Below are 115,637 nucleotides of genomic sequence, written 5' to 3'. Positions count from 1 at the left end.
TATAGCAGAAAATACAATATCTGCCTCTGTGTTATAGTGGAAGCATGAACTTGCAGAAAATTGAAATACAAAGTAAGAGTACCTCCCTCTTTGTCAAGTCCTTGTTTTATTTTAATCAAATGTTTCTATGTTCATATTATTATCAATCGGTCTGATGTATCTGTAACTTCTTCATGAAATTTCTCCCAGATAGCATGCAACGCCCATTTCTCACCCCTGTCTTCTGTGGTCAGTGGTGTGAAAATATTCACTTTGTAGAACATGGGATGATGGCTTCATGATTCCTTATTGTAACTCCTTCCAAACACATACTGGTGCAATATTATTGAAAAACACCATAAGATTGAGCAAAGATTCCCCTCCGGTACAAATGTATATCCTTGTTTTATTTCCAGTGTAAAAGCATACTTATTTTTTTTCACTGAACAAATCTTATAATACCAGACCATTTATACTATATCGGAGTCCATCCTTTACATATTTCCATTTCAAATGTATTATCCCCACGTGGCACACTGTCGCTTTAACAATTATCTGGATCCTGTCAGTATAAGATTTAATCTCAAATTTTGCTTTCATCAATATATTAGGTCCAACAGGAAGAATATACTGTTTGGTGCTTAAATCCACTGGAGTGGAGACAGGAAAATTATGGATGAAATCTGTTATAACAAAACATTTCTTCTTATTTAGTTGAAAAACTTCATTTTACATGTCTCCTTTTCTGAGAAAAGGAATTAAAGAAACACTTTACATACTGTTGTCACAGTACATTTATGTAACACCTTTCCTAAATATATATCAAAGAAAAAAGTTATTGGACTTTTTTTTAAATTTGTTTAAGAATAAAAACAAATACAAAAAGAGATCATTTTGTGATTTTTATATTTAATGCATGAATGAATTTACTAAAACATAAAATGCTTCTTACACAGAAATGCTATTATTTTTGCTATTTAAAGAAATAAATATTTAAAGTCAGATTCTGAAATCAGGGCTTTCAATTGCAATTTTTCAGGAGAGGTATTGCAATTTTTCTTCACGTTAAGGTAAATAAAAAAGCTAAAACTAACACTAAATACTCCTCCACTGGAATGAACGTTCCACTCACAGTGTCCTCGGGGACCCATTTAACGGACGTACAAAAATACGTAGCTTCCGTAAACAGGAATCCGTTACGGAGTAAAATGTTCTAAAATCTAGCCAGTCAGCCGGCGAGTTCTTTAGCTATTTGAATTACAGTTTCTATTAAATTAAACGTATTAAATACTTGATAGAGCGCATAATCAAAACGCTAAAATTAATTAGAATATCCGAAAACAACGGTCTGTCAGGTTGACGTCTCCGTGTTGTCTCCTCCTCCCCGGCCCTGCGTCGTCGTGCTGTGTAGCGGACGGGAGGGGGGATGTTTGGGGATGGTGGGCCGGGGTATCGCGTCTCTTTCCTCGGCTCCTCGAAATCCCGCTAGCCTACAGTCGCCTGCCCGCATCCAGTATGGACTGTATACGAGGAGAATGAAAAATAGCGATTGTCACCGTGGCAGCTGCTTCTGTTGGTAAATACGATTCATTCATAAATGCTGTTATCGAGATGATGTCTGAGCTTTCGTTGGTAAACATAAGGCCTCTCACTTTGCAGGTCTGTTCAGTTTCTGTGGGTTAATTGTGAGAAAATGGCCTTACTATACTGTGAATGTTTCCGTTATAAGTCATAGACGAGGCGTGGGGAATTTCTGTGGGAACAGATCGCGTTGTTGTGTTGAGCTGATCAAGCTAGCTTTAGCTACAACATCTGAATCACCACAGTTTTGTTGTTACTGCCCTGTCAAATTAGCAGACGTCCTCTTGAAGAGAGTGAGTAGCTATGGCCGAACAAGACATTTGTCCTCACCTGGACTCCATAGGAGAGGTCACCAAGGAGGACCTCCTCCAGAAATCCAAGGTGGGTTTTCACTCATTCACTGTAGATGTTCTGCACAATGTCAAAGATGCCCAGTCCTGGTCATTGTGTCTGTGTGTGCCTTGTCTGCACATTGTCTGATTTGTTCACTATGTAATAATAACAACATGAGCTGGAATACTTTCTTGAAGCTCTGCCATGATGTCTAAATATTTATTGTGCATAATATTTGATCTTTTCTCTCTCTATTTCACACTGTTGATGTTCTCGTCTTTCTGGCGTAGGGAACTTGCCAGTCTTGTGGCGCAGGGGGCCCAAACCTGTGGGCCTGTCTGCAGGTAAGTTCGGGACTCGAATGCTATTTTAAGATGTTTTAAGTATTTGCCTTCATTTCTGGTTTAACTTGAGCACTTTGTCATGTTAATTATGAACACTGCAAGTGCAACTACCCCTGCACTAATCGTACACCATTTCAGATAAGAAGGCCAGGTGAATGCTTAATAATTAATGATGATGTAGGGCATAAATGTGATTATAAATGCAGAAGCTCTCAAGCGCACACAGGCGAGCAAATACACAATATCCGCACTTTCAGCTACTCATTTTTTGACACTCATTCCAGTATGAATTTATAGATTAACCCTCAAAGAACTTGAGGATATCTTTGGGTGCCTGACTCCTGAATTAATTTTGTTTTTCCTATCCTGTCGTAGCAATCAGCATCAAGTGCCGTATATCATTTAATACAGAGGAACTTTAGGTTTCACTCTGGCTTAATTAAAGTACCGATTTTACATTTGCTTTATCTGAGAATGGATGAATTTACCAGACTTTAAGAAATGCCGGTCAAAATGTTGTGCTTTTTTTTTCTTGACTGTGAACTCAGACGTTCCGTCAGGAAGTGGTTGGTTGTTTTAGACTTTTTTGTCTATATCTGATTTTACTTCAACAAGATACAACTGTTCATTACAATATTGACCTCAGTGTTTTTCAGTGTAAAACAGGTTCAGTGAGTAGTTAGAAAGCTTGTTAAATCATAAGCCATTGCTGGTCCAGAGGAGGAAACTATGTGAGTGAATCCCATTCACTACAGAGCCCCTGAATGTATAAACAGTACACGTATGAGACCTGAAAACCTCTTATGCCGAGAAACTCCACTTTACATGAGATTTCAAAAGCATGTGGAAAGGATTAGCGGTTCAAAAGTAATTAAAAAATGTAAAACAATAGCTAATTTTAGCTGCTGGCGGCTCTCTAGGCTCTCTGAGGGTTAATTCAGTTCTCACAGATAGACAGGTATATATTGTGACTTAATGCCTTTCAAGATAAAGAGGATGCTTTCGCTGCTTATACAGTGTTTCTGCTCTGTAGAATGACTGCCCATATGTTGGCTGTGGAGAGTCCTACTCTGATCACAGCACCCTGCACGCACAGGTAAAAACCCTCTCACACGAAATCTAACAATTTTTGTTTACCTGTTCAATGGATGGTTATGAGGAGGAAAGTGTTGAATTAAATTAAAACACAGTCCCTTAAATGATTGTCTCCTTAAGGCCAAGAAGCACAACCTGACTGTGAACCTGACGACGTTCAGGATCTGGTGCTATGTGTGTGAGCGGGAGGTGTTTTTGGAGCACAGGCCTTCACTGGTCCCTTTGCCCGCTGCTCCCCACCACTGTAAAGCCACGGAGCAGGTGCGACTTCATCTGCTTGATGGATTTAAATGCGATGCTATTACATATTGCCGCACAACCTGTTTGTTACCCATCTTCATATTTTTTTTAGTATCTGTTGATCATTTTCACAGGAAGCAGTTCCTCAGCCAGTGGGTCACCCACTGAAAGCCGTACCAATTGCTGTAGCAGAAGAAGACGGCTCAGAGTCCGAGGAGGATGAGCTTAAACCCAGAGGTACACCATGTCTTCATTTCTCCCTGTTAGCAGCAGAAGAGTTGAATCAGCCTCGTTAATGGTGGTTAAGATATTAATAGGGCAAAAATGTCAATGAAAAAGCAAAAAAAAAATGTTTTTCTCTGATTAAGCATGAAGTGCTCATGGTATTTGCACATATCTGCCTTTTTTGATAGATATAATTGCTTTGAAGCCTATAAATAGTTACCGGGCCTGTGTCTTTAAATCCAGACTAGCACTGACAGTTAACCCTTGGTGGTGTCGTCTGCATTCGACTTGATCTAAAAATATGAGTTCATGTCTAAATTGCTTATTTTGGAACCCCCTGGGAATACAACAAAAAACGGTACGGCTCATGTTTCTCCTGTCATTTTTAGGCTTGACTGGAATGAAAAATATCGGAAACTCCTGCTACATGAATGCAGCTCTTCAAGCCCTGTCCAACTGGTGAGGTCACTTTCTCTCATTACATTTGGTCCAATACCGGGGAGGAGTCTTTCCTTGATAAGTATATGAGCTCGTTTTCCATCCAACAGTTGTGTTTCCCCCTCTCTTTCCTCACCAGCCCTCCTCTCACTCAGTTCTTCCTTGACTGCAGTGGATTGGTCCGGACTGATAAGAAGCCTGCTCTCTGTAAGAGTTACCAGAAACTCATCTCAGAGCTCTGGCATAAAAAACGGTAATAAACACACAAAGCAGCCATGCATTTTCTATGAAAAAATAGACTGATTTATACTATAAATAATTAAACTAATTGTCATGCCTGCCCCTCTCCAGGCCCAGCTATGTCGTACCTACTAGTCTGTCTCATGGCATCAAACTAGTCAACCCCATGTTTCGTGGTTACGCTCAGCAGGTAGGGGCAAGCACCCAGCAGGTAACTACAGTACACCCGGCATCACTCAACAGCCTGACACTGTCTTGTGAACTGCTGTGTATATTTTTTCTCACACATTCCCTAAAAATTACGTTTACCGTTGCTAATGACTGCTGCATTTGTTGAAAATAACTGGAAGGTTTGACTTGAGTTGTTTACTTTGTTTTAGGGGATATTTCAGTTAGGACACCAGGGGAATTAGGACACCACATGGAGGTGGCTGCTTAATACAACACAGATCTTCTGAGTTTGACCTATATCCATCTCTCTGTGACAGCGATCAATTTTTGAAACTCGGTACCAAGTTATATAAGAGAACACGGATTTTAAATTTAGGATCAAATCATGTCAAAATCACCCCTGTCATGTACCCATCACGCTTAATCGCAAACACTTAATCTCATGAAATCTGGCTGTTATTGCCGTAGTGTTTTAATGTTTTGTCTCATTGTTGTTATAGTGTATAGTTCGAACTACATTGTTAGTTTTCTAAACAGAGATGATTGCTCTGTCTCCTGCCCAAGGAGCGGTGCACTGTCCCTGTCAAATTAACAAGCAAAAATAATAATACTTGTGCCAATAGACATCCAGTGCTCAGAATTAAAATGCAAAGAGGCTAGATTCATGTCTCCACCAACCATCAATCCATCTCCTCCAACTGTACTCAGAAACATTAAAAGCTCATCTTTATGTGACTCAGTGGGGAAGCAAGAAACACTGAATTATCCCTTTTAAAATACACAGACAAATAAACAACTTAAATCAAACCATTGAGGTAAATTTGAATTGAGTTTATCTGATTGTGACTCTTTGTAAAAAAAAAAAAAAATTAGTCCATGAAATCCAGTTTAAAAATGTTTACATGTTTGATTCAGGCTCAGTGCATGTTTGAGTGGCAGTGTCTGGTTTATTCTGATTGTGATTGTCAAAGAAAGATCTGAAGCCTTTTTAAATGAGAATGAGTTTTGCCTGAAGCCCACTGAGTGTAGTTTGGATGACTAGTGCAGAGGTTCTACTTGTGCCATATTTTTGCTGCTGTACAAAATGCTTTTGTTGCATCACACACACATTTCTGTTCTTTAACAGACATTTATCTGTTGCCCCCTTCTGCAAAACTCTGTGTTTGAAACTGCACTCTTGCATCTTCCTCCTGACTGAATGCAATGTACTTTTCTGAAGGACACTCAGGAGTTCCTGCGCTGTCTGATGGACCAGCTACACGAAGAGCTGAAGGAGCCTCTGACAGAGTGCAACATGAGTGGAGAGGGAAGTGACGGGGAGGAGATAAGAGACGGTGACCGCTCCCCGTCCGAGGACGAATTCCTATCATGCGACTCCGGCTCCAGCAGTGACAGGGGTGAGGGTGGAGGAGCATGTGATGGCGAGCTGCTCCTACAGGATGAGTGTGACGGGGTCAGATCACCGGCGGGAGGGGTGGTGGGGGTCAGCACCGGTGGGCCGATCTCGGAGAAGGAGAGGTTGAAGGAAAGGAGGGTGTCTGGCTCACCTCTACGTGGAGGCTCCCAAGAGATGGATGAAGATGCTGATGTGGATACAGCTGCTGAGGAGGGGGCTCCTGAGAGGCCAGAGGAAGAAGAGGTACCACCAACCACAACCACTGAGGTCCAAAGCCAAGAAGACAACCAGTTATCTGATACTGGGCAAGGTCAAACTCAGAGCAGCAACACCTCAGGTATAAGGCCAGCAGGAGTGTCAAAGTGGATCTTTCTCAGTGAATGGATCATTTGTCTCCTGACTGTTTATTTCCGTGCATCCAACATTGTGTTTTCTAGAGCCAGACAATGAAGCGTCAATGACCCAGTCCCAGTCCACTCCCTGCAGTCCTGTGCGAACCCTTCAGGAGCTTCATCCCAAACTGTCCTCCAGTCCTCCTCGCTCCAGCCCCCTCCGCTCTGCAGGACCTGCATACTCTTTCAAAAAAGGTAAAGAAAAAGTCTGTGGTTCAATAAATGAGATGTTTCGCTGCTCATTCAAAACCATTTATTATTTCTACTAACTCCAGAGGAGTTGTAATAATTTAACCCTCAGCCTTGGATATGTAAACCAGAATGTCAAGTGAGAGTTGTTACAGCTGCCATGAGAGTCTTGTTAGAGTGACGGCGCCTTCTGAATTTCATGTGAATTTGATGAATTCATTGAGGGTTTCTCGGCTTTTACACACACAGCTGACCTCTTTTTTCGACTTTTCACAGGTTTATATTACTCCAGATTAACATGGTAACATGCATTGCTGCATTAAGTTGCCACGTTTGAAAAATACCTAATTCTTTATTTGTTTTTTTGTTAATCATATGCCTTTCAGAATCACCAGCACCGTATGAAGGAATTTTCTTTTTTTCCTTCTTTGTTTAAAAAATATTTTTTGGGGGGATTTATTAGATTAGACTAGGTTAGATTAGATTCAACTCAACTTTATTGTCATTGTGCACAGTACAAGTACAGAGACAACAAAATGCAGTTGTCTCTGTACTTGTTATGGTTCCAGTGACGCCTAACTTGTGCTGATGTAGATGGGGGAGTCAAACAGGGGATGCAAATCTGTGTGGGTGGGTTATTAGTGCATCTCCATTTCAAAGGGGTATCCTCCGGGCTGATACTGTGTCATCTGCTCCGTGTGTTTTTCTGGGGAGCAGTGCTGCCAGCTAAAGGTTTTAAGATCATTTGGAATGTTCTCAGGATGTTGTTGGTCTACGTCAAACAACATGATAAATATTAAGTTTTACGATACATTACGATATACTTTATTGTCCCGTTCAGGGAAATTTGTCTTGGACTCAACAGCTGCGCCATGAATGCCTTGACAGCCAAAATGACAAAAAAACAATACATCATCAGCCATACCATCACTGACAAACACCTAACAGTATTGCACATATCCCATAACACAACACATACATACACTATACATAAATAATACATGCTAAAAGATCACCATAATAAAGTCACAAGTTTTTCCTCACATACCCTCCATGCTGTCATGAATCTTGCAGCTCAGCTGCTGCTCAGCACCAGGAAGAAGAAGCAGTCTCACTATCGCAGTGTGATCTCTGACATCTTCGATGGCTCCATCCTCAGCCTGGTCCAGTGTTTAACCTGTGACAGGGTAAGATGTGCTTCAAGTGTTTAAACACCAGAGGGAGCTACATATTTAGAAAACCACAGCAACCACAGTACATTTACTAAATAATATTGTATTTTTTGTTTTAGGTCAAATTTAGATTCAAGTATGTAATGTCTGCCATATCTTTCAGACTAGAATGAATGAGGGCTATATCGTAGGCAACTGGACATGTTTCAGTTTCTTGAAGTCTTCAAGAAACTAAGTTCAGGCCAGTCCAGTTGCCTAGGATACAGCAATTAGAATTAACATGACCTGGATGACTGAGAACATTCATCAACATAATACATAAATAATAATTTGCACAAACATTTATTAGTTGGTTTGTATTTAAATTGTGTTTTTCTTTGGATGTGAAATCATTTAGTCTAATCCAAAATTAAACATCCACCAAACATTGTTTTTTCAGTCAAGCATTTATTTCTTGGAGAAGAATTATTGTTAAAAGCTCTTCTCTTACTGACAGAGTTGTTCTGTTCTCATCAATTCTGTGTGACAGGTCTCTACCACAGTGGAAACCTTCCAAGACTTGTCCCTACCTATTCCGGGTAAAGAGGACTTGGCAAAGCTCCACTCTTCCATACACCAGAACCTTCCAGTTAAGACGGGCGTTTGTCCCGACACGTACAACTCGCAGGGTTGGATTTCCTTCATCATGGACTCCATTCGCCGGTGAGTGGACCGCGTTTCCTGGTCAGAGGGGAGGAAGAACATGAATTCAGTAGAAAATTAAAATTGCACACTATCATACTGACGTCATTGATAGGATAAGTTGAGAGATGTGTTTTCATGCAAGTCGAGGTTAGTCACAGCGGGACTTCCCAGAAAAGCATTGGGGATACACTGGAATGATTTACAGTAGATGACAATGTCCATGACCGTGGAGGCCTCGGGAGATGCAGGTGGTGGCACGTAGGAAGAGAGGGCTTCACCAGATCTGTCAGGGCACTTTCTCGTGGAGTTGAAAAAAATGAAAACCATCATGTAAGATGACCTTGTGTGCAGTCAACCTGATGTGGAAGTATATTCTTCTTGACTTAGGTTGCAGGGTTGATGCATACCAGCACATTGCCAGTCACAGGATACCACAGCTGATTCTCTTTCAAAATGAATCACCTTAATTTAATACAGCTACTAAATCTGCACCATGTAATGAGGAAGGCTCCCGCTTGCACTTTTGCCCTCACAGAAAATCCAGGCTTTCAAAAGCAAAACAAACATTTTATTTTGTTTTTTGATGCCTCTAAGCTGATAAAAAAAACGTTGTGTGGTTAAGACTACTGAGACGAGCCAAGGGAATCAGTCCAGACTGATAGGTTGGAGAGATTATGTAGACTGGCGAGGGTTCTGAAGTGCTCGATCCAGAGCTCTGAGGTCAGGATTTGAGTGCTGAGCCACCAAATCACCAAACAGCAGTGATGTTGCATTTTTAAGGACTATAGAGACATTTAAATAGTCAGATAGGGAGAGTGATATCGCTGTCAGCAAACATTTCTTGAGATATTGTCTGTTCGACATAAATGTAGAATCACTGCCTTAGCCGAGTGCATTTGCATCGCCTGGATTTAAGGACAGAGATGCAGAGATAGGACTTGGCATGCTTGGAATGATTTGCCTTCCAGCTGTTTCAAAACATTTGTAAGGCCCGTCATAATAACAGTGCCAGTGCCTTTGTTTGGTGATTCTTGTGGGTTTTTAGTAGTCAAGGGCAGGTTAATATATCCTAATAATCCCGTGCAACACCTCCGTGCAGAAGCATAGTTTAGCCCTTATTCTCAAAGCATATGTGTATAAGCACCTTCTTGCTAAGAAGTTTGCCCCATCAAAATTAGAAAAGGATGATATGTAAGCGTTGTTCGCAGAGCTTGTTTCTGCTGCCCCACGAGTGGCAAAAAGTTGTCAGTGCAAGTTAAGTCGATTCACAGAAGACTGGAAACCCTCTCGGTAGCCAGAAAAGACCCCCTGCGTTGTAAGACAACAACACACACCTTCTCCATGAGCCTTGAAGAAAGTGGTTCACAATTCCTGCTTTGTCCGAGTGTCAAGAGAGCTCAAGATGACCATCTCGGAAAGTCAAGAGACTATTAAATCAGGTGTATTTAGTTTGAAAGCTGCCCTTCCAACATACTTCCATCAAAGACCCTGTAAGGAGCTAATATAACTCCAGGCAAGAGATGTTACGATAACATTAGTTCCTTCCTGATACTGATCCGATACCTGGGCTTTGGGTATCAGCCTGTGTTAGCTTTTAGAGCAGCGAAGAAGAATTGATTTCTGGTGTGTAACATTACGCAGAGCTAATCAGGAAGGAGCAGTGTACCGCTTATAATTTATGTTGTATGGGATTGGTGCATAGACTTGAGTACATTTTGATACCTTTACCTGCATTTTCAGAATTTCCGATAACGGTATTGGAATCGGAAGAACTCTACTACAGGCAGCGTTGCTTTTGGTGCTGCGTCATTTAATCATAAAAGTTGCTGACCCTCTGACCTGTTGCCCCGTTGCTGCATGTGGTTGAAATGGTTGTGTCTCCTTGTGTTATGCCTCTGAACAGATTTGTGGTCTCGTGTATCCCCACTTGGTTTTGGGGGCCCATGGTAACCTTAGAGGACTGCCTCGCTGCCTTCTTTGCCGCGGATGAACTCAAAGGTAAACATTTTGACACTGTGGTATTCTATCAAACAGTCAATCAGACGTTATTTATAGAGCACTTTTCATACATCGTAATGTAGCACAAAGTGCTTTACAGAATTAAAACAGTAACAATTTCAATACCCCCCCTCACAAACATACGCAAACACATACTCCCACCTACACACACACACGTATCCAGCTACTTAAACACAGTAAGTGAAGTAAAAGAGTGAGTAATAATAAATGAATAAAGGGTAATAAATAAAACAAGGCATTAACAACAGGTATTGCGGAACTGAGGAAACGCTATCATTGATGTATTTTACTGAGGAGACACTAGAGGCAGTAAAATAAGATGAAATAATAAAATAATAAAACACTAAAACTAAGACTGATAAAATACTAAAGGAGGTTAAAAGTCTAAAACTGCTGTAAAATCAATAATATAAATAAGTAAATCGTGAATACAGTAAAACAAGATAAAACACAATAATTAAGGTAAATAGATAAGTGGTTAGTGAATAGATAAATAGAATAAAACCAGGTTTAAGCAGAATAAGACTCAATAATTAAATCAATTTCAGCTAAAAGCCAGCCTAAAAAGGAAGGTCTTAAGGTTGCTTCTACTGTAAGTCTGGTGTAGATGAGAATATTTCTGTTAGAATTTGTATTTATTTTCATTGTTTTCTTTTTCCCCAGGGGACAACATGTACAGCTGTGAGAGATGTAAAAAGTGAGTATGTGTAGTAAATCCATGCGGAGACAAAGGGATATTTTTCCATACAGATCTATTCACACAGTGTTTTGTTGCCTACAGGTTGAGAAATGGTGTCAAATACTGCAAAGTCCTTAGACTTCCAGAGGTAAACATTTTTCTTATCTGATCTCCGTCTTGCTTCAGATAACAATGTTTGCTTATGCTTTGTGCATCATGAAGTGTTTTGTCGTGCAGATTCTGTGCATTCACCTGAAACGCTTCCGGCACGAAGTCATGTATTCGTTCAAGATCAGCAGCCACGTATCCTTCCCATTGGAGGGCCTGGACATGCGACCTTTCCTGGCTAAAGAGAGTCCATCCCAAGTCACCACCTATGATCTGCTGTCAGTCATTTGTCATCACGGCACGGCAGGAAGTATGAGATCACTTAATTTCCATTAGATAAGAGCATTTCTGATGTTTCCTTGCGGTTAACCTATTTCAGAAAACAAGAAAACGTAATCGTGTTTTCATCTTTACTGGTCTCCTTTCTTTCTCAACACTAACCTCTTCTCTTCCACTGTCTATGATGCTGCAGGTGGACACTACATAGCTTACTGTCAGAATGTGATCAATGGCCAGTGGTATGAGTTTGACGACCAGTATGTCACAGAGGTCCACGAGACGGTCGTGCAGAATGCAGAGGCTTATGTGTTGTTCTATAGGTAAGCATTTGAAGTCCGAGTAACATCGAATCTGTGCTGGTTTAATCAAAGTGTTTTTACTGACTGTGCTTTTCTTGGGGCCATGCAGGAAAAGTAGTGAGGAGTCGGTGAGAGAGAGGCAGAAGGTTGTGGCTCTGGCCAACATGAAGGAGCCCAGCCTGCTGCAGTTTTACATCTCCAGAGAATGGCTGAACAAGTTCAACACCTTCGCAGAACCGGGCCCCATCAGCAACCACACGTTTCTGTGTCAGCACGGAGGTGTGTGTCTGAAAAGACTGGATCACACTGAGAAAACATAAACAGTATATCAGGTCTATGAAGCTACTTTTTAAAAGGGCCAGATTTAAATGAAAACAAATGCTTTGGCTCCATTGAAGTTTGAAAAAACCTTTTTAAAAAACACTTTTGATTTATTTTCTCAGTAAAATGATCAAAGGGGCAGAATGAGGTTGTTAGCAGGCCACTTTAAGCTTCCTTAAAGGGAATTTTTGACAAATAAGTTACTAGTCAAGAGGATGACTAATCAGCCTGTCAAATTTTACATTTGTGGCTTTAGAGGAGCTTTGTCAAGTCTGAGGAACTGAGATGATGTCATCTGGTTTACAAATCTCTAACAGAAGGCATGTGGAACTAAAAAGCAGGTTTCAGCAAGTTATTTGAAAATCATCACATATCACTAATTGAAAGAGTTATTACATTTCCTGACGTGACATTACCTTCTTTGCTCAAAGCTCCTTGAAAAGGAGCCTTTTAACAACTCTAAAGCCTCCTCGCCTACACATGACATATTCACGACAGATTAGGCGGTATTTACCGAAGATCAATTGCTGACTCACTGTTACTTAGTACCAGTAAATATTTTTAATTTTGATGTTTTTAAACAGAGCTATGAATCACATTGGGATTGTTTGGGACTGGTTTGCTAGCTATTTCTCAGTAGCAGTCAATGATAACTAGAAATAAATGGGGTTCCTCAAGGATTGATTTTAGGCCCACTAGTTTTTAGATATCATGCCACATGCTACCTCTTATTGGTCTCATCAAGAGAAATTACATCTCTTTCCATTAATGTGCTGATGACACAGCTTTTTGTGGCCATGTCTCCGGATGACATTGGATTAGTGCTCTATTTTAATGCATTTTAGATATACTAAGTGTTTGGTTTGTTTATTTTGAGTCCTCGTCACGTTATTGAAGTGAAATATACTCTCTAGTTCCTTTTGTGAAATGGCTACACCCTAAGAAACGACCCCACAGATAAAGTTGAATTTTATTTGTGGGAAGTTGATGATGCTGTCGATCAGTATCAATCATGCTTTCCGTTTGAGGGTTTCAAAGCTGTGTAAGAACAAAACAATAGATATTACTCACTCGTCTAAAACACGTTGCAACCATCTCTACACAGATTACTTTTGCCACATTATTCAGCAGAGTTACATCTGTTGGGTGATGGAGGACAGTGCTGTGAGGAGATTAATGGCATCTCCAGATGTTTCAGCTCTTAAACTTAATAATACTTTCTCCCGAGCCAAAGAACAAAGCTGTATCATTACCACAGGGTTTTCACACGATGATCTGTTTCTCTTTGTCCGGATGTGTCTTTTGGATTTGTGTGATAGTTGGCTGATTTACATGACTGAATGGGAAAAACATGTTTAAGAGGACAGCAGGGATTGGGGCTGGGGTTGGGGTTTTGTGTAGGTGGAGAAAAAAAATGAAAAATAAATCTTCTGTAGTTCTTGGAATTGTTACTGGTCTTCAGTTCAGGCAGGAGAAGGCTGTGTATTTCTAATGTAACTAAAACATATTTTATCTCTGTACAGGTATCCCTCCTAATAAATACCACTACATTGATGACCTGGTGGTGATTGTTCCCCAAAATGTGTGGGAGTACCTTTACAACAGGTAAATATGCGTCATGAATGAAAATGTTCAACGTAAGAGGAAAGTCAAAACCAGAAGTTCAGCACATCCTTATCTGGACAGTGCCGTTATTGCCCCCCATCTTGCACTACATTCCATTATTTTATGTTTTCCGAAATTGGCATTATAGTTTTAATTGATCATTTAAGACTTTACTTTCGGTTTTATTGCCTTATATCATGGATTTAAATAGAGAGATATGTAAGATAGAAAGATTTACAATATGAGTGCTGGGAACCAAAAATAAAAAAATGAAACAAAAAAACCAACCTTTGAGTTGCAGGTTGGCTAATGCTGGGATTTTTTGTTGGCTTTGATACAGTGGAGTATTTAACAGCTAACGACCCAGATAGCTCCGTCAGGAGTTGGGGTAGACAAAAATAGATCTAAAAGAGGGAATATTGGACTTTCATTCACCAGGTGAAGAATGACCAAACTCGTTTTCTTAAACTAGGGTAGAAAAACAAGTTATATTAAGAGGTGCAAGACTTCAATTCAAATGTCCCTATAATGTCGGTACAAAATTTCCATCACAAAAACTATAAATTGATAATTTCATTTATGTGAAAATGGTTACAAAACAATTGATTACATTTTGATTCTGACTTTCTTCCTCTGATAGTCAGATTATTTTGAAAAGCAGCATTCTCTGCACACTGAACATATGCAGCTCTATGATAATGTTATAAAAGAAGAATGCATTGGAATTTATCCGATAGCCGAACCTGTTAAGCCCTCAGTTGACTGAAGGATTTACATCACATTTTGTTCACATTTGTTTGTGTCTGTCTGCCTTTGTATCTTTTATGTGCCTTTATGTTATATGTTGGTGTTTTTTTTCCTCAGCTTTGGAGGCGGCCCAGCAGTGAACCACCTGTATATGTGCGCCATCTGCCAGGTGGAGATTGAAGCTCTGGCCAAACGCAGAAAAATGGAAATAGACACTTTCATCAAGGTACCAGCCTTTAATCTGGAAGAATCTTACATCTTCATGCTTTGTGTTGGATGTTGGATGAGCATCTGTCTCTTGTCTGCAGCTGAACAAAGAGTTTCAGGCGGAGGAGGCTCCGACTGTGATCCTGTGCATCAGCATGCAGTGGTTCAGAGAGTGGGAGAGCTTTGTGAAGGGCAAAGACAATGGTATGGCCCTTGCAGTTAGACAAATACAGAAATGCATTGAAGTTGCATCGTAACATATTTTTGATCATTTGTTTTCTCAGAGCCTCCTGGCCCCATCGACAACAGCAAAATAGGTGTCATGAAAGGAGGACACATACAGCTCAAGCAAGGTAAACCGCAGCCCTGGTTGAAATGGGTGTAAAGTGGAATTCAGATGGTCAATAAATGTTGTTGTTTTTTTTTTCTCCCCTCAAGGTGCAGACTATGGTCAGATCTCAGAGGAGACATGGCAGTACTTGCTGGGTATTTATGGTGGAGGCCCTGAAATCGCAGTGAGACAGACGGTGGCCCCGGCTGACCCGGACAGCCTTCACGGAGAAAGGAAGATTGAGGCAGAAACCAGAGCACTTTGAGATAAAGAGAGGTTGGAATGTTTATTTATTGGAAAAGTCTAACATTCCTCCTACACAGCCTCGCATACAATCGGGAGTTTGAATTTACTTTGGGTAATGTGTAACAATTTACTGAAAGCTGCTGTTGTGGAGCTTGTAGCCGGTCTTGGAAAGAGCAGCTTCTCCACCCACATGAGCTCATGAATTCTTTCTGGCCAGCAGAGATACAGATATTTGCACATGTGGCCAAGAATAATGGAGGCAGCACATCCAGCTAATAAACATCTTTACATCTGTAAAATAAATCTGTTAGAGTTTGGGCCCCACTAAATGTCTGTTTGATTTAAAACTTGTTTTTTTCACCTTTCCTTATCTCCAGGTCCTCTGATTCCACTTTTCCACCCCTGCTCTCACAGGAAGCTGCGGAATTTGCACCTTGGTGAAGAAGCCCGCGCCGTGAGCACTTTGTACATGTAGCAACGCATTATTCTGAAGCTGTGTGGCAGGAGGGTGAAACGGTACCTAAATATCGCGTAGTCTATTTATTGGATAAGTCCGATCCTCTAATGTTAAGGTGTACAAAATAAGGCGTCATGTCACATCTCTGGAGCTGTTTTTGGTAGTGTTTCAGTGGCTGCTGTAGTGACTAGGTGTCATATACTGCTAAACTGGTGACCATGAGCCAGTTTGCTGAGGAGGAAAACAGAAGTACAGTGTGATGTTTGGTTTGAGGACTTCTCTTCTTCAGTGGAAGCAACAACCAAGAGACATTATGAAGCTTTTTGTTGTTTGCCTGTTTACTAGTTACATAGCAGCAAGTTCAGACATCAAGTGACAGATACAGCATAATTCTTACTCTTGCACCTTCAACCTTAAACACACAGTATAACTGAGCCCTCAGGAATGGAAGTTTTTTGTTTGTTTAAGTCAGTGAATGATCAGATTAAAGGGGCCTTCTGGTATCTTTAAACCTGAGCCCTATATTTACATGTTTGGTTGTGTAAATGATTCATACTTCCTAAAGGTTTTGGAATCGGTCCAGTAGAGCACCTTAGCTGGCAGCTGCCACACGACTACAATGGCTGCAGTGTAATCCATTAGGGCAACTCCGACTGTCAAAGTTACGTCTACTAGAAGTGTTTGTGTTTGCTACTGACAGGTTGAAGTTGTTATACTAAGTGTCTGACAACATTAAGGCAACAATTCCCATGACTTTTGAAAATAAAATATTTCTGGCTGTCCCTCTAAGTTGGCGCCAAACTCCTTTCTCTAACTTGCTGACTTCCATTGTCGTCTTTCTCAAACAAATCAGTGACTTCTCATTGAATAGGACTTGTGCTTTGACTTTGTCAGTCGGAGTTGCTCTAAAAGGATTACATTGCAGTCATGAGGTGGCTGCCACGGTCTACTGGACCAATTCCAAAAGATTTGGTAAGTATGAACCATTTACACGCTAGAACATGTAAATATAGGGTCCAGGGTTGAACAATAACAGAATTCCCCTTCAAGGAGCTCTTGGGCAAAAAACACCACAGCAGGTCTGTTTAGAACCTCAAAACATGCATGTGTTTTAAAGACCATTTGGGTAATCTATAATTGACAAAGCTTCAGGATGCATGTAACTACAACTTCTTTATTTTGACCTGGAACTGACAGGATGAGGCGAGTTGGTGTGCACAAACAGACACCTTTAAATGCACAAAATGATAGAAATATTGAGTCACTCCTTTCTAGAACCATCCATAAATAAGCATATATATGGTTATAACTTTAAAAGGAGTAGAGAAGTAGAGGCACACTGTGGCAAGAGTGCAGAAAGTGGGAGAGGAGAGTTACACATCTGGTGCAATAGCAGTAAATTGCTGAGGGGTAATGAGAATATCTGTGTGCAATAAAACGTATAAAATGGCTTTTTTGACAAGCCAACAAAGCAAGTTTATAATTCTTTCACACCCTCGCAGTGTGAATGACCTCACCTCTTGTCTTTGAGGAGACTGCCCCAAAATGACCAACAATGCAGTACCTGTTTATACCAAGAGAGGGCAGTATTAAAAGTAAATGTTACAATTTCGCAAGAAAGAAATAACCTCACATAACACCACAAATAATTAGTACATCGTGCACAAATCCAGACCTGTAACAACACAAAGGTCATTTATGATAAGTGTATTTTGTTATTTCTGAAAAATATCTTTATTGTGCATGTTTCACCATCAGGTCATCAGAAAAATGAAGCTGTACCCTGTGGGGGTGATGTTACAAAAGGGGGTGTTTGCTTGTAAAAAATAATTGCGTGTCTGCAAATCGCACTTTCGTTGAAGATGCATTTTAATATTTGATAGTACTATACACCTGTCTTCACAGCTTGTTCACTCAAATTCTATTCTGGTGTAAGGTTTTGAAGCCTCCACCCACGCAGGAAAGTGATAATAACACTGCCCTGACTGCAGTGATTTGTTGTCACGATAACTAGATCCAGATCTTGTACATCTTCCATTTTTTGTTTTTCTTAAGAACACAGATGAGAATGGTAATCGAGAGTGTGCTGTGCAATATAATGACATTTGTGACACCTCATTTTGAAAAGGCCAACATGCAAAGGTTTTTTTCTTTGATAATTGATTGCTGTAGCTACATTTTAATCTGAAATGTCGATAGTAACCTTATATATTATTGGGGAATTTTTTTTTTCTATATTGTGCAATTGATTTAACAGCAACATTAATGTGCCAGGGTAAAAGCTAGTCCAAGCTTAACTAAATAAACAAAGTCATCCTCTGTCTCATTGGAATAAATACAATTATTTTTACTTTACAGCTCTGCAAAGACATAGTTCTCCACCAACACAAAATACAAGATAACTATAATGTTGAGTGTAACTTATCTGTCGCCTTTGATTTAAACAAATAGTATTATTTACTGACTATTGTTGATAAACACCAAATTTGAAATCCAAAAGTTAATTATTTTTTTCATTTTTTTGTTAAATTGAAATTATTATCACAGCCTGTATAAATAGTCACATTAATGTTATAATTGTACTCATTACACTTGCACACCAAAACCTCCAGATCTGCAAATATTGGCCACTCAGCATCTGGAAGCCTATTTGTGAATGGAGAAGAGACAAGAATTACTTGCAGAAACCTGTAAATTCCAATGCCAAATGACTGAAAATAAGATTGAAGACCGATTTAATCTTTAATCGCCATATAGTATTCGCAAAGGCATAAGATAGCTCTTAATTTTCCTTTTTTTCCTTTTTGTAGCAGCATTAGCAGAGCAAATTATGAGCCGAAACATAAAGATATGATGACGTAACAGTTGACGATATGCAGTACAGTCATCCTACGTTGGAATACAGTGCCTTCAAACCCCTTCACACTCCTCTGTGCACCCGCTCAAGTTTTTTTTTTTACATATTTTGCCTGATTATGAATCTGTGGGCATGCACAAACTGGCCTAGATTGACAGCTCCTTCAATCTAATATTTGGGTAGGAAGAATATGTAGGTCACCATTTGAAGTTTAGTTTATTGTCTAAAATGAATTCCCAGCATGTCCCTGCTCACCTTTAACCTGAGCAGCGGTTTAATCAGCCAGGATAAGTGAAAATACCTGTGTGGTTATCCACTAGCTTGAGTAAATTTTCCATCCACCCTGACTTTAGAAAGATCTAAATTTATGTACCATGAAATCTCCCAGCTGTATTTCATTGTAAGATCAATGAGAAAAGGTGACACTGATCCCTAAATACAATTTGAATACGTTGTGAGACTCTGGAGGATGTACACATGCGCATGAACCGAGAAAGTTATCAAAAATTCCTTTTAATAAAGGACTTGTAAGTTGTTGTTGAAGAAATAGTTTGACATTCTTGGCTTTCTTTCCATGAGTTCGATGAGAAGATTGATGCCAATCTTTGTACGGTGAATGAAAAGCTTGCTTGTTAAAGGACAAGTTTTAGCTGACTGTCCGTATGCTAAGCTATGCTATGCTAAGATAATGGGTTCCTTGTAGCTACATCTTTAGCGTAAATGCAGGTGTTTTTCTTATTTAATTCCTAAAATGTCAAACTATTACTTTAAACTGTAAAAGACGGTGTTGGACACTTAAAACGCTCCAAGTTTAATTTAAACGAGCTCAGCAGATATTCAGAAATGTAATTATCAGAAGAGCAGCTTTAACATTCCCCTAGCTATTTATTTAGATATTCTGACTTGTCATAGTAGGAAAACCAAAGTAGTAACTAATACATTCAGCATTTGCTATATTCACTTTCCAGCTGCTGGGTAGCTTCCAAGATGGCGGAGTGTACGATTGATTGCAGGTGGCCTTTAAATCTTCATTGTGAAATAACAACAGAAGCCCACTTTGCAAATAAATGTGTTTGTGTTTAATTTCAAACTTAAACCTGCAATAATTTTTGTTTTTTGTTTTCTTTTTTTGTTGTTTTTTATTGCCAACCTTCACTCTCTTTTAGCTCCGTTTTTGGTCTCCACCAACTCCTGAGGGAAACACCTGGCTCTTTTACTGCTCCACTCTGTTCAGCAAGTCATTAACTGTGTCTTTCTGCTGTTGAGAGCCGAGCAGGTAGTGTAAAGTATGTTTTTAAACCTTTTGAGGTGAAAACAGCTGCCTGTTTTGGGACGAAAATGACACGCTGAGGGCAGTGAGAGCGAACCAAAACAGAAAAGTTGCACATCGCAGATCTAAACGATGAGCTGAAACTTTCTATAAGAACGAGGGGAGCTTCGAATTCAGTTGATGATTTTCATTTGATACATTTTTGTGGGGAGAAAATGTAACAGGCCTTGTAAGTTTGACGCTAGCCGCTGCATCAGAGCTTAGCGAACATCACTATCCCAGTGAACTGTCTCATAGATTCCCTGCCCTCTCAGACGAGGACATTTGAGGCTCACAGCCACAATATGTAGGGAAAGCATACTGGTGAATAACCCAGGATCCAAATGATTTCAGACAAAACGGAAATGCAGCCATTCTTTATGTCATTGATTTGACACTTGAAAGCTTCTCGCCATGACATGTCAAACGTCAGCCATGTTGTTTATAGTAACCCACGTCTCCCTGTTTTGTTTGTTGATGTGTCCAAAGAGCAATTCACCAGTTCGAATAAGAGAAGACGCTGATTTTGTTTTTGTTTTTTTGTTTTTTTCACACATGTCCGGTCTGGATCCTCTTGAGACATTGTTCGTACTACGAGGATATGTGTGCTATGTTTAGATTTGTTTTTTGGAGGGAGCAAGTGCAATGAAAAAGAGGTTAAGTCTTTGTGCAATCTTAGCTTTATCATTAAAGAGACAGTAGACAGCTGTTGAACATGGAACATATTTGAGCAGCTGGCAGTAACGACTCGAGAAGCGCAGCTCATTTCTGTTGCAGTGTTGAGAAATGTCAAGTGGTAATTACTTAATTACCCCCCACCTGTGAGTGTGCTTGCCTGTGTTACAGCCCGAAGCCATGCGTGTGAGATTTCCATTTCACATCTTGGTGGAAAAAATACGAGCATTGCTGTGGTTGGACAGAGTTCCTCAATAATATCATTGGCACTCTGCAGACAGCGCGATTTTGCTGACTCGTGTTTTCCCTACATTTCGCAGTGTGTGGCTGTTGTGGTCATGATAATGGTGATGCTTTGATAAGGGGTTTAAATTGGTTGAACTCCATTCGATGGGATGTCTTAATGTCTGTAGAACTGATGTAATTACCCATGACTGGTTAAATGATTAAAATTGCCTGGTCTTTGATTTGATTTGTGTTTTTATTTTCCATGAATTTTCCCCTCAAAATTTAGTGTAATTAGGAACAGCAGGCACTGAAAGTGAAAGAAAACAGAAATGGAGAGATTTAGTTGAAAGAATGTTTAAAAACAACATTGAGAATCATGGGTATCAGTCAGTTTTGTTGTTGTAATGGTGAGCATTTCTCAGCCTGTGAAAACAATTGTATAAATTGAGGTAAAGTATTTTGTGAGTCTATGGCCAGGTTCTTCAAATTTTTTCCATTTGCGGGCCAAAACTAATACTTAATGGTGGGCCAGGGTGCAAAAGTTCACATTAGTTGTGTTTTGAGGATGCAAAATGGCACTAGGATCCCATGTTCCCTTAGCTGGCTTAGTGTCGCTCTGCCTGCCATTCTAAAATGGGATTAATGATAAGGGAACCTCCATTTTTAAGAGCATTTTTACCTCACAGATAAATTTTTTAGTTCAATTTATATTTAAAATGTTGTTTAATCTTACTGGAAACACCTCATATGGGCCAACTTGAGCCCACAGGCCCAACTTGGAGCTGTCTTGCTCTAAAGGGACTCGTCAAATTGAAGAAATATAATCCTGGTGATGTCATCAGTGTAATCTTGATCTAAGCTTGATTTGTGTAGTAATAAAAAGCATATGTAGTGAGAGCATACTTTTATTTTGACAGTTAGCTTAACAGAAAGAATGTAAACAAGGGGAAGAAGCTAGCCTGTTTTTGTGCATGGGGAAGAAAATGTGCCCATCAGCCCCCCAAAAGTTTCCTATTTGACATGTAATTTAATTTTTTTTTTTTTTATTTGTAAAGTGTAAAAAATATACTTGAAGCATTGACAGAGCATGGCTAGCTTCCCCCTTGCATTCAGTCTTTATGGCAAGCTAAGCTAAAGGGCTACTGATTCCAGTTTCAGTATTTAGCATGCTGGCGTTTTATCGATCTATAATTTTTAAACTTCCCAACATGTCTATCCCTTGAAAAAAGACAAGGGCAAGGTCAGCCTATGTTTTGATTGTATTTTAGGAAAAGGCTGGATATTTTTTGTCCTATGATTTTATCAATCTTTGTCTGAATGAAAATGGTTTGATTATAAGAGACAGAGCAGGAGGGTTTACCTGTTTTAATTTGAGAAAGAGGGGGGCTGCTCTCAAGTCAGCTGCTGTGATGTCATCCCAAGTCCCAATCGTGTGCTGAGCTGTACCCAGCCCCAGACAGGAGGCAGACCGAGAGGAAAACACACCGGGCTGCCAAGAGGAATGAGAGGATGTGATGCACATGCTGAGCATTTCTGGAGACGGGATAGCTGAGTCGCTGTGCAAATTCAGGTAAGAGAGAAAAACAAACACTGCTTGAAGGGGAAGTGTTTTACGTACGCACACAGATGCAGCTGCAGCATCTCTGGCACGTTTCCTGCACTGTGTGTGTCATCGCAGCTGGGATACTTGTGCTGTAAGGGATTCATTTCGCCTGACACTAGATATACTGATGAATAATTGATTGTCCTATAGCAGTAGTTGTACAAATCCCAGAATATTAAATCAGCAGATCACGAAACAATGACGATCCAGGGCAGCACGGTGGGGGTGGTGGTGCTGGCTTTAAGAAGCTTGCCCCTGCTGTGTCCGTTCACAGTGATGGGATGGGTGTGGCAGGTAGCAGCAGACTACTTGTCCTTTCCATCCCCAGCAGGAATGTCATTTATCAGTCTTACTGATGGGTCTCCGTGCACAGGCCAGCTTCGCATGATGAAGGTCAAATATTAGATTTAGGGGGGCTGGCTGAGACCTGTGTGAATGAACTTGAATAACTGCCAATCATGCATGCAAAAACGGAAAAGTCAGCAGCATGGATCTGTTATTGTTTTTAATGTGCTAACTTGTTTTTCATTACATGGAAGAATCAGTGTCATGTATTTTTTAAGATAAAGTAGCTCATGCAGAAGTGATCTTTGTGTGTTGCTAGAGCTGACAGGACAAACTGGATTCTGCCAGGGTTGTAGATAGATTTTTAATATCCCAGATTATGAACACTTGAGTGGTTCCCCCCATTTTACCTCTGCTCCTTCACAGCACTCCTGTAGGTACGCAGTTATTTTGGCACTGGTAGGTTAAAATGGACGTTTGATACGAGGGTCATGAATATGCTGCCGGGCGGTCGCCAGGGCCGGCAGATGAGAGCACACGAAAACTATTGCTGTCCGTCACTTTTCATATTGATTTGTTTGCGTGTGTTCAAAGGAGCAATTTGTGGGACATGGTTAAAATTTTTGTTTAAAACATTCAAAAAAGTGAACAAACATCTATGCAATTTGTAGAAACAATGGTGTTGAAGTTGTGTCCAAGACTTTATGTAGTGTTGCAGAGAGATATGCTTAAATTGGCATGCTAGACTTGCTAGGCTCGACCCGTCCTGCCTCAAGAGGCGAGAGCCGGATAGCCCCATGTAGGTTCAGCTTTGAGATGTATGCCAGCAGTGAGTTTGCAAGTTTGTTTTTTTTTTGCAAACTCCTTTCGATTGGTTTATTGTGTAATAATTGATTACAAATAAACTCAAGGTCAGTGTCCAGGCATGTTCACTCTCTCCACTGGCTTCCCAGCTAACTGAGCCATGAGCTATTTAGCTAACGATAGCTAGCTCAAGCCTTGCATAGCCAGCAAGGAGCAGCGAGTGTCGGTCACTTTGGTGGTCCGCTGCCACCTGTATTTTTGAAGCTACCTTTAAATTCTGAGGGTAACATGGATGTGACATGCAGCAAAAGGCCTCAGACTGGGACTCGAACCTGGGGCCACTGCAATGAGGACAAAGCCTCTGTATATGGGATGCCATATATGGGATGGGATTGCCCATTATGCTCCCAGACACTGAAGCCAAATGATTATATCTTTAAACTTGAGGATATATGTAATATTTATGCATTAAAAAGTCTATGTATTTTTGTTAGGTTGTGTGCTTACGTTATCCCAAATGTTTCCAACAATGTTCAAACCAAGATAAATCCATGATGCACATGCTGAGCATTTCTGGAGACGGGATAGCTGAGTCGCTGTGCAAATTCAGGTAAGAGAGAAAAACAAACACTTGCTGAAGGGGAAGTGTTTTACGTACACACACAGATGCAGCTGCAGCATCTCTGGCACGTTTCCTGCACTGTGTGTGTCATCGCAGCTGGGATACTTGTGCTGTAAGGGATTCATTTCACCTGACACTAGATATACTGATGAATAATTGATTGTTCTATAGCAGTAGTTGTACAAATCCCAGAATATTAAATCAGCAGATCACGAAACAATGACGATCCAGGGCAGCACGGTGGGGGTGGTAGTGCTGGCTTTAAGAAGCTTGCCCCTGCTGTGTCCGTTCACAGGGATGGGATGGGTGTGAAATCCACAAGTGTAGTTGAGGTACCGGCAAACGTGTCTAAACGTAACGTGAAGAAAACTTTAAAAACACAACCTCGTTTGGGAACACTGCTGCCTGACTCATCACCGATGGTGGTTGTTTCACACCAAAGACAACAACTCCCATAGTCCCTACTTACTGATCTATCTTTTATTTTATTTTGATTTGATTGAGAGATCCGCAGTGACAATTACATACTGTGTGTTTAAAAACCCTCTTCAGTCGGTCTATTATTATTTATTTATATAATTTAAAACAAAACTCTGGCCAAAATGCAACCTAGGCTTTTTTTGTGAATGTATATGATTTAAACCTTTGTGTAAAAGCAAAATTACGATGAAAGAGGCACTTTTAAGATTTACCGTAGTTTCGTTTTCGGGCAAGCTCATTTTCAATGGAGTGCATGGGGCACTCTTACGCTAGCATCAAACTGCAAATATCTCTGCAGTGCATTCTAGAAATATGCAGGATTATTCAATGTGGGTAAAAATATAAGTGTATATAAATATATATATAGATATTTCTGTTGCATGAGTTGTAGAAGTGTGTGCTGCTTGTGCAAAATGCCAATTTTTAAAACACTAAGAAGGCTCGACACAACATGAAACTTCGCTCGTAGTATCACCAGGGTCTCTACACATGAACAGGAGCACTGAGAACATTGTTTGTGTACACAGAGTTTACTAAAAAGAAAGTTTTTGAACAACTCACCTTAGCAGTATCTTGTTCCGCTCCCAGTCGTAATGGCAGCCGAGAAGTATCGATCTCAGAATGCGTCGTAACTTTGAGGAGAGTTAAGGTGGAGCGCAACTGTCTTCCGGCAACAACTATTCACGCAATATCTCACGTGACTTTTCCTGCTTTTTATTTTAGTATTGTTTCTTATATTAGGCTCCTTTTTCAACTTCAAGGTCAATATTCTTTTTCGCTGACGACAAAACTACAAATTATCCATGCATTTATATAGAATTAATCTTTAGGAGCGGTCCACCTTGACTGTCCTCCATATTACTTCACATTCGGAGATCGAAACTTCTCGGCTGCCAGGACGGCAGCGAGCGGAGGAAACATCTGCCAAACTAACATGCGTTGTCCAAAAACTTTCTTTTTAGTAAACTTGATGCTAGCGTAAGAGTGCCCCAGCACTCCACTGAAAATGAGCTTGCCCGAAAATGAAACTACGGTAAATCTTAAAAGTGCCTCGTTGTAACTATGCTTTTACACGAAGGTTTGACTCATATACATTCACAAAAAAAGCCTAGGTTGCATTTTGGCGAGAGTTTTGCTTCAATGATCTATTTTATTGTATTCAGTGCGTATCTATTATATTTATTATCATCTTATATCTTCTTTAATTGTGTTATATTTGCTTTAGTCTCAAGTTGTTTTAGTATCACTTTTGTACTGTCTTATCAGCTTGAGGCAACAGTATGTCCTTTAATTTAAAACTCTAAATTCAGACAGTTTTCACTTGTTCCATTTGCAGATTTTTTTTTTATTACGAGCAAGAAGCAATGTGTATTCATTGTTTTGTTTCTTGTTTTTTTAAACTTATTTTTGGAGGGGCTTTTTCCAGTGAGCTTATCTTGACGACTGACAGTACAATATCTGTATAAATCTGCTGTTAACTTATGTCGATCCATTTCTTTCCACAGGCACATATCACTTCTTATTTGACAGCCATGCTTCATCAAGCTAAGTGGAGGAGGATAACTAACATGACACAGGAAGCAGTTCACGCAGGCTCCCTGACGATCCTGGACCCAAATTCCACTTCTGCAGTTCTGTCAGAGGAGTGAACCACCAGATGAGTTGTGTCCTGGACTCTTTCTGCGAATCCTTCTCAGTGGTTTTGGCAAAAAGCGACCTCTGTAAATATTTACATGCCGTGTCAGGCAGCTCTTGGAGACAAGACGAAGAACACCTCGAAGCAGAGTGGATACCTCTCTGTGACCTTTTAACTTGCAGTTACCTTACAGGCCCGACAGGCAGGGCTGCATCTGAGACTGTTGTGTTTTTTTTTGTTTTTAGTTGCTGAAAACAGGAGAGAACTCGATCGGTAGCGGCTCTCCTGGTCGGCGTTTTGTGCTGTGCCTCCCTTTCCCTGCTTGTCTATTTTTTTTCCCACTGCAAACCTTTCATAGGAGAAAACCCAGATAAACATATTCCAGGAAAACACTTACTCACGGGCATTCGCATGTACACAGTTTGTGTTTGTACTCTCAAGAGTCGGGCTGTAAAACTGACTCTTTTCTGAGGAAATGTAACACCATGTGTTAACAACGTGAAAACCACTCTGCATATATTTTACTATTCATGCCAATATATCGCAGGTTTCCTGAATGTTTGCTAAATATAATGATCACACATCTCTTGCTCTTATATTAAGCTACCAGATGCACAGAACATATGTGGTGATGTTTTTAAAATGTACAAAACAGCAATAATTTACATTTACTGCAATAAACTGCAAATATCTCTGCAGTGCATTCTAGAAATATGCAGGATTGTTCAATGCAGGTAAAAATATAAGTATATATAAATATATATATATATATTTCTGTTGCATGAGTTGTAGGAGTGTGTGCTGCTTGTGCAAAATGCCAAATACATTAGTGAGGATGATGTTTATATTGGTGCCTGTTTGACTGCGTAGAATAACTGTTTACACCTGTATCAACTGTCTTCTGACCTGTTTGCACACACACACACACGCGCACACACACAAACGATGGGCTGTGCCATGTGCTCCCAGCTGGTCGACATGTGGACCGTGAGAGTGAGCAGGACGGGCCGGAGGGCCATGGAGCTCACCGCCTACCCTCAGATGCTCCAGGGAGGCTACCACAGAGTGACCGGCCTCCACTACATGTCTTCCTTCTCTGACGCCGAAGACTGCTGCGACGACACCAGCTCAGGCAGCTCGCTCACCTTGGACTGGCAGACACAGGGCACAGATGGCTGACACTCGACCGGGAGGTGTTACAACACCGACATGTAAATAAACACAGTGAAATACACAGGACATGTGGTGTATTTGCAATAAATGGTGTGAGAGACGCTTGTTGTTTTTCTTACAAATAGTAATCTCTTTATTACCCTGTCATCAGGGCGTGGAAGAAATACTCAGATGTTTTATTTGAATGACATTTCTGCATTTGAAAATCTACATTTAGCATTGGTTGAAAGTAACTAAGTAGATTTACTCCAGGACTTAAATGCAGAATGTCCTTTACTTCAGTATTTCAATGTTTTGCCACTTTATACTTGAGCTTTACTATAATTCAAAGGCAAATATTGTAATTTTGACTTTGCTACATTTATCTAACAGCTACAATTACTAGTTGCTTTTCAGATCAAACTATGTTTGTTATGATAAATTGTTATGTGCAATGGAATACTTTACCCAGCAATTACCATTACCTCCACCTGGACCACCTGCTATATTAAAATGCTGATTAAACATTAAAGCATCAGTGGTAATAAAACCAATATGATACACGTAGTATCATTATGAGAGGAGATACTTTGCAACACGAGTACTTTGACATTAGATACTTTAACTCACCTGAGAATACCTAATGTACTTTTACTTAAGTAAAAACGTTTGGATGTAGGACCTTTAATTGTATTTTTATTGTAAACATGTACTTTTACTCCAGCGCTGTACTTAATAACAATTCTACTTTACTTAAGTATTCCTTTTTTTAAGTTACTTTTAACTTCTATTACATTTTGGAAGTAAATATTGTTACCTTGCAGATACCTTTACAGTTCTTGTACTGTCACTTTTGATCAGTTCTGTCATCATTAAAATGTTTTCATCATAGTATACTGTATGAAATGATGACTGATTATGGTGTTGAGCAACCGAGGTACCGGATCACGGTGGCACAGCAGTCCAAATTTGGATGGGAATTCTCCTTGTTTTGCAACCAACTCTTCAACCCATATTTTGCCAGCAGTCTTAATCATTTTCACAGTGTGACCGCTAGAATACGCAAAAGAAAAAGACATGCTGGCTCCAACACTCACCACCCCTGAGTCAGATCAGTCTGAAGGGAGAGGTGTTTTCTTTGCCAACTGCATTACACACACTCATGAACTAAGTTGAAACAGATGTTGTCAGATTGATCTTACACTGTGCAAATGAAAATGATCCCACAGTTTGTTTTCAGTGGAATGTAACAGCAGAAATGAACTTTAAAGCTTGAGTGGGAACAGAAAAAGAGTCATAAACAATCTAGCAGCCAATATTTAATGAGGCTACTTGGTAACTACTCAGTATTATGTATTACTTTACTTGATGGGACACAAAAGAGTCATTACTGTTTAATGACTTTACCTGCTCTCTATTCAGTAGTTTGTGTCACTTTACTTGAAAGTGCACAAAAAGAGTAACTAATGATTAAGTAATTAGTAATTAAAAAAGACTATGCAGTAACTACTCAGTATTATGTTTTAGAATAGGTTAAGGTTAAAAAACAGATTAGGGAATGATACGGCAATTAGTATTTAATGAGGCTACTTGGTAAATATTCACTATGACAGTATGTTTCACTTTACAGCAATGCGAACAAAAAGCTTAACTAATAATTAAGTAATTAGTATTTAATCAGTCTACATGGTAACTAGTCAGTAATATGTTTTACTTTACTTAAGGGGGCACAAAAGTGTAACCAATGATTCAGTTATTGGTAATTAATGAGTCTGTTAACTACTTGGAGTGTACAAACAGTGTAACTTCTAATGAAGTAAGAACTCAGGAGATGTTAGAAGTTTGTGTCACTCAGCGGTTGGTTATTCAGGGATTTACTCATTAACGAATCATTAATTATGAAGCTGTTCCTCACTCTTTCCTTTGTAAGTACTCACATTTTTGTGTACCTTTTATTGTACAGTGCTACAGAAAGTTGAAATTCAAATAAAACAGCCAAGAGTTAGTTTGTTTTCCAGTGTCATCGATACTATGAGTATATTCTAAAATCCTATTATCTTAAGTAACTTTTCGGATTATGATTTTTCGCCGAAACATAATCCTTATATCATAATACACCAGGAGCAACACTTTCACTTGCTTTGAGTACATATCGTTGCCAGTACTCTTACTTGTAACAGTGTACTTTTTCTACTGTAAGTATAAAGGCGTGAATACCTCTTCCAGCCACTCCCATTAATTATCGCCCCGGGGAACCAATTTTTGCGTGCCAACGTATCCCACTCATTAGTCCGGGATTCACAGAATTGTGAATGAAAGATTCCGTCTTTTACGTTTAACCTGAATCATTTGAGTGGGTGGATCCACCACAGACGGTACATAAAAGCCTTTCGCCTCTGTCGCACTCTCACTTTTATAGCAGCTTTTACGCACGCACCAGCCTCAGAGTTCCTCTTCCAGTTCAATACCACCTTTGATCATTTGAACAAGACCATGTCAGCCATGATTAGGAATGAAGTTTTCTCCTGCTTTGTTTTCTACGGCGTGCTGCTGGTGCTAAAAATGTACATCATCGCGATAATAACGGGACAAGTGAGGCTGCGTAAAAAGGTGAGCGGCTGCATTAGGGAGCAGCGGAGCGCAGAAATCTTTTCCTGCAACGTTTTAAGCTTTGCGGCAGGCAGCTTTCACTTATGCAAAGTTTCTCTTCCTCTCCCTTGACAGGCTTTTGCCAACCCCGAGGACTCGCTGAGACACGGAGGGTTACAGTTTCACAGAGAGGATCCAGACGTGGAGAGATGCCTAAGGTATGAGCTCATAAGACATGCTTTTATTTTGTTAAAAGACTGAGTTATTTTTTTTACTTTCCACTCTTACAGAAACACCCAGATTTAAGATCCTTTCGAGTTTAAGTTCTTATGTCACCCTGTACAACTTCTTTCTCACAAGCAAAATCAGGAATACTGATTGCAGAGAAATGTCCCCTGTGACTGTTATACTATCATATAATTACTAATGCTTTCATGTAAAAGGAGGTTTTACTGCTGTAGCTGGTTGAGGTTGTAAATGTAAAAGCGCTACATGGAAAGTTTTACGTCACCCAAGTAAACGTGTGTCAGAAATATGTGCTCATAAGCAGTGTTGGGTGAGCATTACTTTTAACTACTTTTGCAGACGGACAAGCACAAACCTAATAATACTGAAACATAAATTTACTGTTGATATTTACAATAGGTCTGGCAGTTCACCAGTGGCCAGCTTTAAGTATTTCATATACTGTTGGCTTGGTTAATTCATAAAGTACGCATCAGATTTTATAAGCTCAGAGTCATACTTGAGTAAAAGTAAAGCTATTGTGTTGAAATATTACTTTGGTAACACTGAAAGTCACCAGATTGAAAAGTATACATTCATGTATATGTATATTTTATGTGTATACTTGGGGGCGACTGATAACCTGCCTGCTCGATTATCGGCTGGGATATTTAACATTTTCTGATTTTTGGAATCTGCTCGGATCATTCAATCCGCAAAGTAACTGGTAACTGAAGTGACCAAATCAATGTAGTGGAGTAGAAATGACAAAATAACCCCCAACAGGAAGTGAAGTATAAAGTTGTATAAAGTATCTCAAAATCTTACTGAAGTACAGTAACATACATAACGTACAGTTACATTCCATCACTGAGCTCACCACATGTAAATCTTTCAATGCTTTCAAATAAAAGTGGAGTAAAACTACTTCAGTTAATCTGTGTCTGAACTGCAGTGGAGTCAGAAGTAACTATAGAATACTCAGGTGAAGTACAAGTACATCAAATGTACTTTAAGAACTTTTCACTACTGATGATCACACAGATCTTGTACACTTCCTGCTGTACAGTTTCTGCATTGGGATATCAATGGTGTTGAGAATTAGAGACAGGTTATGTTAAAAAGGTTTTATAGAAGCTTCTTGGGGTTTTTAGAGAGGTTTTCTCACAACTCAGCTGTGAGATCATGTGATTTCCTCCAGTGATTTTCAGCAAGCGTTTACAGGCTGCAGGAGCTTCACTGCTTTGTTTTGACTTGTCAGATTATAGTCTGCGACAGCAGATGTTTTTCAAAACTATTTTCCCCTCTGGTTTCCACATCTGTCTATCTTGGACCATCCACACACTCTTGACGGGAAACAGCTGCTCATTGGCAGACAGATACAAATCCTGATATGGGGAAAAAAATCATATCCACATATTGCATCAATGTGACGTATGCTCATAGTGTACCAGGCCAACAATCTTGTATTAATGTGTTGTTTCTGGAAGTACTGTTAACTGGGCAGGCTCCTTACAATAATATTATTCAAACACTGAAGCCAGTGGGCGGATAGGAAGCAGCGAAACAGTAAAGCTCATTGCTGCTCGGACTCTTACAGAGGGTGAACTCACACGTCTGCTGTCGTGTGATACACAGTGGTGGAATGTAACTAAGTACATTTACTCAAGGCACTTATAAATGAGTCTTTTCATGCCACGTTTGACTTTTACGTTTTACGTCATTGGTATTAATTCACAGCCTTAGCCACTAGTCACTTTATAAAGGCAGATTTTTGCACCCAAAACATATGACAACCTTATGAAATATGATTTAAAAATGCAGCTATCTGCAATTGCCACTAGGTGGTACTGAGGTGCGGACGAAATAAACAAAATCACCAATTCTTCTACATAAATGATGAGGTTAAGTAATGTTTTCGATGCAGGTTTTTTTTTTTTATTTACGCGAGTACTGAGTACTTTGACCTGCATGTGACTTCATCAGGTCTTACCTGGAGCTAATTAAACAGAGTCACCACACTGTGAAATGACAGAATCCACAGTGTTTCATAAGCAGGGGTTTCACCCTCCGGACCACAGATTCTACAGAAGTCATCACAGGAAACCAAAAAATGATTGAGAATACGAATGAGTCACTAGATTGGTTGAGGAATACTTTTTATTACATCATCACTTCAATGGATCGTAGAAAGCTGAGTCACAACATTACAGGCTACTAAAAACAGATGTGTGTGATTAAATCACCATCTTCTTTGTCTTTCCTATAGAGCTCATCGTAACGACATGGAGAACATCTACCCCTTCCTCTTCCTGGGTGCTGTGTACGCCTTGACTGGACCTTCTCTGTCTGTGGCCCGTGTCCACTTCCTGGTCTTCTTCCTGGCCCGTCTGCTGCACAGCGTCGCCTACCTGTTCGCCCTGCGAGCGCCGACCCGCTCCCTTGCCTACACCATCGCACAGATACCTTGTGTCTCTATGGCGGTGCAGATCCTGATCGCAGTCGCAGTGTACGCCTAAACGTCCAGGACTGAGGAACTGAATCCGAGGTGGTGTTCTGGCTCGGAAAGGTGGTGGTTATGATTTGTGCCGTGTGTCTGAAAAAGCAGGCGGAGGATAACCCCGAGAGGCCTCCCTCCCTGGAGGGAGTACGTAAAAGAGAAGAATGTCAGTGACGGTGCAATATAAGGTGTGTGGTTACACCTCAGCTGGGTTTTGTGAGATGCTGTCAGTATTTTTCATTGTTTTATTTACAATTTTTGAACTGTGAGAGTATCTTAAAAGTCATTTGAAGTTGACGTCTCGTACTGTATTTTACATGCAAATGAAGGTTGTTGCTCGTTTCTTTTAGTTTTAGCCTCTCACTGCACCGTACGTTCATCCTTGCCCCCCTTTTTGTGTTTACACACAACACGGACCACCATTCTTGTGGTGTTGTATATCCTCTGCGGCTTCATCTGCTTCCTGCGTAGCTGTTCCATCTGTTGTGTCAACATTTGTTTGCGTTCAACCAAACCGCAGTGACGTGTTGAGAGATTTAAAAAGACACTCAGTGAAATGGAGCTCAACTCTTTTAACTGTGTGAGTAAAACTGTCTCTCAACATCCTTTTAAAGGCAGGAGAGGAGAGTGTGTTTGGACTGGGAATGAATCCTGCAACAACAAAGAACAGAAAACAAAAAAAAAAGTGAGAATGCATCTGTGAATACACATTTCAAAGCTGTTAATACTAATTTATTGTTCAGTGTAATGTATACGATGATGTTTCATGAGTCCATTTTTGTAGTCAATAAAGCAAATCACACATGCAACTGAGCTTCTTCTCTTAATTGTCTCTCAGCTAGAGCAGAATTTTCTGTCCACTCCGTCTGGTTGTGCGGAGACAGTTTGTTCTAGTGTTTTACAGGGACGGGGCCCCACTTTGTGCGTGTTTGTGTGTAACAGTGAGACGATCCAGAAGTCCGCGGCAAAGCTCCAGCATTCCTCCACCTATTATGTAAGACCTTTTGGCCATGCTGTGTTCACTGTCGTACCCCGAGGGGCCCGGACGGTGCTGGGAAAAGCTGTATAGACAAACGGACAGAAAGTATTTACACTTAATCTCTTTAAATGACCTGTTGCATTATGAGAGGACAGTTCTTTGACAAAACATCTTTGGCTTTGTTCTGTCTCACAAGCAAGAATTTCCCGGTTCCCAGTGATTTTCCAACCAGCGATGACTGAACCTCAAATTACAGAGCTGGAAAGTTTTGTGATTATGGAGTTTTGTTCCAAAACAAAAGAAATACAACAAACCCTAAGATGGTGGGTGGGTGGGCGGGTGGGAGGACTGGAAAAGCCTCACCCTTTTCCTTTCAGTGAATAGCAACACATATGATCTGGGTAGAAAACGTAAAGCTATTTACAATCACACAGGGGTGTGTCTACATCCTTTATATGTCAACAGTGAGGTCGTCTCAACACGCCTGTACCTTCAGGGTAGCAGGAAACAAGGCATATCCTCTGTCCTGCACTATACTCACATTTTCTCTTTCTCGCTTTCAGCCTATGATCTCACGGAGTGAATGAGCAGCGACGCCTGACTCCCACAAAGAAATCACGGCTCTGCAACGTAGCTAAAAAGTGTTGAGTAACAGGAATTTCATGGCTGCTCCAAATTTCTTCTTTTTGTTTCTTCATGCCGGATCAAGTAATAACTCTTACAACAGCCATGTTTTCTTTGCCCCAGGCTGGTCACAGTCTGAAGATCAGTAAAAGTTGACAGGGCGGGTCTATTGTTCAGCAAGTACAGGCTCACCTCAAGGAGGAGAGAGCAGAGAGTGGCAGCAAGTAATAAACTACGCGTGAACCCTTTTTTTTGTGATTTCCTCAAAGTGCTGTTGTGTCATTATTTATCTCCACATTATGGCCACAGTCAGCTTTAATCAACACCGGCGGACGAACCGTTCAGATCCCTAGAGCCAGCTAAACAGTTTCTAACCACATCAAAACACAAAAAATATATTTACTGGGAGACACAAATCACAAGTCTGTGGTTGCCTCCATAATCACACCTCATTAGTTTACACTGCAGCACAGGTGGTACTCAGTAAGACATTTGACTTTCCCATGTTGTTTTTGTATAATTGCAGTAAATACCACAGAGGCAGACACACTTTGATCTGGCAGACTTTAAACTTTAAGTGGTGTTGTGTGTTTGTGTTTGTGTGCATGTGTGTGTGTATGTGTGCACGCTTGTATTTCTCAGGAATCGTGCCACCATATAATTTACTGCTCAAAGTGATGAAAGGTTTGAGGAATTCCAAGGATCTGATAAAATTGAGACTGCACTGCAGAACACATTTTATCAGCCACCTCTTATACTTTCTTTTGTAGCAAGATCATGACCCATGTTAAGTGCTGCTTTTCTTGTTTCTAGATAACAGAACTTCACACAGGCTCCACTCATGCCAGTGTTGATTGATGGGTCCAGACTGAAACATTCAGTGAAATTGTATTCATGTTCCCAAGAGGATGCCTCTGACAGATTATGATCTCGTGGCTTTTCTGTCTTTTCTTTCTTTCTTTTTTTTTTTTCAAATGTAAAAAATATTTAAAGACATTTTTTTAATTCAGAATAAGAAGAATAAGTGTTTTCAAAATTCCAGGGGTGAAACCAAGTGGACATTTTCAGGAGATAATATTTTCTTTTTCATGTGTAAAACCAAATGAAAAAAAAAAAAAACATTTTTAGGAGAAAAAATGTCACAAGTGGATAAAATGAAATCTCAGGGGAAAACACTTTTTTCATGTGTATACAGTTTTTCTTCGGGAGACTTTTTCATTCCATGTAAATGTTCTTTTTCATGTATGAAATGTATGTTTTCTTCCTTTTTTAGGATAAAAAACTTTTTTTTTCAAGGAAAAATCTTATTCAGGAAAAATCTTTTTATTAAAGATAAAAAAAATAAAAGATAAAATACTTATATATAAAACATTATGTGAGAAAATCGTTTTATTAGGGAAAAAACCAAGGGGATAAAAGAAAAATGTCAGGAGAAAACACTTTTTTTATGCATGAGGCAGAGTACATTTTACAGTTTTTTTGTTTGTTTTTTTCAGGAAAAACATTTTTTAAGGATTTTTTATTTTATTTTATCTTGATAACCAAATGCAAATTGTTTTTTGGGGGGTTTCGGAAAGAAAAAAAAAACATATTTGAAAATGAGTGGATAAGAAAATCAGAATAAATAAATCCAAATACTTTTTTTTTTTCTTTTTTAGGATAAAAAATCTTATTCAGAAAAAATCTTTTTATGTCATGTTGAAACCAAATACAATTTTTATTTCAGAAAAAAAATAAATAAATAAAATCATGTGAGAAACTGTTTTATTCGAGTGGACCGAATGGAAAAGAAAATGAATTCCATCTTGAAACCAAAATGCAATATGTTTTCTTTTTTGGGTTTCAGAGAGAAAAAAAGTTTTTTTTTTAGGAGAAAAACATTTTCAAAGTGAATTAAAAAAAAATCTTCAGGAGAATTTCTTTTTCATGTCATGCAGAATGCAATTCTTCTTCAGATGTTACTATAACGTGTGAAACTGAATTATTTTTCTTTTTTAAGGACAAAGCATTTCTTTCAGAAAAAAAAAAAAAATTCCATGTGGAAAACCAAATGCAAAATTACTTTTTTTCAGAAGGAAGAAAGGAGTTCATTTGAGGAGTGATTGGAAAAGAAGATTTGAAAAAAACGTTTTACATGCGGACAACCAAACGCATTTTCTTGTTTTTCAGGAGGAAAAAAAGTGAGTAGCAAAATGAAAAAGAAGAAAAATCAGGACGAAAAAATTGAATTTCAGAAACCTTTTTTCAGGAAAACCCCTTTTTTAAGAAAACATTTTTTTTTATCTTGCAAAACAAATGCAAAATGTTTTTTTTTTAGGTTTCAGACAGAAAAAAACATGTGCATGTGAGAAAACAAGTGGATAAGAAAATCAGAATACATTTTATTAGGAAAAATATTTTTCAAAAAAAATCTTTTTCAGAAAAACTCTTTTTCAGAAAAAATCTTCCTATGTCATATCGAAAACCAAATACAATTTTTTATTCAGAAAGAAAAATAAATTCATGGGAGAAACTGTTTTATTCGAGTGGAACTGAGTGGAAAAGAAAAACTGAAAAATGTGGAAAGCCAAATGCATTCTTTTTGTTTTTCAGGAGGAAAAAAAGTTCTTATGTGTTACGAGTGGAAAATAAAATAAGGAAGGAAAAAATACATTTTCATGTAAAAAAGTCATACGTTTTCCTTTTCATGTGTAAACCAATAAAAAAAAAATTTTAGGAAATAAAAAACAAGTTGTAAAAATGAAAATTTCAGGAAAAAAATCTTTTTTTCATATGTGAAGCAGAGTGCAATTTTTACCCCCCTTTTTTTTCCCCCAGAAAATCATTTTTTCCATCTTGAAAACCAAATGCAAAACGTTTTCTTCTCTGGGTTTCAGAAAGAAAAAATAAAAATTATATTTGGAGAAAAACATTTTCACGGGTGAAACAACTTTATTTATTTATTACTTGTGTGAAAATGAATGATTTTAAAACGTTTTTAAGGACAAAACATTGCTTTAAGGAAAAACTTGGAAAACCAAATGCAATTTTTTTTTTCAGAAGGAAAAAAATGGAAAAGGATAAAAATTCTTTTTCAGAACAGAACTTTTCTATTCATGTGGAAAACCAAATGGATTTTTTTTTTTTTCAAACTGAGTAAAAAAAAATCAGGTGGAAAGATTATAATCTCAAGTAAAACCAAGTCAGATACTCATTTTGACATCATGATCTAAATAATATGTAAATAGGACTAAAACATTCATTTCTTAGTGCAGACTAAACACAAAATACATCTATGTTGTGTTCGCGGGGTATGTAACACTACTGCCAAGTCTTTATTTTGGCAAGAAATGCGTTATAATTGGCGCTAGTCTGCCGTCAGTGTCACAGATGGAACGTAGTGAATTATCAGCCACTCAGATCAAGCAGAACATTGAGTAGCCACATTCTGATGTACAAGCCTTTTTTATGTTACATCATACATCACAACACAGCCTGTCTGAAGTCGGTGAATGAGCTTGACAAAAAAAAAAGCCAAACCGTTCAAATTTCATAAATATTTATTACATATCAATGAACAGAATCGACTACTTTCACAGCAGTGGTCTACAGCACTTGTTTAAAATAATTGCTCAAATAATAATAATAATAATAATAATAATAATAATAATAATAATAATAATAATATAGTTCAGTTTCATTTGAGGCCACATTTGATACACAAACATTTACAAGTAGTACTTGGCATTAAAAACGATGGCGATACAATATTTTAAGACACTTGGTGTTTTTTTTGTTAATTTTCTTTCGTTTTGATATCACAGGAGGTTCAGCAACAGTCTAAACAGTAAATATAGATTCAAATACAAAAACAAAACAAAAACAAAAACAGAAAAAAACAGTGAAAATGCCAAGGGGAGGTAGGAACAAAGATTACTCGACAGAAATACAGGAGAAATAGGAACATCATAAGTGGGAGAAGCAGGGTTACAAACTGTAACTGCCAGGCATCTCTGAGTCACCCACACTCGTCCAGAGTAATAAACACTAAAGTAGAGTACCTTTGTAAAAATCCCCCCCATCCCGTTCTTCTTCTTCTTCTTCCCTTTTTTAGTTATTCTGAGTTGTGATATAGAGTCGAAAGGGGTTCACACTGCGACAGGCAGGAGGAGAGGTGTGAGGGGAAAGGAGGAGGAGGAGGAGGAGGCTCATGCAAGATCTGAAGGCTGCTGTGTTGTGACACCACCACATAGAGGCGCTCTCATACCTACATGAGCATTAGTCAGAACCACGGCTAATAGATTGTTTCCCTACAACTCTCTCTGTGGATCCTTGAAGCGTTCACCTTTGGTTCTTACTGACTGCCTCATGACTCAGAACATTTTCACTGTGTGATAATTGATTCATTACTACTCGATGCTCGGTGCAGTGAAAGTAATTTAACTTGAGAAATTCATTTCTGGAGACATTTTAGTGAGATTGTTGGCTGTTGAGAAGAAAACGCTGAGTGTCGTGTCGCTGGGAGCTAAACTGCACTGCTGTCTTGACTTTATATGGAGGAGGACGAAGGGTTAAAGTTGTAGGAAACAGATTAATTGTACAAAATATATTGTAAGCTGTTAAAGCAGAGGGTATCACAGCTGATGTCTAATCCCCGTCTGCACTGCTGTGTATGGGAGCCCATAGGGGACTTTATCAAAATGATAATGGAAACTTGAAAATAGAAAAATGTAATTCCACGATACCATGAAAGTTTTCCAAATATATGTGTGTTTTTTTTTAATTTAAAATTAAAATGCAATAATTCGATTGCTTCTTGGTCTATCTCCTCAGAGTCCTGCAGCACAAAATGTCTGGAGTGTTCAAATTTATATAATAATAGTAAAAGTCAGGATGTCAGCTGGGATAAAGTGTTCCCTGTCCTTCCTCAACGGATATTGAATGAAGCACGGCCCGTTCAAGTTAAATAATGACAGCGTCTGACAAATACCTGACAGTTACGTTGAGGAAGTGTCTGATAATTGATCAGTAAATTAAACTATGTGCAGGTGTTGGCTATCAAGATCTGTATGGGTGTTTCATCAATAGACACACAGCAGAATGGGAGTAAAAGAAAATTGGAGTGTCACCGGCGTCCCATAATTCATAGCTGTGTTCCTGCAGCAGGTGTAACAAACAGCTGTAAATCAGGATTTTAGTGGACATCGAGAACAGAAACCAGGCGGGCATGTGAGACCCGGGAGACCCGGGAAAACCTATGTGGCAAAGGTCTATAATCACTACAAAAATGTGTTTTTAAATAAATGAATGTGTTTTAATAATAGTGTCCAAGTGAGTGCTGAGTCACAATTTAGTTATTTTTTATTTCATCTATATTGTTTTTCCATTTTTTATGCATTTCAGTTTTAGTTAATAATCACTGGACAGTTAGTTTTTTATTTATTTGACAGTTTATTTTCCAATTCTTTAGTTTCAGTTTACTCTTCTGGTTCATTTTAGTTGGGAAAAGGCTACAATTTCTTACATAGGTAAGAACACCTACACTGTAAATGACAAAGGGACTCTAGAAAAAATTTGAGGAAGTTATATTAAAATAAAGTAAAGTATAGTAAGTAGTAGTAAAGTATAGTAAAGACTCATAGTTTTAAGTTGTTAATTAAACTAAATTTTATCATTTGTCTGCTTTACTTGCCCGTTCTGGGGTCATTGGTTTGTCTGACTTTATTTAAGTAAAGTCAACTTTTAAAAGTTACAGTGTATCTAGAATGTGTTTGAAATGTGCAATAACAAAAAACAATACTTTATTTTGGGCTACATTAAATGTATTCCCTTCCACAAATAGCTACCTTGGACCATCGACTTCTGACATCCACACTCTTTCCGTCACCTCAGGTTGTGGTTTTACTTTATGCTGCCATGTCTGGTACGATATCGCAGACCTCATAGTTTCAAAAAGAAGCTATTGTTTGGGTGCAGAAGACACAATACTTGCAGCAAAGTTGGGTCATGCAGATTAAAGGTGGGCTAATTCTTACAAGGGGGGGAAACCGTTATGTGCGTGTGGCCTTGAGAGAGTGCCTCCAGGAAGTGGATTTATCCAAACTGAATGGATTTGCGGGTCACTGTAGTAATCTAATGTGGACTACAATCATGGCTGCTACTGTCAGACACCAGAATATGGCGGCTGTTAGAGGTGTAGTTCAGTGGAGGATGCTGGGAAATGGCACTTGTGGGAGACTTTGCCTCCAGCCCTGTCTACCTGTATGCCTTGAATAAGGAGAGGAATAAGGACTAATATGTGCAGAGAGCATAAAACATACTTTTACTAAATATGGGAATAAAATGGATTTCTTTTATAATATATCTATAAATATGCATCACAGGCATGACAGGCATACACGCCTGTCACAGTGTATGCATCCTCATGTATAAACAGATGTACACGTACATATGCATATCATACAACATTTGAAAGTGGATCGGAAATAATCACATATTATACAACACATTAAGCTCTAGCAACTTGCAGAGGGCATTGTGAGTGAGATTTCTGTCGTGCCTCGGTGCTCAGATTTACATTCAGCTGGCGGTTTGGGATCAAACCGTTAACGTTACCCTCAAGGCCGTTGCAGAACTCTATATCAACCACGGCATTTTTACACTACCTTGACACCTCTTTGGGTTATTTGCTGCGGGGGGGGCAACACAAACACCCGATGCTCAGTGGCTGAGGGACTGCTCGTGAAAACAAACACACACGCACGGGCACATGTTTTAACTCCCGCTGCACCCATCTTATCCGATGAATGGGGAGACCCAAGATACAAAACAAGAATAAAAATAAGACAAGAAAATTCAACAAACAACGAAATTAAAGCAAACCAAACAGTAAAATAATGGTGACAGTACAGGAGTGGGTGGGCAGAGAAGTGCATGATGGGATTGTCTTCACTTTAGGTCCAGGACATCTTCTTCAAAGGACGTGGTGAGGGCAAAGGCGCTGGCGAGAGGCGGGCTCTCCGCCCGCAGCACCATCTTCTCCGGCTCCGCCTCCGAACTGGATGTACAGTGCAGCTGGAGGTCCAGCTCTGTTTCAACAGACTCTGAGGCTAACCTGCTGTGCACAGAGAGATACAACTCAAGCTCAGAAAAAACATCAGGCGGCTGTTAAGTGTGCAACATGGCTGCTGTTGGATCTGCTGCTGTCACCTGTCACTGTTTGTTGACGTCAGTGCTCGTGCTTTGGGCTCCTCCTCGGTGTTCTTTTTGCTCATCTTCCTCTGTTTGACGGATCCACTGTCTGGCTTCCCACTTGGTTCCTCTGTCAAGCCTTCGTTGGTAAGAAGTAAGAGAAAATGTGAACAAGCTAAAGGGATACTTCAAAATTTCAGGAATAGGCTGTTTGGCTTGCCAACTTCAACTGATATCTCTGCGATGTAATACATCAATGTATTCCAAAAAAACACCAAGACTGTTATTTCTTTACACTCTGTTGATAATTTCATTTAACGTTTGGATGTTTTTAAATCAAAAATACAGATAAATGTGTTTTTACCGAGCAGCTCCTTCCGTGTGCGGCTGGCTATCTCTTTAATCTCCATGCGTGACAGGGAAAGCGAGTGCGTGGCGGAGATGAGGGGAGTCGGGGGTACCATGGTGGGCGCCGGCGTCGTCAGCACCTTGTTGACCAGAGGGGACTTGAGGGGCCTTTCGATGCTGCGGCCGACCAAGTTACACAGAGGGATCTTGAACATGTGCTTACACGCCGCTTCACCTGGGAGGAAGAAACGGATGGAAACAGGAGAGCGGCGGGTAAAATCAGAAAGGAGGAAGGAGGCAGGTGACAAGAGAAGATATGGAACAAGGAGATTAACACAGCAAAGATAGGAAAGAATGTCAGAAAACAGACACATATAAAGGCAGAAGAAATGTGTGGCAGTTAATGAGACATGTTTGAAACTCCTGGATGCATTACAGTGCTTCTGCATGTTTTAGCTCGCTAGCTACAAGAATGCATACATATTCAAAGCATGCCATTTCCACGCAGCCACGGAAAATAGTGTCATTATCAGTCCTTTTTTTTTAAAATCAAAATTACATGACTGTTGCATGGCAATACTGCTGTGACTTTTTCTTGAGGTTGAGAAATAGCTTGATGTTTTGGGGAATATTTTTACTTGACGTCTTACCCACAGCTGGATGAGAAGATAGGCATCACTTTCATGTCTGACTGGTCAACAGGTGGTTAGCTTAGCTTAGCGTGAATACAGGTAGCATGGGGAAACAGCTAGCCTGGCTCCGTCCAAAGGCTAAAATATCGCAAAAATCTACCCACTAGCACCTCTAAAGCTCAGCAGATAAAACGTTTTACGTCTATTTTTTAAACAAAAATGTTTTAAACGGAAATGTTTTGGCTAGCTGTTTCCTAGCTCCAACTTGGTGCCTCACATGTAGGCTAATATTATTAGTTACATTTTAAGTACTAGTAGAAAATATTGTATCATTTCGCTCTGTAACCTTTTACCCTACAATGACTTTATTTCTTAATCCAATCAAAGATGGCAGCCGGCCAACTACTAGAAAGGGGAGTTACAACTTGAGAAAAGGTTAAAAATTATTATTATTATTTTTTTAATTTAAATTGTTCTTATTGTGCAACAGATGGAACATTTTTTCATCCAGATGGTGAGAAGAGTCTTTACATCTGTGACTCTCATGTGGCTAATGCTGATTCATGGGAAAAACTGGGATTTACTGTCCTCCCCTGCTTCTCTATGCTACGCTAAACTAACCGCCTGCTGTTCTCTTAAATATCTTCATATATTCTGGAAAGACATGAGAGAAGTATCGATCTCCTCTGTAATCTCTGGCAAAGAACACGAATGATCACATTTCCCAAGATGTCAAACTCTTCCTTTGGGACCCTCTCGGTGGCGCGTTCAAGGACCCTTTACGAACATTTGGCGTACGGAATCATTGTTCTCTTGTTTCGTGTTGTGAGAAAAATCAACCTCACAACACATGCAGCAATCAAACATACCCTACATGTTGTTAAAATAAAATGTTTTCATTTTTATGTATTTAAAAGAGTCCTTGAACGCACCAGTAGAGGCAGTTTTCCTAATAGACAACGACTGCATTTTCTGAAAAAGCTTTAATCAAAAGTAAAGGTTTATGAACTAAAATATGCAAGATGCCCTTCACTTCTTACTTTATATGAACACAAAGTTCCTCTTTAACTTACACACTCAACCTCTGGAGATTGATAAACTGATACAATAGAACCGAACCTCAATTCTCAAACAAAGACATTTTGATTCTAAAAATGAATCATCCTTCCTGCAGAGAGCTCATGTCATAAAAACTGCTCAGTTGTAACCAGTCATAGGAGACCATCTATTATTCAGCAGAGACCATAAACACTTGACGTCTGTTTGGGCCACATTAACTGGATGTTTGGAGTTTTTCAGATGGCACAATCCGCCCGCAAAGCTGCAGCGTGCCAAACGTGTAGTGCCCAGATTGAGCCATCGGGGTGCAGCATTGCAGTTCAGCAGACCTCGCTCTGCCCCGTCGAGACAGGCTGCTGGTAACATGTATGAGACTGAATTAATGTGATGGCTACGGCGCACAAAGGGGATCGTCTCATCCGAAATGTCAGCGGTTGAGAGGTGAGTAAAGAGCCAAGCAGAAAAATAGAGGGTCACTGCTGATGTTTGACAGGTACACCGTGTTAGTGTTGTTACAGATCCTCCTCTGTACCTGCGCTGTCACACAGCAACAAAAAAAAAATAACAAAAATGGAAGTAAACCAAAATGCAGGAAAAGCATGCAGTTATTTGGAATATATAGCCGCAGATATCAATATATTCCACATGCGTTTCTGGACCTGGGGAAGTGTCACACTCCGTCGCACTGGCAAATGAGTTAAATCTAAATATTAGGGGTTTCGAGCTCTCATTGAGGTCCAATTCTCCAGAGCTGCTTTGCTGCAGGTCTCTTGCCGTGTGTTTAAGCCAGTGGAGGGAGGTGGCGGCAGCGACGGCGGCGGCGGCGGCCAGCAGCCACATCAGTAACAGCATCTTGTTCACATTACTGATGCGATTACATCAGATGAAACTCTCCCCGAGGAGCAGATACGGCAGGCGCACAGGCAGTTAGAGGATGGGATTTTTGTCAGCGCCCCTTCCACCTTTCTTCCCCCCCCACCTTCCTCAGCCCCACTCCTTTAGGCTGCTGTACACCGTTTCCCCCACCCTCACCCTCAGATTGTTTGGACTACCACTTTGGATCGAAGGGAGGGCTGACAAAAGTCTCCATGGTGACAGTGCAATCTGTAAATCATGCTGCGGCAGACGTGTCTTCTCCTTCCCTCTTTCCCTTTTTCTCCCTCCTTCTCTCCCAACCTCCTGCTTGTACACAACCCCTCCCGTTTTCTCCCTCATACATACCTTCCCTGCGTCTCCTCCACTCCTTCCCCCGTAATTTAAAAGACCCTCCGCCGTGATCGACGTTATCTCAACTCGCCTCACTTTTTTTTTTTACTTTGCACCCTCTCACCTTTTCCCCCCCACTCTCACTCTCTCCTCACACTAATGCATTAATTAGTTGAGACAGAAGGGGGGAGGGGATGGCGAAGACATAATGTTCACTTAACATTCAATCAACGTTCAAGTCAACATGCCGCCTCGGAGAGCTGAAAAAGGGTGATACACTCTGGGAGCATGTGCATGTTAGTGGAGCGGCATTATGAGCGTTGTTTTTTTTTTTTTTTTTCATGAACTGAGGACGAGTTGTGGGAGAGTCCTGCAGTACCTTCGGCATCCTTAGACATGTACAGGGAAAGCTTGGTACCATAGGGGATCCGTATAGAATCTGAACCAGGGATGAAGAAGAGGGTTACACAAACTGAACACACAAAGTCACATACATTTAGGCACACACAGTAGGTGCAGAATCATATGCATAACCAGCTAAAAACAGGAAAGAAAATGAGAATCCCTCGGAGAGAAATGATTACCCGAACCAGCCTAAAAGCATAAAGCCCCGACCTCGGCTAATTGCAGCGGTGACAGCCAAACCTTCCTGCCTGTTAGCCTTAATGGGACCTGTAAATACCCGCTCCCCTCAGGAAAACACAGAAAGTCTGCCTTGATGCCGCACACAACAAGGACATTTGAATAATTGTTTTCCTCAACCCTTGTCCTTCACAATTACACGGATTCATTTGAGGAGGACTTTGTGTCCCTTTTAGCGGCTAGAAAGTCTAATGGAAGAGCGAGAAACTGACATTGATCCATCAGTGTGTCGCTCGCGCTGAATGACAAACCTGTATAACATTAACAACAGCTGTGGATCACCAATTTGTCCCATTTTGCGGACAGCTGTATCAATCTGGAAGAGGTCAGCTGGCTCTGAATGGTCAAATACTCAATGAAAGACGGTGGAGGGGGGGAAAGTGGGCTGGAGGTTGGGAGGGAGGGGCTCGTATTGATCCTCAATCATCTTTGAAAGCATTCTCTGCCGCCGAGGGCGCATATTGTGTCCCTTCGATGGCGGTGGTGGCGGGAGGTCTGTGGGTGATTAGTCTGTTCCTCTTTTTGTGATTTCTAAGAACTTTAACAATGCTTTTCTTGGCTTAATCTCTATTTCTAAGCTGTCTTACTCAACTATATTTCCATCTGGAGCCATCACTCCTTCAGTCTGTCGCCTACTACTGTGTTGTGATTTGTGTTTCCCTTCAGTTTTTCCTTTTTTATTCCCTCAAGTTTACACCGTGATGAAATCATGACGTCAGCAATATAGGCTCTATATGGGTTGAATTTTTTTGAAATCGGTGTGTTCAAGGAGGCTCCAAAATCAGAGAGTTGGCTGCCCGACGGCAGTACTTTAAAAAATAAGAGGTAAGGCGATATTCTATAATCAACAATAAATTAATAAGTATACTGTGTCATAAAGCTCCACTCTTCTCCTAAAACTAATAAAAACACACTGCTTTATTCGAAATGTTTTTTCATTACAAGTTGTTGTTTTGTTCGTTCACCTCTCTGCTGCTATAAATGTTCACTAAAGCACAAAATAGGTTTCAATCCGCCAGTGAAAATTGTCCCAGAAAAATGCTCTATTTAATCCTGTTGGACAAATGTTTGCTAAAATCTGTTGTTCACAAATTACTGAACCACTTTAACAAATCAAACTATGTCTTTAAGATTTGCGTCTTTAGTGCCAACCACTGAGTTTGGGGCTGAGTATAAAAGTTGTAATGCACTGAGAGAAGGAGTGCCACATTCATGTTTTGGAGCTTTAAGTCGGATTGCTGACTATAAGAAACATGTACAACACCAACTTTATAATTTAAATGTGCAAAACAATGTTCTACCATGTTCTAGCGCGACTGACCTCCGTGACCTCCTCACCAAAGCTACTGCATAAACTCAGAAGGTCTTTGAACGCACCGACAGAAAAGCAGTGACAGTGATGATAAACAAATGAATTCTTCACTGCCATGAATTCCTTACGTTTTATTAATCCACTTCATTCGTCTCCCAGGATGTTTTTTCTTTCTTCACTAAACTCCAACTTTGATTTCTGCTTTTTCAGCGATGAATATTTAATGTTATATAGAAATACTTAGTATTAAATAAGTAGTATTTAAAGTATTTTTAGTAGTAAATAAGTATAAAATATACATATTTTTATTTAAATTAAATAAATATGCTTATTTATTTAATACTTCAAAACCCCAGAGATTAAAAACCACCGTTTTTGGCTTAAAAATGTACCCAAATAAATCGGAGCAAATGGCTGCCTGGCTGGAGATTGATCAGATATCATTTCAGCTATCGTGTAAAGTTTAAAACATGATTTGGAGGTGATTAGCTTAAGTCTTTCTAAAGAATCAATGTTAGTATTAGTATCAGTATATTAGTTAAAGCAGGAAGAAAAGACGCTTTGGAAAGGTGACTTTCTGAACATCTGTATCCCATCGATTCTCATAACTGACTAAATAATGTGAGAAAGAATGAGGTAATATTGACGGGAGAGATTAATAAAATTAAATCTCACATCATTGTGAGAGAGAGATAACTCTGCGGCTTCAATGAATCGTTCCTGCACGTTTATGTAAATGGTCCGGGAGCTCTGGGCGAACACAGCAGCATCCAAAGTCAAACAGGTCTGCAGGCAACGTTGACATTTGAAAACCTTTCATAACGAAGCACTAATCCCAACATCCTGTGGTGCTTTCACTGTGCGGGGCTTACCATCACCGAGCGGCGAGGGGAACACGGGCATCTCGTAGCCGGTGGGCGTCTGCGGGGAACTCTGGGAACTGGTGTCTCTCGAACTGCAATTGGAGGCTGAGCTCACCGGAGCCGATGACACAAAGTAGATGTCCGACTGTAGGTGGAAAACAGAAGGACATGGAGAGGAAATGAGATCAGTACAGAGACACCGGCAACATATAACGACGTCAGGACATATTAAGAGGGAAAAAGCGGTGAAGAGGATGGATCAAACATGGAAGGAAATCAGAAAACAAAGAGATGGAATGAGTTGAAGAATCTTTTCTTTCTTTTTTTTTTCTCCAGGTACACTGTGGTCTGTTTGAAGTTATCTATGAGAACATGAGTGTAGTATTGCTTTGTAGCCATGCAGATTGCCAGCCATATTTCCCACCAGGGTAATAAAGATTGATTGAAATGAGAGAGCTGAGACAGCTACTTCTATAACGCAGAGTGGGCCCTGCACACACTCACAATCTGAAAGGTTTCCTGCTGTAGTGAAACCAAGAATGTGGTAGGCGCAGACAAAACGCATTTCTACTGACTACCCAAGTTTTACCTTTACCTTACATAGTTATGGATGTAAAATAGACATAAAGTTTATAAAATGGTAGTGTCCATTGTTGATAAAAACATGTATGTGATACTGCGTTGGCCGTCAATCATACTGACCCGTGAAGCTGCCAACTGTAGCTCTGGGACCACTGCTGTGTACACAAGGTTCCCATTGACCACCAGTCTGATCTCAATGGAGTCCGTTGTGAAGGCCAGGATGTAGGGAAATGCACAAACTGCAAAGACAACATGAGCAAACGATCAACAGGGGACATAAAGGAAACAACAACCCCCCCCCCCCCGTGAAAATGTCACCATGTTTCTCTCGCTAGCAAGAGATCGAAACGTTTTAAAATGTGCTCAATGCCCAACCACCACCAAACGAGATGAAGACTTTCACCCAGGGTGGCATTTTGAAATGCCATCATTAGCTGCTTAAACATGCAGAGAAATGAGAATCGGGCCGAGCATCTCTCCCCGCAGCTCTAGACTCTTCCTTTCACCCGGTTTGATGTGCAATGTACAACAAGGTGAGGGTGAACTGCAGCACAGCACGGAGGACGGGCTCAACAGGGGAAAGAAAGGTCGAGTGAAAATACCGAGTGAACAAAACAACACTGACTCATAGTTACCTTATAATTACCAATGTAGTGAACACCGGCAGATGTGGAGAGTTCTGTTCACTTTCCTTTTAAGCTCTCCTTGGTGTTTGTTAGGTTCATTTTTTTTTCTCCATTAACAGTTTTTATTGAGTGTATTTTGAAAACAAGTCCATCCTTAAATCATGGACCTATCTCATATCTCTTTCATATATTTTTTCAAATATATAAACAAACTGTAATGCGAGTACCAACATATTATAGGTCGAAGCAGCCACAGCAACAACAACAACAACAACAACAACAACAACAACAACAACAGTGAACAACAGGAAGGAGATGAAGAGTGATAGAAATCTTCCAGACTCCCCTCTAAAAAATAAAAATTTTGTGAGTTTTGGAGTAAAAAAAAATGTACGAAGTGCTGTCCATGACAAATTCTTAATGATTTGGGCCTTCTTATAAATTCAGCAAATGTGAGACACAAGTTATTTTTTTTTTTCCTTGAGCGAAAAAAACACCATCTTGGTTTTATCTCGACGATGAACGTGTTTATTTGCAGACAGGGAGGTGAGATCCGATCACAAGCGTGTCATGACGCATGTTAGTGCCAGGTGAGAACGGATGGAGACCTGTCCACTTGTGGCCGGATCACCAAAGCCTCGTGTTAATGCCAGGTTTTAACAGTCTTATTGTTTATAATAATCCAGTGTACATAACACAGATCTTTCTGTTTACCCTTGTTAACAGAGACTACAGTCTGTTTCTCTCTCTCTCCCTCGCTTTCCCCTCTGTGAAAAACACTTTATTTCTGATCAACTGATGTTTTTTTTATAGTTCATCATTATAAGGGGTGCTGCAGCCCTCTAAGAACCCCAATTTCCTGCCTGCGTCCGTGGCCGAGGAGACCAGAATAAAGACAACACAAAAACCGTCGCATTCATCGATTTTCTTAAGACGACAATGGTAGGGGAATCATTTAGTCCATTATTTACACCCTAAAAGTTATACAATAAAATAGCACGATTCCATGGCAATAAAGCATTAGTGTATCCATTTTAACCAATTTGAATCTGCTTGCTTACAGCTTTACAGAAAAAGGTCAATATCTCCATTACATAAATATCTTTCAGAATTCCAATAAAGTCTTGTAACAAAAGGCTGTAACTGTTCTATAGTTTATTTTCTTGACAAATAATCATGTCTTACTAAAGTCATGTTTGCAGGTAATTGGCCAAGGTATGGAACATCGAAGTAGGCTCATTGTTAATATAAAAGTATTGATTGGAGCAGCTTAACAGTTGCTTTGAAACTGAGGCTCTTCAATATGTTTCAGTTCATTTGTTTTATTACTCAGCACATTTTGTTATTGCTTGTTCGAGTGTGTGTGTATGTGTGCGCGGAGAGTTGGGTACATTATAGGATGCACGGCAGCCGAAAGCAGCAGCATGTTTTGTTATCAACAGGGTCGGGGTTACAGCTTTAGTCCCAATTGTGTTTGCTTTTCATCGCCTCCTGCATTAATAAAAACATCACACACAAACACAAACACACACAAATAATCACACGGGCCAATTGGATGCTTGTGGCCACACACAGTGTTTCCATGGTGACGGCAAGCTCCGGCCGGGCCAGCAGCATGGGCAGGGCTGGGCCCGGAGCGCTGTTGCCGTGGTTACCTACCAATAGCATTGGGCATCTGGTTCCAGCTGAAGTGGAAGTCGGAGGTGTTGGACTGGATCATCGGTGTGGAGCCGTTAAACGGACAAACTTTCTTATAGTAACAAATATCTGGAAGAGGAAACAGTTTCAACTTTCAAAATAAGATATTTACTTTCTTTTTTTTGCAGTTTTTGACTGAGAAGAGCAATTTTTTGTGATAATAATTCATAATTCATAATTCATCTCTTGACTCTAAATATTCTGAAGCTATTGCTTTTATTCCAGAAAGTTGTAGTAGCACAGAAGGAACATAAAGGTTTGACAGCAGCCACAAGATATCTGAATCAAATAACATCTGAGTTTAAAGGAGACTCACAGTTGTAGCACAGCAGCAGACCTGCCTCGCCGTCTTCATACACATCAATGGCTGCTACAAAATTTACCTGCAGGCACAGACGAGTCACTTCAGGGGAATCACCTCAACAAGATCCAAAGGTCACATATGAGAACATGTTTATGACAGATAATGTCATGTCACATACCCGCAAGGCTCTGGGTAACCATCCAGTCAATATAAAAGATAGAAGTCTACTACAGTTACTTGCTTATTTTGGTTACTCTTTCAAAGGATTTCTGTTCTGCTCAACCGCGGTGAACAACACATGAAAAGCTAATTAAAAAAAAAGAAAGAAAGAAATAAAGGAAACCACCAGGGTTCACATGTGTGTCGATCTGTGCGTGCACGTGCTCCTCACCCTGTTGGCGTCTACATGATGTAGCCGGTAGGCATCTCCGGTGCTCTCATTGATCAGGTCAAACTGGTGTTTGTAGGCCACACAGATCATGTTGTCATTTTCCCCCGTTGGCCCGTCCACCAGCGCCATCACCACCGGCGGGTCACAGAGACAGATCTCCTAATGGGTGGATGGCACATGATGACCTCAGTGCTCTGACACACAGTCTAGTTGAATTACTTTAATCAAGCATTAACCCATAAGCCCATTAACAAATGTAGACAGGACATTCATAGCTCAAGTTATGGTAATAGAAAATATCTTTTTTTTTCAGATTGTGTATCCTGTTTTGGTGTTCAGATTTGTTGTCGAAGTTGTGCATTTTTAAATTAAAGTTGAGGGAACAACCTTAAACGCCTCAATGAGCATTATGAAAGTTGAAGCTGTTGACTGTAAGCAGGAAAAATACATTAACTGATGTCCTGTTGTTCTTAGCACCTGCATGCACCTATCTCCGTCTGTCTCTTTTTATGAGAAAGCAAATTTACAAAACTTATGAAAATTATATTCTACTGTTCATTCATGAATTCACTTTTCTGTCCACTTACTAATGTTTTATCAGCTGGGTGTTGTGTTGAGTTTATCGTACCCGTATGTATTGAAACTCCTCAACCGGCGAGTCTGCCCCCGAGGCGATGGCGCTGAAGCCTTCGAAACGTGGATGTTTCCTGGTGATGAGGAGGAGTTTGTTCCTGATGGCTGCTACTATCCTCAGCTCTGAGCCGTGGTGGGTGTTGATGGAGTACAAATGACAGCCTGGGACAAAGAGGAAGAGGGGGAGGGGTGGTGTTGGTGGTGGTGGGGGCAGAGATAGAGAGTACATTGGACATGTGTTGTGCTGTAGGTGTTGTTCCCTGGCATCATCCCACAGATCAATGCATCCATCACAGACAGCTGGCATGACACCAGCTGCGGGTCAAATGTTGTGTGTTTGCGCTGCAAAAAAGGGCACTCGTAAAGGTCACAATATGCCGCTTTAGGCTGAAAAAGAGAGGTAACATTTAATCTTGTCAAGCGTCATATGCACTGCACTGTTAAACATGTCCACCAGGCGACTGCTCTTTATTTGTCTGACTGACATATTCATCTTTCTGCTCTGAAAATTGGATGGTGCGGTGGACATTAAAACGTTTTTCTTTGACTAGAATCTATTTGTCTTTATCAGCTGTTTTCTGAGAGGGAAGCTGGAAGTGTAAACCTGTGTGTGTGTGAAGCAACACAACAATCATCTGTAAAGCCAATGTTGAATCAGCTTTTGCTTGCTGGACGCATGTTGGATGGAAAGTTCCTCCGTCCACACTGACCAGTGTGATATCATTTCTGAGCAAGCCTCCAGTGGATCCACAGCTTTAGTAAAAATATGTTCTAAAGCTTTTTCCTGAAATGAAAGGGGCTCTGAGGCTCGTCTATGTTGTGCTGGGAAGCCTGTTGTTAGTTTATTTAAGCGTTTCTAAGCTAACGTTTGCTACTGTTGCTCTACTGTGTGTTAAACCAATCATCCACAGGCTTGTGGAAACGACCGAGAGAGACGAGGAAGGTCTTGTTTTTCACATCATGTTACAATCCGCCCACATATGGCCAATAAAAAAGTGATTAATGCATATAAATTGCTAGAAATTGTTACATGGAGCTCCCTTTTGCTTCCAGCGTGACTTCAAATAATGAGAATAACTAAATATTATTACTACTACACTGCAACATGTAGCCTCAACCTGTTCAGTGCCAGGGACAAGTTGTGATAACTAAAGAGGGAACATTTGTCATAAATCAGGAGCATACAGGGGAAAAGTGGCCCTTGAAATGAAAATGGGAGGGTTGGCAAGTATGTGGCCAGGGCGAACAGGAGGAGCACTAACAACAAGCAAAACCTGTTTGAATGTACATAATGAGGAGATAGAAATAGAAATTGAGCTGAATCAAATCATCTTGCTGTGGGGGTTAATTTATCGACTCCTCGTGTTATACCTTTAGTTTTCTCCAGTTTGTTCTCCCGGCTGTCACACTTGCCCCTGACGAGCTGCTTCTCCTCCAGGCCTCTCTTCAGTGTGGTGAGTCTGAACACATAGAGCCGAGCGTCCTTCCCTAGAAACAAAAAAAGACAAAAGCCGCTTCTGTTTTGTGCACGAAGGTTACTTTTAATTTGCCATCTCCCGTTTAGCATCCTCCCACGGCCAGACAATGGTGTCGTACCGCGGGAGGATTACTAGAAGGCTTCTTAAGGCTCCTGCTCTCTCCGAGGCTTTATCAAAGCCCACACACAGTCGTGACAAATGTTTGTGCTGCCATTGCATAATCACTATCAAAACCCAGTCAACCCTGTTTGTCAATATTAGGGTTAGCTAATCATCTGCAGGGTAATTAATTACATGCTCATCTGGTTGAAGCAAACATGAGACGAACCCTACAGCTGTTTGTTGGCACACAGACACTTCTTGTGTATACTATTTGCGCTTCATTTTTTATCTGTGGCTGTCTGCATATCTGTCAGTTAGAGCCCACTTCACTCTCACAGCCTATCCAGTCCTGCAGGATAAACACACACACACACACACACACACACACACACACACACACACACACACACACACACACACACACACAAGCTCGACAGGGATTGGTTCTCTATAGGTCAGCTTCCTTAGATCACAGCGAGCGATCAATGTGTTCACCGGGCCAATGGATGTGGGAAAGGGTAAGTATGTACTCAAACAGCACAGAGGGAGATGACAGAGGCGAAATAAGAGAGACGAAAGGGAATAATGAGAAGGAAGATGTGCCGTTAATACTGTTCTGCGGCTACAAATAAAACAAGGAATACATGGGGAGGGGATGAACGTTACATTCTGCCGTCTTCTTCTTCTGGTCTGAGCCTACCTTTGTCAGCACGGGTGATAAGCAGGTCCTGAGGCTCGAGAACATGCATCTGCTTCACCACCATGGTTTTGTCAAACACCTGCACCGGAGGCAGAACCTGCGTCTCTGAAACACAACACAAACATTGCGATAAAAACGTGGGTGCAATCTGAAAAATATGTTGTCCATGATGAGGTTAAAATATCTGTAAATACATGTTTGCACTGCATCACACGGGGCACCATTATATTGTTAATTGTGCCTTGTGTGATGCAGTGCAAAATATTTATATATAAATATTATATACATATACATATAAAGAAAATCCTTTAAGCAAGACCAATCAGACTGTGTGTCACTCACCAGCATTGGGCAAAGCTGGATCAGGGCCTGAAACGTGCACAAACATCATTATCACCATCATGTTTAGCTGTCGGGCCTCGGCATTCTGCTGAGCGCAAGTATTGAACGGATATGGATGGGTGGCTTTATTTTAGAGGACATAGGGAGGTATTGATCAGGAGTGACCTCACCATCCAGCAGCATGACTCCCGCTGTGTCTGTGGCAGCCAGCAGAGACTGACCCCAGGAGTCAGCGCACACGATCTCGTAGGGGAATGTGCTGCAGAACGACTGGGACTCCCATGGCTGCAGGATACATGCACATGCAAGCATATAGACACGTAGAGACACAGTTAATGCACTGCAGGAGGTTCTGTGCGTGTTGTGATTCAAAATCTCTGTTTGTGTCGTGTTTATATGAAAAAAATATATCAGGTATCAGATATCAGGCTCTACATGACTCAATGAAAAAAAGTGGATCGTTCTTTGGAAATAGTTCACATGCTTAAAAGAAAATACAACATTAAATGGCTTGTTAAGATGACAGTGTTGTGAAACGTCTCGAAGACAAGCTCTCACCTCTTTTCTGCAGAGGCCCGTGGTAACAAGGCTAGTCGGGGCGTCTCCTCTCACGATGGTCTTCAGCTTCAGAGCCTAAAGATGAAATGGCATCAAAGATATGACACACAACAGAGATATGTGTCAGTTCTGTGGCTGGCAGCGCTGGGTGCAGAAATATATACTCAGATCATTTATTCACATAAAAGCTCAAATAAAACAGTGTATAAATACACCAGTACTTTTTGAAATAATGTCAGGAAAATGACAATTAGTAAAGTTAGTGGGTGAAGCAGGGGTTCTTCTACGCAGAGGCTGTTGTAAATAAACACTGTGATTGATTCTATTTTAGTCTGGTGGTTGGCCATTGAGGGTTCGGTCCCCCTCCAACGGGTCACACAATACATTTGTGGGGTTGTGAGATTATAAATATGTAAGGAAAGAAGGACAATTTCTGCTACACAACATATTTATATTTATTTAACAAAAAAAAATTCTTTTCTTTGATCCAATTTGGGTGTTAAACAGTCAATTAAGTTGAGGGGGAAATGACTCTTTGGTGAAACTGCCAACAACTCACACAGATCTATAGACCGGCTAAAAATATTGGTAGTGAATGAAGCTGTATTGTCATTAAAAAAGCAGTGCATCTTTTGTGCTTCTCATATGTCTTTTAGAAAGTAAGATCTTTATCTGGAAAGTAACCGTAGCTGTCAGATCAATGAAGTAGTCATATAAAGTGGCATAAAATGGAAATACTGTTCTTAAGTGCAATGGCTTGATGACATGTTCAACATGTACTTGATATGAACATTTCCGGAAGAGACATATAAATCGTAGCCCAAGCACAGGATAAAGAAATATGTACTGCATATGAATCATGCATGAATGTGTTACAAGAAGGACAGCACTTGTCTCAGCTTGATAAACTAAGCTCTCTGTATTCCATCACTAATATCTAACCACCCTCCAATTGTTGACTGGCTTATTTAGCTGCTGTTAAAATGTGGCGACAGCTTACGTAGGTGGAGAGAATCTACACAAGCAGTGGTAACATAAAAAAAAGTGTCATAATACATCGGATAAAAGGTGTAATTTCCTCAAATTTCAAGTAGAAAACGGGAATGCTCAAGCAGCAACCATCTGATCAGATAGAATATTTCCAATCCAAGCTGCGCAGTTGGGCGTTTTCATTTACATATCTGCATAAACAGGCAATCTGGAGAAAATAACATCAATACCAAGCAACAGAAAGATGGCTTGTGAGTTTAGTTTACTCCGATGTCCATGAGAAACACATATTCTGTCTTATCAGGCATCCGTGATCGTGTTTAAGGTGCATCACACAATGAGCGAACATGCAGAGAGTCAGTTAAGTTGAGGACAAACGCCTCGTCTCTACAAAACTGGATAATCAACGACGTGTCTACCTTCCTTTGTTTTCACGCTTTACAGCACAACGCATCGATGCTTCGGCTTTGTGTTTGCGAGCAGGGAGAGACAGAAACGAGACAAACACGGCAAAGAACACAAAGAGTAACGAGAGAGAGAACAAGGGTAGAAAAAATAGAGATGATAAACAAAAAGGAAACAAGAGAGGAAGAATGACAATACGCGTCAAATAAGTTTCAACAACTGAGAGGAGTGATGATGAAGGCACGGATGACTCTCTCAGGGTTATTAATAAAAAAGGAACATTTAGATTTCTCCGTTTGGAACCTGGTTTGTGAGCTGTTGTGCAGCTGTTTAATTTGTCTGGCCTGCAAGATTTTATTCGCAGACACATTTCTCCCGGGGCTTTAAGACACAATCAGAGATATTTAGCTGAGGTAATAAAACAGGATCACGTGCAGGATATCACATCACAGCGAGCTGCACATTTGTCCGAAAGAAGCTCACAAACAACCTGATACCAACCTGAAACCTGAAACACTTCTTACTCTGTGTTTTCAGTCTTTGTTCCTGTGTAATTATAGTTACGTCAGCACCCAGAACAGAGGTGTAATGACCATTACATCAGCTGGATAATGACTACTGGACTCAGCCAGCTCAGACACCTACTCTTATATCATCGCTCCACCCTTACCCTCCTGGAAACAAGTGTCCACCTCACTCGACTGTCCGTCAGCACACAGCTCTTAAAGGACTTCAGTGTGGCACAAAGAGTCACAGCTTCCTCATAAATGATACAGGCCAGTTTTAAAAGACACATGTAGTTCCTCCTATTGCAGTTTCTCTATTTGGCTCATCGTTGTGTCAGAATTGAAGAAATGCACTGGTGCTGGTGGAGAAGTGTGTGCGAGGCTCACGATAATGTTTCTCAGCTTGGACAGGAAATCACATTGTGGATTAAGCTCAAAAGCTTAAGTGTTCTCCACAATGAGCTGATGAAGTCTGAAATGAATACTTGCAGACACTTCTCAGTGCTGACAAAGTTAACGCCTGCTGCCTTTTTTTGTGGCTTAAAAAATATAATATAATAATATAATATTGTCCTAAAACGACAGCAGAATCAGCCAAAAATAAGATATTAAAGCTAGGCTCTATTTGTACTAAACAAGCAAATAAAAAAATGTATCTATCCCAAAATATCAGTTTTGAATAGGGATGCAATACAAAGGTTTACATATTCATTATTATATTACATATTTTGTCATACTATTTTTATGAAAAACATATATTTTGTTAGTGTAGACTAAAACAGTGTTTTCTTGCTGTAATCATTCCTTCTGTTCATATCAACCATGACGAGATTCCCTTATGAGTCTTAAACAGTTTAAGTTAGACAAAGTCCTGCAAGTGAGTATCTTCTAAAGTTACAGAGGTTTTAGCCAAAAATCTCTCCGTCTTACAGCAGTGTTTCCTTGTTGTCCTGCTTTAGAGAGACAATCAGAAAACTATTCTGCAAGAAGACTAAAAACTTTTGGACTAAAAAGACTACAAAAAATAAACAAGTTTAGAAGATTCCTCCTTTATTTTACTATCAGAGACTGATAAAACTGTGTTTGAGCCTCAGTAATTCTTTTCTACTGTCAGTCCTGTGTGACCTTTTACTTTAAACGATATGTTCACTCCAAACATGAAGACAGGGACTATGCTTTCTTTTCATGAGTTTCCATCTACTTCAGCTTTTTAGGAGAATGCTGGAAGGCTGATTTGCTGTGAAGCTCCAGAAATGTTTTGCGGACCACGAAAAATCCACCTGATATTCTGTCATCATGGAGGTGAGCAGATGATGTCTGAATTTTCATTTTTGGGTGAATACAATAGCGACAAACCAGTGAAATGATATGGTCATGAAAAATGTGGTATGTAGACGTGACATGATTTCTTCCCTCAAAAGATATTCATTTTAAAATTCAATATTTAATTTATCATAGATCATAATTTAATTTTTTATTAACATTTGATTAACTTGCTGATGTTATGCTCATCGACACCAGTAATTAACACCTGTGTTTGTGATGGGTGTGTGTGTCTTGGTTTAACAGGTCTCTTTGTCTGGGTGTGTATCCTGGTTTCCTTGTATTTATGTGCTGAGCTCCTATTTGGCTGTTAGCACTATGTGTGTGTGTGTGTGTGTGTGTGTGTTTATCACATCCTTACCTGCCCTATTCTGACAAATTCAGCCTGTCGTGCCTCTTCTTTCTTGCGTGCTGACTTTGGAGACTCGGGCAGCACGTCGCTGAAGGACCGCCGGTTTAACATGTTCTGGGGAGAAAAAGGAACCTAAACGTGGAACATCAACACGCACGCACACACACACACACAGAGGGAAAAAGAAAGCAGAAGGGGGTCTTAGAAACTGACCCTGGCAGGGGGTGAGAACAGCAGCAGTGAAAACTAAGTCGTGTTAGGAGCAACAGTGAAAGGAGGGGGGGCGAAAATAACAAGAGAAATAAGAACAAAAGTGATGTGAGGAGAGAGAGCCCTGCTGAGAAAGTCAGCATTGCAGTAGTATCCAGTCGGTGTGGTGCAGTATGCAGAGGCAGACCGAGGGCTGCAGTGGAAACAGCAGAGCAGCATTGGCTACAGTGACTGAAGTGACAAGGACGAGACAACTTGGACAGCCAAAGAATGCACAAGGATAGGACCCTGCACAGCTGCAGACTGGTGGTCAGCCGTACCTTGTGCAGGTCAGGCATGAGGTCTTGGTACAGCGAGCGGATCAACATGTCGAGGGTCCGCTGACGCTTCTGGGCAAACGTTGGCGTCTCCAGTGTGGCTTTCTCTCCATTGATTACTAGAGGACACGAAGTCGAGATCAGATTAGAAAAACTGGAAAATGATGATGATGCAACTTTATTGTCCATGTATTGTTTTTTATTCTTACATTTGACTAATAAAAAGTCCCTGAATTCTTGGTGATCAGTAAACACAGGCGGAGATGGGAGAGGGGGTCCAAACAGTGGAACGCTCTCCTCTGAAAATATCTTCAACCTGTGACAAAGAGCAGATATATGATGTCGCTCTTACACTTAGAATGGATAACATCAGCTCGACTTCAGCAGGTGGCCAATTCTTACATATTGCACCTTAAGGGGCACATATAAAGACACCACAAAAACAATCAGGAGGTGTTGGCAGTTGGAATTCAAATACGTTTTTTAAGGTTGAGAAATGTAAAGGCTGGTTTGGAACAACGTGAACTACAGCTTTAGTCAAGACACTCACCTGTAACTGTCATTCTGGCTATTATACCTAACTAATGCAAAAATATCTGGAAGGTGAGTAAAGGAAAGATTGATTATACAGGATCACACAAGTGTTGTAGGACTGATGTGATATCTGTTCAACAGCCGAACCTTCTCGTCCTGATTACCACTTCATTCCTCTGACAGTCGTCATCCGCGTAAAGGATACGGGTGAAGTGTGATCGGATCATAGACGGTTTGAAGGACGACGATGCGTCATCCCCTTCCTGGAATACTATGGTAACAATGTCGTTTCCAATGTGCCTCTTTCTCTCCACCTGCCAGTGAGAAAAAGACCAAAGAGACACAAGATGAGGAATAACTGGAAATTTCCATTTGAGTGGCCTGGGATTCATGTGTGTGGGGACGTGTCTTTAAATCTGGATTCACTGATTTTTAGGGGTCACTTTGAGGACAACAGACAAAGTGTAAACACAACACTGAAGTATTAAAAAGTTTTTAAAATGAACAAGTAAGCAAAGAATTGCCTATATTTACATCCAGAGGACACATTTATAATATGGTAAGTCTGTTCACTTGATACTTCATTGACTGTTAACCAACAATGCAATGCTTTATAAACTATTTATTGAGAAAAACGCAAAACTGGCATTCATTTGGAGTGTTTCTGCGCAGATGATAAATCTAAGTACAATATTCAGACTGATATGAGCTGTGAGCTGTAAAAGCCAAAACTATTGGCTGAAAGATGCTAAATCACTCCGTAGAGCTGATGGGACAATTGACTGGTTCAGCATTATAGGCAACACATTTCATAAAACATGAAGTCATTTTATTCACTGTTAACATAAAAATATTGATTACAGCAGCTCTAAAGTTAATTAGTCTGCATCACTCCGTTGATGAGATACTGAGTGAGGCTGCGGTGTGAGGTCGAGGGTGTGACTCACCACCACGAACACTAAACACGCTTTCTGAAGCCATGATAATTTCCTCTCTTTGATCGAAAAACTTCAGAGGCAGCAAAATCAAGAACATCTACTGCACTAACTCCTGACCCACTCACTTGTTTTGTCACCTCTGTTTTGCTTTTTAGTACATTTTTCCTGCCACTCGTATTCTCCCTGTTGACTACAATTTCACTTTTGTCAATCCAACACTTTGTTTCATAGATGGACATCTTTAACAGCCACGACCTCAAGGCTTGAAGCGAACTAAAGTCAAAATTGACCCTTGACCAACTCTGTTTCATGACAACGTAAAAAAAAAATCAATAAATAAAACCTGCATTACCATCAAATTTGCTAAGGAAATCATGGTCCTCAGAAGATGAGTCAATCATCAACAGGCACACACACATTCATGGGTTTTTATAAGTGCTAGATAACAATAACCATCACAGAGTGAGGTAAAAATACCTACATGCAAAGGTCATAATTTTGTCCATGTACGTATTTATTTTTAATATTTCCTCAGAGGAATCCTTAAGTATTTAATTAACAAATGATATCTCTTCTAGTGCCTCTATCCAATCATACTCTACAATTACAGTATACCGAATCAATACAAGAAATACCAATATCTAAAACACATTTTGCGATGATATTAAAAAGCACAATCATGCTCCCCAGAGGATGGACCATTCTGGAAACCTTAGGTGCTCCTCTATGGCTACAATCAGGCCACAATTTGAGATAAACCCCTTTGAATTTAATAAGGCATAGTTTTCTTCCATGAATTCTAGCCCCACTAGTAGTGAGGCTAAACACATAACAAAAGCATCAGGATGCTATTCTTTTACATCCACCACTTTTGAATTGTGACGTGAAACTCACACCACAGCATCACCGTTTACGCTGAGTGGCTTCATGTTCCATAATGACTCTGACATGAAGTACCAGCACAGACTGTTCCTTTTTATTGACCGCCACAATGTCTTTTTTATCTTAAGAAGAAATCCAATTATGTGTCAGATCTGCTAATCTCCAGCACTTTAAAATCATACTCGCTAATATTGGCATTACAGAATGGAGCGCTGCAGTAAAGCAATAATGTCCTTTTCTCTCGCTCTTCTTCCAAAAGTGAGCACATTTTGCCGGGTTAGCTGCTATTGTACTGGTCTCCAATCAGTGTGCTGTTTAAGTGGGGTCTTTTCTCTGCAGAATGACGGATAGATGAAGACCCGTGACTGATGTACAATTTAACTTTCTGCAATTTCTCTAATAACAGTGTGCAGAAGTGCAAGAGATGTCTAATCTTCGGGCAATGATGGTGGTAAGTGAAGGGAGAAAGAGAAAGACATTTTTATCTGAAGTCTGCAGCATTCAGTTCAGTTTCTGTTTCTTTTGGTTAAGTCAACGTTATTAGTATATTATTATTATTATTATTATTATTATTATTATGGTATTATCATTATTGTTATTATTATTGTTATTATCATTATTATTATTAATAATATTAATAAACAATACTTAAAGTCAACAGCCACACTAGCAGTTCTGTGAGATGGCAGAATGGTTCACCACATTTTCAAGCAAGCACTAGTCATAAAATGGGCTGATTAGAAGGTCCTTTTTTGACATTTTGACCAAACGTTATTACAATACATCCTCGGGAGAACATGAATGTCTGAGCCAAACCTTAAGGCAATCCATCTGATAGTTGCTGATACTTTCCCTCAAAACCATATATGTAAAACTCATGGTGGCACTTGAGAAAAAGTCAAGGGGCCACCAAGAGCTATAGGATTCTTCCTCTTGGGACCATGAATGTCTTTACAAAGATGTTTTACTGGATAAGTGCAAGCTTTAACCTGCTGGCGGTGATAAAGGGAGTGTGGTTCATCCTCTAGGGATCATGAATGTCTAAAACATTCAATTCAATTCTGGGACAAAGTGATGACTGCCATCCCTTTAGAGAAAATAAAAACTCTACAACAAGACGACACACAAATACACATCAAGCCACCCACCTGCTGTTTGTTCTCTTTAGAGTAGGGTAACATGGTGGACACATGGAACATGAGCTCATGGCCCTGATACACTGTGTAGATGGACTTAATTCCTGTAGTGTCATCTGCAGGTAAAAATAGAACAAACATATCAAAAGGGATTTTCTTCAGAGTTGTATCAATGAAGTGTGATTCAGCAGATGTGGGCTCTCTTACTCTTGGTGTCTAGCCCTCCACGGTAACCTGCCCATCCCTGCAGCGTAATGGCATCACCCAGCAGATTGAGAAACTTATCGAAGCCCTCACTTCCCGTCTCTGAAACAAACCAACAAACAAACAAACAAACACAGGACTCTTGACTTGGGATATCTTCTATTGCAGTACATACTGCTTTGATACGGTGACGGTTTGACATATTGGGGACCACACTTTGGTTTTCAAGAGGAAACAGCTAGTCTGGCTCTGTCTAAAAGTAATTAATCAGTCTGATAGAATCTCTAAAACTTTCATCTTTTAGAAAGAAACACTTTAAATGTTAACTACTGAGCTTGTGAGGAGCTGGTAGGTCTGTTGCCATCAAGTTAAACTGACTGCTGGCCTCCAGGTTTTTCTTCTTGCTTAAATTTTTAGTGAGTTTTCACAAAGACAGATAGAACAGCACCTGTCCATTCACTTTACCTCCATACGAAAGAGGGATAAATTAAAATAAAATCGATCTTCTCATCTACCTCTCAGTAAGAAAGGGACTAAAGGGTATTTTAAAAAGTTTGGACACTGGAAACATTGAGTATAGAGGGATTTACCATTGCTAAACATCTCGTCATCTGTGAGCTGTCCGTCTTTGGCAAACAGGACGCCAAATTTAAAGTTGACGGAACCCTACAAAAATAACAGTTGGATTAAAATTGTGAAAACAATTTACAAACACACATTTAATATGTTTTCCGTTTGACACACAGTGCTCTATAGTGAAGGCCTTTACACACATTAATTCATTCGTCAATTTTTTCTTTCAAATACGCCAAGTAAGCGTCAATTTAATCAGAATGCATTTTTTTGAGCTTCCACACTAAGAATTAAGACATCAGCCAATCTTTTTGTGCGAAAGTGGACTTCACTTTACAACTATAGACAATGGTGGACCTGTTGACTGTTTATGTTGGTCATCACACCGTATTGTATGACAGAAGACACAAAATTATCAACCATAATGTAACAAAGATGACTTGGGATGAGTCATCTCGACTGCTCCCCTGCATACAGACTGCCGCATCTATGAAATGAAGCTGCGACACCAATCTGTGCTGCCTTCAAATCCACCAGACTTCTTTGATAAAAACAGTCATTTCATTTTTAAATACTGCTACCTTGATCAATTAGATTGTTTGTAACTTTGGTGTTTTAATCTATAAATACATCTGAGCGGACCGGACCGAACTGGAGCCCCGGGATAGACAGCTCAGGTCAACCCAGTGAAAGCGACCTTTCTCTGCGTGTCAGCGAGCCGGTCAGTGCTGCAGTGTGAGCGCAGAGACCCGCGGGATCCTCCATCCTGCCAGGTCGGCGGTATGTATCATTTCAATGTGATAATGTACCTTTGCTGCAAATTCCCACATTGGAGCGCGCGTCCCGTCGGTGCAAATAGCTTCGGAGCGACACATTTTGCAGGTGAGTATTTTGCATTTTTGTGTCAATTATTTGTCACATCCCTAGTGTGTGAAGGCCTTCAGACATGTACATAGAGAATGATGTAAAATGTGAGAAGAAAGACACACAAAAGGCATTTAAAAGTGTGAATTATCAGCGTCACCATCCTTAAGAAAGAAGAACATAGATACACAGAGAGAAAATAAACAACATGATATAATGCAAATAATTTAAACTCCTTTCCCTGCGAGATATAAGACAATAGCAGGGATTGTTTTTCAACAGTATGCCAGCGACTTAACCAGATAAAGGAAATAAACAAAAGGGTATGTTATAATGTGTGTACGGGGAAGAAAGAAAAAGAAACCGAACAAAAGGGCTTAAAGAAAGTGGTCTCCAACCTTGAAAACAAATGCTCTGTTTGCTATAAAACCAATCAACATCTAAGCTTAAACTGTATTGGAAAGCAGTTTCAGCCCCTACCTCCTGTTCCTCCAACACCAGCAGATCCTGAGGAAAGAGGACATAACAATTATCATTCACACTGTCCAGCACTCCAGGTAGAGATGACACAGCCCGAGGATATAATACAGTTCAGATGCTGCTGATCAGACCCGGTATGAAACGGACCGAGGGGCTACATTTCATTAAGAGCTGGCAGATGCTAAGGGTGCTACTCTCACCTTCTGAATCTCCGGGTTGAGGATCTCCCTGGGGCCTTTCTCAAACCTGTCCATGTTCATTGCACTGGGGGTGAGGAGAGGAGGTAAAGGAGGAGTGGAGGGAAGTAGAAATGAGAAACAGAGAATGGGGGTGTTTAGGATCGATGGAAGACAAATAGCCCAAAGTGTTACACAGAAAAATGAGCAGGAGACTTGATACGGGGAATTTCTCATCCCACTTGTTCCATTTGTTCTCATTCAGAGTTTGAGTGGTGACACTGCTCAGCCTGAGGAATTTTTTATCTCCTGTTTCAAGCCTCTTTTTACATCCTGTTACTTGTCACTGACGAAATCTGCTACGGGGAAATCTAACAGGAAGATAAAATACAAGTGTTCTTCCATAAATGCGAGATTATGATGTAAATATTGGACAAACTGTGAGAGCAGCGTTGCCAGATTTAGCAGATTTCTGAGAAACATGGTCACTCTTCTACTATTTTTGGCTGTTTTCCCCCACTGTAAAGTTAAAATTCATTCCTCACACCTCTCCGCCAATTAGTATGATTGAAACTGACATGACAAGAGCAGGCAATCAAAAATGACTGAGGCAGAAACTATCAGTCAATTAATAAATTAGATAAACAGATTCATTATCAGCTGATATCTTGATATGTGATTACATTCTTAGAGTATAAAAATGCTCTACATTCTCCAGTGTCAGCTTTTTTAAATGTGAGGATTGGCTGCTTTTTTTGTCTTTCTTACTGTTGGACAAAAAAAAAAAAGGTCTCTTAGACTATTTTTTAAATAGACATATTCCATAATTTTCTACAATGTAAGAGACAAAATCTATGATAACTGGAAATGGATTTGATGGAATACATTTTTTATATCCTAAAAAAAACCCTGAGACCAGTATCATTCTGTACTGGAGACTTTTAAAGAGAATACAATTTCTTTGACATCTCCATATAGGGGAGTAATGTTTCATTGAGTAACTGTGTCGTTTTTATAGAAGGAGTGTACCTCCTGTGCCTTGACATAAGAACTTTGAGGCTCTCATTGGACTATTTGGTGTCAGTCACATCTGGCACCTCTCCTCAGCAGCACGAGATAGCCAACAATATTGATTCTTTAAACTGTATTGTAAAGAGTGAATGGACTGTGTCGACTCAGAGCTCAAGGCTGCGCTTCTCACCTGAGGATGGACTTGACTGATAGTGTTTTGGTCGGGCTGTAGGGGAGGCTGATCTTCAGAGTGCCCTGAGCGAACAAAAAAAAATGACACAGATCAGAGATCAGAAACTCTGGAAGCACAATGGGCTTCAGTAGATCTCTCAGAGGAGTCACTTTCGTCCAACCCGTTGGTCTTTTCCAAAAGAATATCCTGCAAACTCAGAATTGCCTGAACTAAATTCACAGCACACAGCATATTTTTCAATCAGTCCTAGAATAATTACGGAGAAACGAATTAAACCAGAGCAGTTCAAGACAAACAAAGTTGTTCTGCTCGACGACAACAACATCCTGTACCAGTTAGGGTCTCAGAGGAACAGGATAAATCAATGTGATCAGGCAGCGGAGGTGCACCGCCCTAATCAGGTTCCAGATGAGGCTGGAGACCAAAATTAGATCCAAGCTATCTTGGTCATGAAGCTGAGTCACCACACTACAAACACACAACAATGACACATGCATCTCACGCACACACACACTCACACACCTACGCAAGCCGTGACTCAAAGGTATATTAGCGAAAGGCCCTCAAGGTGCCAGTTTGTGCCCTCTCATATTTAGATCCCAGAAAAGGTGCGACCTAAGATTATGTACACAATGATGCATCACAATTAAGAGTATCACAGTGTAATATATGATACTGATCAGTCACAGCCGCTATTCATCTGCAGGAGCCGGTACTTTTGCGGCTTAAATACTTTGAGCTGATAAAACTTTATTTAAAAGGCGCTCTGTGGACCGTTCTTGTAAACAAACAGAAGTTACGTCCTCCGTAAAATTCATTGTGTGTATCCTTGAGGTCTTGAGTGCTGAATGCACTTTCTACCTCATAAAACAGTTGCAAAGCTGTTTTTTTTAAATCATACATTGATCACACCCATGTTTACTCGCTAGTCATCTCTTTCTTTCCTTTTTTAGGGCACTTCTGTGTTTCCTGGCATTAAATAAACTGCTTTGTGGTTTTACTGGAGGTTCAAAACACCGGAGGGAACCTTTGAGGAGAATTTTAAATGCAATATTTCTCCACTTTGACTCAATAACGCAATAAACATCTTTTTGCTCTAAGTTATCATTCTGAAGTTAATACCGATTCAGATTCAGTCTGCCACCGGGCTAGATTTTTCTGATGAATAATGAAGGCTGAATTACGGAAGAGAACTAAAAACAGGAAGAGGCATGCTTTTCCCCAGTCGCTAACCCCGGATAACTGTGGGAACTCTACACTGTGCATATTCACAGGACCGGCTGTTATAGTCTGCCTTTTCATAGCACTGAGATTTGAGTTTTCTAGGTTGAACTGGGATTCTTACGCCTGCTAGCGGTAGCCATGTTGCTAACACCGACAGCAATACCACATGGAAACACTTAAAACAGTTCTTCACTTCTTCGACCACTGTTGTGAGGAGCGATGGTGTTGAACTCACCGTCTTCCTCCAGAGGATGGCTCTGTACTGAGGAACCCGCTGGTTGTTCTGGTCTGAGAGGACGACTGACAGGTAGAAGGGATTCTTCTCTGCGTCCGTACCCACATAGTTCTGATGGACTGAGGGAGACAGAGATAATATACGGATAAGATTGTGTGGACATCATAATGAACATTGTAGTTTGCCTAAGGTAGAAGGCTCTTTTTCCTCATATTTGCCATCATCATCATTGCTAACCATCCCTTTCATCCCCTCTGTGTCTTGGCCTGTCTTCCTCTGCCTGTTTTGTCCTCCTTCCGATCCTTTCTTTCATTATTTTCTGCCTCCCTTTCACTTATCCCCCCCCCAATCCTCCAGTTTTCTCTTCCAGACAAAGATCTCCTGACGACACCAGCAGAGTCACACATTCATGCCTCTGTCTCTTCGGTTGACAGGGCAACATCCTCAGAAACAATGCCGAACAGACCTCCAAACCCAATTAGACGCAGGATCTCTGCCTGCGACGCTGTCCCTCTCTTTTGTCCTCCTCTCATGCTTTCTTTTCCTTGATTGTTTCCTTTATTTTTACAATTTCCCCCTTCCTCCTCGGTTTGGTTTTTGAGCTCTCTTGATTCTGCACTAGCTGTGTTTTTACGTTCCAGGTAAAGAACGACTTTGCAGGACTATTGCAATTTCATCCTCATTAGCTTAGACGGCTTTCCTCTGTGTGAGACGGAAGCCTGTTTTAATCAACAGGGATTATCTTCGCACTGGATGTGAGGCGAGGGGGAAACAAACTTTTTTACTATTCTTCACCTTATTTTGAAGAAATGTATCTGGTTTTTGCACTAACTGGACAATTTCACATACCCATATTTATTATTATTAACACACTGCCATACTGCTTACAATTAAAACAGTGCTTAAAACAGTGTTTATATGCAATGTATATGAGTCTATTTCTATTTCTTACTTTTTAATTGTATTGTTTATTTTTTTACTGTTATTATTGTTTATTACAATACCACTGTCCTTTGGCTGCTGTGATTAAGAACATTTCCCCGTTTGCGGGACAAATAAAGGAAATTCTGATTCTGATTCTGATTCTGAAGAAATTGATAATCCAAGTCATTGATTTGGATGCTTCTTTGAACAGGAAGTGCTAATGTTAGAGTCATTGGCCCTGAAGTTCATAATGTGTTGTGCTGTCGGCTCTGTTCAGGCTGTGAGACACAGATGGCTCAGCTGCAGTCCAAAGAGGTCGAGCCAACCTGCTGGAGACGTGGCTCTTTTTAAACTGCCCATACCATAACATGATCCGACTCTGTCTAGAGGAGAAAAATGCACTTCTTTGCTTCCACAGGCTGACTTTTCGCCGCCTTCACAATTATCTGCATCCATCTCTGTATCTGTCCTTTATCTCAACCTTTCAGCTGAAGGCATTCCTTCCTGATTCGAGCTGCAGTAAAGAAACCAGGACAATAATCTTTTGTTGCACGACTCGCTGGGCCGTCTACACCGCCAGTGTGTTAATGAGGATGGGCGAGATGATGAGGGTCAGAAAGGTGAACAAAGAGGATTTTTTTTTCTTAACAATCTCCATGACTGCTCTTGTGAATGTATCCTGCTGGCGTGCAGCACAACACTGGGCTCAATTGTGGAGGCGAACAGTCTGATCTTAATTGTCTTATCTTTTGGTGGTGAGGCTGGATGTCCTCAGTGGGCATCCTCCCTGGGTGGTGTATAGGATTATAGTGTCACTGAGTCTCTCAGTGGGGATATGGCTGGATGCTAACAAGTTCTGGCCTTCGCTGAAGAGTGGTGCAGCATGAGGATGAGGCTGACTTCATAAGATAAGAAGCGTCCTGTGGACCAGGGAGGAAATTCTGAGGATGTTTTATTTCTGCAGCATCTAAGAGAGCCAGCACATTGGCTCTGCCTTACCCTTTCTCCTTCTATCGAACATTGTGTGTGTTTAGTGTGTGTGTGTGTGTGTGTGTGTGTGTGTGTGTGTGAGCGCGCGTTTGTGTGTGTGTGTACAACAGAGCACAGCAGAGCAGCACTGACCTTTTCCCAGGAAGTATTTAAAGAACCATCTGGTGTGGTACTCTGGATTCTCCAGATGGACATCGGTTCTCCTCCAGGTTCCCGGAGTGTAGTCCGAGGTCTGTTTATCACATACACACAAAAACACACACACACACACGCCACGTTGTCATCATGATGGTCACAGCTTGAGTCGCAGCGGTCTTCTCTGCAGAAAACTGTTACACTATGCAGCAGTACTGATGATAATACCGGGCAGGGAATCAGGTACAGCCAGAGCCTGGACACGGTCAGTTACAGTCTGGCTTTATGCTTTTATTGTGGTATCACGATGGACATTATCCTGGAGAAAGTATTCTCAATAAAAAATGGAGGGTTTAAGATGTGTCTTATATAACATGACAACCTAAATCATACCAAGATTAGAGACAAAAGCAAGGGAGTGAGTCGCATTAAGACGGGCCCACAACGGACTCACACTGTAGCTGCTGTCATTAAAACAAGTGGTCAGTTCGATAGACTGAGGATTGAAAGTGTTTGAGGAAAGAGTCGATACGTTTCTCTGATCTCGTAATATGACTCTCAGGATATAAGACAGAGAGATGTCAGTATGTGATGAATTATTTCTTCGCTTCATATATATGAACTGGGTTGCTGCATTAATCATTGATATAAAATACATCTGAAAGTCTCTCAGTTTTCTGTGTTTCTACTATTACTAATGTATTGCAACTATTTTTATACGGAAGTCACTGCACTTTCACAAAGAAATCCACAGTCGCACAATTTAGTTACAGGAAATTAGGCATCATTTAATAATGTGTCATGAAAACAACACCAGGGTAGCTCGTGTTATTCAGTATACAGATATACTGAATAAAGCTATGGCCTCAGACATAACCGTCATTTCTGATTTATTGTCCATTGACTGAGGTCAGTGAGGGCAACATAGAGGGTAAGTAGATGGGCGCGGTGTGTTTTGTTGTATGTACCTCATCTGACGAGCCGTTCTCCACCCTGAAGCGTCCTGCCCTCTGAATGGCCCCATCTGCGTCACTGGAAATTAGCTGAGAGGGAGACGGAGAGACAAAGAGAGAGAGACAGAGAGACATTTAAAATTAGACACCTGACAAACCATGACTTGTGGCAGACAGTAATAAGCAGGTCCTAAATACATTAGAGGTGGCTATCACCAGCGACAAAAAGAGGAACCGTGGCCGATGCATCACCTCCATGTGATAACAGCCGCATGAGTCCGACTATAATGGGCCTAAAAACATATCTGTCTTCACGACTGTCTTCTCCTGTGTAGATTACCAACACTTCACCTAATCACTCAAGTCTTTGCAATGATTCCTCAAACTCCCTTCGCTGGTTAAAAAAAACCAAAACAGTTTTAATGCTCTACTTTTTTGTAATTCTTGCATCTACCACCCCCTACTTATCGGCCCAATTATCTGTCTCTTGCTGACTCACCTCTCCACTTCAGCATTGAAGAGGAGACAATATGAGAGCGAAATGGGACAGATAATGATAGAGGAAGAGAGAGAGAAACAAGAGAGGCCAGGGGAGGAGAGCAGACTGAATCCTGTGTGAGTCGGCTCACATAGCCTATAACTTGATTTTACTTTTTTGGGGGGGAAAGTGCACATTTTCTGGCTTACTTTCAAAGAGCTGAATGAGATTTAGGAGGTGGCTAAGCCAGTTTGTAACCTCAGCATGTCATATGTTTCTCTGTGATTCACTGATATAAAGACCCCTGCGTATACCTCGTGAGAAAAAGTCAATTTATAGCCATGCTAGTATCAGAGGTCAACCGCCATTTTGTTCAAGGGAAAAAAGGAGTTCAGACGCTCTTCATCATCATCAGATCAAAATCATTTAATCCAAATATTATCATGCTAACCTGTTAAAACATTTAACGGGCTAAACATGAGCATGTTGTCACTGTTAGCATGGTCTGATGTTGATGTTAGCATTGCTGTGCCAGTGATTCCAGCCTCCTGGTGATCTGGATGGATGCAGAGTTGTTCTATTGTTCCTAAAACTTTTCTGTCTACCTTTTGTGAAAACATTTAATCTTTCTGGAAAACAGTAGTAGGAAACGGACAGCTTTGATATCATGAAAATAACTATGGAGACGCATACAGTTGCTGGCTTATAGGGGAAAAATAGGTGTTTTAACATGGCAACACAACCAACACATTTTGTGTTTATTGATTTGTTGGAAGGTGGATATTGTTGGCGTTTTGGCAGACCCAAGCTAGCATAAGCTTATCGTTTCCTGGTTGAGATGATGGACTTAAGTTTTCATCATTTAACTCTTGGTAAAAGGCAAATAAGCCTATGTTATGCTAAGTAATCGTCTTAGTTTCTTATATTTCAACAAGTTCTCAGTCCCAATGCATCGAAGATGGCAGCTAGGTCTGTAACTATCCATCTACTCCTCTTGTGTCCTTATTGTAAGCAGAAAGTCTCCTGGTCAAATTTTCCAATAATACGCAATATGCAACATCCAGTTAGACTTATATAATCACTTTACATTCAAGTTAGAAACAATATTCTTGACACAAAAACTACTTGGTTAGGACTAGCCTCCAAAATGACTTAGGAAAAGATCACACTTTGGGTTCAAACAACTTAGTTTGGTCTCATAACATAGATTATATCATTTGTTAACTTACTTACGGTACATCAATTAAAAACAAATTAGGCTTGACGACGAACAACATGAACCACAGTCTCTGGCGGACAGGACCGGAGAAGGACCTACAGCGTGTCAAGCTTAAAAGTGCATGATCAGTTCTGCTGTATTTGATGGGCCAGAAATGAGAGGGGGCTTTTGAATTTATAATTCACCAGGTGTTTGTGCATGTGTGAGTTGGCTGCAGGTCTAGATTTCACATGATATTAAACCTATAACAATTGAACCAATACAGTTTGTTTTTTTTACCTGAACCTGGCTTGATTTGAGATGTATGAAAGCTTTTTTGTAGAAAACAGACACATTAAAGAAAGGAAAATAATTCAAATCAAGATGTTCCTGTGTTTTCTAAATGCAGTTAATTACTTCTGATACTGATCTCATCACTTGTAATGAGTCGAGTGTTTCGTCGGTCAGTGCTGCTGCTATCAGCTGACACTCAGCTGAGCGATTTGCCATCTTCTTGTAACCCCTGCAAATATCTACAAAACCCCCTTCAATCTATTCCTCGTCACATCCCATTTTCCCTTTCATCCCCCCAACACCATCGCACCGAATGATGTTTTGTTGCCAGGCAACGGAGAGTCTCTCCTCCCTTGTTACTCTGTCTCCTCCTGCCTCTCTTCCCTCTGTCTTTGCCCTCTGCTCTTTGACCGCCTCGACTGTCGTGCTCTTTTTTTTTCCGCTCCCCTCGCCGATAGAGGTCTCTGCTCTCCAGACGTGTACATTTAAAAAAAAAAAAAAACGGTGCTGGCATTGCTTTGTATATCCCTGCACACACTGTGATATGTCCAGATGGCCTGAAATCGTCCGAAGGAGCCAAACAAGAAGAGGATGAAAAGGAAGTTCCTGGGAGAGTAGGACTGAATACGGAAAACTGCTAAATGTACCTCTTAGTGCAACTGACCTCCAGGAAGTACAGACAGACACAATGAAACCAGGACTGATTATTGTCAGTATCGATTAATTTGCAGATTGTTTTCTTGGGCCTCGTCCTAGGTGGTATTTTACGGTCTAATTTTTTCCAGGCAATTGTTCAAAAACCCAGTGGTATTCAAATTACAATGATATAAAACAGTGAAAACTGGAAATCCTCATAATTCAGAGGCTGAAACACCAATTTTCTCGCAGTTTGTGTTTAGGAAGTGACTTCTAAGTGACACTAAGTGATAGTGTTGCAGTTTTGAAGCAGGACAGGAGAGAGCAGGCATAGACCAATACTATAAATATTGGAGCCTTCACCAATGTGTATGTATGCAAGTATCCCGTTAACGGTCAGATCAGACTTAAGCAACCTGGATTATGTGTTCCAATAAAAACCAGGATACTTCAGCATGTCGACACCTTATGCAGTTACCTGACCATTCTCTATCTTTGTCAGTGAAACAGAAAATCCGATGGATGGAAAGTAATGACAGTGATCATTATCATCCGGAGAACAATCTACTGCTCAACGGCAGCAAAATCAAGGAGCACATTGTTGATTTTAGAAAAAAGGAGGACAAAATCAGTAAGAAAAAACCCACTGCCGATGTCCACTTCACTTGCAATTACTCTTAATGACAACGTTTCAGTACTCAGACCTTCATCAGGTTATCTCAAAAAAGCAGACACCCCACCCTGTCTACAACAGTGGAGCTGAGGTGGAACAGGTGAACCGCTTTAAGCTCTTGGGAATGAACATCCCCAGAGAACCCATCATGGTCGTTGCACATCTCAAATTGTGTAACGGCAATTAAATTCATCTTGACTATTGAATATTACACTATGATATAATATAACAAAGGGAACATTTAAACTTTGATAGTGGCAATCATACAGTAAATTGTATTCATTCTCATTTTCTATTTTCTAAAGCCAGTGATGAGATTACGAATCTAACTCTGGCAAACTGCGCTCATTATCAGCTGTTGAGGCAGCTCACTTGGTACAGAAATGAGCAGCTGAAATGTTCAGGAATCAAAGGGACACCTGCAGGCACACGATCAGTGAACTGGATTCTCTGATCATGCGTACGGGGATATGAATAACCAGGGGAACCACGGTGCATGTAAATGTACCAACTGCCTCTGATAAGTTTGGAGTTTTCTTCCTCTGTCGCGGTCCATGCAAAAGAGCAAACAAATATCTGCGTGGATGGCACAACCTGTGCAAAAACTAAGCAGTGTTTATCAGTTTGCAGAGTGGGCGGTGTGGCCTGCACTTCACAGCAGCTCATTAGATCATGTCAAACTATACAATGATGAGGGAGAGTGCTGCGAGGGCACTTATCATGTGAAGAGAAAAGGGAGGGTTTAAGTCCTTTTCAAAAACATTCCCGTGTGCAAGCGGGGGTAAAACACCAGAGCTTTGACATTAAGAGTGAAATCATTAATAACTGTCACACTGACTTTATTGTTCGTGCTAAATTAAATCTGATATGCAGTCACCTACCGCAGTAGCAGGGAGATTAGAAAGCTCTCTAATGAAATTCTGCAACTCTGTGGCTAGGGGTCGACCGATGTGTTTTTTAAAAGCTGATTCCGATATGATAAATCGAAAACAGATATGCATTTGTTGTTGATTTAATTTACTTTACTTGAGTCATTCTAGTTTTTGCTACTTTATACCTCCACATTCTGCACATTTATTTAGTAGTGACTAGTTACTTTACTTTACACTTAACTAGAGCAGGCCGCCTAAGTACACTTGGCGACCCATTTTAGCATTTTATACTTAAATGTGGTACCCGTCCAACAACGCCTCCTATTCAATGTAGTCCTGCTTATGTTGTTTTGCACAAACTTGTCAGCGCGCCTGGTTGTTGCGATGCATGTCGGGTGTGATCGGCTGCACAGTTAACAATGAGCTTCCTCCACTAGCGGCTCACCTGCTGTTATGACTGTTGTGCTTTTGGGGGTGACTTTATAAAACACTCTGCTGACGAAGAAAGCAGATAATGTTGCCGTGAGAGTGAAAACAGAGAGGAGAGAGGGACAGCAAGGCGAGGCAAGCAAGTGTGTGCGCCTAAAGTCTCATGCTCCGGTTGTCAAACACTGAACACAGCAACTACCGACAATACCGCGATAGAAAGAACATTGATCAGATGAAAGAATATATATTTACATTAGTATAACACTGATTCCCTCCAGCCCTAAGGTGCACACAAGTAAAGCACTGGCTGCATTTTCTTCCCTTGCTATATATTGTATATAATGAGATAACACAACGCAGCCAGGCATGTTTACTGCAGGTGTGAGGCTCTGATAAACGGCAGAGAGGTTGCTGTGCAATAATTGGCTGTGTCTTAGGAGAGGCCTTTTCCCCTTTCATATGCATATTAATGGGGCCTGAAAACAAATGTATTTACTGCATATTTCCTGGTGTGGTGGTATGTGCCAGTGTTTGCACGTGTGTGTGTGTGAGAACGGGCGTTTCTGCTGCTACGCTCTGTTCGCGTGTGCAGAAAAAATGGAAAGTGAATGTCGGAGCTATAGGCCTCTATCTCCCTCCATTTCTCTCGCCTCCTGCAACATTAACTGTCCAATCGCGGGATAATGGAGGGGAAACCAATGCAGTGTTCAGACTCCCAGAGCAATGCACCGCCTCCCTGGTGTGTGCGTGTGTGTGTGAGAAAAGAAAATGTGTGACATTCTGTATTAAATGTGCGTTTAGGTAAGTGTTTGTGCCGCTGTGTGCGAATAGGCTCTCCGCTGTTTTTGGATGAAAGATTGAAAAATAGCAGAAGAAAGGAGTGATTAAGCGCTCTGGGGAGTCCGTGTGTGTGTGCGTCTGTGCGTGCACACACACACACACAAACACACACACACACACACACACGTGCGTGCATCACACTGCCACTGCTTCTAAATCATGCAACAAGAAGAGTGGCAAAGACGGAAAAAGCTGCACTCCACCGATTCCCCCAGGGCTGGGGGGGGAGGCAGGGAGGAGGAAACAGGGGACAAAAGGGGAGTCCGCTATGCTTCTACGCTTTAACAAACAACCCATAAAACACCTCACCACTGCCGGGGAGCAGTGGTGGAGGGATAGGGCCGGGGAAAGAAAAGAGAATGGGCATCAAACGTATAGAGAGAGAGGGGGACAGAATGAGGGATGAGGCCACTGGGGACGGGAGGCAAAGAGCGATGTGTAATGACAACAAAAAGCCGAATGATAAAAGAATAATAGCCGTCTCCACGATGCGTAACCCCATGGGAAAGGGGCCGGGGCTTTCGAGCTTTATAAACGGAGTAAGGATGCACGCACACACACACGCGCTCTCTCGAACACACACTTAAACAGCTCCCATTTTAGGGCATGACTCGAACATTTTACAAACACAATCGAGCTCTCGGCGTACGCAGAGAGCCTCTGATTTCCCCAAGGCCCACGGGACAAAAGGAGCGCTGCACTGCAGAGAGAGAGAGATGTATGTGTGTGTGTGTGTGTGTGTGTGTGTGTGTGTGTGTGTGTAGTTGGGGAATTAAATCAATACTTTTGTGACTGCTGATAGATAATTGATCTCATCAGTGGTCCTGTTCATGCACGCTCACAATCCTCCAGTAGAACGCGGAGGCGTAGGCGGCAGAGCGGGAGAGGAAGTGGCAGTGGGTGGGTGAGGGGGGAGATGGGGGGTGAAGAGAGGCAGGTGCACAGTCAGAGAGAAGATAGACATTAGAGTGACTAATGAGAAAAAAAAGAGATGGGGAAAAATTAGAGAGGAGATGCAGGCGGAAGACGGAGAAAGGAGGCAGAGAAAAAGTGAGGGATAAAGACAACGAATGGCGAAAGATTAAACGGAGAAGCCTCTGATAAAAGCATTCCAAAAAATACGCATCCTGAGGTCTTTTTCTTCACACATTCAGATGAATATCAATTATGCGGGTTCTCTTATTTTAAAGCACAGTAGACCGTTTGCTGAACACTGCCCAGGAACAGTGATTGTCCAATCATGTTGTATAAGTGAGGAGACAAACCACTTGAAGCATTTTGAATAGGAAGGTCTTTAGTGCCAGAGCTGACACTGTAGCTTCACACTGTAACACAAGAACACGGACCACCGACTGATGAAGCTACATTTTTTGCAGTTACAGTTATATGTCAACAGGGGGAGGGGGTTTCAACCAAACTGCTCGCTGGCTACAGCTGATTAATTGTCTAATTAATTGCCAATTGTCATTTCAGTCAATCCAAAGTCGTCAGGCAGAAATGATAGGCCTGCTTTTGTTTACTTTTGTATGAAACCAGTGAGCTTAATCCGTCTTATGTGGTGCTTCATAGACAAAGCAACAGTAGCTAGGCAGTAGAATCTGAAAATAATTTATAATAATCAAATTTCCATGAAGGTTTACTGTCATTTTATACAGTTAAGTTTTTTGTCTATCTATCTATCTATCTATCTATCTATCTATCTATCTATCTATCTATCTATCTATCTATCTATCTATCTATCTTACCTTTGACACAAGTGTCTGATAACCACATTTGAAGAAACATTGCCTTAAAGGTGCGTTGATTATCCAATATATAGAATTTTGCATATCAGTATCGGCAACTGCCTCCAACAGTGAGCATCTCTTGGGCGGCCGGGGCTTAGGACACAGTGAAGCCAGACGGAATGTGAATTATGTGTGTGTGTGTGTGTGTGTGTGTGTGTGTGTGTGTGTGTGTCTGGTTGTCTAAGGTTATGTGGTAAAAGGTTGGAACATGAGTTCAGCAGAGTTATATTATTAAAGGTTGCACTGCAAGTAAAGAGAATCTGAGGGGTGCATGGACACGAATGTCTCCGTGTGTTACAAAGGTCATCCAGTGACTCAGACAGTCCGAAGTAAAAATACTACAGCTGCTGCATTTAGAGAAGGAAGTGGAATGTGGCAACTGAAATCACTGACTGTGGTAAACAAATACAAAATGTAGTCTGTCTTTCTTTCATGGATGGAGTTATGACACCCCACGCCCCAAAACAAGGGGTGATGATCTTAAGAAAAGACCCAAACCAACAAAGAACTGACCCCATTAACAAATATTGACTGTTAAGTCTGATTCATCTGTGCCACAGACGTCCATTGTGTTTTTAATATCTTATTTGATTTTTTACAACAATGGAGCTCTTTAACACAGGGCAACAGGCTTTGTCAGGCTTTGGATACACAGACTCTTCCTCACAGTGGGATCTTTTCATTGTTGGTTCTGGTCTTTTTGTGGAATTCACTGACAAGTAAAACAAAGAATATGACCAGACTCATCTTTTAAGTACTTGAGAATGACTTGAGTGTAAAAACATGCCACATTAATATTTGTATTAGTGAGATAAATATGATTTATATAATAGAATCTGACACATTCTGATGTAGTGGAAGTCTTCTGCAATACTAATAACAATGCATAATGCATGATGTTGCTGTAGACATGAATTAACAACCAACTACCTGCGAGGGGGAAAAAAAAAATCACAGGTGAAAACGTAAATCAAAGACAAACAACGTCTGGAACGTGGCTGTTTGCCATGTAGCCATCGACTGCACCTGATTAGCATTAACGCTGCCTGCGGCTAGGACAAATCCAGCCACGCTAACAACAGCACCGCATCAATATCTGCCCATTTATACATCAGCAACACTGCAGATGACTAATCTAATGACTAGGACCGAAGGCATCGGGCCACCCACCCACCAAGGAGTCACGCTGGTTGGGTGCGGCAGCTCTAAGCGCCCTCAAGAGTGGGCAGATGCTGCAGTGAATCCTGGGATCACAGAGCGTAGAGCAGCAGAGCACCATGCATCAGCTCCTTTAATAGACGATTAGTTATGTATCAGAGAAAATGGGAGGAGGCGGGACAGATGGAGAGACAAGAGCAGGAGACAGCTGGAGAGTTTAATCTTGGGATGTTTTTGATAAGGAGCGATTATAACATAGACTAGAGGGTGTCTTAAATTACTTTTATAGGAGGTGTTTGATGCTCCAATCAAGCATTTTGAGGAGCCTCTTTTAAAAATCAATTATTTTCAAGTATATAAAATCATATTCAAGAACTGAACATGCTTTGCTTTCTTTTGGATCACTGGATGACATTGTGAAACATGTTTACGAGACGGCATGAAGAGGAGAAACAGGAGAAAAGAAAGGGACATTTTATAGGAGCTACAGCAGCTTCTGGTCTCCACCATTCCAGATTTAACTCAAAACTGGCCCCTGCAGCTTCATTAAAGTGTCAAGCAGGCAACTGAGCTCCAGAAAAACTTAACTTCCTCCAAGTATAGAAACCAATGACATACTCGGGGCTCAGCCTAGGCAGCCTCTCAGAAAGAATCCGCAAGACATCTTCAAGTCAGCCCTTAGAGAAGCAACTTGTGAGCTAATTTGCTCTGCAGTTTCTGGGAGGGTGTGAAAGTCGCAGACACAAGAAGCTAAATATGTAAGTGTTGAGACCTGCAGGTAGAAATCATTAGAGAGCACAGTTGCCAACATTTAAGCATGGGTTCACTTGTGGGGCTGCAATTACTGATTATTTTCCTTATCGATTAATCCAACAATCAATTTCTCCACTGGTCTATTTATCGTTTGGTCTACGACGTGTGGCAAAAGAGTAAAATATGTTCTTCACAATCTCCCAAAGCTCAAGCTGACATACCTAAATTGCTTTTATTGTCCGACCAACAATCCAGAATAAGCAACTTATATCACTTATTTGGCATTTTAATTGATTATCAAAATAACTCAATGATCTTGTGAGTGACTAATTTATTGTCTATATATCATAATTGGTAACTCAAATGGCCACAACTTATATAATAATAAGCTGAAAATGTACATCTAGTTCCATGAATGAGTCAACTATTTTACCTCCAAAATATTCGACTAACTCAATCACTGTCAGAAGCATAAAAACAATCATCTTCTCAACACAATGGGTATGCTACAGCTTACTGAGCAAACTTTAGACATGGATGAGAAAGTTAGGGGTGCGTGATATATACCAGGCCAAGCACAAGGTTATGATATCGGCCATTTGACCTTAATGACATTATAGCCCATAAATAGAGACGATGATACAAAGGCCAAACTGCTTTCATTCACTTGACAAGTGCAGCGTCTACACTGATAAAGTAGGTAGATTTTGGGGGCAGCAGCTTTTATGCGTGTAGAGAGCATCTCATAGGCACATACCCTTCCTGGTGTAGCCAGTTTTATTGATTACAGTGGTGGCGTGGTGTTGCAGCAGCTGCTCCGCATTATGCGTTCAATATAGCCAGCCCGTTAGTCTTTGTTACACACAGGAAAGCATAAATCACAGGTGAGGAACTTTGTTGTTAATGACAGAAATGTGAAATGATCAGTTATGTTATTGGTATCAGCCATCAAAAGCATGGAAGTATTGATTATTGGGACCAGCTGAATAAATCCAGTTAACCAAGTTTGCTGCTGCTACATAGTTAGCCACTCTATATGATAGCACAGAAAAAACATTCTAATGGCCTTAACACAAAAAAATAAAAAATACGCTGTATTAGTATCTTATAATGGCCTCTTGTGGTTGCAATGGCCACTGTTCAGCAAAAGTAGCCATGTCTCGCTTGAACGTCAAAAAGTACACAAACAGACGCAGTCAAACAGTGAGATGTGCACACGCTGAGAGTGAGAATGAATTCAATGTGACAGTGCAGTCGAAAGCCTCTGAGGCAGCGACAGTAACACTGGTAGGCAGGTGAGAGCGGAGCCTTCTGCTCACCAGTCGCTGTGCAAGACTGACAGCTAACCTCTCAACACACACACATACAGAGACACACTCGTTTGTACACACACACACAGGCTAAGTCTCAGTCAAGTTCATTGACGTGGACTACAGTAAACCAAACAGCACACAGCCGAGACAAACGCACATGCCCACACACATGAGACGGTGTGTCTGTAGGATTGTATCCTCATTACCCCCCTTTTTTTTTGGTTTTCCTGTGTCGTATACCACGCAGCAAGGAGACAAACCAGCCTCCGCCTCCTGCTTATCCATCAACGCCTTTGTCTCCGAGCCTCATAAAGACGAGTCACTTCACTGGAAATAAACCGCAGCGTTCTGCACGCGGCTGTGTCAGGATGAAACGCTATAATTGTTGTTAGCTTTGGTGCACAACACACAATTAGGCCTGTGAAAAGTGGACCGCGGTGTTGTCGCTGAATGAACTGACAAGACAGCGTGGGAGTTGCCTTTGTTTCTGTGTTTTGTCTCTATCCATGAATGCAGAGGCCATCGTGGAGTATTTGTTTGCTCATTTGTGTGGATGAATGTGCGTTTCTGGCACGGAGGTTAGAAGGAACCTCACGTGTGTTGACTGGAGTGACTTGGGGCTTTAATACGGCCCATCAGCCTAGACTACGTGTACAGCAACAGCAGTGGGGTATCGATTTTCCTTATTCCTCAGTGTATTTACTGAATTAAACTTCCTACTTTGTTTCTTACTTTCTCCCGAGTAACAAAGAGCCCTCAAGCACTTTTAAAGGCAGCCACACACACACACACACACACACACACACACGCACACACACACGCACACACACACACACACACACACACACACACACACACACACACACACACACACACCCCATTCATGCACAGCCTAACCCCTAACCAATTAATCTATCAATTTTACCTAATCTCATTTCACCTCACCCCTAAACTCACCCAGGACATGAAATCACATTTTGCCACATTAGGACTGGTCTTTGGCTCCAATGAGCACTACTGGTCATGACGTGGTCAGTGTCTGTGCACGTTTTTGTTTCCTATAGTGACTCCTTCTGGCACAGACACTTTCTCTTCTATTCACAACAATCTTATGATTCAACATGTTCCAGTTTAGCGAATAGGCAAGAACATTTAAATTCCACTCGGTACAAAGTTAAAGTTGTACCTCAGTATTTTGGCCATGCTGGTTATCAGCACGGCTCTAGTAAAATATCTCTACGCTTATCGGATGGATTCATGCTTCCCAGACATTGAATCCAAATTAGTTTGAAGATCCTCTGACTGTTCCTCTAGTGCCACGATTACGTTCACTGTTGTGGTATTTAATTACTTTTTTCTCGACAATTTAATTGATTGCCATTAAATATAGTACAAAAAGTCACGGCCCCTGAAGGCTGGATTGTAAAAACTTTTAGCGCCATCATCAAGTGCAAATTAGCAATTTTTTTTTAGCAATTCTTTGCACATAAACTGACTTGGTTAGGACTGGACTTGCATTTCTATGCTGCCTTTCCAAGTTTACTGACACTTGTTAAGCTCTTTGAGCACACACACTCACACACTGATGGCAGACGTTGCCATGCAAGGTACCAACCTGCTCATCTGAAGCAATGTAGGGTACAGCATCCTGCTCAAGGATACTTCATGCAGCCAGGGGGGTCAGGGAAATGAACCAGCGACCTTCAGATTACTGGACGACCCACTCTGCCTACCGAGCAACAGCCACTAGGCCATATATCTAAAAGAAACTTTGCATATTAAAAGTTTCTCGGATTCCTACAACTTTAAGTTCCCTTATCAAAAGCACTCACATCAGACTCTCTACTTGAGACTCGCCATAGGTAGGCTGAGATGTAACCGGATCCTATACATCTCTAATGTCAAAGCACTTGCTGTGTCTGTGTGCGGACTGGGGTGAATCATGTTGCTACAGTGGTGTCTGTCTGTGGAGGCTCTGTTGGCCACTGCTGCCACCGCCGCCGCCGTTTCAGTGATGCCAAAAATAAAACAAACACTGAGGATGAGTCACGGCTCTGCTTATGCTGCTCTCTCTTATTAGGGAGACCCTGCTTTGAATCACTATCTACCACTTGTGTTCAGACGTTTGAAAACATGGTCTCTTCGAACCCTTGGAAGATACCGGAGTCAAGCTCACGCTGAAGAAACGATACAAGACAAACGGGTGAAGTGATTTGCAGTTGTAATAATAATGAGTTTCCTGTGATCCCTGTAAATGTACTTTATAGGTACAACAAGAGATACTTTTTAAGTTAACCTGACCAAAACACAGATTTTTGAATGAAAAGTGTGATGGAATATTACTTGACCCTCGTGCTGTCCTGGGGTGGATTCAGTCAATAACGGGGGTTGTTCGATACTATGCTCTTCGTGATTAAAATGAATTTGAAACATTTTGATTGAATTGTGGGTGTTTTATTGGATTTAATGTCTTCTGTTGTTCTCTTGGGTCAAAAAGACCCCACAGCACAGTACGATGGAGCAAATTGTCACACCATCCTGCTTTCGGAAACATCTGATCTCGGATGTATGACGTGTGGAGTCAAGAAATGGTTACGACACAACAAAAATAAACAGAATACTCACTAAACTTTGACATATACCCCACTGTGATAACTCAAACAGTCAAAAGGATACAAAGTCAAAATAATTAATTGTTTCATTATATTTTCACAAATGAAGAGTCAAATCATTCTGGGAGAAAAGTAAAAAGGGAATGTAAGGATTTCTGGACCATTCATGCAGGAACATGTTGCAAAGCCAACAGGTGTCACAATAATCTCTAGGTTTAAACGCTATTATATCCATCAGTGTAAAAGTCACATTAGTGAAACATTAGACAGGGAAACTCGCTTGCTTTGGGAGAAAATGAAAAGTGATTGACTGTAAATATGAAGACCTTAGTGCCACTGTTACGTATGAAGCATGTCTTTTGTAATATTTCAGGGAATTTGTCTGTTCTTCACATCCATTAAAAATGGGGGGGAACTCTGACGGCTGTTGGTCGTTAGTTTAATTAAATGTTTTAAGGGGAAAACAGACAACTATTTCCCGCTCGCGTTTCCAAGTGGTCATATTGTCTGCATTTACTTTATAATGTTACGTTGAAGCAGAAAGCTTGTCGATTGCCAGTTTAAGCTTTTCAAATTTCAGGCATAAAGTATGAAATGAAATTAAAATATAATGAAGGGAGATAGTATTTATCAACCAGAATGAGACTCTAGTAGTGTGGAGAAGGATTTGCAACATTAGACCAGTACGACAGTTCATTTCATTTTGGAAAATGAGAGAGAAAAAAAAGTGAATGATTCAATAATTTTAAATAAAATCCTGGCTATGGCACTCACTCTATGATTCATCTGGACGGCTGAGCGGAGTGGGTTTAATTTCAGAATAGGCACTTTATCAACAGGTTAGAGCAGTCTTAAATGGTAGAGGAAAGTGTATTTGGTTCAGCGGGGAGGTAAGGGTTTGGTTTTCTATCAGAATGGCTGATTCTGAATTAATTATGATAAAAAGAAAAAGAAAATCACAAGAAATCATATGAAAGACAATAAAGACTTGTAAGAGCTTCGATACATTAAGTACCTATGCAGTCTTTTTTAAAAATAGTAATACCCTGCCTGGTATATCGGCCATAACGCTTTTTTAAACATGCAGTAAACATGCTGTAAAGTCACACCTTCCTATTTTCATGGCTTCTGTGCTCTACATAGACGTGTAAGGTGCAGACATCTTGCCTACTTTACATTGGACGGACACAGACCACCAGATTCAATACTGCGTCAACACGAAGAGCTGCTTGCTGGCTAAAAGGCATCAGGACCTGAATTTCCACCGACTCTTTCCCGACCTTTGAACAAGCCTCCCCTGGAGACATACAGCCTCAAACAGTGTGAGCTCCACTGTCGACAAAAACACTTTCCCCTTGTATGTTCACACAAGCAATTTATTTCTTTTCCCACAGAAAAACAAAAGACTTAATTTCACTGCAGAGTCAAGGACCAAAGATAATTGCCAAAATGCGAGCTCGGCATCATGTGCTTATCCTCCCTGAGGTTGTTTCTGTACCTGATCATCCTGGGTTTATCAACTCCTGCCATTCATTTTTCCATTATCCACTTATAATGTGGCCCAGAGACAAACTTTCTGACACCAAGGAGGATGTACCAGTTCCCCTCAAGTACCCACAAAGGCAAAGTAAGAGCTTGTATAAGAAGATGTTCGTGGTTCTGGTCTGTAGATTTGAACAGTGAAAGTCCATTTTACAGAATGCTAGTTTCACATTTTGACAACACCCATTTTGGTCACAGCACCTTAAAATTGGTGCAACATGTCCCCATAGATGAATAACAAAGTGTTTAACATGACAGTCCTTGACATGCCAGTCCTTGACCTAAACAGTAAGTTTGACCAAAATTCTTAACGTAATAGTTTGGGGATCACTTATATCCTCTCTCTTGCCGAAAGTTAGCTGAAAAGATAGCTAGTACCGTCATCACGCTAAATTATGAAGCCAGAGTCGGTGTGCCATTAGCTTAGCATATGGTAAAGCTAGAGAAAGAGTTCCAGCATGTAGCCTGCCAAGATCACGCTACACCTGCCTTTGTTCATGATGCACGCTAACACTTTTAGCTTAGCAGCTACAGCGATGATTTTGGCCTTAAAAAGTGCATAAATAACGTCTTTTTAAATCCCTTTGTTATTTCTGGGCTTTTGGGGACTTGGATTACTGTAAGGTGCCATTTTGAGTTAAAACAAGTCCCCATCTACTTCAGTTGTTTGACAGAATGCTGCATATCTGTTTTGCTGTGAGCCTCCGCAAATGTTTTGTGGACTACGAAACTTCACCCGACGTTCCATCTGCATGGGGGTGAGTAGATAATGAATTAATTCATGTCTTAATCTATCCTTTAATATCCAGTATTAATCCATCTAAATGGATTGCAGAAACAAAGTAGTTCGTGCACCATAAAAAATCTAACACGAAATGTAGCAGAGGTGATGAAGATGAGAGGACACCACTGACAAGATCTTCACACGCCGCTGTGTGACGGGCAGACTTTGTATATCGAGGCTATCAATGACCTCATCCTGGCTCACACTCACCACAGTGTTTGGATTCTGCTCCCTCTCTTTTCTCTCACATGCACACCCCCACACAGCAGCATTTGTGCATCGTGTCAGTCTGGTCGCCCTGATAGGCAGCATGTGGTTTCTCCTCAACACTAATCAGTTGCACACGTGGTGCACAGCACTCGTGGACAAACCCACAATATGTCCCTGGTAGGAAGTATGATCGCAGTGCAAAACCCTTGGACTTCCTGTCCCTTTGGGCTATCAGGATGTACAGGCTCAGCTCAGCAGAGGAGGGACTCACTCTCGCACACACGCATACACACACTCCCCCCCTGAAGCAACAATGACTCAACAGCTTCCTAATCAACCACAAAGACACACACTGCGCTGCAGCTTTACACCGGCAGCGTCAAAACAAAACAAATGAAGTTAGGAGGCGGCAGAGTCCTACATCACTGTGAGTGGAGAACCCACTGTGATCCACGCTGGCAAAGCGCATCGCTGGACCACACCCAGTACGTCATGACTCATCAGTCCCCCTCTGTTGTCCATCCATGCCAACAGAAAAGAGGGGAAGGTAATAACAGGGAGAGGCAGAGAGGGAGGGGAGATCATGAGGAGAAGAATCAATGAGGAGGTGCAGGAGAAAGAGGATGAGGAGACAGTCGCACAGAGAGACGAGTGCACTGTGGATGGGACTCACCAGCTCGACCGAACCATAGTGTTTCCTGCTGAAGTCTCCACGCCTGCAGCCCAAGTCCTCCGAGGCAGAGCTGCAACACAAACGCATGGTCAGACACACGGCCTGTCTGTCCTCCATCACACAACACAGACATAAAATTGCAGCATCTGCTTTTTCTCCAGCCCTTTTTTAATCTCACTTTGTCTTCCACTTTTTGTTGGCCCTACGTTCTCTCCTTCTCTCTCCCCTTCCCTTTTGCTTTCTGTCTCTTCCTCATGTCTGGCGTCTTTGCCGGTGGCACGGTGACCAGCCAGCCCAGTCCTTATTGAGACACGGGTCCTGATTAAATTAAGCCTGAGTGATGGATGGAGACTGGCTGGGAGAGCTGACTGCTGCTCAAACAGTTAAATGCACACAGGGAGTAGATACAATTGCTAATACGTGGAAACATACACACACAGACACACGTCAGATACAAGTATGAAAAACTGACACAGCGACAACCGTGTTCTCTCAAAATGAAGAACAGCTTGATTTTTTTTTTTACATTTTTTGGATTCATATAGAAGCTCATGATGCCCTGAAAGCCACTCAGCGGACTGCAGCATCATATATATATGAAACACAGATAGGGCTCAGAAATAGTCCCCACATGTACAGATTAAACAAACAACATGTAGGTTTAAGGATCGCGTTCATTTGTGATCTTTAGATTAGAGTCAGATGTTCCCCGGCACAGCTAACCTGGTCATTTTCCCTGTTTCCAGTCCTACGCTGAGCTATTTTTCTCTCAGCATGAAAGTGGATAAGCGTATTCCTTCAGGCTATGTCATTTTAACTTCTAACTCCAAACAACTCAACTGAATCCAGACGACGATGTAGAATTGCTGCTCTTCCGACAAGCTATCCTTACTGTTTCGTTGAGTTTTATTTCATTTATATTGAGTTTAAATGAAGTGTGTTTGAGGACGAGGTCACGATGAAGCTCTGCTTAGTTCAATATATGAATTCAGAGAAAGCTGTGTTTTTGTGTTTGGTAAAGAAGATGGATGTAACTGTGTCTCCTTGACGTTTTGTTAGTTTATTTGGTTCATCTATTACACTAATAGCTAAAAGAGCTAATCTCCTGGCTGAATCTATGGACCGCTACACTATCCGCCTCTTGTGGCACAAAGTGGTACTACAAGACAGGACGGGCCAGGGCTAGCTGGTTAGCATGCTATCTTCCGAAGACATCTCTGCTCTAATATTTTAGCATGCTGATGAAATAGCAGAGTTTGTGCAAAAAAATTGCAAATGTGCCACTATGATGCACGAGGGACAGTCCGTCCCGACACACACATATTTTTTTGCTGCCCTCCTTTTTTACCCACATCTAAAATGTTTTTTTTCCATTTTTTTCTTCCACCTACACTTTACCCAGACTTTATTGCCACTACATGGCTGTCTGGCTCCATGGATCTGCAAATTATATGGCAGCGAGTGGTAAACCGTGTGTGTGCACATAGTAGGAGGTATATAGTCTATATCTTCTGTTTGCATGTATCTGTATGATTGCCTGAGTGGTGATTTGACCTGCGCGCTTTTTTCTTCCTCCGTCTCTCTCTGTACCACATCCCCCACTCCTCTTATATCTCCCCCTGACTCTTCCCTCTCTGGTCAGATTTCTCTCTCTCTGCAGAGCAGATGAAGGCAGAGTGGGGCTGTTAATACATAATGCACACTCAAGCTTAAAGGACGCATTTTAAAGTGCGTCTGCACTACAGGATGTATCCATCATGGTTTCCTTACCCACTCACGTCCTCCAGACTCCCTTTCCTTTACATACTAGCGACTGACTGGGTGGGGTCTGCTGGAGCACCATTGCAACATGTACTCCATCACAGCCGTTACCTTTATCTGCTCCCACTTTTTCTTCTCACTATACAGATTGTATCTTTGTTACCCTTCACCTTTCGACTGGGAGGGGGTCATGAAAAGGGTACATTGTACATAGGAGGGGGTTGATAAATTGATATGACCCCACCCACCTTCCTAATGAAAATCACTATTTCTCCTGGTGAAGCTGCATTCGTAAAGGTTTTTGAGTTAAGGCTTCTTGACACATAGATATTTACACATTTCTGTACAATTCCCAAAAGAGAAGATAATGTTTGATGTCCAATTTGAGTTTTTTTCACCTTCAAGATGAGTTATATTTTAACACGTGCAAGATTCGAGGTGAACTAAGAGGCCATTTTGTACACAAGGTGGTTTCTGTCAGAAGAAAAAGCTGTTCCGACACCTATTAAAGAGGTGGAACGAGCCGAGAGTGCGAAGTGCCGGGAGTCTGATGAGGAACGTGTACCTGTCAACAGAGCTCTGGGAGTCCAACGCAGCGGAGATGACATTCAGATTTCAAGTACAGGAAGAATGAGGCATCAAAGCAACAAAAAGAGATCCTGTACACCGTGAGCTTGTTCGCCCCCGGTAGGAATTCTTGTTCGTCTCTAAAACCAAACAACAGATCGAAAAATGACCCCAGTCATGTTTGAGTTCTTAGTTTATCCAATATATTACACCTTACAGAGCACTCATTACAAGGTTTGATGTCATTTTGTATCATTGTCTTTTTTAAAGCCATGCCAGCTGCGTGGCTCTATGGAATACTGTCAGTCAGACGATCGGTCCACAGCTTTAGTCCGGACTAATACAACCCAACAACTATGGACAGGATTGCCATGAAATTTGGAACAGACATTCAGACATGTTCGGCCGTCCTGAATATCATTTTTGAAGTTGTGAAGCTTCAAGAGAATTGTCTTCAAACATCTGAAGCTTTGACATGCAGTCATTGTTTACCTAAATACTTTGCGAGGCTAATGAGAGACAAGGACGGTTGTGACCATGGACGGTCAAGCTCATGCCTGCAGGTAAGACGTCAGGATGAGCGCTAGGCGAAAAGTCAATTTCACACAGTGGCTAAACTGTGTAATTACAATGATGCGTGTGTGAAAGAGCTCGATGGAGACTGCTTTCCGTAAGCTTGAGTGTCAGATAATCCCTGTGAAATGACTCGTTTCACTATCTGACTTTTGAACCATTTGGTCCATTATGTCCATGCTAGTAGGACTGCGTTTGTACAAATGTAGTAGAAACGCTTCCTCCCTGGTTGATATGAGCGGAACAGGTTTCAAAACTACTTAAATGCCTCAGAGAAGTTCTGTTTCTCGCTCACACAACCTTCTCCTTATATCTTATACTAATTTAGATGTTGAACCCCATGACGAGAAGCTTCAAAGGATTTGGCAACCAGTAAAGCACATACTTCCGCCAAGGCACAACTCAGTCAAGCGTAATCAATATAAAATTAACGACGATCTGTCTCTTAATGGGGTCTATTCTGGGATGAGACCCATCATCCATCCAGATTTCATGGAAATGCGGAGAAAACATAACCTCCTTGTCTATGTTGGTCCCTGAACTGTTCATCTAAAGCCACCATCAGATCAAAAATACAGCCTATAACCCGACTAAGTACCTGTAAACAAGCAGATGTTAGGATACCAACACTCAAAACTAAGATGGTGAGCATGGTAAACATTATACCTGATAAATATCAGCATGCTGTCATTGTGAGCTCTGCCAAGGTACACATGCTGCTGCAGACTTGTAGTCTTGTGATAATAACACGTGATCAATTATCCGCCTTTCCTGTAACCTTACACTACCTACATGCGGCGTAAAACGTACGGTATAGTGAAACCATTATCCTGCATTCGAAGCCGCCTGATATGTTTGGACATCATAACTTGAACTCTGCACCACAACAGTTCAGACAGTCACTTTCCAGCAGCATAGTGGCTCTTAGCCAAAGAAAAATGACTTTGAAAGCTTGGACCAAAGAGAAATAGCTCTGGAACAGGGAGAGGTAAAATGGATATTCATTACTCAACTGCTGCCCTCAGTAATGGAGTATGGGAAAGGTAGCGAATTGTGGTTTCTGTCACAAGACAATGGACAGTGGCCACTGAAAGGCTGCTTACAGCACACTGAAACGTGAGGTATAAATCACACAAAACCTCCTCGCTCTGCTCAAGAAAAATCCTTTTATCGGTTCTTTTAAATACTGAATGACGCTTTAAACTCTTAAATCGCTCCATAAAGTGGCTCTTTCTGAGACTGTGTGAGAAAGAAAAGCCACACACACACCGAAAGACCTTGATGTTAAGAGGCGCCGGAGCAAACACAAGACTGTTGAGAGTGACAAGGAAGCGCATGAAAAGGCCCATCAGCTGGTACGAGATTCTGAATTTATCACAATGGCGTCTGGAAAATACATCAGAGAATGTCAATAATTTAAATGTATGTCGGCTGTTTTCTGCAGCAGAATAACTGCAGACATATGAGGTAAAAATGTTAGATGATGCAGATTAGACTTGTTTTGTAGTCTCACATGTGTAATGAAGTAACAAGTTCAATGTTCACGTAAAAGGTCTTAAAAGTTGAAAAGTCTGTACCAACAGAAGCTCCTCTCTCCCACGGAAAACACTGCTCCTGAAACACCTCGTCAGTAGCCCCGCCTTTATTTACGTGACTTTGTGACATCTAAGTACATCACCATGTCACATATTTGCATAAATCAAGCCTTGCAGCGTAAGAATTGATTTAGCACAGCTGCACTGTTGTTGGTAGCAGTGCTGGCTCAGGCGTGTGTGAGCTGACCAATCAGAGAAGACTGGGTATTCAGGAGGAGTTCCCTTAAAGAGACAGGAGCTTAAACAGGGTGTTTCAGGGGGAAAACATTGCTGCAGCACTGGACAGTATGAAAAAAGTGAAGTGATTTTCCGAGCATTAGAGCATGTAAACCTATTCTGTTGGCAACCTTGAAAACGAGCACGATATGTCTTCTTTAACAAGGCGGTATGCGCCTTTAAATTTGGATATCCATCCACCAATAAACACAAGGACGAAAAAGAAGCATAACACAGGTTGAGAACTTCTTTTTAGAATTCAACAAGGTGAAACTATCTGTATTTTATCGGTATCAACCACGAGAAGTAGTTCATTGTTGGTTATCGTATAATTAATCTCAAACAACTCAAATTCCTCTGATGCATGCACCACAACGCTACAGTTACAGATGTTGCTCGGCGCTATAAAACCTCTAGATTATTCTTGATACAATCTGTGATACTTGTGAGGGATGAGCAGGAGGAAGATTCTGGTGATCCTTCAAACAATCTGCTAAAGGGGGTGAAGAGCCAACTCGCCCCATAACGCGCCATAAAAGCAATATGATAAGTCATTAGAGCATTTCATGACAATTTCAAGACATCCCTCGCTCCTCTCTCCTCCCTCTGCGCACAATTGGTGCAGTAATGGAAAGAAGCCTCTCTGCTATTGGTAGCACTGGAGCTGTATGGCCACTGTATGATCTCTCTCTCTCTCTGTCTGTCTCTGTTCAAGTGTCACTGCAGCTCCACTCTCCTGTTGCCCCAGTAAAAAAAAAAAAAAAAAAAAAGGCAGCTCTGCAGTGGCGGCATTTTCAGATCCCGAGGCTGGAAATGGGCTCCTACACACTAACCTTGGACTACATCTGAACTCAGCCGCACACTTGTAGCCAGATGCCCGCCTTCAGCGTGGCCATATGCGTTATTATGTCGCGCACATCTCTCCCAGCTCTACCTTGAACTGAAAAGCATGCCATGAATAATTCATGATCAGTTTTCCATGTACGCACAGAAACGTCTCTTCTCCGGTGGAGGGGAGGAAAGAAAAAAAAAGCGGACGGATGAATTAATATGCAGTTTAGAATTAATTTAGAAAAAAAACCCAAGACTGCGCTGTGGTGCAATTAAAGAGCTGTTGCGGCTGAGAGAGTCTGTGGAGGAGCGTCGATACTTCCCGACTGGGAGACTTGTGGATTCAGTGGCGCTTCAGTTTGTCAGAGTAAATGGAAAAAAAAAATTAAAAAATCAATCAATACATCATGCACTCGATACATAACCAGGACAAGTATCACAACTCGACCCAAAACAGTCGATTACAGCAAACATCATCAGGCGTTTTACGCACCAGCAGAACGGTTTGCACACCTGAGTCTCCAGCTTTGTCTAATGTGCTCGGGGCTGCATGAAATAGTGCCAGTGCTGCAGGCATATGACAAGAGCGACGAGTATGCATTCAACAGATGAGAGAGGTGACATGCACAAACACAGGCAAGAGAAGGATTTTTTTTTTGCTTATGTTTTGTTTTTGTTTGTTTTTTTCTTTACCGCTGATTGAAAGTCAACAGTTTGTTAGACGCTGGATCCACACTGTTCATGTCCCCATGCGATGTCAGTCCAGCGGACCAGGCGACAACAACAAGCCCCGGCGTCTCTTTTTTTCCTTCCTCCTCTCGCCTCTCTCCGTCCGTTGTTCCTCTTAAGAGCGCAGGAACATCACTCCGGCGCAAAACTCCAACAACAGCTGATCCAAACCCGGCTGGTGGTCCGACTCTGTCCTCTCCTTCTTCTCCGGCTGCTCTCTCTCTCTCTCTCTCTCTGCGCGCAACAGCGTGATGATGAAGCGGAACGGCTCTGCCATAAGAGCTGTGTGTTCACTGTGTGACCTCTCTCTCTCCCTCTCTCTCTCCCTCTCTCTGTCTCTCTCTCACTCACATCAATGGTGCATTTCAATCCACCACATTTTTTTTTTTTTTTAGCTGGAGGCTCCGCAGAGCAAAAGGCACCATTCACAGCTGATTATTCTCATCGCTTTTTTCCCCCTCTCCCCCTTCTTCTCTGACTCGCTGTTACATCACGTCAATTACGCAAAGCTTCTTCTACAGTTACCAGTTATCACCCTGAAGCAAAAAAAAGTCATGTCAGGGTGCAGGCCTGAGGCTGAGGTTGGAATCACATCATCACCATGTGAGCAAGGAGAGAAACAAATGGGAAGGTGATCATTAATGAATAAATAAAAACGTTTGTTTTTTTTTACTTTCTACTAAGTCATCATGTCTGAAGCTATGAATGTTACTCTTTAATATTGACTACATTACAAAGTCAATGAAAAGACGATGTTGCGTCTTGTGGTGCGAATGACGCGGTTGATGTGAAGTGACAGCGCAATATTGACGCTGTCTTCTGAAAGCCTATCGCCGTTGATGTTCATACTGACGTCATGATGTTTACGCCACTGATGTCCGGACGTTCAACCTGAATAACAATGGGGGAGAGGATAATTATTGCTAATCGTGGCCTTTTGTGGACACCCAGAGCTGTACGATAACACTTCTACTCGTACCGAGACGGGACAAATGAGGAGCTGCCATGGAGGGAAGTGGGCGAAAAGGTCAGGCTATCTGGTAAGTCATGTCAGCGCAGCAGAGCTCTGATCGATCCAAACTCCATTTAAGGAACAAGCATTTTAAAAGTTGTTTGCTTGTCGTCTGGCCGACAGAACCGACGAAACATGAGTTCAGGCTTTTTTCCATGCAGCATTATAATGTTGTTAGTTTGGCATCCTTCTGATCCATTTACTGCAGTCAGATCACAGAGAAATCTCTTTGTTTTGGGTTCTTACGGATTTAAATTCAAAAGTCTGCATCAACAGAAGCTCCTCTCTCCCACAGAAAACAACGCTTCTGAAACGCCTCGTCAGTTGCCCCGCCTTTATTTCCTTGACTTTGTGACATCACATTACATCACCATGTCACACATTCACAGAATTTAAGCCTGGCAGCTATTCTAGCATGTAAGGATGAATTCAACACAGCTGCTCTGTTGTTGTTAAGGGTGCTGGCTCAGGCTTGTTTGAGCCGACCAGTCAGAGAAGACCAAATATTTGGGAGAGGGTGCTTTAAAGAGGCAGGAGGGTGAATAAAGTGCTGCAGCACTGGACAGTGTGAACAAAGTGATGTGATTTTTGAACATGAGAGCATCGAAACCTATTTTATAAGAAACCGAAATAAAATTATAAACCTGAAAATGAGCATGATATGGGTCCACCGAGGTAAGAGGTAAGCACCGTTAAAGTTCGTTAACGATCCACCAACAAACCCGAGGATTTTTTCACAACCTGGCAACCCAAAACCTGGCTTATAACTGATCTATATAACTGAGTAAATCATTTGATAACCACAACAACTTATAGGCTCGGACCTATTAGAAAATGGTACCACATTTCAGTACCAATGTATTTCTCTTGAAAGTGAAACTGTTTTTTTGTTTTTTGCAGTGCAGAATTATCAAACAAAAAATTAAAGTTATCATTAGCAAAAATAACTCATAATAAACAACAAACAAAAAAGCTCCAACATGTTTCTCTGGCCTCTCAGATTCTCTCCCACTCTTACTCATCTCCAGGGCCTACCCATAATCCCACTCAACAGCAGGTCCAGGCAATGATGAGGTCATTCATTCATTCACTTATTCATGCAGCGTCCCTCCTCTCCTCCTCTCTCTCACTCACTTCTCTCTCTTTTTTTCCCTCCTCAAGATGCCTTCTGACTGAATCACAGCGTATTTGAAAATATAAGTTCACCCAGAAATGAGAATTCAGTCATTATTTATTTCACCCTCATGCTGATGCAAAGGTTTGTAGCTTGCATAACATTTCTGGAGCTTCACAGCAAAACAACGTTGTAGCATTCTTCCAAACAACTGAAGTAGATGAGGGCCTTGTTTAAAAAAAAAAAATTAACCCCCTCCCCCCCCAAAAAAACCCATAAGATGACTCAAAACAGCTCATCAGGCATAACAAAAGTCTCCTGAGACCTAAAATGATTCAAAAAGACGTTATTTAAATCCTTCTTACATGGATGAGTAATAAATGAATAAATAAATAAATGCATAAACAACCTTTTTCCTGTAAGATCAACACTGTGAGGAAACTGAATGGAGACCATTTCATTCAAAATGTTAAGTATCTTTAGCCCCAACAACTTATAACACACATATAAAGGATCCTTCTCATTCTTGTTTATGTTCTAAAAATATTTGACATATTGTTCCAGACCCAATATTTAATTATATGATCTGTGGGTGAACAGAGCTTTCTTTTGTCTGCCAAAAATAGTATGCAAAGAAATATGCAGTATGACTCCCAGGACAATGACATTTACTATGTTCCGGGAGACATAGATTTCAGAGAACCAACTCCTATAAAAATACCAATAGATTTATTTGTGATTTGGGAGGAGCGGAGCTGTGTAATTATTACTGTCAACATTAATTACACTGGTAGAGCTCATCTACTCCATCTCAAACAGAAGCATCATGCGTCATTCCCTTGAAGCAACATCTGAAACACATCACTCCAAACTCATGTTTATAAACACTTTTAATGATTCAAGGTTCAAATTATGATCATGTTCCAAGTTGATATGATGAGCTTGATCTTTTTTTTAAAAAGTTGCTTATGTTCACATTCAGCAACATAATCATTCGTTGGGAGATGTGTTTCTCAGTCTAATATTCTTTCTAGTTCTGGTCTCCACTTCTCTTCGGCAGCTAAACGCTCCACTGTGTTCATCAGCTAGTTGCTTTCTGTGTCCGTTCGCCGTTTGGTGCTGAGCAGGTAAGTGTTCAGTGGGTTCTTAGAGGGCTTTCAGCAGCCTGCTGTGGCCTTAAAACTAACCGTGAGAGTAAATCCAAAACAGTAAAGCTGCAGCCAGACAGTTTAACAATGAGCTGAAACCTGCTATAAAAGCACTGCAGAACCAAGCAGAGCTGCAGCTTCAGAAAGAGATCCATTATCTTACGCTGGTGATGTTATTTGGACAGAGAGTCCTGCGTATGCCCGTCGTGAGCAGGGCTCAGTTGTGAAATGTTATGTTGCACACCCTTTTCATCTTTGGGAAATGGTGTAGTTTTGCCCATGTCTCATTTGCTGACATAGAAGGGGCGGGGTTTATTACCTATACCGCCAGCCACCAGGGGGCGATCAAGTGGTTCTGGCAACGCTTCTAAATCTATCATGTTGTCCATCTTTATTTACCAACCATGTTGTTACATTGTTGCTTTGTACATTATTTTTGCCAAAATATCGATTATATAGCCGTTTCAGGTAGAAATTGAAGTTCTGTAGTCCACAAAACTGGAGCTTCACAGCAAAAACAGCACTGCAGCCTTCTCACCAATAACTAAGGTAGATGGGGACTTGTTTTAAAGCATTAAAAAACAAACAAAACTCCCCAGAAAACTCCGCACAGCTTGTTTGGCATGAACCAAGTCCCGGGAAGCCCTGAAATTCCAAGTTAATTAGAAAAGAAAATACTTACAAACCTTTTATAATTCAACATCTTCACAGTAGCCTCTAAGCTAATAGCGTTAACACAGACCCTGTTTGAAATTGGTGCCTGAGCTCGACCGCACATCGTGGTTGTGAATAACTTCTTTTCAAATGAATGTGGGATCTGGTGGCATCTGGATGTGGAATATTTCAGTTGTTCAAGAGAACCCTGCAACACTGTTTTGCCTCGTAGCTCTATAAATGTTTTGTGGACCACAACACTTCATCTGCTTTTCCATCAGAATGAGGGTGGGGAGATGATTTTTGGTGAACAGAAGATTAACTTTACGGTTTTGAAAGTTGGGGTGAGGACACATGATGAAGATGAGTAGTGTGGCAGAAACATGTAAACATACATCATTTTTGATGATCTGTTTACAAACACACATACACACAAAACACTCAGACACACACACACAGAGCAGCAGGTGAAACATGAGCTTAGTTAAATCTGATACCTTCACAATAGCTCAGCCGCAGCCTGTGTCTCCAGCTCAGTCCACACACACACACACACACACACACACACACACACACACACACACACACACACACACACACACACACACACACACATAAAAGAGTGCAGGAATGCTCGGCTCAGGCTACATGGCACTCAGCTGCTCATCATTTTTTAATCAGTAGAAACCCCCCTCTGTGGCACGCCACACCACAGGAAAACACCTACAGCTACCGACACACATGGCATTTGCTCTCTTTCTCTGAATGTGACTACCTTTTTAAAAATAGCTCATGTTGAAATGCAGCTGAAATCCACAACAGCCCGGAGAAAAAAAAAGAAGCCTTTTTTTTTTTTTTTTTTTAAAAAGAGGCAGCCGAAAAATAAGCGCCTTTGTTTTCTCATGTCAGGATCGAGTTACAAACAATCAACATAGGACACCTGAACACCCCCCACCACCTCTAATTAGAGCCCTGAGGCCAATCACACACACACAGACACACACACACACACACACACACACACACACACACACACACACACAGACACAGAGACATTCATACATGTTGCATAAAAACATCACCACGCACCCTCCCATTGTCGCACCCTGACACGCACCGCTCACATGGCCTTTGCATGAGCGTTTCTATTTTCTAACAGCCTCCTGTGAAGCCAGTATGTAAGAAGGGAAGTCAAAAGGGGGAAGACTTCCTGTTCAGAGATGAGCCTGTTAATGTAGCCTAGGAGCCACTATCCCTAACGCTCAACAACGAGCGAAACAAGAGAGACAAGCAGTTGTGTAATGTGACAGCGATCCGCTCCAGGTGATGAATATAATCCACGACTCCTCCCAGTGGAAAACAAGATGACAATCGACGAGGATGCAAGAGGTGTTTGTGTCGTCCCCGATGTCTCCATTCATCTCGGCTGTTCTAAGACACCCTAACAGTTTGATTATCTCACAAGTGTGACTGCAATGAACAGCTCTTTTTAATTACCGATTAATTGTTTGGTTTCTCGAAAAATGTCAGCAAAAAGCGAAATTGCTAGCGAAATTCCCCAGACTACGGAAGCCCCGAGGGGTGAGTGACACATTTATTTTTCCTGGTGATCTGTTTTCTATGTCTGATAGATCACCAGGAAAAACTAAAAGTGTCACTTGCCCCTCAGGGCTTCCGTACCAGACCCTACTGTGATGTCATTAAATATTCAGCAAAGACTCCAAAATTCAAGGATCTGTGATATTTACTATCCCAGAAGGTTAAGAAAAAATTATGTGACCTCTGAAATTTTTGCTCAAAATGTTCTGAAAATACTTCCTTCGCACACGGCTTATTAAGCCGACGGTATCGCTGCCAGATATTCTCTCTCTCTCTCTGTATTTTGCAGTAAAGCAGAGTTTTTAAATGCCAGTCGGTGGAGACTTTCCAGCACTTTCCATCAACCAGCGTAGACTGGAGGGGGGAACAGCCATAGCTACAGCAAAAAAGAGTTTGTTGTCGTCATTGCCCGTCTACATTGTATATGGTCTGACTACTAATTTTCTGTTTCAGTTGTAGCTGCAGCTGCTGTTTATATCAATCATGCTTCTTTTGAATCATTTTACGCAATAAAGTTTGTCGAAGAGAAGGCCGAAAATAGTATTAAGTAGTAACTTGCTGTATTTGACTAACAGGTGAGATACAGTTTTCATGATTAGTCTCAGACGTGGACACTGAGGTCTGTCATAGCAGAACAGCAAAAATGAGCCTAGACTGTAGGGGATAATGAAAGCAAAAACAGGACAGAGTTAGAAAGGTTATGCACAGTGTTATTAGAGTAGGGAATCAGACAGTTAAACATGAAGAATACGCCTAAAAGTCTCACACAGAGCTCATAGTAAAGTAGTGGTGCTGTGAAACACTGTTTTCCAGAATGGCCGATTGACAATTTTGTGTCTAGAATCACAGCAATGTGCCAGCAAAGACAAGTGAGAAGGCTGCAAACACGAATGTCGAGTCACAACCCTTTGGTTATGATCTCGTTAGACTCAGGCTCAAAAAAAACACTTGGTTAGGGAAAAGATCATGTTCGGCTTAAATACCTGCTTCGGTTGCAACAAACATACAAATGTTGAATCACTGCGGTCCCGCCTCAAAAATATCCCGTGGTTTTTACATTTAAAAACGTCGAAGCGGAGTCTCAAACTGTGCTCACTGGCTTGGCAGCCTTCTCACCCGTAACTCCTCCACCATCCATCCCCTCAACCTCACAATATGGTGGTTGGGTCATAAGCGGTCAGACGTGAACGTGATGTGACAAGTTTTGTAGAAATGTCAACGGACAAACAGGAACGAATCAGTGTTTTGCAGAAATGTTAACTGCCATCGTTTATCACGTTGATCGGGCTGACAGTGTATGACTCCGATTCTTATATCTTGAAAGATAGGAGACGCTTTTTAACATATTTTTTAGGCTTTGTTTACAAAAAAACGCCACGGGACACCTTTAACTCTGCTACAGGTTACGCTAGTAAGTATAACCTAATCGTGAGAGGCATCAATGCATATTTATCATGACGTTAAAGTGGCGTTAAGGCGTCAAAATGTCACCTGTATGTGATAACATTCTGCAATTATTTTTCTTGACTAATTCGCTGACGATTTACCTACTTGTTCAGCATTAGTCATGAGAAAGTAATCCAGCAATTACTCTCCAGGCTGAATGTTGCCGTTGATTTTCCCCGAGCATGCCACTGCTCGTGGAATAACTCACAACCAAACTGTATTGGGCGTTGGGTCATTGAGCTACTGAGTGCTGTTCAAACAAACCTAAAGGGCGCGCACACCCTGAGAAGCAACTCTCCATGATGGCTAGTAACCAGTGAGCCTTGAGGGCTTCAGAGTGAGTTCGAGTAAAATATAAACTATAACCCTGAATCCTCAGCAAGTGTGTGTCCGTGTGTGTATGTGTGGGACCCAGCAGCGATGGACTATCCCAGGCTGTGCATTCCCCAGACAAATGCAACTTCAAAGATCAGGTTATAAATGTAGGTGTAAGCATTATAGCGCGTGGGTTCAATCCATGCATCCATGCCAGTGGTGCACAGGTACACAAAATGCGAGTGTGTGTGCGTGAGTGTGTGTGTGCACAAGCAACAGTTGGGAGCCCGTGAAGCTGCACGATGCGGATCAGGAGCTCTCGAACTCAATAGTGTGCTAATCCCCTCGCAGCTACGCCGCCTTCTCCCTGGACAGCTGCCACTCCGGCCCTTTAGTCTCACCAAGTAAGCCACGTCTGACCACGGCACCTTTCCCACGCATGGGATAAACAATCCTCTGTTAGTGTGTGTGTGTGTCTGTGTGTGTGAGAATGGGAGTGTAATGTGATTAGATGCGCAGCTACTGACACTGAATCACACTGGAACCAACGGGAGTCATTTCTATAAATACAGATGTATGACAAGAGGAAAAAAGCCACTGTAATGCAAAGCGTATGACACACTGCTGCACTACCGGGGGATTTTCTTATCTGTCACAGACACCCAGAACATGCAAATCAATTGACCTTGCATGACGTCACTCTTCTTTGCAGAGGTTGTGTCGCTCGATAATGTGTAACGTGGACGAGGAAGCTGTGGAGATACGTGGCTTCATTTGATTATGGCGTGATTCAACTGTCGTGTTGTACCGGCGCCACACAGGGGGACAGCAGGCCGGGCTAAATGAGTTGTTGACGGTGGTGGAAAGTACCAAAGTCGTTAAGTAGACTTTTAAAGGTGGTTCTTTTGTGCTACTGTATACTATACTCCACCACATTCCTGGAAATATTGTATGTATGTATTTATTGTATGCCACTTTTCATGTAAATTTGTGTAGCAGAGCTTTGTTTAATCTCATTTCTAACCTTCATCGACGTCTCACGACTCTACAGATTTGTCATGCAACCCTCAAACAGGCAAGTGCTGCAGGTTTAACTACTTTATAGTGGATAAAGAAGTTAAACCAGCAGTACTCGCCCGTTTCTTTGCATAATGAGTATGCTGTACTTCGGCTTATGCGGGAATTTGAATGCAAGACTTACTTTTTTTTAAACCCACACAACCTTATTTTCTAGCCAAGATCCAAAGCTTACCAAAGGCGCCAAATATATCTGGCTACATTTTTGGGGGAAATTGTTTCTTGGAGGGTGTTTTAGCAGAGTCTCTAAACCAAAATTACACACGAATTATTCATGACATTTTTTCCCCATTGTTTTTCCTAACAACGTGAGGTCAAGTGGGTCCATCCCAGAACATCTACAGGGACTGCAGCCGATGCAATACAACATTTTAGAAGAACAAAGAAAACAGAGACATAACAAAAAGCTTGAATACAAAACTCTCTGTGATGAACTGCAACGATGAGTTAATTAATTGATCAAAAGTAAAATTCATCTACAACTGTTAATTGTTATTTTTCAAGCAAAAAGTCAAACATTTAGTGGTTACAGCCTCTCAGATATGACAGTTTGAGGATTCATGTTATGTGTAAAAGAACTGAATATATTTGGGGTCTTGAAGAAAAAAAGAAAAAGAAAATTACAATGTCATTCTACAATTCTCAGTTGCAGCCCTATAATCAAGTATATTTTTTATAGTGCTGTGTTGGTTGCTTTTACAAAAGTAAAGGACCTGCTTCCAAATGAGCAACTGATTGAGTTTTATGAATGAAACCCCTGGATGTAAAATGCATCAAGCAGTCTGTGGAGCTCCTTAGACAGTTAAAGATTACATATTGCACAAGCAAACACACACACACACACACACACACACACACGCAGATGGACACACAGACACACGTGCAGATGATTTGGATTCCGAACTTGGCCTCTTTGTTTCTGGAGCATCCCAAATGCCAGCAGGTCACCCTGTGGCCTCTGTGAAATGTCACTGTGTCAGGCTGTGGCGATTGATGGTGGCACCCTCATTAAACGTGATCAGGAGAATTAACCTTTTGTCTGTAACGATCAGCCTGGCCCCGAACGCCACTCTGCCCTCGGCCCTTTGGCTACGTGTGTCGCTTTGTGTGTGTGTGTATGTGTGTATGTGTGTGTGTGTGTGTGTGTTTGCTTTTCGTCCACAATGTTTTGGTTTTTTTGCACTCCACTGTTGAAAAGGAGTTCAGATAAAGGAAAGCGTTCGGGCCTGTGGGCAACAACAACGATTTAGGTTACAGAACACAAAGAAGCACAGTGAGCTTGTTGTCTGTGTCCTCAGCCGAAGCTACTTGAGTCCACCTGCTCCCCACATGAACATCACTGCTACTCAATACACTCGCTCCTCCTAGTGGGAGAGTATGACTGGTGGTTGTACTGCACCTGGAACATCATTCCTCCCCTGTTCCAGTTTCTTCTGTAACTCATCAGCTTGATTTACGCAGATTTTTTGGAATCTTAACAAACTAAAGCGTAAAGATCCAAAGTGTGAATGCTTTATCTCAAGTTTTATGTGCAGCCACTGGTCTAACACGGTCTGGCAACATCACTGTTCTTACAGGGAGAGTCTGCCCTCTTGTGGTTTCTAACTTTTATCACAATTACTTGAGAAATAAACCTAAGAAATACTCAGTTTTATACAACTTGTGAGTTTATATGAACAATAACTAATTATAGTTTCATCATATGTAACATTAACCCTCTACTGCACGAGTTGTTTTGTTGATGGACAAAAATCTTTCACCAATTTTTTGTTGCATTGAGATCTTCTGATGATATACAAATAAAGAACAAAATAAGACAAATTTCATTAATGTAAAAAAAAAAAAGAAGTTATGCATAGAATATCTTCCTAGATAGGAGGAACGTTTTCTTATTTTTCATTTTTCTTATTTTTTATTTTATTTTTTTTCACAGTATTTAAGTGATGGGGGTGTAAGAAAAATAGAAAGGCATCAAGGCATCAATTAGGTCATGATAAAATGGACACTTCTTTATGAAGTCATTCAGTTTTCAAATGTACTTGTCTTTATTTAGAGGCATTACTTCCTTCTGTGAAACAGAGGTGGAAACCACATTTACTGTGCACAAAAATACAACAAATGTGTTCAACTACACGCTTCTTACTTCCACCCTCCACTTCATCATTGTGTTATAAATGAAAAGTATGCCTAATCCTTCGGTTATGGTTTCTCTTTTGTTTTTCAGAAGCATGCATGTTGGTTGGGGTGGTGATAAATCCTAAGTAACGACCTCTAACACCTGATTCAGGGATCACATCTTCCTTGCTATCACTGTCCTCACTGTGCACAGGGCAGGAACTGAATCACCGATCAGGTTCCCATAAACCATAACATGTCCCTTTGTCCGTTGTCGCTTTGGATGGTAGAGGTTAGTAGCTGAAGGTTCATGTTCCCCAGAGGATGAATTGAAAAAAACATTATCGATCCTTTAGCTTTAAACCAAGCATCGTAATTACCACGAAAAATTTAATTCTTACAAAACTTTGGTTTATGATTAAATACCTGCAAACTAATCACATTCCCATCAGTTTCAGCCACACTTTGCATTCTGTGCTACATTGTGTGCTAAGGGATGGATGCTTAACACAAACACTGTGATAATGCTTGTTTCTCAATATATTCTCTTGAATTCAGGGCCTGGCATTACATTATGCACACTTCAGTTCATTATTCATCTGAAACAAGTCATTAGATATTAAAAAAGTGTAAAAATTCAAATATTTATAAATGGGACCACTTTGTGGTGAATCAGGGAAACAAAGTGCAGTACATGATTAAATGAGGCTGGTACTCTGCCTTTATTTATGGATGTCTACATGTTCTTGCACCTGTGTGCTGCACATCACACCAGTTTTACAGTAAGAAGGAACTGCTGAGGTTCTAGTTTTGGAACAACAAAAAAAAAATAGTGACGTGCAATTGAATCTATAGGAGGCCCACAGTTGGGGAAACTCCCTTTGCGTATTTTTTAAAGAATGTCCACACTTCAACAACTTAATCTAAGCCACATCTTTACAACCTCTGCTGAACATACACCCTTCCCTAGATGTTTCTACACATACTTGCAAACTATTCTTCCATCTCCTTCATTCTTTCAGCCCCTTTTCTCTCTGTTCTCGCTCTCTAACCAAGACGAGGTTTTTGGCTGGCCTCCCTTGAAACCGCAGGGTAAAAATGTACAACAGTAACCCTTCACAGGCTCCATTTCCTCCACTGTCTCTCCTGGATCGCTCTTCGAGGGTTATGACGGGGGCAGTGGGGCTGGTGTGAAGCGACTCACAGACTGTGCCGTACTGTGCAGACTCACTTTCATCTAGCATACTTTCATACTCTCTCCTCTGTTCTCTGGCACGTCAACACACGCTCACTTTCACTTTGCGTCATCGCTCACCGGGACCGTAGTTTAAAAAAAAAGAGGAAGTTTATACAACTTTGAGAGAAAAGAAAACGCTCCCCAGAATATGACTGTTCTATGCCAGTGGCTTGTGGTTTTTTTTTTTTTGCACCGGAGCTGGCCACATCTCAACCGATACCCCCTCTTAAGTACGACTCGCTCGGCGCTGGTTTTACCCCAGCCAACTATAATGGGAAATGTTTTTCCAGCCTGCGAGCTTTTCCCGGAGCAGCGCACGGTGCATTTTAATGTGTAGGCATGTGTCTTAAAGCCCTAAATGGAAGCAGATGTTCCAGCCGAAGAGTAAAAGTTTACATAAGGCTGTAATCAAGCGAGGGATATTTCTTTCTCTTTTTTTGTGTTTTTTTTTTTTTCCTTCCAGTAATGTGAATCTATTTTTCTGTTCTAAATGAGCCCGGTGCGCTTGCATTGTGCGCATGGCTGAACTGTGCCGGGTTGTGTCGAGCTATGCAGCCACATATGGGAGTGATTACAGTCCAGTGTTTATCAGACCTCACTGAGGGACATACTGAGCGGCTGAGCAGAGCACGACCAGCCTGACACACTATTTCAATTTCTCAGCTAAAACCTTCTTTGGAAACCCGACAAGGGATTCATTGCAACAACAGTGTGTCATAATTCTGAGAAGCGCCATCATCTCCTTTTTGTTAAATAATGGATTACTCATGCACTGATTTTTACACAACAAAGTCAGTTTACACGGCTTGGCGAGCACTCGTGCATATGTGAAAACAAGTTGATGCGGCTTGAGTCAGTGTCTGTGGGGCTGATACGTTTAAAAATAAAAAAAATCTAATGCCGTGTTTGTCCTGCAGCTTCCTCCTCATCTCCGCTTCAGGCTAGCAGGTGGAGTCACAGGCGAGAGGGTTGCCAAGCCAGGGACCACAGTTCAAGCCTGTGTTTCAACATTTGCGAAACCACCGGGTATCTTTCAGGACACCTTCATCTGGAGACATCTCCAGCTGTGTTTGTGTCGGCCGGAGCAGGTATTTTAAGCCAACACACGATCCTTTCCTTACACTAACCAGGCCTGAACCGAGCCAGAGCAGAAGTGCAGTGTTGTCACAGCGTTGTTTCAACACATCCATGGTTTGCAGAAACACTGTCTGCCAACATTTATTCTGGGGATTGGGTTGAATGAACTGAATGTGACGCAGTGGAAATGTTTTAACAAGGAAGATAAATGTTCCGAATAAAAAAGATGATATCTTTGGTTCTGTTGGGTTGGTTTTTCTGGGTTTACAGTGTTGTAACAGTGATATGCCTTAATGGATTGAGTGCTATTTTAAGTATACTCACTGTGAATATGTCCTTGTTTCCTCCCTTTCTCTTTTATGACAAACCAGATATCTTTGGTTTTTGGACTGTCGGTTTGCCAAAACAAGCCATTTGAAAATGTCACAGTGATTCTGAGATGGACGTTTTATTGCTATTATCGAACAGTGAGCGTCCTCTTAACCCTAACACCAGCATGGACAATTTTCAAAATGTTCCCTTATCAGTAATTATAACGCCTGTCTGTCAGGAGCAAATGGAGATGTCAAGTGATGGTGTGATAGAATGACAAGTGCACAGATGGAGGAGGGGTGGATCGATGAGCTCCAAACTAACAGGGTTTTTTTTTTACCTTTATTTATCAAGGGAGCTTTCACTGAAAGCGCTGCTCTCTTTTCAGGAACGCTGTGATGACATTCACACAGTTACACATGGAAGCTGCTCAGTTCAGCCACAGTTTGATCTGCCTGCTGCTGAGCAGTTGGGGTTAAGCTCATGGACCTTGTACCTCAGCGGTGGTAATGAGGGAAGGGCAAGCACTGCCTTTCACTTTTACTGGCAAAACTCTGTTCACAAGCTTGCTTCCCTAACCTATAGGCCCAAACAGCATGGCATTGTGGGTAATGTACAGTAGGCACCAGGTTTTGAAAGGGTGAAATCTCTGGTTTTGCTGTATCGATTTTGACTGAAGTTTAGTGCAATGCTAGACCAGTGGACTGCTTTTGCAAAACCTACATCACCCAATATGCAACACACAAAGAGTGACATCACTGGAGGCAACTTATCAGCTTACATGCAGCTTCCTCTTTATGCTTATATGTACAGTATAGTGATACTCCCCAAAACCTGTAAGCACACTTTAATGTGTAAAATTGGTGGAGTTACCCTTTAACGACAACATACTTTGTCATTTAGTGTGAAGGACTTGTGGACCTAATGATAAATCGTGACAAACTTGATTGACAGAATAAAAATAATGATGAGTTGCAGCCCTGCGTCTTACAGAAATCACACTGAAACCGTCAAAACTGCGTCTTCATTCCCTCTCGTTTGAAAATCTGTGCGTGAGCTCTGCTTCTAATGCGCGTCTGAGAGCTACATAACCTTCGCACCATGCAAAGCGGAGGAGTGCCTTAAGTCAGCAAAAATGTCAGTAAGCCCATCAATTCAGGTCCCCGCCGGGTGCTTTATGACAGACTGTAACGCAGAGGGAGACCCCAGCAGCCCTGAACCCATCACAGACACTTTTACTGAGCCTGCTAGAGAGCACATCAATATGGTCCTACACATGAACGGGCTGTTAGTGCGTCCCTGCATCTGAAAAACATAGAAAACGTGTCTGACATTCACAACACATGTTCTTCATTCACATGCCGTTTGAAGCCTACTGTAAAAGCTTCACCAGGAAACCACAAGAGGACAAGCCCTAATACATGTTTCCTTCTCTTTTTTTTTTCTTTCTCCTTAAAGGCACATATAAGCACAACTCTGCTCACCCGCTCCTTCACAGAGCACATGAACGCAGCACGATGCACCTCAAACAACATCTGGCCCAAGTCTTGTGCCAATCTGACAAGCAGCATGCTACGGCAAAACCCCCTGGCAACGGCAGTCACATAACATTGTGGGTTTGTTTTGCAGGGAGGGAGGTTAACGAAGACACTGGTAGTATTTTCAAAGCAAGCGCACCCAAATAACCTCTGAAATGAGGAGTGCGAGAGGGGGCGAGTGAGTAAAAGCGTGTGAGAGTTTCGGCGGCTGCAGCCCGCCAAGGATCTATTTTTGTTCTGTTAATGTGGCTGCAGTTGCAAGGTGAAGTTATCGCTGTTTTATGAGAAGCTTATTTTGTCCAGAGAGTGAATGGAGACAAAGTAAAGGAGAGGCAGGATTGATTAATGAACAGCACACATTTCAAAGCCAACTAATCCAGGGCTGTCCGACCTAATCTTTCCCCACATTGTGAACAGGCTCCTTATCACAGCGTATTTGTTAGGTCTGCGTTACAAAATTAAACAATAGTAACATGTCCTGATCACACATTGCCCCGTGTTAGCCCGATGATTAATGAGCCTCTCTTCCCTCACGGTCCAGTAATGTGCTCAAACGGCTCCCTGCAGGCGCATGCCTTTCCTTAAATGAACTACAAATGTTCTGTTGTGGATTGACAGCCAGTGAGGTTAGTTTCCACCACAACAGAATTTGCTGATGGTGGCACTGAATTCATAGAAAGCACACTGCTGTCTTTTCCTAAATGGTGGAAGCTGGCTTCATCACACTTCCTCGAGGGGTGAGTGTTTGTATGATTGCTGGTTCGTGGTTCACATAATTTCCCCTCGTTTTTCTGGCACCTTGTTAGAGTGATGAAGGTCAGGAACATAATTTTAATAGAGCGACACGGTGGCCATTTTCCTCTACAATCACATTCATTTTTGGAGGCTGAAATGTTGCACTAGTGAGAATGTAATTTCAAGACAAAACAACATATTTAATAACCCATCAGCTATGGTTAGCACTCAACCTCCTCCACTGCTTGATTACATCCAGTGCTATTTAAATAAAATTCACTCAGTTTCTGTCGTATTGTGTAACAATATCAAACACTAACGTTAGCTAGGAAGTGTTTGAATGCTACAGTTAGCTGTTGTCTGATGGAAGCTATTGACTAATGATATCTTGTTATTATTTTACCACTTCCTGATTGATCAGCAACTAAGATAATGGACGGTGAAAATCTGGAGGGATTTCTAGGTATAACAATATTTCATAAATGCCATTAGCGTCCGTTAGACAACAGCTAAAAATAGAATTCAACCACTTTTTAGCTAATATAAAGGTGTAATTAGTTCCACTGTGTTTCCTTTCCATGCTTGATGAAATTTCAAATGTTAACAAAGACAGCGATTTTCATTTGCCATTGTCATTAGCTGTTAACCATTAGCCTCTGTTAGGCAACAGTTAACGTTAGCACTCAAACACTTCCTCACTAACATAACTGTTTGATTATGTTACATGATACAATAAGAACTTTATTTCAAAATATCAACACAACTATTGGACCTCTTTATTTAAGTCTGGAAATGAAACGTATTGGATGTAATCAAACAGTAAAGTTAGCTAGGAAGTGGTTGAATGCTAATATTAGTTGTTGGCTAAAGGAAGCTAATGGGTTACCACTTATGTTGTTCCGTCTGTCGTTAGCATTCATTCATTCGTAAATTAATTCTAAAATATCGGCACACATCAGCACACATTTATTTAAGCCTGAAAGTGAAACGTGCGGGATGTAATCAAATGCTAATGTTAGCAAGGAAGTGGCCGAACTCAACATTAGCTACTGAGTTTTTAGAACAAAATAGTTGTTCCCCTCCTTCACACCATTTTCCTCCAGCTCATCATATCCAGATCTTCACTCATTCATTTTCGTCCAATCAACACCAACAGTGTTTCCATCAGGGGGGCTGTTCTAGTACTTCTCAAAATATAATGGACATCACGACGGGGCCTCCTCAGACCAAAGACTCATATTTCATATCTGATTGTGCAAATGGCAATAAAAACATTATTTCTTCACTCAGAATGAAGTCCATCTTTCTGATGCCAGTTCATGATCAGAGCCGAGCCAGTGATTTCTTGGCTCCTCCACGCGTCACCTTGTAGCCTAATCTCGTTTACACACAACCAGCCAACGTTGACTGGAAGTGAGGAAGAGAGTTCAGAGACAGGCAGAGTTAACAGCCTCAATTGTTGCCGCTGTTGTTATGAAAATGAATGGAAAAGACATTAATAGGTGAGGATTTGTTTTTCCTGGACAACATCCAGACTCTCTTTCTGTTTCCAAAGCTCAAGACTCGGGGCAAAGAACTTGAAAAAAGTTGTGTGTGTGTGCTTGCTTGTGCGGCAGCATGATAAGCTCAAATTTCTTAAAAAGAGTAATCCACTCATTTAGCAGTCCTATAACACTCGTGGTGGACATACAGAGTTACAGAGGTTAGGTTCCAGATTTTTTCAGTTTCAGACTTGTAGTCATAAATTTATCATCACGGCAATTTATCAGGCAAAAGGCTTTATTCAACATATTTTTCACTAATGCATCAACACCTCCTAAGACCTGTTAACAGACTTTGATGTGTAAAATTGATGGCATTCTCTTCTGACAAATGTGGACACACACACACACACACAATTGTGTATGTGCATACTCTCAAGTTACAGATCATGAACCAACCGTCAACCACCGTAGAAGAGAACAACAGCCAAAAAACTGGTTGCAGAAGTGAGCTCAACTTTTCTGCTTTCACCTGCAACTCTGCGGCTACCTGCTGTCAGTGAGGATACGTGCCAACTGGCAGTCCGCTGACTTTGTTGGATAAGGCTTAGTCACCATGAAGCAGCGTCCAAAACACAGTCAGAAATAATAAAGTGATGTGATGTGTTTGTCCCAAAGCAGATTACCATCAGGGGATTAGAACAGATCATGACAACTTTACACAAGGGATGGAGTAATGTGGGTTTTTCTCAGGGCCGATGTGGACTCATAACAGATCTACATATACGGTAAAAAATAAAAAACTCAGTGTCAAAATGTCTTAAAAACGATGATGTAATGTAACTTTCTACTATATACTCAAGTATTGTTTAATACAATTTTGATGTACTTAACAAAACTGACTATTTCCATTTTCTGCTACTATATCTCTGCTTCTCCACTTAATTCATTTGATAACTTGAGTTACCTTGCAGACTCTTCAGTGTTGCTATTGTTTGTGATGTGTAACCAATCAGACAGTGTTGTGGGTGGGACATTGAATGAAACTACACAGTGCTGACTACAGACAGACGAAGGATGCTGCATCAGAGCCAAAGTTTCAACATTTTAAATGAATGCATTTCATCGGCAATTGGTAATTCTACATCATTTTTAGTTGTAGAGGGTTTTTTTACATACACACTTTTTTTTTTACATGTCTCTCACACCAGTGGTCGAAAGTACCAAAGTACATTTACTTACTATCTTACCCTTTTAACTTCTCAAAGAGTTTCACTAATAAATGGAGGCCCAAAGAGGTCAAATTACCCAACATTTCACCAAGAAAGTATTGTCAGGCAAAACTAATAAAAACGTTTGCCCCAGAACTTTTTTTTTGTTATAATTTCCAACGACATTAATCATCTCAGAACCCCTCAGATTTATCTTGGGACCCTTTGGAGGGGGTCGACATCGATGTTTGGAACTACGTCTACAATAGCTACTGTATATTAGAAGTAGTTAAGACTAGCTTCACCTCCGCCAGCTACAACAGTAAAATGCTGCAATCCTAAGGGCGATCTAATAACGGCATATAAATAATATATCAGTGACAGCAGCCATTTAGCTGCAGAATAAGTGCTTTAATCCGAGATGGTATATTTTGGTGATTATACCTGAATGAAGGACTTTAACATGTTATTGGGACTTTTCCTCAAGTTAAGGATCTGAGTTTTTTTCTCCACCACTGCCTCACTATGTAGCGTGGAGGAAGAAAAAGAGGGCAGATCGATGCCGAGATAAAAACTACCTCATGACATACTTCCACAGGCAAACATATGGAAACACTTCAGCCTGTGTGTGTGTATGGGCTCGAGCATGTTATTCATGTGAAAGCAGGTTCTTAAAATACTGTGTGTGTCCTCATGAAGCTGTCCACATGTGTCGGATCTGTTTGGCCACACGTCTCTGCAGTACAATGAATTATACACAGACTTCTTCTCAGCAGCCCCTTACTTGAGTGTCTTCAAATCCCCTCAGTACAGTGGAGAATCTATTTCCCTATGCAGTAGCACTTCAGGCCCGTCTCTGATTGATTGTCTGTTAAACTGCAAGTGTCTGAGAGACAGTCTGCCAGGAAGCCTTACAGTGGGACTCCACGGCACACTGAGAGGGAATGAGCTCCCTCACTACACAGGATAAATCAAGCTAATTAGAAGGGATGTGTAATTTGAAAGTAAGTGCTTGGCACAAAACCGGCCAAATCTCGCCCCCGCATTCACCCTGAATACAGTACATGCCTCTATTTGGGAAAAGTGGGACCTGGCAGGCTGGATGCTGGAGGCATCTCCAGACACACAAGTCTCACCATCACACACACAAATACTGAGAGTCATCAGCTGAAGGAGAAATGAAATGAAGATTCAGAAGTAAATATGCACTTCTGCACACCTCCGCAGCTCGTCTGAAATAGCAGGAAATTATCGTGGAGGTGGGAGGAGGGAGGGCGATGTGACCGGCACAAGAATCTACAGATGATTTAATCAAGATGATAAGAAGTGAGGCTCCAAGGATTAGTCGATTAATCGATTGGCTGATGGAAAGAAACGCCAAACAGTTTGATGGTTTCAAGTTATCAGATGGGAGATTTTCTTTCATTGTAGTGAACAGAAGATTTGGAGAGTCCGGACTCCAAATAATACATTTATTGATGTTGCTCTGTAATCTAAAATAATCAATTGGACATTTTTTTTACCCAAATTAGAACTCAGTGGGTTATTTTCACCTTGTACCTTGTATACAAGCTAAACCTGACACATGTAGTTTGTATTGTTAGGCCATCTAAATATAAAGCAAGGAATTTCTGACTGTCTGTCAGTATGTGATCTGCATACCTCAAGAACTGTTCATCTGATCTACTTCACACTTGGCAAGTGTGTTGCTGAGGACCCAAGGAAGCGCAGTATCAAATTTGGTGCAATTTTGACACATGATCTCCCTCATTTGATCGGGAGGCAAATGTAAACAACACCCTGCTGGAGAAAAACAGCATAGACCAGCACCAAAACACAACATATGCTGGTCTTGCTGGTGACTGGTCACCAGCAAGACCAGTTTATAAGCATATGAGACCAGCCCCTTTTACAGAAGGTAAGATTTTATGTTTCTGTCAAAATTACTTTTCTATCTTACATAAGCTTCAAGGACTAGAAAGCAAAATGGAGATTAGCGGGTCTGCAGCAACTTGCTGCTGTCCGATAAAAATACAAAAGCAGATTCTGGAGTGTCTGGATTAGTGTGGAGAAGCAGGCTTTCTATTCTTCTGCAAGAAGGTGTGTTTTCAGGTTTCTGTCGACAGTAGTGTGCTAGCTAATGTTAGCCTCAAGGGCTGCATTGTTTACCGCTGCTTGGCAACACCCTCAGCTGCTCCAGGATGCCTCTCTCATTGGATGTTGTGACAATACAGACATATTAATCCACATTTTAAAACATATATATCTAACCTGTTTGATATTATTGGAACAGCCCTGATGAGTCTGTGAGCAGTTCAGGAGGCTTCAGACTGGATCTGTAACCCCTCAAGTTACCAGATAATCTGTGGTGAACAGCATGTTTTGAATGGGCACTGCTCTGATAATATATTGAAAATAATTGCTGTTTTAATGGTTAATGGAAATAATCATCTGTTGCAGCCCTGATGAGAACACCTCCCAGCTTACTGAATCCATTGTGTGCTATTGTGTTCTGACAAACTTGCTACCACAACCTCTTGTCAAACAGTCCCCACCTAGGAAGTCTTGTGTACACTGAGGTGTTATGCAAAGAGGAAGGAACTGGTGTGTCACCAGTAAAAGTGAAATTCTCCAAATAATACCAGCTATTCACTGGTCCAAACAGCTTACAAGCCTCTGATGAATGACTTGGAGCACGGACCACACAGAGAGGAAAGACATCCAAACAGCTCGGTGGCACACAGCCGGTGCCATCCTGTTGGAGCTGCCCGCAGAGGCCAAATATCTGCGAAAAGCTCCAGGAGGTTTGCCAGGAACCAGTTGTACCACACTGAGAAGTCATATCAACCGCCCATTATGTGGTCTAGCTGTCAGCACCCCCTGCTTTCATGTGTCTGTCGCATGAGGATGAGAGTGAACTCACAGGTGTAACCTACAACAGGTGATGTGATCCCTGAAATCATCTCATGTAAAGTATTTTTTATTTATTTATTTGTTAATTGGGTTGGGTTGGGATGGAAACCTGCATATTCTCAACCTCCCCACCCCCCCACCCACAGCAGCGTGATTGGACAGAATTGGGGCACTGTGGTGGCTGGGATGCCCAATCAATACCTAATTTTGCCTATGAGATGACGATCGACGGCGTCCTGCCACTAAGCAGCTCTGTCACCGTCGCAGAGTCAGGTGCAGACGAAATGAATCCGTGCGTAACGCTCCCCCCGCCACACACACACACACACACACACACAGTCCGAGAGGACATGTGAACGCACGGTGTTTGGATCAGATGCGACGAGATGAACAAAAAGACATCAGGGTGTGATTTTTCTGTCTGAAAATCAGACCTGGTTTTCAGGCTGCACTCTTCTTTTTATTTTTGGGTACAAAATGTTTTTGGGGGGGCATCCCTCCGCTCCTCATCACCGCGCGCACACGCACACGGCAAATCCTGGCTAAACCACCGATCCACAAGGTGAAAGACACGCATCACAAACTCACTGTGGGGGCTTGTGTGGAAGTGCCACTCGCATGCGGGGAGGCTGCAGTGTTCTGTGGGATAGTCTCGCCCTCCTGTCCCAGACAATCAAAAATGTTGGACCTACCTGGTAATCTCGAAGCTGCAACCTTTCCGAAGGAGCAGCGCTCTCTTCCGCATGATGCCTTTGTCTCTGCCGAGGTACACATTTTTATCTGAATTCATGGGTGCTGGGCGTTCAGGGAAACGGCTTCCTTTCCAAGGGTGGTTTAAAAAAAAAAAAAAGAAAAAGAAAGAAAAGTCAAAAAAACAAGAGCAGCGGACTGCGAGAGGCGGAAGGAGAGAGAGAACCAGGAGGAGAGGTGGAAGAGGAGGAGGGAAAGAAAAAAAAAAATCCTTTTGGACGCTCGGTCCACCTCAGCGGAGCAATCAAAGTGAGCTGTGAGTGAGACTTTTCTCCCACCGGGTCAGGCTACACGAAAAACGCGGTGTGTGGAGGCTGTCAGACGTGCATGATGTCCGGGGTCGGTGGTGTCTCCATGCGGGCTGTAGTAGCGGGAGCTGCTGCAGATGTACAACCTGAGCGGACTGAGTGCTGAGGAGTCTGCCCGGCTCCAGAGATCCTCAACTGTGGAGCCCACAGCGCTCCTTCAGCTTCAGCCCGGCACTGAGTGGCTGAGAGGCAGTGACTTCATGAACCTGATGGAGAGAGAGAGAGAGAGAGAGACACACACACACACACACACACACACACACACACCGAGAGCGAGTGAGAGAGAGACACACACAGAGAGGGAGGGAGGGAGAAACGTTGGTGGTGACACTATCAGTAAGTGTTAGTGTGTGTGTGTGTGTGTGTGTTTACAGCGTGTGAAAGGAGGACTGACAGAGTGAGAGTTGACTTTATTGTCTGTGTTTCTAGCCTGCAGTAGAAAACAGAACTGATGCTGATATTTTTTACATTTTAGGGCATTTATCAGACCCTTTTGTCCAAAGCGACTCACAGTAATTCATGCAT

At 41.2% G+C, this 115,637-nt stretch overlaps 3 protein-coding genes across 10 annotated transcripts; 2 read left to right on the top strand and 1 right to left on the bottom strand.

Moving 5' to 3' along the window:
• Positions 1-1,168: 1,168 nt before the first annotated feature.
• On the top strand, positions 1,169-27,549 carry usp20 (ubiquitin specific peptidase 20). Of its 3 annotated transcripts, none has more exons than XM_030435596.1 (26): positions 1,169-1,555; positions 1,837-1,941; positions 2,184-2,237; positions 3,271-3,333; positions 3,453-3,593; positions 3,707-3,809; positions 4,187-4,256; positions 4,375-4,488; positions 4,587-4,686; positions 5,866-6,379; positions 6,480-6,629; positions 7,698-7,810; positions 8,325-8,497; positions 10,383-10,477; positions 11,162-11,195; positions 11,280-11,325; positions 11,415-11,595; positions 11,758-11,884; positions 11,973-12,142; positions 13,708-13,789; positions 14,654-14,762; positions 14,845-14,947; positions 15,028-15,096; positions 15,182-15,350; positions 15,698-22,416; positions 26,146-27,549. In XM_030435596.1, exons 2-24 carry the CDS (start codon positions 1,864-1,866, stop codon positions 15,337-15,339), a joined length of 2,847 nt encoding a protein of 948 aa, XP_030291456.1. In that variant the 5' UTR covers positions 1,169-1,555; positions 1,837-1,863; the 3' UTR covers positions 15,340-15,350; positions 15,698-22,416; positions 26,146-27,549. The 3 variants fall into 3 exon arrangements, with proteins under 3 accessions (XP_030291456.1, XP_030291457.1, XP_030291455.1); XM_030435597.1 differs by having other exon boundaries at positions 1,834-1,941; positions 4,587-4,665; XM_030435595.1 differs by having other exon boundaries at positions 1,834-1,941.
• A 2,266-nt stretch (positions 27,550-29,815) lies between these two features.
• On the top strand, positions 29,816-33,551 carry ptges (prostaglandin E synthase). The gene is made up of 3 exons (XM_030434718.1): positions 29,816-30,038; positions 30,153-30,235; positions 32,512-33,551. Exons 1-3 carry the CDS (start codon positions 29,922-29,924, stop codon positions 32,759-32,761), a joined length of 450 nt encoding a protein of 149 aa, XP_030290578.1. The 5' UTR covers positions 29,816-29,921; the 3' UTR covers positions 32,762-33,551.
• A 4,315-nt stretch (positions 33,552-37,866) lies between these two features.
• garnl3 (GTPase activating Rap/RanGAP domain like 3) lies at positions 37,867-115,339 on the bottom strand. 6 transcript variants are annotated; one of them, XM_030435239.1, is made up of 31 exons: positions 114,747-115,338; positions 86,799-86,868; positions 70,562-70,636; positions 69,591-69,690; positions 67,545-67,663; positions 66,083-66,147; positions 64,906-64,969; positions 64,706-64,732; positions 63,379-63,454; positions 62,792-62,890; positions 62,597-62,700; positions 59,834-59,942; positions 59,645-59,690; positions 59,304-59,410; positions 59,098-59,213; positions 58,577-58,699; positions 54,992-55,066; positions 54,604-54,718; positions 54,434-54,460; positions 54,092-54,196; positions 53,183-53,299; positions 51,807-51,973; positions 51,179-51,337; positions 50,800-50,866; positions 50,445-50,552; positions 48,280-48,398; positions 47,587-47,722; positions 45,140-45,199; positions 41,880-42,098; positions 41,534-41,654; positions 37,867-41,441 (listed from the first exon to the last, which is right to left on the bottom strand). In XM_030435239.1, the coding sequence occupies exons 1-31, from the start codon at positions 114,842-114,844 to the stop codon at positions 41,273-41,275; spliced, it is 3,162 nt and encodes a 1,053-aa protein (XP_030291099.1). In that variant the 5' UTR covers positions 114,845-115,338; the 3' UTR covers positions 37,867-41,272. The 6 variants fall into 6 exon arrangements, with proteins under 6 accessions (XP_030291099.1, XP_030291101.1, XP_030291100.1 ...); XM_030435241.1 differs by having other exon boundaries at positions 58,577-58,681; XM_030435240.1 differs by having other exon boundaries at positions 37,867-41,438; positions 114,747-115,335.
• Positions 115,340-115,637: the final 298 nt, after the last annotated feature.

This window comes from Sparus aurata, chromosome 12, assembly GCF_900880675.1.
Source record: "Sparus aurata chromosome 12, fSpaAur1.1, whole genome shotgun sequence".
Classification (NCBI taxonomy): Eukaryota; Metazoa; Chordata; class Actinopteri; order Spariformes; family Sparidae; genus Sparus; species Sparus aurata.
Note: the sequence above shows the minus strand (reverse complement) of the source record. Positions and strands in the feature narration are given on the sequence as shown.

Excerpts from the sequence above, each read along its gene's own strand:
- usp20 (XM_030435596.1), top strand. The coding sequence starts at position 1,864 with ATGGCCGAACAAGACATTTGTCCTCACCTGGACTCCATAGGAGAGGTC. Across the intron at positions 3,810-4,186 it reads GGATGAGCTTAAACCCAGAG|GCTTGACTGGAATGAAAAAT; the intron begins GTACACCATGTC and ends TGTCATTTTTAG. Across the intron at positions 6,380-6,479 it reads TCAGAGCAGCAACACCTCAG|AGCCAGACAATGAAGCGTCA; the intron begins GTATAAGGCCAG and ends TGTGTTTTCTAG.
- ptges (XM_030434718.1), top strand. The coding sequence starts at position 29,922 with ATGTCAGCCATGATTAGGAATGAAGTTTTCTCCTGCTTTGTTTTCTAC. Across the intron at positions 30,039-30,152 it reads AAGTGAGGCTGCGTAAAAAG|GCTTTTGCCAACCCCGAGGA; the intron begins GTGAGCGGCTGC and ends CTCCCTTGACAG. Across the intron at positions 30,236-32,511 it reads GACGTGGAGAGATGCCTAAG|AGCTCATCGTAACGACATGG; the intron begins GTATGAGCTCAT and ends TCTTTCCTATAG.
- garnl3 (XM_030435239.1), bottom strand. The coding sequence starts at position 114,844 with ATGAATTCAGATAAAAATGTGTACCTCGGCAGAGACAAAGGCATCATG. Across the intron at positions 64,733-64,905 it reads TCAACCCGGAGATTCAGAAG|GATCTGCTGGTGTTGGAGGA; the intron begins GTGAGAGTAGCA and ends CTCTTTCCTCAG. Across the intron at positions 41,442-41,533 it reads ACGTCAACAAACAGTGACAG|CAGGTTAGCCTCAGAGTCTG; the intron begins GTGACAGCAGCA and ends CTCTGTGCACAG.